The 125,904-nt window shown below is 40.2% G+C and overlaps 1 protein-coding gene and 1 non-coding gene across 7 annotated transcripts; one reads left to right on the forward strand and one right to left on the reverse strand.

The window, feature by feature from the left end:
• Positions 1–49,752: 49,752 nt before the first annotated feature.
• LOC118883184 lies at positions 49,753–49,883 on the reverse strand. The gene has a single exon (XR_005016967.1). It is a non-coding gene; the product is annotated as a small nucleolar RNA SNORA18 (small nucleolar RNA).
• A 10,578-nt stretch (positions 49,884–60,461) lies between these two features.
• EGLN1 (egl-9 family hypoxia inducible factor 1) lies at positions 60,462–119,149 on the forward strand. Of its 6 annotated transcripts, none has more exons than XR_005016915.1 (6): positions 60,462–61,524; positions 107,717–107,836; positions 112,685–112,821; positions 115,497–115,564; positions 115,882–115,989; positions 116,607–119,149. XR_005016915.1 is itself a non-coding variant. In XM_036829570.1 (5 exons), the coding sequence occupies exons 1-5, from the start codon at positions 60,601–60,603 to the stop codon at positions 116,669–116,671; spliced, it is 1,314 nt and encodes a 437-aa protein (XP_036685465.1). In that variant the 5' UTR covers positions 60,462–60,600; the 3' UTR covers positions 116,672–119,149. The 6 variants fall into 6 exon arrangements, 4 of the variants coding, with proteins under 4 accessions (XP_036685465.1, XP_036685466.1, XP_036685467.1 ...); XR_005016914.1 differs by lacking the exon at positions 115,882–115,989 and having other exon boundaries at positions 116,607–116,938; positions 117,604–119,147; XM_036829570.1 differs by lacking the exon at positions 115,882–115,989.
• Positions 119,150–125,904: the final 6,755 nt, after the last annotated feature.

Raw genomic sequence — 125,904 nt, forward strand, 5'->3', positions numbered from 1 at the left:
TCTGATTTATGACATTCACTTGTTCAGGGATGCAATAAAATGTTGTGACATCTTACTTCATCACTTTTATTCATGCCCTTAGCTTCAGCACTTTTTATTACAAATTTTAGAGATATATGAAATAAATCATTTTAGACCTGTTTTTAAAAATTTTGCATAAGACAGAATACTTCCAATATTTTAATAAAATTAATGCTGTTATATCAAAACTTGATAAAGATAGCACCAAAAAAAAATAATAAAACCCTTATAGCCCATCTCACTAATACATGTCACTGCAAAAATTGTAAATAAGGTTATTTTCAATGGAGCACAGTAATACATTCATAAAATAATTCATAAATATCAGGTAGAGTTCATTATAGGAGCATAAGAATGGTGCAAAATTGGGAATTCTATAAATGCAGTTCCCTGTATTAGTATATAAAAAGCACATGATCTGTGGTGGGTTTGTAATGTGTCAACGTGTCCAGGCTGAATCAAATTCTTTCCCTTAATTATAGAATAAATCAGTTGAAGTAATGAAAATATTAACAACTATGAACAATTTGTGCATATATAAGCAATGACAACTCCTTAAGCTGACCAAAAGCAGTAATAAAATGTTATCAATTTTAAGACATATTCTGATTTCAGAGGTTTAAAATGTCAAAAAGATGTGCCTCTAATAATCAGTGAAATATGGCGTTTCAAATTGTGGAGGAAAAGATGGGATATTCATTGCAGTCAACACATTTGACAGTACGAAAACAATTCTCTTTGACAAAATAAAAATGTACACAAATCACAAAACAAATGACAAATTATAACAGTTATTTTTAAAACATGAATGGGGAGAAGTATGACAAAGAGTTAATTACCTTACTATAAAAAGAATTCTTATAAATTAATAAGGAAATGATCAATAGTTAAGAAAAATGGGCCAAAGACATAAGCAGACAGATCTCTGCAAAGAGACATATGGACAAGAAATCAGTGACAGTGTATTCAACTTCACTCTTTAAAGTGCAAATTAAAACAAAATACTATTTACACTTATCAGATTGGCAAAAATTTTAAAGTTTGATAACACCCAGTATTGCTAAGAGTAAGGGAAACTAAACACATTTATACACTATTATTGGTGGAAGCATAAATGGCACATCAAATTTAAAATTTTGCTCTTGGCTTTATAGAAATTATGTCAGTGATTTGTAAAGTCCTCTAAAATGGAGTATTTGAACACAAATTTATCAACCATGTGCTTTTGTAATCAAACCAATCTAGATGAAGGCTGGGCCTTAGGATTTGATGTCGAGAAGGAAAGAAGCTAGGCTCCTAGTAACCCTATATATATATACTTCAGGGTTTTCTTTAAGGTCCGTTCACAACTCCATGTAAGTGCTTGTATACATGGTTCTGCCCGTAAATGCCGCTTGGAGCTTGGAGCCTGGCAGCCCTGTGGGTGTCTCTCATTTCCAGTTCTTACTTGCCATGGGACTTGGGTAAGACACTTTCATTAAGACTTGGAAAATAGGTAGAACAATAGCTGTTTCCCAGAACTGTGATATGAACGGAATGAGATAACTTATATAAAGCTTTTATGATGTTACCTGACACATAGTATACTAATAAATACTGTTATTATTATTTTATAATCAGCTCACAATCTTGGCTATTGGCCCATTTTAAAATGCTGTCTTGTGCTTAATTTAATAGGGTTCTGGAGAAAAGGAAGCTTTTTGGATTCAGCAGTTCATCTGTAAATGCCTTTCTTTTTGTAGACATCCACGTGCCGATTGTTGTTTTTGTTTTAATTCTTGACACAAAGTTCACACCTCACATCTTTGGTCAACACTCACGTAGTGTTCCAGGCCCTTCTCCTGTCTTAAGATGACTTCAGGTCAGGACAGCCATGTGCAAAAATATCCTGCATTTCATGATGGTTCAACTTCTCTGTAGAAGCCAAGTTGGCTGAAGGGACAGCTAACTCAAAGAATGTCACACTTTGCTGGTTGGAATCTGTAGTTGGAACTCTGGTGGCATCTATTCATAGCAGTCCCATGGTGACATTGCATTTGTGTTTTGGAGGGAGACTCTGAGGAAAAGCTACTTACTGCTCTTTCAGAACTGAAAAAACTCCAGGTGAAAATCAGCTACAATGAAATATATGTATATGTGAAACTGAATATATATAGAATATTGAAAAATATATATTTCATATATATAATATATACATTATATATTTTTTAATCAAAATATAGTTGTATCTTGCTTTGAAATCAGAGAATCTGACACGCTTGAGCCAGGTACGAAGAGTGGAGATTTGAGTGGATTCGATAAAGACCTTAGTTGGAACCAAGTAGTTGAACATGAAGTGATGTTTACCTCTGGAATGCGATCATGTCAGTTGATACGTGCACATGTCCTGTTATATGGAGGAGTGAGAGCTAAACTATAAACACATGCATTGGGCTAATTATATGAAGTCATCTTAACCGTGGAATAACTTCTAGCTTTCAAGCAGAAAGAGAAAGTTAATTATTGCTGAATTAATAAGCCCAAAACTGCTCTGGAATCATTGGTATTAGTATATCTAAATGGAGAAGGTAGGAATCAGAAGGGGGTGGTGAGCATCAGAAACTGAGAGGTCAGGAGGGCACATCCAGCTGCGTCTAAATTGATGAGCCACACAACTCACATCTTTTGTCCTGATTGTACGCTGCATCTGAAAGATGCTCTGGGCTGCAAGTAACAGAAATCTCAAACGGTCCTAAACGTGAAGGAAAGGTATTATTTCACAGAGCCGGAAGTCTAAATGTAGGACAGGCTCCAGATGCAGCGTAATGAAGGCTCTGGCTCTGTTTAATTGTTACTGCTCTGCCCTGTGTGTCTAGCTTTGCCCTTAGCCTGTTTCCACTATTATTACAAGAGGAGGGAAAGGGAGGCGAGGAGAGGGAGGAGAGGAGGAGAGAGAGGGCTTTCCCATCAGCCTCATTAAGTAGCAGCTGTCAGTGGCCACTATTGCATCGCACATTATTGCCATGGACATGTCACGTGCTGATTGGCTTAAATGTCATTCCTGAGTCAATTACTTGACCAGAGGATGGAATTAATGTTATTGGCCTAGACCAGAGAGAGACCTCAAATCTCCCAATTAGAGGATAGAGTCAGATTCCCCTTTATCACACAAGCTGCATATGAACAAAATTGGAGCTCGGTTAGATAGAATATGATGAGGGCTGGATGGGGAATGTATGCCTGATAGACAGCTAGCAGATTATACTACATATACTAATTAAGCAACCTCTGACCAGGAATCAAAATTTTAAAATTCACTGTCCATAGGGCATAAAAGACTGATCACTTTGCAAGTTATACCTCTCATAAGTTAATATATTAGCATCTGAGTTTATACAATTATCTCTCCAGGTCTTCACAGGACTAAACCATTCTTGATGTGTCGACAAAACAGGTATCTGGGGACTTCTCTGGTGGTACAGTGGTTGGGAATCTGCTTGCCAACGCAGGGGACAGGGGTTCGAGCCCTGGTCCGGGAAGATCCCACATGCCGCGGAGCAGCTAAGCCCGTGAGCCACACGGCCCACGTGCCCGTGCTCGGCAACAAAGACAAGCCACCGCGATGAGGGGCCCGCGCACTGCAACGAAGAGTGGCCCCTGCTCATCGCAACTAGAGAAAACCTATGCGCAGCAATGCAGACCCAACGTAGCCAAAAATAATAAATAAATTTATTAAAAAAAAAAACAAAAAAACAGGTATCTGTGCCTGCATTTCTGAGGACCAGCCACACACCACAGAATATAATGATTTCGCCAAGGGGGCTTTAGTTGGCGTTCACTGATGACCCCCTTCTTGTCATATTTCGAGCTTTCATCATTCATATTTTATATTTCATCAACTTTCAGTACATAATTGCTCTAAATGCATCAGTGGGAGCACTCTAAGTTTGTACCCTGGTTTAAAGTCTCAATCCAGTGCAAATACAAGTCCAAATGATTTCCTTTCCTCCCCACTTATTATGTTCTTTTAATTCTTATATATTTATATAACTATATAAATTTATTTAAACGTGCAACATTTTTTTGTTTATTATCTGTCACATCCACTGGACTAAGGGTAATGAGGACAGAGGCTTTGTCTGTTTTATTCACCACTGTAGCCCAGGACCTTAGTCTAAGCCTGGGCACTATTCTGTGCCAGGCATGTAGTTGGCCTTCAATAAATTCCAGGCAGTCCTTGCTTTGCACTGTTAGTGTGATACCATAAAATGACTGTGTAAAGCATTCTTAATAAACTATGGAAAAAGTTAGAATTGTTCCATGATCATTAAAAATGTTTGTCGAAACAAAAACTCTAATGTCAGTTATAAATGCATAGCAAAATGAGAAAAGAGTGAAACTCATATTCACTTAGTATACTGTAGTTTAAAAATTAGAAACATAGGAAAAAATAAAGTGTTTTATACCTTTGCAAAAAATTTATTGAGTGGTTTGCTTCTGTATGTCTATTCTCTACTTCACTAATTCCTGGTTTTACATTCAATATATTCACCCTTGTGCTTTCTTTTGTTTTATACTGTTCTTTTCTTCCTAGCTTTTTGAGCTGCAATTTTTAAAAAAAAAAATTTTATTGGAGTATAGTTGATTTACAATGTTGTGTTAGTTTCTGCTGTACAGCAAAGTGAACCAGTTATACATATGTCCACTGTCTTTTAGATTCTTTCCCCATACAGGTCATTACAGAGTATTGAGTAGAGTTCCCTGTGCTATACAGTAGGTCCTTATTAATTATCTATTTTATATATAGCAGTGTGTTTATGTCAATCCCAATTTCCCAATTTATCTCTCTCCTGCCTTTCCCCCCAGTAACCATAAGTTTTTACATCTGTGACTCTATTTCTGTTTTGTAAATAATGAACCACAAATTTCGCTCATTACTTTTTGTTCTTTCATTTTTATTGAAAAAGTATTTATTGCTATTAATTTTTCTCTAATCACTGCTTTAAATACATCCTGTAGATTCTGATATATAGTGTTTTCATTGCCTATTACTTGTTTAAAATCATATACTTTCAGCTTGTATTTCTCCTTTTAGCCAAGGGTTGTTTAATAAAAGATTTTGTTTTTATATCTCTGTGACTACTCTGATATGAGGACTGCTACCTCTGCTTTCTTTTTGTTTCCATTTGCCTGGTATACTTTCATTCATCCCTTCATGTTTAGCCTTTCTGAAACACTTTGTTTTAGGTGTGTCTCTTGTACATAGCATGCAGTTGAGTTTAGTTTTGTGAGCCAAATTGGAAATCTTTTTGTTTTAATAAATAAATCAAGGACTTCCCTGGTGGTGCAGTGGTTAAGAATCCACCTGCCAATGCAGGGGACACAGGTTTGAGCCCTGGTCCTGGAAGATCCCACATGCCGCGGAGCAACTAAGCCCACGCGCCACAACTACTGAGCCCGCGGGCCACAACTGCTGAAGCCCGCGCACCTAGAGCCCCTGCTTTGCAGCAAGAGGAGCCACTGCAATGAGAAGCCCTCGCACTGCAACAAAGAGTAGCCCCCGCTCGCTGCAACTAGAGAAAGCCCACACGCAGCAACAAAGACCCAACGCAGCCAAAATAATTAATTAATTAATTTTTAAATTTTTTAAAAAACCACTCCCTGCTCTCCTCTCCCCCCCAGCCCCTGACAACCACCATTCTACTTTCTGTCTCCATGAAGCTGACAACAGTAGGGACCCCTATAAGTGGAATCATACAGTATTTGTCCTTTTGTGACTGGCTCATTTCACTCAGCATGATGTCCTCGAGTTTCATCCATGTGGTAGCATGGGTCAGAATTTCCTTCCATTGGATGGATAGACTACATTTTGTTTATCCTTTTATTTGTCAATGGACACTTGGTTGCTTCCACCTTTTGGCTATTGTGAACAATGCTGCTGTGAACACGGATATATAAATATCTCTTCGTGTCCCTGTTGTCAATTATTTTGCATATATACTGTTACTATAATTTTGATATAATTTTTAAGTTTATAACTTTTTCATCCCATTATTATTTTCCATATTATTTTGTATAATTTGAATGACAAAGTTGTAAGGGACTTTACAGATGACCTGGCCCAACTCTCTCATTTTTCAGATGAAGAAGCTAATACCCAGTAGGCTTTAGTAGATAAAGTCTCACAATTATTTCATGGCAGAATTGAGACTAGAACCCAAGTCTCTGGACTCCTAATCCAGAGAGTTTGCTATCATACAGGCCCTCCCTGTGACCCTGCTAGTGATATCCACCCCTTCTCCTGCTTGAATCTAAAAGTTGTTGATGACAATCTTATATGCACTCACATACTTGATATTTTGAAAACTGGGCCAAGTCGTACTGCCTGTACCTAAATTAATAACTTTTATCTCTGGAAGAGAATTAACTAGCAACTAGCAATGTGTACACGCCTCCTCAAGACTGGCACCAAAATCAAGACTCCCCAAAGGCAGATATGCTACGACAAACAGCTTTACGACTGGTTGCTTGTCATGGCAACTGCTCGAGGAAGGAAAACAAAATCCTAAACTCTCTGGCTTCTACAGGCTTCTAAGAGCCAATCATGCACCTCTCTTCCCAATTCCACGTTTGGTGACGTAACATCGGCAGCTTGAAATCAGCCATAGTGGAAGAGTGTACACCACAGAAACCAGCAGATGCTACGAACTGTGCCCCATATTCCCACTGAAAGCCGGCGGTTAAGCATTTATCAGCACCTACTGTTGCCAGGCACTGGGCTCAGAGTTATGGGTGGTGGCGGCAATGTTATTTAGTCCAGCTTATAATCGATAAACCTCAGTCATTTAGTCATATTAAGCCAATCATTTATTCTTTTTTAAAATATTTATTTATTATTTATTTGTTTTTGGCTGCATCGTGGCGCGCGGGCTTCTCTCTAGTTGTGGCGTGCGGGTTTTCTCCCTCTAGTTGTGGCACAAGGTCTCCAGGGCGCGTGGGCTCTGTAGTTTGCAGCACGCGGGCTCTAGTTGAGGCACAGGGGCTCAGTAGTTGCGGCACGCGGGCTTCGTTGCCCCGAGGCACGTGGGATCCTAGTTCCCCAACCAGGGGTCGAACCCACGTCCCCTGTATCAGAAGGCAGACTCTTCACCACTGGACCCCCAGGGAAGCCCCCCAATCATTGATTCTTACTCTACTAGTTATATTTGTTTCCTCAGGTGTAAAAAAAAAAGCAACAGAAATGTCATCTATCTCCAGGAAAATTGTATTACGATAACTCGGTAAGCAAGGGTCTCAAGGGAGAACTAATGCGTGTGCTTGTCTGGCACCTCAGATCCAATTTGCAGGAAGTGCAAGAATCCTCAAAAAACAAGAAGCCAACAAGCGTAGTGTATGGAGAATAGAAACCTTACTCTGAGGAGAACAGAATTCACATACCCAGGGCACAGGTTGATTCCTGAGGCAAGGGATATTTGGGGGTGTGATTTTGTCATGCCAGACACCCACCTTCCCACCAAGCCCCAGAGACATGACAAGGGAACTTAAGAATGTGGCCTTGGTTCCTCGGAGTCTGATAGCTTCATTACAATTCAGGTGCAGAGAGGACCTGACGGAGAGGAGTGGCAGGTCATCAGTGAGCAGACTAAGGTAAGTTTCTTAGAGCAGGGGTCCCCAACCCCTGGGCTGTGGACTGCTACCCGTCCTCGGCCTGTCAGGACCTGGGCCGCACAGCAGGAGGTGAGCGGTGGGCAAGCAAGCGAAGCTTCATCCACCTCTCCCCATCACTCCCCATCGCTTGCATTACCGCCTGAACCATCCCCCCCGCCTGCCCCCCCAATCCGTGGAAAAATTGTCTTCCACGAAAGCAATCCCTGGTGCCGAAAAGGCCGGAGACCGCTCTCTTAGATGGAAGACACAGCAACACACTCAGCCCTTCTGCGGGTAAAACACCAAGAAAACTCAAATGGAGACAACCAGAACTTGCAGGTTAGTTGGGTCAAAACACAGTGTCTGGACTGGTTGTAGGTCCCAGCGACCCTGGCGGATATGGAGTCTGAACCAAGTGTTGTTTTTGTTACCAATGAAGTTGTAACCTACTCCCTTATTTGTTACCCAGGGTGGGTGGTTTAGGAAACTCAGGGTTATAACAGTTCAAAGAGAGGATAAATGACAATCTTTCCACCACGTATACCGCATTTGATGTCCGCATGTGCAAGAAGAGAAGTATCCTCTTCACCCTCAGTATTCTTAAGTGCTGTTGATCATGTAGTTGGTCCCTACTTTATTGCTTGTTTAATAAACAAATTCATGGATCCCTTTCTTTCCATTCCCAGCACCACTAACAAAGATCAGGCATAAACACTTAGTACCTATGATGTCCAGGCACGGTGCTGGAGATGAAAAGACAAAGGAAGAATTCTTCTCCTCAATGACTTAAGGTCAATAAAAGGAAATGAACATGCTACAGCAGTAGCCCTGTGACTGGTCTCCACTTCCTTGCTCTCCTTCTACTCCAACCCATAGTGGATGTGCTAGTAGTTTCACTGTCCTGAAAGACCACTTCGATCATGTCACCCACCCAATCATCTCTATGACACTCCCACGCCGGTAACGTCCAGTCCAACCTCCTCAGACTGGCAACGGAAGCCGGGCTACCCCAGGCCAACTCCTCTCTGAAGCTCTCCAATGTTGCCCACGACTCTGCTACACAACAGCCTTGATCCAGAAAAACCAATTTCATCACTGTTCATTGAACGTGCCCTGTGCTTCCTCTACCCCTTTAAAACATACCTCTTTCCCTACACATGCCCTCCCCGCTCATTTTTCCTATCCGAATCCCTTCTGCCTTCCAAAATCCTGTTCAAATTAAACTTTACCCAGAGTCTTTCCTCCACCTTAGAGGTGAGGCTTATTCATTCATTCAACAAGACAAATTAGCTGAGTCTTTACTGGGCGTGAAGAACTGTACTCAGTGCTAGAGATGTACAGCACCTGGAAAAAATGCCTTACATGTAATAAATTCTTAAATAATTATTGACTTGCTGTGAAATAGAAATTCTGGTCCTATTTAATCTTGCCCTTACCCAATGAATGTCGGTCAGCCTATTAAGAACTTGATGAAGTGATTGAAACTTCCCAAATTAAAGAATATTATAATATATATCTGTCTTGTTTTGACAGTTCAAGGAAGATTATTTGTAATCTCTACAGAAATAAGTGATAGCTGTTCTTTTGTCAAAGTGAACAATGCATTCTTCCAGGTAAAAAAAGTCTGTCCTTGTCGTCACAGTGGCCAGTTTGAAGTCCTTTGAGCTTGAGATTTTAGCACTTATTGTAACTTGTCCCACTATTAAATATTGCCTTGTGCCTTGTGAGTCCTGTATTCTATAAGATACATTAAAAATGAGTTTGTCGCGACGAAGAGTGGCCTCCGCTCGCCACAACTGGAGAAAGCCCTTGCACAGAAACGAAGACCCAACACAGACAAAAATAAATTAATTAATTAATAAATTAAAAAAAAAAATCCTTAAAAAAAAGTTTGTTTTTATTTTCATTACTCTAGGAGGTGGGTTATAAAAGATCTTGCTGTGATTTATGTTAAAGAGTGTTTTTCCTATGTTTTCCTCTAAGAGTTTTATACTGTCCAGTTTTACATTTAGGTCTTTAATCCATTTTGAGTTTATTTTTGTGTATGGTGTTAGGTAGTGTTCCAATTTCATTCTTTTACATGTAGCTGTCCAGTTTTCCCAGCACCATTTATTGACAGAATAAATTTAAAGACAGAGAGGCTGTCTTTTCTCCACTGCATATTCTTGCCTCCTTTGTCATAGATTAGGTGACCATAGGTGCGTGGGTTTATCTCTGGACTTTCTATCCAGTACCATTGATTGATACAGCCACTGTGAAGAACAGTACAGAAGTTCCTTAAAAAACTAAAAACTACCATATGACCCAGCAATCCCACTACTGGGCATATACCCTGAGAAAACCATAATTCAAAAAGACACATGTACCCCAATGTTCATTGCAGCACTATTTACAATAGCTGGGACATGGAAGCAACCTAAATGTCCATCGACAGATGAATAGATAAAGATATATATAATGGAATATTACTCAGCCATAAAAAGAAATGAAATTGGGTCACTTGTAGAGATGTGGATGGACCTAGAGTCTGTCATACAGAGTGAAGTAAGTCAGAAAGAGAAAAACAAATATTGTATATTAATGCATGTATGTGGAATCTAGAAAAATGGTACAGATGAGCCTATTTGCAGGGCAGAAATAGAAACGCAGATGGGGAGGTGGGATGAATTGGGAGATTAAGTTTGATATAAATACACTACCATGTGTGAAATAGATAGCTGGTGGGAACCTGCTGCATAGCACAGGGAGCTCAGCTCGGTGCTCTGTGATGACCTAGATGGGTGGGATGGGGGGAATGGGGGGAGGGAGGGGATGTATGTATACATATAGCTGATTCACTTCACTGTACAGCAGAAACTAACACAACGTTGTAAAGCAATTATACTCCAATTAAAAGAATGAGTTTGGTTTATTTCTTTTCACGGTTTACTTAATTTGCTTAGAAAACAAATGTATTATAAAACTTTGAAAGTGTTACTATACATTTATAGAGGGGACCTGCAAATTTCATTCACACTGCAACTCAAACAGAAAAAATGTTTATTTTTCTCTGTAACTGATTTGGGCTTCCTCACAAGCCCCTCTATAAATGAAATAAAGTTAAGATTTTTGCCTCATATGGTCATCTTTGCCTGATGCAGTGATTTAAACTTCATAAATCTTCATCTCTTTAAGATAAGAACCACCAGTCTCAGATTTCCTCTCTACCCCTCCCTTACTTCTGTCCAAGAAAGGAAACGGTGTGGCTTGCTGTGCCTTGTGGCCACAAGGGAAAAGCTTCCTCAGAAATGTGCTCTTTCCTGTGGCCTCAGTGGTGAAGACAGTGTCCTCCTGGTCACACTGTCCTCAGAGCAGCCTGGGGTGACGTCCACAGTCAGTGTAACGTGCACTTGGGGCTCTCAGCTGTGTGAAGCTAGTGGAGCTCCCCGTGTAACTGGGCCTTACTGATATTGATGATCCTTCTGCATCTTTAATCTGTCTTCCTTTATGCTCTGGCCCAGGTGGTCCTCCCCTCAGCTATGGCTGTTTTCTGCATATTAGGCCCCCGTACCTCCCAGCTCAGCCATGTGCCATGTACTCTATCAAGGGCTGGCAGGAACTCCTAGGCCAGCCCAAGCCATGCAGGAACTGAAGCTAGCTAGGGAAAGTTAAAGTTCTCACACCTGGCTTACCTGGTAACACCTGGTTACCATCAAAAAGACCACAAATAACAAGTGACGGCAGGGATGTGGAGAAAAGGGAACTCTTGAGCACTGTTGGTGGGAATGTAAATTGGTGCAGCCCCCATGGGAAACAGTCTGGAGGTTCCTCAAAAAATTAAAAATAGAACTACCATATGATCCAGCAGTTCTGCTTCGAAGTATTTATTGAGAGAAATGAAAGCACTGACTTGGAAAGATATTAGCACTTCCATGTTCGTTGCAGCATTATTTACAATAGCCCAGACATGGAAACAACCTAAGTATCCACCAAAGGATGAATGGATGAAGAAAATGTCATATATATAGATATATATACATATATATCTATATATATATATGTACGCCATGGAGTATTATTTGGCCATAAAAAATATGGATATCCTGCCATTTGTGACAACATAGGTGGATCTTGAGGATGTTGAGGATGTTGTGCTAAGGGAAATATGTCAGACAGAAAAAGACAAGGGCTGGTGATTTTAGTTATGTGTGATGTCTTTTAAAAAAAAAAACCCAAAAAAACCAAGCTCATAGATAGAACAGATTAGTCGTTGCTAGAGGTGGGGCTTTGGTCTGTGGGAAAATGGGTGAAGGGGGTTGAAAGATACAAATGTCCATTTATAATATAATAAGTCCTTGGGATTTAATGTACAGCATGGTGACTACAGTTAGTAATACTGTATAGGGCATTTGAAAGTTGCTAAGAGAGTGGATCTTGGAACGTCTCATGACAAGAAAAAAAATTTGTAACTCTACGTGGTGATACGTGTTGACTAGATTTGTTGTGGTCATCATTTCACAATATATACATAGAGCGAATCATTATGCTGTACACCTGAAACTAACACAATGTTATATGTCAATTATATCTCAATTTAAATAAAGAACTATTTGACTGTTAAGCTGACCTTGACTTTAGTCCGTTTGATTTTGCACATCCTCATTTCATACATTGTATATTCTCATCCCTAAACTGCTTTTAAAATTCCACCTTCCAGACTTCCCTGGCAGCGCAGTGGTTAAGAATCTGCCTGCCAATGCAGGGGACAATGGTCCGAGCCCTGGTCCGGGAAGATCCCACATGCCGCGGAGTAACTAAGCCCATGTGCCACAACTACTGAGCCTGCGCTCTAGAGCCCATGAGCCACATCTACTGAGCCACGCACCACAACTACTGAAGCCCACGCGTCTAGATCCCGTGCTCCGCAACAAGACAAGCCGCTGCAATGACAAGCCCGCGCACCGCAATGAAGAGTAGCCCCTGCTCACTGCAACTAGAAAAAGCCCTCATGCAGCAATGAAGACCCAACGCAGCCAAAAATAAATAAAATTTAAAAATTAAAAAAAAAACTGCATTAAAAATAAATTCCAGTTTAGAACTTTTGCATATCAGCTGACAAATGAATACTTTGATTCAAAACTTGGTGGAGCTGTCTGCCTACCAACAGTTCTATTTTGTAATTTCTCAATCTTAGTTGTGTAATAACTAAGTTGTATAATTATTTAAATATTTGCTTGCATAGTGTTCTATTTCATAAGAATGTGAGAAAATGGAAAAATGAAAATGCAGATTCTAGAGCTAAACTGAGGCTCACAAACTTAATACAGTTGAGAAGAATGTAGAAATCAGGTAAGCTGTTGGTCATAACTTTATAAATGTTCTACAGGTTTCTTTCAAAAGCAAAAATTAGGTCCCAAAATGAGAGTGATGAAACTTGTCTCTCAGAAGGTAAAATGCTTTTGCTTTCTTATAGCTACTAACATACCCACTTTAAGACAAGTTTTACATGTGGCTTATGTATTAGTTTTCTGGAGCTGTTATAACAAAGTACCACAAAACACAACAACAGAAACTTATTTATTGTCTTACTGTTTTGGAGGCCAGAGTCCAAAATCAAGTTGTCAGCAGGGCCATACTCCTTCTGAAGACTCAAGGGAACAGGGGAAGAATCCTTCCCTGCCTGTTTCCTTGCTTCTGGTGCCTGCTGGTAATCTTTGGTTCCTCGTCTTGAAGCCGCGCCACTCCAATCTGCCTCCATCCTTATCTGGCCTTCTTCCTGGCATGTCTTCACATCATCTTCTTATAAGGACACTAGTCATTGGAATCAGGGCCCACCCTAATCCAGGATGACTTCATTTTAACTAATTACATGTCCAAAGACCCTAATGCTAAGTAAGGTCACATTTTGAGGTTCCAAGTGGGAAAAAAAAAAGAAAATTCTCGAACCAAATAATGTGGAAGTAATTCTGTTTAGGAATCAGAGGCTTATTTCATCTAACAGTTAAATGTTCTCATATGCTTCCCAAGACGTTATTTGGTTTCTAAAATTATATATAATTGCATATATTTTCTTCCCATCACGCTAAACAAATAATGAGCAATTCTTAAACAACAATACTTAGACAATACTTAACTTTCCAATAATTAAACAGTTGGATGGGCAGAAAATTATTAAATTGAGACCCTCGCATGTCTTAATATAGTCCTAGGAAGAACAAATGAGCCTTGGAGATTGAGCATATGGAAGCAGGGAAAAGAGGAAAAAGACACACAAGGTGACAGATAATTTGCCTTGACTGTATAAACCTGCAAAACTGTTGATGAAGAGTATAGCAGCCCAACCTAGCACGCTAGTTCATGCTCTCTCCTTAATCAGATAGTATACGTTCTACACTTTCAATGTTGAAATTCACTTTCATTATTTTCAAATGTGTGAAACTACTACTCTGTTAAGACAACTGCAAGGTCTTACCTTCCATTTAAGTATGGAACTTCTATGGCAGGGCTTCTTCATCACATTAGGGTCATGGACCTCTTTGATAATTGATAATCTGATAGTTGAGGCATGTTATGGTGTTTCTCCCAAGAAAAATGCAAATACTACACTCATACTGTGTGTGCTGTTGTAGGTAATTTATGAACTGTCTGAAATCCACTCATGGATCCCAGGTTAAGTTCCATGCTCTGTTATTTTTTATTCCTTGGAAACTCAATCTTAATAGACTTCTGCAAATGGAACATCTTTTGTATTTGTCCACCAAGCATCCTGTTCCTTGTTCTGGTATATTTATGGAGCACTTTACAGTTTAAAAACATGCATATAAAATTGATAAAATCTACAATGTAGATCTTTGTAAGCATCATCATGTATATTTTTACTCAGGGAAGCTTTGATAAAATGTATTTATTAAGCACCTACTTTTTGCCAACTCAGACTATGTTACTGAATTTTAAGAACATAGTTCTCATGTTCTTGTGGTGTACCACCATGCATAAATAGAAGCTTAAAATGGTTTTTGGGTTGTTCACAGAGACATCATTTATAAGAGAGAAAAAGTGGAAACCAACTAAATATCTTGTCTGTTGTTACAAAAGAATGATTAACCTATTGAATGAGATATGTTGCAATCATTAAAAATTATGATTATCGTGAGTTTATAATTACATGGAAAAGAGTTTAATAAAAATGTGTCTCATTTGATAAGCAACAAAAAAAGAAGACTACAGATTTCCTCTTTCTGTTAGGATGTACAAAGTCACAAGAGACCATCATTCTTACCTTAACAACTAAAACAAGATAGATAGGCTATAAAATAATATTTTAAAAACTCATCAGGGGGACTTCCCTGGTGGCACAGTGGTTAAGAATCCACCTGTCAATGCAGGGGACATGGGTTTGATCCCTAGTCCGGGAAGATCCCACATGCTGCGGAGCAACTAAGCGCATGCGCCACAACTACTGAGCCTGCACTCTAGAGCCCGCGAGCCACAACTACTGAGCCTGAGTGTTGCAACTACGGAAGCCCACATGCCTAGAGCCCGTACTCCGCAACAAGAGAAGCCACCACAATGAGAAGCCCACGCACTGTGATGAAGAGTAGCCCCTGCTCGCTGCAACTAGAGAAAGCCCGCGTGCAGCAACGAAGACCCAACACAACCAATAAATAAATAAATAAATAAATAAATAAAACTCATCAGGGGACTTCCCTGGTGGTGCAGTGGTTAAGAATCCACCTGTCAATGCAGGGGACATGGGTTCCATCCCTGGTCCAGGAAAATCCCACATGCCGTGGAGCAACTGGGCCCATGCATCACAACTACTGAGCCTGTGCACTGGAGCCCACAAACCACAACTACTGAGTCTGAGTGCCACAGCTACTGAAGCCCACACGCCTAGAGCCCGTGTTCCGCAACAAGAGAAGCCACCGCAATGAGAAGCCTGCTCACCACAATGAAGAGTAACCCCCGCCCCCCGCACACTGCAACTAGAGAAAGCCCATGTGCAGCAACAAAGACCCAACGCAGACAAAAAAAAAAAACTCATCAGAAAACTAAGGATTTTCAGTGAACTGAAAAAACCTAAATAAACTAAAATTCAGAAAGCAATGAGTCCTTCACAGAAGAGAAAATGTTCCTAGCTGCTCTTCTCCCTGTGAAATGCTGCAAAGAGGGCTCTGCCTTATCTGGTGGCAAGGAGAAGCCAACCAAAACTTTAACAAGTTTAACAACATAGGTGGTTGGGTGTGACAGATCAGAATTCAGAAGAGCTCCAGTCACATAGCAAGTTTGTACCCACTCACCAACTCTTTCAATAAGTCTTCACAGAATACTGGAGAGCAATATGCCAATGGCTGGGGCAGGATAAGAGACCTGAGACACATCCATTTTCAGGTGTGCAGGGCCTCTCCTAAGTGCAAGACAGATGCCCTTAGAATAAGAAGGCAGATCAGGAGAGCTGACAGAAGTCTAACCTAAATGCCTATGGCTTTCAGTTCCAAATGCTGGGGAAGGAGAAAAAGAACTGAGAGAAACTCTGCTCAAACAATCTGAGTTTCCACAGAATAGAAGGCAACTGTACCCCACAGACTGGTAAAAGTACAGCAGGACAGACAGAGATCTCCTGAGTTGCAGAAATCTGGAGCCAGTACTGGAGAACAAAGAGAACTCCTCAATAACCCCAAAAGTTGTCAACCAAGTTATAAAGCAGAAAAGCATCACCAATAGTTTAAAGAACTGATAGCTCAGCTGTAAAGTACAAAGAGATCTCTGAAAACTTGCCATTGCTCAGATCTTTCACCCTGCAGAGCAGAAAGTCCTAATTCCACCATCAAAATATTTAGAAACGATGTTGAACTAAATCCAGCTAAAAATACAACAAAGTCCAAACCAAGGTCAACTATTGAACAAATTGACTCAGCCCCCAACTCTAGTGGCCTGACACAAAAAGGGCATGCACCTTTCTAGAGGAAAATATTTACTTTATCCTTTACTATTTTTATATCAATACATATCATTCAGTATGCAATCAAAAATTACAAAACACATGAAGAAGCAATAAAATGAGATCCATGGAAAGGAAAGAAAAGAAATAGTCAATAGAAACAGACCCAAAGATGGCCTGAAGTTGGAATGATCAGACAAGAACTTATAATAGCTGTGTTAAAACGCTATAGGGTCTAGTAGAAAAGGTGAACAATATGCATGCAAAGATACAGAAATTTAGCAGAGACATAAAATCTATTACAAAAAGAACCTCATGGAAAAGTTAGAAATAAAAAGTTCAGTATCAGAAAAGAATAATTCACTAGATAGGATTAATAGCAAACCAGATATAGCAGGAAAAGGAGAATCAATGAACTCGAATATGAGACAACAGAAAGCATCTAAGCTGAGAAAAGACAGTGAGAGGGGAAAAAAAAAAACAAAACCTGAGTGTCCAATATCTGTGGAACAATACCCAATGGTTTAATATATAGGTAATTGAAGTCTCAGAAAGAAAGGAGAGACAGAATGGAGAAGAAATATATGAAGAGATAATGACTAAGAATGTCCTGAAATTTGATGAAAGACATCAATTCATAAATCCAAGAAGTTAAAGCTACCTCAAAGAAAAAAAAAATCTAGGCATATCATAATCAAAAGTTTAAAGCAAAGATAAATAGCAAATATAAAATCAGTTAGAGAGGGGAAAAAAAAAAAGAAACAAAATCAGTTAGAGAAAAAAAGGCACATTAAATACAGGAAACAATAGCAAATAGATGAAAATAAAAGTTAAAATGCTAAAGAAATAAACTTAATCTAGAATTCTATATCCAGTGAAAATATCCTACAAAACCAAGGCAAAATAAAGACATTTTCAGATTGACAACAGCAGAGAGAATTTATCCTCAGAGACCTGCACTACAAGTTTTTCAGGCTGAAGGAAAATGATGCCAGATGAAGCTCAATATATGCAGGAAGGAATGGTGGGTAAATATGCATTAAAAAAAAAAAACTTAAAAAAATCTTCACCTTTTAAATATATTTATTTAAATTTTTCTTTTAAAAATTATTGATGTTTTAAAACAAAATGTAAAGTAATAATGCATTGTAGGGTTTATGGTATATGTAGAAGGAAAATATAAGATAATAAGAGAACAAGGAGTGGATGTGGGTAAATTAAAACATACAGTTATAAGGTTCTTATACTATCTATACAGTTGAATATTATTTGAAGATAGACTAGGGTAACTGAAAAATACTTACTAAAATCTCTAGAGCACCTTCTAAAAATAACACAAAGTTGGATATAACACTAAAAAGTGAATAGATGAGGCAAAATAAAGTACTAAAATTAACACATGATCACACACACAAAAAGGAAGGACAGGAGGAATGGAGACCCAAATAACGAATGGGAAAATAAAAGCCAACTAACAAGACAGGATACTTAAACCCAACCATATCAATAATTACATTCAATGTAAATGGAATATACACTTCATTCACAGGCAGAGATTACGCACATCCCCGGTGGTTGATGTTGGCTGCCATCAGCAACCTCTCTCGGGCCAGTAGCTGGAACACTTACGCGTGGCCTCCCTGTGTGGCTTGGGGTTCCTCACTCGTGGCACTGAAATTCAAGGGTGCACATCCCAAACAGAAAGAGAGAGCTAGAGGGGACCTGCATATCCTTTTATGACTTAACTTTGGAGGTCTTATTTCCGAGGTCATTACAAAGAATCACCACATTCAAGGGTAAAACGCCTTCCACTTCTTAACTGGGGGAGAGGCAAGTTTCTGGAAGAGCTTGTAAGACTGTAAATATGGTTGCAGTCATTTTTGGAAAGACAAAAATCTGTCACAGGCTCCATTTGATGAGGTAGTGACTTGGTTATTTTTCAGGTTCCAAGCCATTACTAGGCATCTCTCTTCAATTACAGGTAGGCCAGATGGTCAGTTATCTCCATGATCAGAGGTGGACAGGATCCTCTAACATTCGTAGGGAGTGGGCTAAAGGGGATATTTTGATCACTCTTCCTAAATGAAGTAGCACCAAGGCCTAGATATGAAGCAGTTTTTGTCAGAGAGATTAGGGCTTGGCAAATTATTACTTGAGGGCCAAATCCAGCCCGCAACATGTTTTTGTAAATAAAATTCTATTGGAACACAGCCACCCCTATTTGTTTATATAATATCCCTGGCTGTTTTCACATTACAATGGCAGACTTGAGTTGTTGCAACAGAGACCTACAATATTTTCTATATGGCCTTTACAGCAAAAGATTTCTGACCCCTGAGATGGAGTACTCATACCTCATCATAGGAACAGGTGGATGTACTTTCCTGTCTCAGGATCTCGGGATCTGAAAGGAAATTTTCTCAGTCTCCTTCAGTCTCATTTGTTTGATTAAGATGCACAGGGGGTGGGGCTGGTAGGACGCTCTACTTTTAAGAGGTGGGAGGATGGTGGACATCTTGGCCACCAAGTGTATTAATGACGCTAAACGCACCACAGATCGGAGGTAGATGTCTATACAGATATTTCTTAAGAAGATCTCAGACTAGGTGGAGTCTTATCCACAGACTCCAGATCACTTCTTGTCCCATCTATTTACTAAGAGTAGATGGCAGAGTCAATGGAACAGCCTTTATTGGGGTTGGGGTAGTCTGACACAGGAATGAATCAAAGAATCACCTCAGAAGACTTCTCTGTGGGGGGGATTGGATGATCAGGTCTTCCGGATCACTGCTTTTCAAGCATACGTATTTCTGGGTTTTTCCTTCTATCTTATGCTGATTACTTTTTTTTGTCTCCAGTAAAGGCTCTTTCCGTAGCATAAACAGGGAGTCAGTTGTCATGGGCTCTCCCTTAATAACAGCAAGTTCATGGAAATAGGTATTCATGGAAACTGTTTTATGAAAGCGTCCTCCACGTCTTGAATTCTCTGCCTGTAAATATTTGTTTCCTCTACGTTGACAATTTCTGTCCAGTCCTTACATTCTTCTTAAATCAATTTGTTTTAAAGAACGTCCATCTGCTCAGGGAGTTCTCTAAGAGCCTCTATTTTTAGGACTTTGTATTTATTTTCCAGTTGTGCTTTTGTTAAGTGCAGTGATCAAAAGATGTTACAACGTTTTGTTGTTGTTCTCCCTCTTCATGCCCAGCTCACACTTTATCACTCATTTTTTTTTTTTTAAACAACAATCCCTGATTTTTTTTTTTTTTTTAGGAATTCCTTTATTTTAATTTTGTTTATTTATTTATTTATTTTTGGCTGTGTTGGGTCTTCGTTTCTGTGCAAGGGCTTTCTCTAGTTGCAGCAAGCGGGGGCCACTCTTCATTGCGGTGCGCAGGCCTCTCACTATCGCGGCCTCTCTTGTTGCGGAGCACGGGCTCCAGATGCGCAGGCTCAGTAGTTGTGGCTCACGGGCCTAGTTGCTCCGCGGCATGTGGGATCTTCCCAGACCAGGGCTCGAACCCGTGTGCCCTGCATTGGCAGGCAGATTCTCAACCACTGTGCCACCAGGGAAGCCCCATCACTCATCTTTGATTGTAGATGGTCTCTACCATCTTCAACTAATACTGATGTAGTTTTGCAATAGGGAAGAACAAATCTGACTCCATATTAGATCTGTTCCTTTTTACTTTAACCTTTGGTGCTCTGTTGCCTGTGCTTAGTCATGCTGGCTCTGCACCTTTTGTAAAAGAATGTTGCCCGTAGCCTGAAATATACAGGATAGCTTTTCTCAGGGCTCTGACCTTTAAGAGTCCCTTCATATAGAGAAAAAAAGTTGCAGAACAGAGAATAACATTTGTTGGAGGTGTACAGGAACATCGTGACCTGACCTACATGCACAGCTGCAAGAACAAAGGATTCGGACCCCAAGAAGTTTGCAATAACTAACCACGCTCCTCCCTCACCTTGCCTTTAAAAGTGCTTTGCTGAAACCCTTCAAGGAGTTTGGGGTTTGGGGGGCATGAACCACCCATCTCCTTGCTTGGCCCTGCAATAAACCTTTGTCTGCTCCAAACTCCGACGTTTCAGTATTGCTTGGCCTCACTGTGTGTCAGGCACGCAACCTTGCATTTGGTAACAATTTTGGCAAAGCTAGTCTAGGAATCTGTGCCCATGGCAGGTCAACAGGTCAACCCCTTTGCTGAGTCCCCCAGCAGCTGCCAGAGCTCATTTTGCTCTGGGGACCTCGGAGGGGCCGGCCCCAGAGGCACCGGCAGCCCCACAGCATGAGGCTGCTTGGAGTCACGAAACGTTCAGAGCTGCAGTCTACATTTGGAGTCGCTTAGGGGTAAGGAGCTCTAGCTTCAGCAGATGGGGAATTCTCTCCACTCCATTTGGGCTCATCACCTTGTGGCAAGTGAGCCACTCTGGGTGTGTTCTCCTTCGAGAGCTGGGCCACTCTATTTGGAGGCCTCCGTCTGGGAGTGGAAGTGGAAGTTTTAGACTACACCTCCTTGGATTTTCTGTCTGTGCAATCATAGCTTATTTGTTGTTTGTGGGTTTTGTATGTACTGTATATTTGTTGTTCGTATGTGTGTGTGTATCAGTACTTGCATTGGCCAGTTGAGATGTCTTTGGCAAATAACGGGGCTCGCGTGTGACCACACCAGGGTATCCTTCCCTGTTGCATTGGGTTTTGCTTGTGGTGGAGCATTGATTGGGATTTTCCCTTTTGGTCTAGCCTTGGTCATTCATTCAGCTTCATCTCTGATGGGGCATTGGTTGGGGTTCTCCCCGTTTGGACTGACAGGGCATTGGTTTGGAATCTCCCTTTTGGGGCTAGGGAACTGTGACTCTGAGAGACTGATGTAAGTTGTTGTTTGCTTGATATTTGACAACACCGGTCGTGAATAATTAAGTATGGATAATCCGAGTTCTGTCCCGTCCTATAGTCCCCCAAGGGTGTATTTTGCAAAACTGGGAGATCTTCATCTATGCTCCCATAAATGAAAGAAAATGATGTTTTTACTGTAACACTGTGTGACCTCAGTACTCCCTGAGATCTGGAAAACAATAGCTCCCAATGCTCTGCTATTATATCAAAGTGGGCCTTTTGCATTTGCTTTGGATTTTACCTTGGAGGGGTGTGTGTGTGTATGTGTGTGTGTGTGTGTCTCAGTACCTGAGTCCAAATCCTATTCTCTCTTCCTGGTTTTGCTGAAAGTGAGGCATGTGAATGTGAACGAATTTTATATATATATATATATATATATATATATATACACACATATATATATAATTGTCTATTGCTGTTATTTCTTTAGACTGAAGTGGATATTTGGGAACTAAAAAAAATAAGGAAGTTTCTTTAAAAGAAACTCAGGTGGAAAAACTGTGGGAACTCTGGTTCTGTCTGCCTTTATGTGGGAATTGACTTGTACTTCTAGGTATAGGGGAAGTTGGACAGAGCAGATTTCAGGTTCACATGATGTGGGAAATATTCAATACTGAATCATCTGCTGCTGAAGCTAGCTTAAGCTTGTTGGTTTGATTAATATAGACATTTGTCAGCAAGGAAAATAACTTAATATGATGAAACTTTACGTAAATGCAAATGAGATAAGAGCTTTTAGGTAAACTCTATAGGAATAATTATGTTTTGAAAATGTCTATCTGAAATAGTCTCTCCAGATTTTGGTAACTTGAAACTAAACTAGGTTGAATGGTGAGAATTCATTGACCATCTGGGTCATTTCAAATAGGATAAAGTATTAGAACATTAGTTGCTGGGGAGATCTAAGTTTACCTACCTTTGCCTTCTTAGGAGAGTAAAACTAAAGCATACGTTTACAATCAGGAAATGCTGGTATGACAAACAGTTCACAGTTACTTGCCTCTTGGTTTTCACTAGAAATTAAGGTTTTTGAGTGGTGAGGATTCTAATTTAAATATGTAATTAAAGCTACTAAAATAATAAAGGAAACATTTCAGTATACAGTAGGAGAGTAGGATACATGTTTTGAATAAAAAAAGGAGTTTTGTGTATGGTCAGTCTGAGATTAGATTAAACTTAATTAGGTAAATGGATTTTGTTATTAAAAGTAGGCTGCTGCAGGACTAGATTTGGTTCTTCTCTGCTAAGAGCACAAGTTTACTTAAAATGCTGCTTTTGATAACAGATTGTGTGAACTTCCTTGCCTTTAAGTGATCTGCATTTGTTTTTAAATATTCACAGTGACCTATGATTCTATCTGACCAAATGTTTTTAAAGTTTTTTGATACTTTTGACAAACTTTCTATCAAATTCTAATTAAAGTCCTTTTGACTTCAGCTAAATTTGGGTTGCTTCAGAGGGCCCCTGAGGCATCTCAGAGAAATATTAGACTAACTAGAATTTTTTGGTATGTTGAATTACATGGGAAGCATTGTCAAATGAGTGATAAGCCTCCTCAGAATATACTACATGGAAAAATGTTATTAATATAGACAGTCTAGAAAGTTTCCAAAATTTGGATATGTCTTAGTATAATGTCATAATTCTGGTTGTTATCTTAACATACTGTATGTCACAGCAACTTGATTGAGCTTCTTTGTCAAAACACTGTAATCAGATCTTTAACCTTGCCTTTTTAAGTCTTGTATAGACAGCTAAACTGATGCTTTGCAAAATTGCTGCATCTTCAAGAAGACTCATAAAAAGGACTTTTTTTGATAAGTACAATTTTCATTTAAATCGTAATGCTGAACTGGGTAAGATGTTTAAAAAGTCTAATGAAAACTCTGATTTCATAAAATTGTTGATAAAAAAGGCCAATTACATAGGATTGACTAAACTGATGAGTATGGTTATAATTTTTTGGTTTCGTCTGAAATATTGTTGGCTTTTAATCTATGTATTCTGATTTAACTGTTTACCAAATGTTTGTCTATCAATATTGAAAGTTATTGTTTTACTTCTAACCACACTGTTGCCCCTACTGTTTAGGATAGGGAGAAAATTCTCTAATGGGGTTGCCACAGAGCATAACTACTCATGATGTGTAACACCACTTGCTTTACGTCTGTTGCTAAAAGCACATGTACATCTGCTTTGGCCATTAAGGAGGGGAATACATTTGAAAATCAAAATGGAGTAGCTGTGGTTCAGACATCCAAGGTAAAACTAGGTGGCCATTGTGGACCTGATTTCAGACAAGTTTCTGTATTGCTGAGAACTTTAGTTTTCTGAGCTGTGTCATACTTGGATGCCACCAGCCACTCTCAAAGCAGTGTCTGCTGGCAGCTGGTAGCTATAACGTTATGACTTCACAGTCTCCTCTTGTAAGTATTAAATTTTTAGACAATAAAATTGCTTTAGATCAGATGTTAGCAGAAAAAAAAAGGAGACATGTAGTGGCCAACAGTTCCTGTTATGTATATGTTAATACCACATCAGAAGTTAAAACCTACTTTTGTAAACAACTGGCTACTGGCCAAGAAGCACATGAAAAGATGCTCAACATCACTAATTATTAGAGAAATGCAAATCAAAACTACAACGAGGTATCACCCCACACCAGTTAGAATGGGCATCATCAGAAAATCTACAAACAACAAATGCTGGAGAGGGTGTAGAGAAAAGGGAACCCTCTTGCACTGTTGGTGGGAATGTAAATTGATACAGCCACTATGGAGAACAGTATGCAGGTTCCTTAAAAAACTAAAAATAGAATTACCATATGATCCAGCAATCTCACTACCGGGCGTATACCCAGAGAAAACCATAATTCAAAAAGACACATGCACCCCAATGTTCATTGCAGCACTATTTACAATAGCCAGGTCATGGAAGCAACCTAAATGCCCATCGATGACGAATGGATAAAGAAGTTGTGGTACATATATACAATGGAATATTACTCAGCCATAAAAAGGAATGAAATTGAGTCATTTGTTGAGACGTGGATGGATCTAGAGACTGTCATACAGAGTGAAGTAAGTCAGAAAGAAAAATACAAATATCGTATATTAACGCATGTATGTGGCACCTAGAAAAATGGTACAGATGAACCGGGTTGCAGGGCAGAAGTTGAGACACAGATGTAGAGAACAGACATATGGACACCAAGAGGGGAAAACTGCGGTGGGGTGGGGATGGTGGTGTGCTGAATTGGGCGATTGGGATTGACATGTATACACTGATGTGTATAAAATTGATGACTAATAAGAACCTGCAGTATATAGAAACAAACAAACAAACAAAAAACAAACAAACAAAAAACAACTGGCTACCTGGCTACGAGTCTCCCCAAAATGCCAGGTCCAGACTGGTTTTCAGGTTTATTCTCCTGAATAACTCAGGGAATGAGGTCTTAATCTTACAAGACTTGAATCCAGGACTTGGAACTTGGGAATATTTCCAACTCAGTGTCGATTCCGCAAATCAAGGTAGGGCTATGCCCCATCTCAGCAAGAAGTCGCCAGAGCAGTTGTTGCCCAATTCCCTGAAAGATTTGGGGAAGGATGAGACAGGATTGGAGATTGAAACTGAGTTCCCCAAAAACTGAATTCCTCTGTCAAGTTTGTGATTAACCTCTCTATACAAAACATTATTCCCCTTCTTGTCCAACACCTGTTCTCCTCAAGATTGAGGAGTATCAAAGAAAAGGGGGGAAATGTATTAGGGAAGAACAAATCTGACTCCATATTAGATTTGTTCCTTTATACTTTAACCTTTGGTGCTCTGTTGCTGGCTCTGCACCTTTTGTAAAAGAATGTTGCCTATAGCCTGAACTATACAGGATAGCCTCATCTCAGGGCTCCAACCTTTAAGGGTCCATTCATATAGAGATAAACAGGTGCAGAACAGAGAGTAACATTTGTCTTATTGGAGGTTTACAGGAACATCGTGACCTGACCTATATGGACACCTGTAAGCACAAAGGATTCAGACACCAAGAAGTTTTTTTTTTTTTTTTCTTAATGCATGTTCAACTTAAATTTTTTACTGTGAAATAAAGCATACCCACAAAATAATGCAAGAAAACATTTACATGCACCTTAGAAGCAATAATAAAACAAGCACCATGGAGCCACCAGCCTAGTGGATGCAGCACTGACCCGGGGCCCCTGTGGTCCCCCCTTAGCAAGGAGAGTATCAAGTGATAACTTTTCTCCTTCTTTTTTCTTCTATCTAAACACACTGGGTAATCCTTCAATAAACAGATTAACTACAGGGTTCAGTGGTAGGAGAGAGACACTCCAGTAGCTCCAAGCACACCAAGCACTCAGTCCGTGGTTCCTAAACACCCTTCCCCACTAAAAGGAACCGAGGGGAAATGGCCAATTCCAGGGCTGAGGCAGGGAAAGTACAAGCTGAGCCTGAGTCTAGTTAATGGCAGATAGAGAATGCTAAAACAACAAAAATGACAGGACTCTGTCAAAGAGCCAGCCAAATTTGGGACAAGGAGTAAGTAATGACCATAAGGGATAACACCTTCAATTAAAAAATAAAAAGAATCCATGAAACCACTGACTCTAAAAATAAGACTTCCAAATGTAAATAAGGAGAGGGAAGAGGGGAGAAAAGAGGGCTCATCCCAAGAAGAGCGCCAGCAGATAAACGTGAAAGGGATGCATGAACTACAAAGACCACCATTTCAGACCCCATGTAGTAAATCCTCAGTGCGCAGACACCAAGAAGTTTGCAACAACCATGCCCCTCCCTCACCTTGCCTTTAAAAGTGCTTTGCTGGGCTTCCCTGGTGGCACAGTGGTTGAGAATCTGCCTGCCAATGCAGGGGACGCGGGTTCGAGCCCTGATCTGGGAAGATCCCACATGCCGCGGAGCAACTGGGCCCGTGAGCCACAACTACTGAGCCTGCGCGTCTGGAGCCTGTGCTCCGCAATAAGAGAGGCCGCGATAGTGAGAGGCCCGCGCACCGCGATGAAGAGTGGCCCCCGCTTGCCGCAACTAGAGAAAGCCCTCGCACAGAAACGAAGACCCAACAAAGCCAAAAATAAATAAATAAATAAATTTATTTTTTTTAAAAAAGTGCTTTGCTGAAACCCTTCGAGGAGTTCAGGGTTTTGGGGGCACGAGCCCACATCTCCTTGCATGGTTCTGCAATAAACTTTTCTCTGCTCCAAACTCCGATGTCTTGGTATTATTTGACCTCACTGTGCGTTGGGCACATGAACTCGCGTTCGGTAACAGTTTTTGCATACAGGACATAAATCATCTCTTTTCTGATCTCTTAGCACCTCATTCCAAAGATCTACCTGTTGTCCATTCACTAATTTACACCTTTCATTTTCTTTTGTTATATTGTATTTGCCACCTGATTCAGAATGAAGATCTGGCTATTTCAGTTGCATGATGCAATGATTAAAATGTTTAGTTTCATTTTCCTTGTACACAAGAGTCCTTCTGTGTCTTTCTGAAACTTCTGAATTACTTAGGTTTGTCCTTCTGGTAAATTCTGAACTTCAGGCTGCTGCTTCCTCCTCCATGCTCCTCTCCAGGCTTGTATTTCTTCTTCAGTAGGAAGCAGGACTTTAAACTTTACCTTCTTTTCATTGCCTCTACTTCATTGGGGATATTTATATATACATATATATATATTTTTTTTAATTAATTAATTTTTTTATTTTTGGCTGCGTTGGGTCTTTGTTGCTGTGTGCGGGCTTTCTCTAGTTGCAGTGAGCTGGGGCTACTCTTCGTTGCAGTGCACGGGCTTCTCATTGTCGTGGCTTCTCTTGTTGCAGAGCACGGGCTCTAGGCACGCAGGCTTCAGTAGTTGTGGCACGTGGGCTCAGTAGTTGTGGCTTGCGGGCTCTAGAGCTCAGGATCAGTAGTTGTGGCGCACAGGCTTAGTTGCTCCACTGCATGTGGGATCTTCCGGGGTCAGGGCTCGAACCTGTGTCCCTTGCATTGGCAGGCAGATTCTTAACCACTGTGCCACCAGGGAAGCCCTATTTTTTATATTTTTGAAAAAATTTTTAGAGTTCCTTTTAGAGTTTGGGTTGAGTTCCATGGAAGTTTGTCACTTACCTGTGTTCCTGAACTATGAAACTATGAACTAGTAATATCTGGGCTAAGGAATAGTTTATCTTGATAAATAAATTTTATAAATACTTATAACAGCTGTATAGATTTCTATCTTTTCAATATTTTATCCCACTTCTTTACATAATATTCTTTTGTTTTCTGTCTTCTTCAAGCCCAAGGATTATACCTTTAATGCCAATCCCTCCATTAGAGGTATTTGTATTTTTGTCTATTGGTTTCTCCAAATATTTGTTTACTCTTAACAGTCCATCTTTTTAAAATTTGTTTGTCTCCAGAATTTTAATCAAACCCCCAGATCTTGCCTTTCAAATATTCTGGAGTTTCAAATTTTTTTCACTACATCCAGTACGTTTGTCTTTAAAAAACTGAAGTTCTTGTCCAGGTTATTTTCCACATTGTTGGCTAGAATTTCTCCCTGGACGAAATGTAACCTTGGTCCTATGGTGTGTAGCATGACTTTAATCAGAAGGAATGTTGAGAATCAGTATATTTCTTGACCTGACTTACAGTCAATTTGTCAACATGAGATGTCTTTATTATAAGCAACGGTTTCATGGGACTACTTTTTCTTTACCCCTGTAGAGGCAGAATAATCAGGTTATTGATTATTCTGAGTTGATTGATTTTCTCTATCTATGAATTTCTTCAAGTCCTCATGACATGCATAGTAGAATTCTATGTTAGGCTCCTCAGTAAGGCTGAATATTTTTCTTTTCCATGGAGTCCTCATTTTTTACTGCATAGAAACTCTTATTTAAGTAATGAATATCTGTCTCTGTCTTTCTCTCCCAGACAGAAGAAAAATGAAGGGAATCCCAGGCAGAAGAAAGAATGTAATCAAAGACACAGGCATGAGGGAACTGCACTTATCTGTGGAAGAACTCATATGGGTAAAATGGGAGAGGTGGCAGGAGCTGGGGCTGGAAAAGCGGAGCGGAGCCAGTGTGTGGAGGGTCCAGTATGGTCCCCCAAGGAGTCTGACTTATCATGCTGAATGGGGAAGCATCTAAGTTTGTTTGTTTCAACACAGGAGCAGGGACTTCCCTGGTGGTCCAGTGGTAAAGAATCCGCCTTCCTATGCAGGGGACATGGGTTTGATCCCTTGTTAGGGAACTAAGACCCCACATGCCATTGGCAACTAAGCCCACACGCCACAACTAGTGAGCCTGCGTGTCGCAAACTACAGAGCCCACGTGCCCTGGAGCCCACGCGCCACACCTAGAGAAGAGAAAACCCGCACGCCACAACTAGAGAGAAGCCTGTGCACCACAACGAAGATCCCACGTACCGCATCGAAAGATCCTGCGTGCCTCAGCGAAGATCCTGCGTGCTGCAACTAAGACCCGATGCAGCCAAAAATAAATAAAATCAATCAATCTTAAAACAAACAAACAAATAAACAAAACCCCCCACAGGAGCAGTACGTGGTTTCCATGTTGAGAAAGATAATTCTCAACTAGTGGTCTTGGAAGGTGGATTGACAGTCGGGATAGGTATTGGCAGCAGGGAGACCAGTCAGGAGATGGCTACAATAGTCTAGGGAGAGCTGGGGCAGGTGAGTTGTGTTTCAGCTCACGGCATCCCTGAAACACTGAAGGGAAAGCTCCAGTGATCCGCAGGAGTGACCCAACCTGGCACGCCAGTGAGGAGGAGGGCTGGCATGGGAAAGAACTGGATGTGGATGGAACTCTTGGTAGCCTGACTAGCGCCTGACTAGTCCTTCAAGACACGATCCTGACTGGATTCGATCTTTCTGGCCTTCCTGCCTGAGCCAGAGTGCACTTGGATTTTGTGACTACCCTGCACTGTTTCTTAAATCAGTGTTACATTCCTGTTCCCCTTGCGGATTAACTGGAGCTATGAATGCCTTCCCAGTTTCTGCCTGTGCAGTCCGGACACCGGACCCAGTACAAGTGGTGATGGGGACACTCAGGAGGCTGACTTGAGGACCCTTTCATGACTATTCATGATTGGTTAGGGCTTACTTGGCAACTAAACAGATGTGGAGAGATAAACAATAAGAAAAAGAAGCCAGTGGCGACTCTGATGCGTCCATCTCAGACAACTGCATGATTAGCAAAGACTTGAAATGAAAGAGTAGGCTGTGGTGAAAGCTATTTTAAACTTTTGGAGTTCGAAGTGCCGGGAGGACATGAAGGTAGCTCTCTGGCAGACAGCTGGAAGCACTGATAGTGTCTTCTCCATTTGGAATTCTTCACCTGCAGCCAAATGCCCACAGGTCGTGTCAGACTGTATGTAAAAGCCTAGCCAGAAGCTTCCTGTTTAAAATACTTAAAAAGAGTGTGTTGCACCTTGTTTTTCTGTTATGGTCTTTCCAGCACTTCAACCCTTAATTTATACTCCAACTTTTCCTGGTATCTCCTTGGTTTTCTTGCTTAGCATTATCAGATTCTAACGTGCCATAAATATATTTACCTTTTTCATTGTCTTTCTCACTGTGTGCTACATACAAGTGAGGATTATTTTTCTGTTTTATTCACTATTGTACCCCTAGTGACTAGAACAGCATCTCACATATGCTAGGCACACAAAAAATACCTTTTGAATAAATGAAAGAAAAAGTAAATAACTTTTTAAAAAACATTTCACGTATATTCAAACCTTATATCCATTAGCAAGTAGGCCTACATGAGTGGAATTATAAAAAAGTATTATATTTGTAAATATGTTTATCAAAATGACTATCCACTCTACTGATTCCAGATCTAATTACTGGAATAATTAATTGCTTTATGTCCTACTTAGAAATTTCTCAAAATTATAGCATTAGGATGTTAATATTATCTCCTAAACTATAAAATGATGTTTAATTTGCTTCTTCATGTAAGTTAAACATAATTAGAATGCTTCATGGGCCAGAAAGCAATTTTGTTTGATGAAGCTGGTCTTTCTCTTTTAGTATTAGATTCACTTAATATAAAATGACATTATCTTTATAGATCATTTAAATTTTATATGGATTACCTTTACAAAATATTTCTAAAATACAGTCATTTCATTGTTACAGTGTTACTCATGGATTAGTTAAGATCCACTTGAGGAAGTCTATTATTTCTACTTCCCTCTGAAATAGTTAAAGTGTTCATAAAACTTAACTCATCAGAGAGCATGGGAGATGTCATACAGATCTTGATGGCATAAACATTCCTGAAGAGTTCTGAAGTATTTTGATCATTTTGAAAATAAATTTAAAATCCAGTTAATAAAGAAGTGATTTTCTAAAATGTATGCAACGTAAGTAGGAAAGGAAATTCTTTAGAAATTTCATTTTAAACACTTTGTTCAAGAAGTAAGTCTTCTCTGCAGCAATGAATTTCTCACCATCTTCACTTGTTTATTATATTCAGGTGATTGGTATTAATTTGTCTCTTCCTTCTTTTTGCATCTTCATTTTGAAGTCTGATTGGAATTCGTTCTGTACAGAAAATAATTTAATTTTCATTGAGGCCTTTTCAGACTATGTATATCTGCAAAAAATATCAAAGGAATGATCCAGAGCACCAGCTACTACAAAGGAAGGATCTTTGTTGGAAACTTGAGTAAGAAAGCAACCAAAGTCATTAATCATTTTCTCAATCCTTTCCACATCCCTGCCAGTGATTCCTAGGATACAATACTAATAATATTTCCTCTGACATAGGCATTACTATAAGGAAAGCTCCCTTTACATAGTAACATTGACTCAATCGGGAGTCAAGTGCTGAGAAATATTTTTAGAGGCCATTGTTTGCAAAAGATGCCTTCTTACATTTTTTGGAATTGCCATGCATAAGCAAAATTTGATCAACAGAAAAGAAATTGTGATGGACATTCTGCAAGGTCCCAATGGTTCTGACAGCACAAGAAAAGAAAGGGTCTAGTGAAAAAGCAATTTGCAGATGGATACATAAGAGTCTAATATCATTTCTGTGAAAAAAATTCCAATACACAAAACTATACTCTTCTATTACGTACACAGAATGGTGATTGTAGAAAGTATGTGGGTAGCAGTTTCCAGAAGGGTGCTGGATTTAACTTGGTATTCTTTTAATGTATGGCCCTGAGATTATATATAATTACTCATGGAATAAAACGATGTAGAGAAAGACTTCACATGATTATAGAAGAAAAGACAAAATGGGTCAAAAACTCAATTCAAAACAAATTTTTGAAGGTGGCTCTAAGGAATTAGTTCGGAAAGGTAGTGGAGTGTAAACGTGCTCTACAGAGCCCTTTGAATTAGCTGTGTAAATAGTCTCTTTTAACTTTTACAACAAGATTGAGGCAGGTAGTATTATTTGCTCTTTACAGATGCGCAAACTGAGACTCAGGAAGGTGTCTCACTTTCAAATCTCACATACATATTAAGGGAGTTTGAATTTGAATTAGGTTCTTTCTCCAAAATCCATCCTTCTGCCAGTGCACCAGATTGCTTCCAGTAACTTTGTCCATTTTCTTCTGTGACCACCTACTAACATCTTTTGTTTTTAAGTCCTTCAATCCTTTTATTATTTGAACACTGTTATTCTATTACAAACAAACGATTATATTATTGCTTGGTTCTTTTAGATCAAAACAAATGTATTTAACAAATGTTTTACACAGCTATTGTAGAATCACTGCAGAATAAGAAAAGATTAAAGAAGGAAAAAACTCTACATGTCATACCATTTAAAGGTAGTCACTGTTAACATTTTGGTAAACATCCCATTGCAGTACTGTTTTATAGTCAGCTTTTACGAATTACTCATTCGGGGGACTTCCCTGGTGGTGCAGTGGTTAAGCATCCGCTTGCCAATGCAGGGGACACGGGTTCGAGCCTTGGTCCGGGAAGATCCCACATGCCACGGAGCAACTAAACCCGTGTGCCACAATTTCTGAGTCTGTGCTCTAGAGCCCGCAAGCCACAACTACTGAGCCCACGTGCTACAACTACTGAAGCCCTCGTGCCTAGAGCCCATGCTCCACAGCAAGAGAAGCCACTGCAATGAGAGGCCCGCACACCGCAAGGAAGAGTAACCCCCGCTCGCTGCAACTAGAGAAAGCCTGCATGCAGCAACGAAGACCCAACACAGGCAAAAATAAATAAATTAATTTAAAAAAAAAAGAATTACTCATTCAGGACTTCCCTGGTGGCGCAGTGGTTAAGAGTCGCCTGCCAATGCGGGGGACATGGGTTTGAGCCCTGGTCTGGGAAGATCCCACATGCCGCGGAGCAACTAAGCCCGTACGCCACAACTACTGAGCCCGCACTCTAGAGCCTGCGAGCCACAACTACTGAGCCCATGTGCCACAACTACTGAGCCTGCACTCCAGAGCCCGCGAGCCACAACTACTGAAGCCCGTGCACCTAGAGCTCGTGCTCCGCAACAAGAGAAGCCGCCGCTATGAGAAGTCTGCGCACCACAACAAAGAGTAGCCCGCGCTTACCACAACTAGAGAAAGCCTGCACGCAGCAACCAAACCCAATGAAGCCAAAAATAAATAAATAAATAAATTTATTAAAAAAAAAAAAAGAATTACTCATTCAACAAGTATTAATTGAATGTTGAAATGTGTTATTATATAACAATGTGTTGTAAACATTTTCCCATCATTAAATATCTTCCATGGTCACACTTGTTGCACTGTAAAATTTTAAGATCGATCTCTATCCTTTTGCTTATTTAATGGAGGATACAAGCTAATATTTTTGTATTTAATGAGAAACTCCAGAGAAATTAAATTATTATTTTAGTAATAGAGTCTCTAAGTTTTCTACAGAACCAAGTGTCATAACATTTGTAACTTGTTTTATCTGCTTTGAAGCCATTTCGTTTGGGTTGCTATATGCTGGAGGTTGGCAAATTATGGCCTGAGGGTCAAACCTGACCCACTGTCGGTTTTTGTGATACAGTTTATAGGAACACAGCCACATTCATTTAGTTACTTGCCTTTTGCTGTTTTGTGCTACAACTGCAGAGCTGGTGGCCCACAGAAAGAGTATGGCCCCCCAAAGCCTAAAATATTTAATATGTGGGCCTTTACAGAAAAGGTTTGCTGACCCCTGATACATACTACAATGTTGATTCCTGCTCAAAGCTTCTCTGGCCCACATGCTCACAAATCACCATATTTTGGTACTAGAGACACGATTCCAAATAGAGCATCCAGGTCTAGAACATAATGTCAGATGCCCGAATCAGAATCTGTCTACACAGCCTCCCCCAAATCCATAAAATCAACAAAATGCAAATAAAACCATACATTACCCAGCCTGCAGCATTAGTAGGAGACAGGGAACAACTCAAACATCAAATTACCTGTAAGAAGAGAAATAAATACCAAATTCCAATAGAACTCCTGCTCCTACAAGCCTATGGAGGCTAAGAGAAGGGGGACAGTGGCTTAAACAACTCCACTTAAAAGAAAAAAGGGGAGCAAAGGACTTAAAGCATTGACCAAAATCACCCCAGGAAGAAAACGTTCCACATTGAGTGTTAGCACTCAGGTCTGAGAGGTGATCATTCATAGTCCTGGATACATGGAAGACGCTTGAAGGTGATGGGGCTGGAAGCAGCTGCCTCCAATCAGGACTTGTCCTGCGGGGTGTCAGTGAACAGAGAGGGGGTGGGGTGCCCTGGAGACACCACAGCAAGGGGAAAAGAGAAAGTTAAATCAAGGATCCTAAACAATAGGACACACCAACACTTTCACTCTCCAACACTACCATAAACTCATTTATTTAAAAGAAACTGTATGTCCATATCCTGGCTGAATTGGGCATTCATATTATGTGTTAAATGCCCAGGAATAGCAAAAAATTAAATCAACTCCATACAAAGCAACTATAAGAACACAAAAACAAAACAAACAAACCAAGAATCATACTTTTAGCTGATGAAAACTCTCTCCCCCAAACCAGCCACCAAGTAGTATACTGTGACACAAAATTCTATGAATTATATATTCTCAAATAAGCATGTAAAGATAATTTTGTAAAACACCACTTAGAATCATAAATTCAAACACTAAGAAGAAATATGGACCTCCCGCCACAAAAAAACAAATAAAACAAAACAAAAAACAGTAAGAAATGCAAAAAGAATTGATCAAACTCAGCAAAGTAATTGAAAAAAGCATAAGGTCTAAAAAATGAAGGACTACAAAGTGCCCAAGGAAGAAGGAATTCAAATAAAGACCTAATAATAAACAATGAAGAAAGTGAGTAAAACAACAAGGGGATGAAACTGAGATAAAGATATTTTAAAAGGGATTAGAGAGAATATGATGGGAATGGAAAACAGACACACACAAAATCAACATACACATAACTGGAATCTCTGAAGAAAAGAAATGAAACAAGGGAATAAAACTAGTGTTTAAAAAAAAAAAAACTTTCCAAAAGTGAGAAAACGTTAATATAAATATTGAAAGGGCTCACCACATACATGGGAAAAATGACCTGCTATGATGAACTCTGAGGTATAACTTAGAAAAATCAACAATGAAATATTCTCAATGTTTAAAATGCAATTAAAGTTACTGTACACTAGAAACTAACACAGCACTGTAAACAAACTATACTTCAATAAAAAAAATTTTTTTAATTACTAAACCTGCAAAGAAGCAGAGAAATGTAATCCATAAACAAAGAAAAATTAATCCAATTGCAACAGACCCAGAAACAGTGTGGAAGTAGCAGAGAAATCCTTTATTTATTTTTTTATTTTATTGAAGTATAGTTGATTTACAATGTTGTGTTAGTTCCAGATGTACAGCAGAATACATATATTCTTTTTCAGAGTCTTTTCCCTTATAGGTTATTACAAAATATTGAGTAGGTCAATATTTATTTATACAGTAGGTCCTTGTTGGTTAGCTATTTTATATATAGTAGTGTGTATATGTAATCCCAAACTCCTTATTTATCCCCCCCTCCCCTTTCCCCTTTGGTAACCATAAGTTTGTTTTCTATGAGCGGACAAATCCTTTAAAACACCTTTTATGAAAACACTCAAGGAGGTAAAGAAAAATACAGATGTACTGAGGGGAGAAATAGAAGATATAGAAAGAAAAGGCCAAATGGAAATTCCAGACCTGAAAAAGATGATGTAACCAAAATGAAAAAAATCACTGGATGGGATTATCAGAAGACTAGACATTGGAAAAAAAAAAAAGATCATGTGCCTAAAGATACAGCAAAAGAAATGCTTTCAAGTGAAAGCACAGAGGGGACAAAAAGACTGAGGGGGAAAAAACAAAAGAACTTCACTTCAGTGATCTATGGGACAATATTAAGTTGTCTAATATATGTATAATTTGAATCTCAGGAAAGTGGGGGCAGAAAACTCTTTGAAGAAACAATAGGTAGAATGTTTTCTGACTTGATGAAAACTATAAACATACATATCCAGGAAGCTCAATGAAGTTAATCAGAATTAAAACAAAGAAGACAACACCAAGTCATGTTATCGTCAAATCACTGAAAACTAGTGAAAAAGAGAAATGTTTAAAAGCATTCAGAAAATAAAACACGTTAGAAGTGGACCAAAGGTAATAAATACCAAAGACAATTTTCAGAAACAGTAGAGCCAGAACACAATGGAAGGACAACTTTGTTTGGCTAGAAGAAAACCCCTCAACTTAGAGTTCTATATCCAGCAAACATATTTTTCTTTTTTTTTTAATATTTATTTTTTTATTTGGCTGCACCAGGTCTTAGTTGCAGTATGTGGGATCTAGTTACCTGACCAGGGATCGAACCTGGGCCCCCTGCATTGGGAGCATGGAGTCTTAACCACTGGACCACCAGGAAAGTCCAAAAATATCTCTCAAAATAAAGGCAAAATAAAGATTTTTCAGGCAAACAAATGGTGGGAGAATTATTATTATTATTTTTTGGCCAGCCAGACTTGTACTAAAGAAGTATATGGAAGTTCATTGTGCTTAAGGAAAATTATGGCAGAAAAACACCACTCTACCAAAGAAGAACAGGAGAGAGAAAGTGAAGGGGCAGAAGAGGGTAAGGAAGAGAAGGAGAAAGAAGGTGGAGGAGGAGGGGAAGCAGAAGCAAGAGCAGGAAATCAAGAACAGAAACAGAACAAGCAGAAGCAGAAGAAGCCTCCTGTAAATAAGACGGCCATGTGCATATGTTTATGTATTTTCTACACCTGCTTTCACATGACAATAGCAGATTTGAGTAGCTGTGACAGAGACCAGTTTACTATCTGGTTGTTTATGGAAAATGTTTGCTGACCCATAGTCTATATATTTCAGTTAAATGGTAGAGACTATCAGATTGAATATAAAAGCAAGATCCAACTATATACTATCTCCAAGAAATGTGCTTAAAACATAGAGACATAAGTAAAAGAATGAAAATAATATACCATACAAACACTAATTGTAAGATAAAGTGGCTATATTAATATCAAAGTAAGCTTTGGGAAAGGTATAATTAGCAGGAATAAAGGGGGACATTTCCTAATGATAAAAAGATCAATTCAGTAAGAAGGCATACAATTTCAATTGTGTATTTAACAGAGCATTAAAATATAAAAAAGCAAAACCTCACAGAACAGAGAGAACAAGAAAAACCCATAACTATAGCAGGAGATTTCAACATCCTTTCTCAACAATTGATAGTACACAGAAAATAAGTAAGAATACAGAAGATTTGAACATTATCAACCAACTTGACCTAACTGACATCTGTAGAACACTTGACTCAGCAACAGCAGAAAATACATTCTTTTTAAGCATACAAAGACCATTCACCAGAATAAACCATAGGCTGGGTCATAAAATAAGCCTCCAAAATTGACAGAGGATTGAAATCATAGAGAATATGTTCTCTGATCAAAATGGACTAAATTAGAATTCAATGGAAGAAAGACATCTGGAAATTCCAAATATTTGAAAATTAAGTAACACATTCCTAAATAAGCCATAGGTCAAAGAAGAAATCACAAGAGATATTAGTGCAAAACATATTTTACTGAATGAAAATAAAAACACAACATATTAACACATATGGATTGCAGCTAATGTAATGTTTAGAGAGGAATTTATACCTTTAAGTGTATGAAGTGTAGTATATCTAAGGCTAGCTAGCAATTGCATATATTTTCTTGGTTGACATGTTACTAGAGACTGCTTTACCTGGAAACAACTAAAACCAGTATTTTCTCAATAACTCCATGTCAGTATTACATATGCAGCTCATTTTGTATAATTTTAAATCCTGTTCCTGTTTTTTAAAAGTCAGATGTCCAAAGTGCTTAGAAAAGAAGAAAGGTCTAAAATCATTGACTCAAGTTTCTACCTTAACAAACAGAAAAAGACAGCAGATTAAATCCAGAGTGAATTGAAAAAGGAAATTATTCACATATAGCCAAAATCAATAGAACAGACAACAATAAAGAAAATCAATGAAAACAAAATTGCTTTTCTAAGAGAAACAAAACTGACAAGTCCTGAAACTTATATACTATTGTATATCAATTATACCTCAAAAAAAAATAACACAAAACAAATTTTTAGCTAGATGGATTAGAGGGGAAAAAGACAGAAAATACAAATGATCAATATTAGGAAATTAGCTAAATGTTCAAACATAGGAGTCTGGTTAAATAAACGATGATATATTCACATGATGGAGACCCATGCAGTTGTAATAAAAATGAGGAAGAACTCTAGGACAAGATATGTGGTGGTTTCCAGGATACATTAAGTAAAATAAGTAAAATGCAGAACAGTACATGCAATATGCTATCTTGTGTGTAAGAGAAGAGGAAATAAGAAAACATACACAAATCTGCTTATAAAGAAATATAGGAGACATTACAACTAATACTACAGAAATGCAAATAATTATGAGAGACTACTATGAATAAACATATGCCAACAAACTCGATAACCTAGAAGAAATGGATGAATTTCTAGAAACAGAAAACCTACCAAGACCAAATCATAAAGAAATAGAAAACCTGAACAGACAACTAAGGGGCATGGAGATTGAATCAATAATCAAAAACCTCCCAAGAAAGAAAAGCTCAGGACCAGATGGTTTCACAGGTGAATTCCACCAAACATTTAAAGAAGAATTAACACCAGTCTTTCTCAAACTCTTCCAAAAAATTGAAGAGGGAACACTCCCAAATTTATCTTATGTGGCCAGCAATACCCTGACACCAAAGCCAGACAAAAACACTACAAGAAAAGAAAATTACAAACCTATATCCCTGATGAAGATAGATGTAAAAATGCCTAACAAAATATTAGCAAATCAAATTTAATAGCACATTAAAAGGATCATTCACCATGAGAAAGTGGGATTTATCCCTGAGATGCAAGGATGGTTCAACATATGAAAATCAATAAATGGGATATACCACATTAATAGTATGAATGAAATGAAATATTAAAATCATATAATCATCCCAATAGATGAGAAAGCATTTGACAAAATACAGCATCCTTTCATAATAAAAATGCTCAGCATAATAAAGGCCAATATGGCAAGACCACAGCTAACATCATACTCAATGGTGAGAATTTTAAATCCTTTCTTCTAAGGTCAGGAACAAGACAGGAATGCCCACTCTCACCATTTCTATTTGACATAGTACTGGAAGTCCTAGCCAGAGCAATTAGGCAAGGAAAAAAAACAATAAAGGGCATCCATAGCAGAAAGGAAAAATTAAATTATCTGTGTTCACAGATGACATGATCTAATACATAGAAAACCCTAAAGATCCAACAAAACATAGTTAGAACTAATAAATGAATTCAGTAAAGTTGCAGGATGCAAAATCAACACACATAAATCAGTTGCATTTCTATAAACTAACAACAGACTGTTTGAAAGAGAAGTTAAGAAAGCAATCCCATTTACAATAGCATTGAAAACAATAAAATACTTAGGAATAAATTTAACCAAGGAGGTGTAAGACCTTTAGACTGAAAACTATAAGACATTGAAGAAAGAGGTTGAAGGAGACACAAATAAATAGAAAGATATTCCATGTTCTTGGAAGAATTAATGTGGTGAAAATGTCCATACTACCAAAAATGACCCACAGATTCAGTGTAATCCCAATCAAAACTCCAATGGCATATTTTCACAAAAATAGAAAAAACAATTCTAATATTTGCATGGAACCACAAAAGACTCCAAATAGCTGAAGCAATCTAGAGAAAGACAAACAACACTGGAGCCATCACAATACCTGATTTCAAGCTATATTACAAAGCTAAAGTAATCAAAACCATATGGTCCTGGCATAAAAACAGACACACAGAACAGTGGAACAGAATATAGTTTAGAAATAAACCTGTAAATATATGGTCAACTAATTTTTGAGAAGGGTGTCAAGAGCACACAATGGGACAAGGGCAGTCTCTTTAATAAATGATGTTGGGAAAATTGGATATTGTCATGCAGAAGAATGAAACTGGACACCTATATTTCACCACTCAAAAAATTAACCTGAAATCAAATGTAAGCCCTGAAACCATAAAACTTTTAGAAGAAAACATAGGGGAAAAGATCCTTGACATGGGTCTAGGCAATGATTTCTTGGATAAGTCACCAAAAGCACAAGCAACACAAACTAAAATAAACAAGTGGGACTACACTAAACTAAAGAGCTTCTGCACAGCAAAGGAAACAGTCAGTAAATTGAAAAGGCAATCTACAGAATGGGAGAAAATATTCAAAACCCACATACATGATACAAAACTAATAGCCAAAATATGTAAAGAACTCACACAACTCAATAGCAAGAAAAGTGAACAATCCAATTATATATTGAGCAAAGGACCTGAATAGGTTTTTCAAAGTAGACATACAAATGGCCAATAGGTATATGAAAAGTTGCTCAATATCATTAATCATCAGGGAAATGCAAATCAAAACCACAGTGAGATATTACCTCACACCTGTTAGGATGGCTTTTATCAAAAAGACATGAGATAACAAATGTTGGCGAGGATGTGCAGAAAAGGGAATCCTTATACACTATTGGTGGAAATGTAAATTGGTACAGCCATTATGGAAAACAGTATGGCAGTTCCTCAAAAAAATTAAATTGAACTACCATAGGATCCAGCAATCCCACTTCTGAGTATATATTTGAAGGAATTGAAATCAGTATCTCAAGGATATCTGCATACCCATGTTCATTGCAGCATTATTCCCAGCAGCCAAGACATGAGAACAACCTGTTTGTCAACCAATGAATAGATAAAGAAGTTGTGGGTTATATATATATATAGAAAATTCAGATATGAGAAAGGAAAAAATCCTGTCATTTGCAACAACATGGATGGACCTTAAGGGCATTATGCTAAGTGAGATAAGTCAGAGAAAGACAAATACTGTATGATCTCACTTATATGTGGAATCTAAAAAAGCTGAACTCGTAAAAACAGAGAGTAGAATGGTGGTTTCCAGGGGCTGGGGATGGGGAAATTGGAGAAATGTCTATGGGTATGAACTTTCAACTAGCAAATAAATAAGTTCTGTAGCTCTAATGCACAACAGATTGATTATAGTCAACAATACTGTATTATAAACTTCAAAGTTAAGACTGCATCTTAGTTGTCCTCAACATAAAAAAGAAAGTTCTGTGACATGACAAAGGTATCAGGAACACTAATCATATTGTAATATATAAATGTATCATATTAACACGCTGCATGCCTCAAACTTACATGATGTTATATGTCAATTATATTTCAATAAAGAAAAATACAGCATGGATAAACCAGAAAATAATAAGACTGGTTACTCACAGAGGCAAGGAGGTGAAGTGGATGGATGGAAGGAATAGGGATAGATACTTCTCTGAATGTAACTTTTTTAATAGTTTCCCTTTGAAATCATGTTAATGTTTTACATATCTAAAAAATTAAATCAATAAGGAAGGGTGAATGCCCTAACACTGAACTCAAACACAACCAAACAACCCTAGCTGGACTGCAAATTCATAACACTACAGCACTGAAGGCAATAAAAAAGAAAACTAAATCAATTACTTTTGAACATAGTACTTTGACTATATATTCTCAATCTAGGAGAAAAAAAAGAACTTCAGACCAATCTTGAACTCAATATTTGTTTTTGTTTTGTAGTAGTGGTAGCAGTATGTGTGTGGTAATTATGAAACTATTTTACTTGTAGCAAATTGTGTTAATGTCTGTAGCCATAGTTCACACTACAGATGAAGGGAGATACAAAGAACAGGGGAAGGCAAGGAAGAACCTTGTGGTATTGGATTGGAATTGGAAGTATCAGTATGAACTCATGATTACTTAGGTCTGTAGGCTGAAAGGGTCTAGAACCAATGATATCCTAGTTGCAATAAGCACACTTATAATCTAGATCTTGGTTTCCAGATTCCATTACTCACTAAAAGGATGCAGGGCTCACTGAATAAATGACTGATCCCAGGGTTGAGGCAGGGAAGGTATAAGTTGAGCCTGGAACATCTTGTTGAACCAGAAGTGCTCAAACAAACAAAGTATATGTAGCACGGAAAAAAAGACACAGAAGCCTTGAAGGAACTCCCACTATCCATGTCTGGGACACTTTGAGCACAAAAATAAATAAGGATGCAATGGATTATAATCCACTTAATTAAATAGGATCCATGAGTCTATATTGATGATTAAATAAAGAAAGGAAGGCTCTTCCTCACAGTAAAATGCTCACTAGTTAGCGTGAAGGGAGTAGTGGAGTTGGATAAACACTATTTTGGTTCAGGCAAGAATTGCTAAGGAATGTTATATCTAGTTTGATGAGGTCTTAAGAAGTGTCTCCCCACAGATTACTTATTAATTCCACAGAGAAAAACAGTAACTATATAGCGGAGACACAAGACGATACCTTGACCAGATGATCAAAATTAATATTACCAGTTAAGGACAAATGGACACCATGTACCTCCAAATGTGATATCCAGAAAAGGACACGACATTACTTCCTTAGTATTTCAGTCAGAGAGTGTATAATCTGAATCTAGCTCTAATCACGAGGAAGACAAATCCAAACTGAAGAACATTCTGTAAAACAACTGACATATATTCTTCAAAAATGTCAATGTCATAAGAGAAAAAAAAACGTTGAGAATGGAATAAAAATGCCTTTTAAATTTAACAACTAGAACATCATTACCAATTTGGTAGCGATAGAGATAGAAATCAGATCCCAGTGGGCTCAAAAAGTGAATGGGAACTAAAAACACAGCATCCAGGTAACTCCTGTGAGGAAAGGAGACAGGGTGAACAAGGTACGCCAATTCATAAATGGTTAATAATATACTTTTGTGGAGGACATATTAGGTTGAGCGACACGAATATGCTATCTTTATGGGGCAAATGGTGTTAGAAAAACTGTATATTTACATTCAAAAGAATGAAATTGGATGGACCCTTATCTATGCCATACACAAAAATCAATTCAAAATGTATTAAAGATTTAAACATAAGACCTGAAACTGTAAAGCTCCTAGAAGGAAACATAGTGGGAAAGTCATAATATTAGTTTAGGCAATGATTTCTTGGATATGACACATAAAGGATAAGCATCAAAAGCAAAAATAGACAGGTGGCACTACATCTCACTAAAAAGCTTCTGCACAGCAAAGGAAACAGAAACAGTGAAAAGGCAGCCTATGGAATGGAAGAAAATATTTGCAAACTATATATCTAAGGTGCTAATATCCTTACATAAAGGACCTACTGCAACTACAATTCAATAGCAAAATAAATAACCCAAAAAATGGACAAAGGACTTGAAAGGACATTTCTCCAATGAAGACATACAAATGACCAAAAGGTACATGAAAAAGTGCTCAACATCACTATCATCAGGGATATGCAAATCAAAACCACAATGAGATATCAACTCAAACCTGTTAGGATGGATATTATAAAAAAACAAAACAAAGCAAAAACAAAAAATAACAAGTGTTGTCAAGGATGTGAAGAAATTATAATCCTTGTACAGTGTTGGTGGGAATGAAAAATGGTGCTACCACTATGGAAAACATTATGGAGGTTCCTCAAAAAAATTAAAATAGATCCAGCAATCCCACTTCTGGGTATATATCCAAAAGAATTGAAATCAGAATCTTGAAGAGGTATCGGGACTCCCATGTCCATTACAGCTTTAGTCACGATAGCTGAGATATGAAAATAAATATGCATGGATGGATGAATGGATAAAGAAAATGTGATATAAGCATACAATGAATATTATTCAGCCTTAAGGAAAGAAGGAAATCCTGCCTTTTGCAACAACATGGATGAACCTGGAGGACATTATGCCAACTGAAATAAGCCAGACACAGAAGGACAAATACTACATGATATCACTTACATGAAGTATCTAAAGTAGTTAAACTCATAGAAGCAGAGAGTAGAATGGTGGTTGCCAGGGGTTGGGGGGGGTGGGGAAACAGGGAGGTATTAGTCAAAGCGTACAAAGTTTCAGTTATACAAAATGAATAAGACCTAGAGATCGACTGTATAGCATAGTGACTGTAGTTAACAATACTGTATTGTATAATTAAAAATTTGCTAAGAGGGTAGATCTTAAGTGTTCTTATCACAAAATATAACAGAAATAAATAATTAGGGCAGGAGGAAACTTCTGGAGATGGACTTTTTATGGCATAGACTGGTGATGTATTCATGGATGTATACTTATATTCAAAGATATCTTTTGTAAAGATTAAACATGTACAGCTTTTTATGAATTAATAATAGTCAATAAAATGGCTTCTTAAAAAATAAATTGTAGAATAAACATCTATGTAATTTTTGAAATAAAAAAAGGAAGTTTGAAACAAAATATTTGAACATGTTGGAAAAAAAAGAAAGAGTGAGATGTAGAGATCAAGATGGCAGAGTAGAAGGACGCTGGGCTCCCCTCCCCTCATGAAAACATCAAAACTACAATTACGTATAGACTGACCCTCACTGAAATTGACCTGGGGACCACCAGACAGCTCTTCTACAACCAACGCTGTAAAGAAAGAGCCACACGGAGTGTGGTAGGAATGGAGAAGTGATCTGGTTGGGACCCACACCCCTAGAAGAGGAGGATATCACAGGCTCAGGGATTCCTGCCCTGGGGAGCAAGGGGTTTGAGCCACACCCCAGCCCTGTGGTCTGACACCAGGAAGACAAGCCCCCTTAGTGGGTTTGAAAGACAGTGGGGCTTACCGAAGTGCTGTAAGAAACCAAGCCTCCTGAACACACGCACAGCACGGAGGCAGCAGATTGGAAACTGCCTGGGGCTCTGGCCTGCCTGCCAGAACCACCCCAGTGCACACCCCACAGCTCACACCAGGCTCCTGCTCCAGCCCCTCTTGCTCTGGCATTGCTCCCCACGAAGGCGGAGGTTGCTGTTTCCAATGAGAATGTGTATTCTTGGAGGGAGCAGAGCCAACTCAGACCCCGCCCATGCCTCTGGCCAGGGCTGAGGCAGCCATTGCCAGCATGCGCTTTGGTGCACACACTTGGGAGGGAGTGAAAGTAGCTCCCAGGCAGAGACCACCTTCTCCAAAGCTCCTTTCCCTGTGCACACTTGCGAGAGGATGGGGCCAGCTCAGTGGTGAGGCAGCAATTTCTCAGGCCCCAACCCAGCCTCTAACCAAAGCTTGCACACTAGGGAAAAAGTGAAACCAGCACAGAAGTGCAGCCCTAAGCCCTCAGGCCTCAGCCGCATCCCAAATCAAGGTGGAGACTACCATCACACCCAGGAAAAACCTAACTCCCTCAGGGCACCTGCTCCTGACCTCACATCTGAGAGGGCTGTGATGACCAGTGAGCACAGCAGAAGCCCTGGCTTGCACGTAGTTCTGGCTTTAGCCTCTCCCAAGCCCAGCCTTACCGCCTACGTGGCAAACACTGCCAGCACACCACTGGGAAATAGGCAGCCCTGCTCACTTCAAATCCAGCTCTTCCACCAAAGCCACTGGACACGTGCAAACTGCACAGGGACACTCACACACAAGGGCACACCTTCAAGACCAGATAGGTAACTGTTTCACCTAATTTCATACAGACAAAGTTAAACAGAATGAGAAGACAGAGAAATATGTTTCAAAGAAAAGAACAAGAAATAAAAAAACCCTGATAAAACCTTAATGAAGCAGAGATAAATAATTTATCTGATAAAGAGTTCAAAGCAAAAGTAATAAGGATGCTATTGAACTGGGGAAAAGAATACATGAACACAGTGAGAATTTTAACAAAGAACTAGAAAATATAAAAAAGAACCAGTCAGAGCTGAAGAATACAATAACTGAAATGAAAAAATACACTAGAGGAAATTAACAACAGGTTAGGAGATACAGAAGAACTCATAAGCGATCTGAAAGATAGAATAATGGAAATCATCCAATCAGAATAGCAAAAAGAAAAATAAATTAAAAAAAATAAGAATAGTTTAAGGGACATCTGAAATAACATCAAGTGTACTAACATTTGCACTATAGGAGTCCTAGAAGGAGAAAGGAGAGAAAAGGGGGTAGAAAATGAAATGATGACTGAAAAATTCCCAAACCTGAAAAAGGAAACTGATATCCAGGCACAGGAAGCACAGAGAATCCCAAACCAGATGAACTCAAAGAGACCCACACCAACACATATCATAATTAAAATGGCAAAGTTAAAGATAAGAGAGAATTCTAAAGGCAAGAAGAGAAAAACAGAGTTATACACAAGGGAATCCCCATAAATCTATCAGCTGATTTTTCAGCAGAAACTTAGCAGGCCAGAAGGGAGTGGCATGATATATTTAAAGTACTGAAAGGGAAAAACCTGCAACCTGGGATATTCAACCTAACACTGTCATTCAGAATTGAAGGAGACATAAATAACTTCTCAGACAAGCAAAAACTAAAGGAGTTCATCAATACTAAACCAACCTTACAAGAAGCATTAAAGGGTCATCTTTAAGTGAAAAAGAAAAGACTACTACAAGAAACAAGAAATTATGGGAAGGTAAAAATCCCACTGGTAAGGACAAATATATAGAAAGGTTATGGCTCAACCACTTAAATGGCTAGTACAAAAGTTGAAAGACAAAAACTATAAAACCAACTATAACTACAATAAAGAGCTAAGGGATAGACATGAAGATGTAAAATACATCAAAAACTCAAAACATAGGGGAGGGGAGTAAAAAATGTAGAGCTTTTAGAATCTGTTGAACTTAAAATCAGTTTAAAACAAGCAGATATAGTTATAGGTCAACATATATGAACTACATGGTAAGCACAAATCAAAAACCTACAATGGATATATAAAAACTGGAGAGAAAGGAGCACAAACATAACACAAAAGAAAATTATCAAACCACAAGGGAAGAGACTAAAACACGAAGAACAGAGAAGAACTAGAAAAACAAGCAGAAAACAAGTAACAAAATGTCAGTACGTACATACCTATCAATCATCACTTTAAATGTCAATGGACTAAATGCTCCAATCAAAAGACATAGGGTGGCTGATTGGATAAAAAAAACAAGACTCATTTATATGCTACCTACAAGAGGCTCACTTCAGAGCTAGACACCCAGACTGAAAGTGAGAAGATAGAAAAAGATGTTCCATGCAAATGGAAATGAAATTTGGGGTTGCAATACTCATATCAGACAAAGTAGACTTTAAAACAAGTCTACAATAAAGGACAAAGAAAGACATTATATAAAGATAAAGGGATCAATACAAGAAGAGGGAATAACATTCATAAACATATAGGAACCTAATATAGGAGCACCTAAATATATAAAGCAAATAGTAACAGACATAAAGGGAGAAATTAACAATAATACAATAATAGTAGAGGACTTTAACAACTCATTTCATTAATCGACAGATCATCCAGACAGAAAATCAAAAAGGAAACCGTGGTCTTAAATGACACATTAGACCAGCTGGACTTAAAAGATATCTACAAGACATTCCATCCAAAAACAGTAGAATACACTTTGTTGTCAAGTGTGCATGTAATGTTCTCCAGGATAGATCACAAGCTAGGCCACAAAACAAGGCTCAAAAATTTAAGAGGATAGAAATTATATCAAGAATCTTTTCCTTCCACAATGGTATGAACCTAGAAATCAATTATAGTAAGAAAAATGGGAAAACACAAACATGTGGAGACTAAACCACATGCTACTAAAAAAACCAATGCGTCAATGAAGATATCAAGGAAGAAATCAGAAAACAACCTGAAGACCACTGAAAATAAAAGCACAACTTTACAAAATCTATGGAACGCAGCAAAAGCAGTTCTAAGAGGGAATTTTATAGTAATAGAGTCATACTTCAAGAAGAAAGAAAAATCTCAAATAAGCAACCTAACCTACAATTTAAAGGAATTAGAAAAAGAAGAACAAACAAAGTTCAAAGTTAGTAGAAGGAAAGAAATAATAAAGATCAGAGAGGAAATAAAATAGAGACCAAAAAACAATAGAAAATATCAATGAAATCAAGAATTTTTTTTTTTGAAAAGATAAACAAAATTGATTTAGTCAGCTTCATTAAGAAAAAGAGGATCTAAATGAACAAAATAAGAAATGAAAGTGGAGAAATTACAAGCAATATCACAGAAATACAAACAATCATAAGAGAATACTATGAACAGTTATATGCCAACAAACTGGAAAACCTAGAAGAAATGGATAAATCCCCAGGAACATAAATCTCCCAAGACTGAATGAGGAAGAAATAGATAATCTGAACAGATATATTACTGGTATTGAAATTGAATCAGTAATCAAAATACTCCCAACAAGCAAAAGTCCAGGACCAGACAGAAGCACAGGAGAATTCTACCAAACATATGAAGGGTTAAAACCTATCCTTCTAACTATTCCAAAAAATGAAGAGGAGGGAATACTCCCAAATTCATTCTACAGGGTCACCATTACTCTGATACCAAAACCAGACAAAGACTTTACCAAAAAAAAAAAAAAAAAAAAAATTACAGGCCAATATCCCTGATGAATATAGATGCAAAAATTCTTAACAAAATATTAGCAAATAGAATTCAACAGTATATAAAAAGTATCATACACCATGATCAACTGGAATTTATTCTAGGGATGCATGGATGGTTCAATATCTGCAAATCAATTAATGTGATACACCACATTAACAAAATGAAGAACAAAAAATATCACGATTATCTCAACACACACAGAAAAAGCATTTGAAAAAATCAATACTCACTCATGACTAAAAATTCTCGGCAAATTTGGTACAGAGGAAACATATCTCAACATAATAAAGGCCATTTATGACAAACTCACAGCTAACATCATACTAAATGGTAAAAAACTGAAAGCTTTTCCTCTAAAATCAGGAACGAGACAAAGATGCCCACTCTTGCCACCATTTCCTACTGAAAGGAACCAGGGCTCTTCGGAAAAAATGACTGATTCCAGGTCAGGGACAGGAAATGTACAATATGAGTCTGGGCCATCTTGCGCCAGAAAGCAAGAAAAATATCAAAGATTAATGTGAACAAATCTAAAATACATATGAAACAACTTGAATAATTTCTCATTGGCCAAAAGTGGGACAATTTAATCATCAAAAATAATAATTAAAATAATTCAAATATATGAAAATCAGTGCATTCACAATAATATTTTTTTTTTTCTGCACAAAGTGTAAAGGGTTTTTTTTAATTATGTGTAACACAAAGTTATTTAAGTCAATAAATTTTTAAGGAATTTCGCATGTTCTGATTCTTTCCACTGCCAATCACCTTAGTTCCTCCAAACTCATAATCTTCAAGATAAAGTAGCCCTTTCAAAAAGAAGTTATCGTGTGAGTCAGCCCACAATTCTTTCAGTTAGGCTTCTTTGATCTCCAATGAAATATGGACACACTTCAAAATTCCCCACCTGTAATCTTTGGGATCCAATTTCCTCAAGCGATTTACTTTAGGACCGTGTTTAGGGTCAGGCGATGGATCTGCCTGGTTCTGAATTTGACACCCTCTAAAAATGTATTAGGTTCAAATCATATTCACTCCTAAGCCATCACACCCTAGAACAGTACAGATCATTGGGATATGCCAATACCTAAGATAAAAAGTTTGTTAGGTTTTTCATAGTTTACTTGGCAGCTCTGTCTTGTAGTTCTTTCCCACAGATCTAACAGGTAGTTCTATGAGTAAAGGAAACCACACAGTTAATCTATGAGGCGTTTCCAACGATGTAGGTTTACAGAAAAAGCCCCATCGGGATAGACCTCAACCACAATAATATTTTAAAAGTCCTCATCTGTCACAATTGGAAGGTGCTAGGACACCAGCTCAATATTCTGAAAATTGATAAATAAAACCTATCTTTCATCTACAAATTGTATGTCAGGGTAACAAAAAAGTTGATGAAAAAAGTTCTCTATGGTAGAATTTCAGTTAGTAAATTCAGAAGGAATGATAGAATTACAAATTCTTTTTTTTTCAACCTCTAATGAAATGTTGGATCTAGTCACAATCATCAATTGCTAAAACAATCAGGTGAAAAGTTGATGAAAAACGTTCTAATGCTGGAATCAAGCTGACATCACTTAAACCCATGAGCTATATTTCATCATGAAAAATGAAACTATGAGACATTATGTTTCTCAAAATGTGATGGAATAGGAAGCATACAACAAGCACTATGAAGTATTCTTACCTAAAGTATAGAGCCTGAATCTAATAAAAATTCTAGATCTAACTGTCTATCTACAAAAATAAGAGGACTATCATACGGAAGCAATCAGCTAAATCCAGGAAATATTCTACAATACAAGTGACATAATTTCTCCAGTAAATTAATGGTATGAAAAAGAATGGCAGGGTACTAGCAAAATTGAGTAAAAGGGACTTAAGAAACATGACAGTCAGGTGCAATGTATGAACTTTGTTTAGATCTTAAATAAAACAAAGCAACTGTACAGAGGATCTGTGAGAAAATCAGACAAATTTTTTTTAAATTAATTTATTTTATTTATTTATGTTTGGCTGCGTTGGGTCTTCATCGCTGCGCGTGGGCTTTCTCTAGTTGCGGTGAGCGGGGGCTATTCTTCGCTGCGGCAGGCAGGCTTTTCATTGCGGTGGCTTCTCTTGTTGCAGAGCACGGGCTCTAGGCGCACAGGCTTCAGGAGTTGTGGCACGTGGGCTCAGTAGTTGTGGCTCGTGGGCTCTAGAGCGTAGGCTCAGTAGTTGTGGTGCACGGGTTTAGTTGCTCCATGGCATGTGGGATCTTCCTGGACCAGGGCATGAACCTGTGTCCCCTGCATTGGCAGGCAGATTCTTAGCCACTGCACCACCAGGGAAGTCCCCAGACAAATTTTAATATTTGCTGGATGATGGGTAGTATGAGGAGATTTTCTTAATTTTGGTGAGTGTGACAATGGCATGACGGATATGATTTTATTTAAAGTCCTTATTGGATATGCATATTGAAGTTGAGGTATGATTTATAATAATACTTCAGCCAAAAAAAAAAAAGGATAAAATTGGAAACTACTATGAGTAAATGCCAACAAATTGGACAACTAGAAGAAATGGACAAATTCCTAGAAACAGACAACCTACCGTGACTGAATCATGAAGAAATAGAAAATCTGAACAGACTGATTACTTGTAAGGAGATTGAATCAGTAACCAAAAATCTCCCAACAAACAAAAGTCTAGGACCAGACAGCTTCCCTGGAGAATTCCACCAAACATTTAAATAAGATTTATTACCTATCCTTCTCAAACTCTTCAAAAAATTCAAGAGGAAGGAACACTTCCAAACTCATTTAATGAGGCCAAACCAAAACCAGACAAGGATGCCTCATGAAAAAAAAAATTAAAGGCCAATATCCCTGATCAACATAGATGCAAAATCCTCAACAAAATATTAGCAAACCAAATTCAACAATACATTAAAAGGGGGCTTCCCTGGTGGCGCAGTGGTTGAGAATCTGCCTGCCAATGCAGGGGACACGGGTTCAAGCCCTGGTCTGGGAAGATCCCACATGCCACAGAGCAACTGGGACCGTGAGCCACAATTACTGAGCCTGCGCTCTGCAACAAGAGAAGCCGCGATAGTGAGAGGCCTGCGCACCGCGATGAAGAGTGGCCCCCGCTTGCCGCAACTAGAGAAAGCCCTCGCACAGAAACGAAGACCCAACACAGCCATAAATAAATAAATAAATAAAATAAAATAAAAAAACCAATACATTAAAAGGATCATACATGATGATCAAGTGGGATTTATTCCAGGGATGCAAGGATGGTTCATTATCCACAAATCAATCAATGTGATACACTATATTAACAAAATGAAGGATAAAAATCATATAATCATATTAGTAGATGCAGAAAAAGCTTTTGACAAAATTCAACATCCATTCATGATAAAAGCTCTCAACAGAGTGGGTAGAGAGGGAAACATACCTCAGTATAATAAAGGCTTATATGATAAGCCCACAGCTAACATCATATTCAATGGTGAAAAGCTGAAAGCTTTTCTTCTAAGATCAGGAACAAGACAAGAATACCCACTCTCATCACTTTCCTTCAGCAGAGCATTGGAAGTCCTAGCAATAGCAATTAGGCAAGAAAAAGAAATAAAAGGAATCCAAATCACAAAGGAAGAGTTCTCTATTTGCAGATGACATGGTATTTATTATGTATACAGAAAACCCTGAGACTCCACCAAATAACTATTAGAACTAAGAAATCAATTCAGTAAAGTTGCAGCATACAAAATCAATATACATATCAGTTTGTTTCTATATACCAACAACAAACTATCAGAAACAGAAATTAAGAAAACAATCCCATTGGGCTTCCCTGGTGGCACAGTGGTTGAGAATCTGCCTGCTAATACGGGGGACACGGGTTCGAGCCCTGGTCTGGGAAGATCCCACATGCCGCGGAGTGACTGGGCCCGTGAGCCACAACTGCTGAGCCTGCGCGTCTGGAGCCTGTGCTCCGCAACAAGAGAGGCCACAATGGTGAGAGGCCCGCACACCGCGATGAAGAGTGGCCCCTGCTCGTTGCAACTAGAGAAAGCCCTCGCACAGAAACGAAGACCCAACACAGCCATAAATATAAATAAATAAATAAATAAATAATTTAAAATAGCTTATATAAAAAAAAAAAAAGCCCTTTCCATCTCTAAAGTGCAAGGATTCTCTAATGGGGCAACATGGACTATAGGAAAAAAAAATCCCATTTAAAACTACATCAAAAAGAATAAAATACCTAAGTATAAATTTAATCAAGGAGGTGAAAGACCTATACACTGAAAACTATAAGACACTAATGAAAGAGATCGAAGAAGAAACAAATAAATAGAAAGATATTCTGTGCTCATGGATTGGAAGAATTAATATTGTCAAAATGCTCATACAACCCAAACAATCTACAGATTCAGTGCAATGTCTATCAAAATTCCAATGGCATTTTTTCACAGAAATAGAAAAAACAAATCTAAAATTTGTATGGAACCACAAAAGACCCTGAATAACTAAAGCAATCCTGAGAAAGAAGAACAATGCTGGAGACATCACACTTCCTGATTTCAAACTATATTACAAAGCTGTAGCAAACCACAACAACCAAAAAACAGACCTTGGGTGAAGGGGGTCAGAAGGTAAAAGGAAAAAAAATCTTTTCCCTGAAATGCAAAACTGTAGTCAATTTAACTGTATGTCCTTGAGTTAGTTGCTCAGTTGCACAAAGATTGAATTTTCTTATATGTAAAATGAAAGTCTTAACATCTACTCCATAGTCTCATAGAGCATCATATGAGAATTTGTACGTGCAAGTCCTTTGTGAACTGTAAAAAACTACATTAAGGTTAGCTGGGTGTTTATTTACACATGCTTTTGTATACACACATTTTGTGAAAGTAATGGGATTTCAGATGATCTTTGTAGAATGGGTAGGAGTTGAATTTGCAGAGAATAGAAGGGATGAGTCAGTTGTGGGAAAATGGTATGATATAATAAAGAGCAATTAAAAAACAAAAAGACGGAGCTGAGTGAGAAAAAAATTTTTAATAAAATAAAATAATGACTAAATATTAATAAGAAGGAATGTAATGGAGGAAAAACATTCTTATTTAAAATTTAGACTATGACTACTTTTGCCTTCTGAAGGTGGGGGAAGAGTGTGTAAACACCATATCAATAGGAATATAAATCACGTATCATTTCCTTCCATATTCAGGCACTAGTATATAGCAGAGGATGAAATTTCAAATTCGTCCAGTTCTGGGCTACTCAAGAGAAAGTCTCTGAGTATACTGCCTTAGAGATAATAGTGAGCAGTTGGATATCTGAAGGTCAGCCCAGAGCCCAGGGATCAAGCTATATAGTGAGAAAATTCAGGTTCCTTAAGAGGTTGTGTGAAGGATGTCCCAAAACGGAGTAGCCAGAGCAATGTAAAAAGACTCCTGAGGGGGGGACAGAAGAAAAAGAGCTTTAAAAAGAGCTGAGTGTTGAATCTAGGTTCTTTTTGGAGCAGAAGAGAGAACAAGGGTAAGAGTGAGATCCTTAGTTCAATGGGAGCAGAAATTCAGAGTCAGGGATGGCCACAAGAATGAAAACTGTGCTCCCCCTGCCCCTGTCCCCCATCTTTTTGCCCCTGCTCAGAGCTTTGCAGATCCCTGGGGAGGCAACCGGACTTCCCATTTGATGTGGGTAGAACTCTCAACACATTTAAATAAGAATGTCTCCTGACAAAGAGACGGGACCAGGGAAAATGTATATAAAAGATGAAAAAAACACACAAATGTATGGTATTGGTATTAAAAAAGACACATAGATCAAGGGAACAGAATAGAGAGCCTAGAAATAAATCTACACATATATGGTCAATTAATTTATGACAAAGGAGCCAAGAATATATAATGGGAAGAGGATAGTCTCTTCAATAAATGGTGTTGGGAAAACTAGACAGTCACATACAAAAGAATGAAACTGGACCACTATGTTACACCACACCAAAACTCAGCTCAAAATGGATTAAAAACTTGAATGTAAGACCTGAAACCATAAAACCCTTGGAAGAAAATATAGGGGGGGAAGCTCTTTGACGTCTGTCTTGGCAATGATTTTTTGGATTTGACACCAAAAGCAAAGGCAACAAAAGCAAAATAACATGTGGGACTACAACAAACTAAAACGATCTGTACAGCAAAAGAAACCATCAACAAAATAAAAAGCATTCTACAGAATGGGAGAAAATATTTGCAAATCATATATCTGGTATACTATATGTATTACAGAAAAAGAACAAACAACTCAATGAAACAGTGGGCAGAGGATCTGAATAGACATTTTCCCAAAGAAGACATACAGATGGTCAACAGGTACATGAAAAGGTGCTCAACATCACTAACCATCAGGGAAATGTAAATCAAAACCACCATATCACCTCACACCTGTTAGAATGGCTATTATCAAAAAGACAAGAAATAAGTGTTGGTGAGGATATGGTAAAAAGAGAACCCTTTGTGCAATGTTGATGGGAGTATAAATTGGTGCAGCCACTGTAAAAAACAGTATGGAGGTTCCTCAAAAAATTAAAAATAGAACTACCATATGAGCCAGCAATTCCACTTCTGGGTATTTACCTGAAGGAAATGAAAACACTAAGTGGAAAAGATATCTGCACCACCATGTTCACTGCAACATTACTTAAAATTACCAAGCTATGGAAGCAGCCTAAATGACCACTGATAGATAAATGGATAAAGAAAATGTGGTGTATACATATATATGTATATATATGTGAATATTATTCATCCATAAAAATGAAGTACATCTTGCCTTTTGCAACAACATGGATGAATCTCAAGGGCATTATGCTGAGTGAAATAAGTCAGACAGAGAAAGACAAATTCTGTATGATCCCACCTACATGCGGTTTCTAAAAACCGAAAATAAAAAAACTGACTCATAGATACCAAGAATAGATTAGTGGTTGCCAGAGGCAGTGGGTTGGGGGGGCGGTGAAATGGTCCAAAGGTGTGAACTTTCAGTTATACGTAAGTCTGGGAGATCTAATGTACAGAGTGACTATAGTTAACAATACTATATTGCAGGTTTAAAAGTTGCTAAGAGAGGGGCTTCCCTGGAGGAACAGTGGTTAAGAATACGCATGTCAATGCAGGGGACACGGGTTCAATCCCTGGTCTGGGAAGATCCCACATGTCGTGGAGCAACTAAGCCCATGCGCCACAACTACTGAGCCTGCGCTCTAGAGCCCACGAGCCACAACTACTGAGCGCACGTGCCACAACTACTGAAGCCTGCGTGCCTAGAGCCTGTGCTCCGCAACAAGAGAAGCCACCGCAATGAAAAGCCTGCCTGCCGCAACAAAGAGCAGCCCCCGCTCGCCACAACTAGAGAAAGCCCACGCTCAGCAACGAAGACCCAGTGCAGCCAAAAATAAATAAATAAATAAATAAATAAATAAATAAATAAGTTGCTAAGAGAGAAGATCTTAAAAGTTCTCATCACAAGGAAAGAAGACTGTGTGTGAGGTGATGAATGTTAACTAAACTTCCTATGGTAATTGTTTCATAAAATATACATATATCAAATCATTATGTTGTACACCTAAAATGAATACAATGTTATATGTCAATTATAACTCAGTAAAAAATAAATTAAAAAAAAAGGCAAAACGGAGGGAATTCCCTGGCGGTCCAGTGGTTAGGACTCTGCACTTTCACTGCCGTGGGCCCGGGTTGAATCCCCTGGTCGGGGAACCAAGATCCTGCAGCCAAAAAAAAAAAAAAAAAGAAAAAGAAAAGGCAAAATGGGAGGGCACAAGAATATAAAAATGTTGATAATTGTTGAAGTTGATAATTATTGACCTAATCAGGGCTGAGGTTGATTATACTACTATTTCTATCTTTGTGTATGTTTACCTTTTCCCACAAAAAAAGAGTTACAGAAAAAATTGAGCTGTCTTTAACCTGGGTTGGTATAAGTTACTGATTGGGACTACATTAAAAGTGGGTTCAACATTAAGGTAATGTTTGTTAACAACAACAATGACAACAAAAAACAACTCATAGTGTAATTATATTAACCCATTATATTTATATACATTATATAAATAAATCAATAAATCATTATAATGAGGAATGATTCTAAAGTTTCATGTTATATTTCTTGAGATGATCAATTTTTAACTGGATTAGTAAGTTTTAAATCATAAGCTGATAAAGTGGGTGATAGATGAATTTTCCTGAATATATACAAAGTCTATTTAAATATTTTATTTTCATAAGGGAACCACCTTGGTAGACAGTAAACCTGGTTCGACGTACGTGGGGAAGCACAGCGCATGTGTGCATCTGGCAGAACACCCAGTACAGAAGAGACCAGGTGCTGTTTTCCAAGACACCTATTTGTGCGTGTCCCGATACTATAGTTAGAAAATGGCTCAAATTTTTAGTTGCTTTTCCCAGAACTTGAAGATCGTCTTCCTGTTTATCTTGGTGGGATGCCTATGTTGTACTTGTGATTTTTCTGTTCTCTGTAATGTATTAAAACAAGATTGTCACAGATGGGGAAACAAGAGGTCATTAGTTAACAATCAGATGTGTGATTTCCTGAGCAGAAAAGACGCTCTCGTGTGCATTTTAAACATTTTTAAAGGAGAAATAGGGCTAGTCCCTTGAGGGCAAAGCCTGTTCACTGGGCTTTCCTCAAGACTCGACACAGTCATTTCTAAATTCATTTCCTCATTTAATTCTGTCCTTTGCATTCAATCTCAGTTTTGCCTCTATTTTTCTGTAAGTCTCTCATCAGTTCATAGTGGTTATTGCTTTATAGTTTTAAGTAAACATTGCCAGAAGAACAAAGGAAAGTGAAAGAGGTGGTCAATTAGCTTTGGTCCAAGTTGGTGTGATATGGAGATGACAGCACCTTTCCTTGAATTCATCCTTCAGGTTTTAGACCAGTTGATCTTCATTAGGTTTGAGGCAGGGGAAAAGTTGTACTAATTACTGGCTTTGGGAGACACAAGCCTTTGTTCTCCTCAAAGTATTAGGTAACACTCTTAGTGCTACTCATCTCATTGCCTTACTCTTGTTTCATTTTCTATAAATGGACATAATAATGGTACCCACCTCACGGCGATTGTAAAGATTAAATGAGATAATATTTGTAAAATGCTTAGAACAGAGATTGGCACATAATAGTAAGTACCCTGTAAGTGTTTATAAGATAAATTCCTGCATGACAGTGTGGATCTTCTCTGTAACATTTGAATAAATGACAACAGCTACATGCCGGTGGAGTTCTAGAATCTCCTTGGTGAACTTGTCATTCACTGGCTATTGCATGGTCAGCAGATGGTTTGGTGAAACCTCACTAATTTGGAATGAGTTCACAGGTTACTAAACCTGAATAAGTGAAAATTCTGAAATCATCGATCTTTGGAAGTATTTGAAACATTTTATATTTGTTCTATTCATGAAAAATTTGAAAGTGTCACATTTGACTAATTAAGTATTTTCAAGATACACATGTTCAGTTTGTGATTTTGTATACTTAATTGGAACAAAATGAAAGCTAATAAAGGTTTTGATATGGACATCTAATCTTTTAGGTAGATATCAACGAAAATACATGAAAAAAGCATAGAGAGATGTAAATACACTTCTTTGCATGCCGCAGACCTAAACAGTAATTTTTAAAGATATTGCTGGACTTTTAATACCTACAAATAACTAAATTTAGAAGAATAAAGTGTTTGTAGAATGAGTGTTCCCTAGCAAACTTGAGAATACTTAAGAATCAGTGATCATTACTACAGCAAAAGGAGGCCAAGGAAGTCTTAGATTTCACTTGTATTGAAATTATATTTTACTTTTATAATTTACGTATGTCAAAACGTTTTAAAAGCTAACTTTTTAATCCATTTTTAAGACTTTCTAAATTAATCGATTTGAAATCTTGATTAGTGCAATGGGCAGGGCTAGCAATTCCTTTTTCTGTGTTCCCACCCCGTCCTATCCACCCTCTCTTAGGGCATTTACTCTGAGCTCTAGGTTGTCATTATTTGTTTACACGTCCGCCCCCTGCACGGAACTTATCTGTCTTCCAAAGGCCAAGCTAATTGGAATTACTGTCCTCTTTCACCAGATTGGATCCCCAGAGTACTGTTTATTTATATGGCAGAATTTAATGACCGTTTTAAGTTCTGTGTAGTTGATGAAGAGTTTTTGGATTCAGGCTAGTTTTTAAAAAAATATTCTACAAAGTGGTTTATAAGTCTCTATATTATTCTGCTTTTAACCTTACACATGTCAGCTCTTGTGCTGTTAATCTGGAAGGCTAACATCTCAAGGACTGCTGAAGTTACCTGCAGTCTATTCAGATGGTACAGAAGCCCAGCACAGCATTTCCCACATTAGCAGGTGCTCAATAAAGATGGTGAACATCGCAATCACAGCCCTTTTTATTCCAAAAATAAATGGCAGGGCGGAAAGAAACACCGTTGGCTTATTTCTGGTAAGGTTTGTATGTACTATAAAAGAAAGAATTGTACTCATCAGCATAGCACAAATTCTAATAAGAGATACTTCTGTTCAAACTTAAAAGTCGTTAATGCAGTAATGCCCATTTGCCTTCCCTCCGCCCCGCGCCCCGGCCAGATCCACTTCTCAGGAGCAGTTCCAGCAGTTTGAGCTTAAGTGCCTGAATGTGGACCCTGAAATGAGCTTTGATTACCTTAGTCGACTAGGTAGCCAAACATTTTTTCACGAGGGTTTAAACTCCGCAAGATTTCACAGGATTTAAAAATGGTAAAAAAAAAAAAAAAAAAAAAAAAAAGCATCGAATTTCAGTACCTTTAAATTTGGCTGAAACGGGGCACAGGGGCTTGGACTGACACCGCAGCAATACTTAGTTTTGTTTTTAACCATTTCGGGCCTTCCTGAAATACAGGCTGTATTGGCGTAATGGAAAAAGGAGCCTTGGAATCCTAGAGTCTGGTTTCTGGGTTCCGTCCCGGTTCTGCGTGACCTTGGGCAAGTTACTTTACTTCTCTGAATTTCCGTTTCCTCCGATGCAACACGACGATGGCAGCAGCCACCTTGCAACGTAGTCTGGAGCGCGCCTGGAACACACCCAGTCGGCCGCACACAAACAGCAGCCATATTAAGGCCGCCCAGCTCCGCGACGACCTCGCGGCCGCGCTCTACCCAGCAGGTGTCGGTACCGCCCGGAGCGCGGGCCCGGCGGCGGCGGCGGCGCGGACCCCTCCCTTCCGCCGCTCTCGGGCCTGCCCCTCGGCGTCCCCGGGCGGGCCGCGGCAGCGTCCCGGGCCCGCCCCGGACGCAGTTGGCGAGGGCGGCAAGGGCCCCGAGGGCACCAGACCGGGCTCCGAGCCCCAGTCGGCCGAGTGCGGGAGAGCGGAGGCGGCCCGGGCACCGCCTGCGCCCGAGCGCGAGCGCGCGGCCACCGCCCCCTCGGCCCACCCCTCGCCCTGCCCCGCCCCCCGCCCTCGCGCGCCGCCCGCCCGGGTCGCCGCGGGGCCGTGGTGTACGTGCAGAGCGCGCAGAGCGAGTGGCGCCCGCACGCCCTGCGCTGCTCCGCGGGCCGAGCCGGGCCGCCCGGGACGCTGAGGCGGCGGCGGCCGAGGCGGCGGATCTCGCGCGCCGGGCCCGCGTGCCCGAGCGGAGGTCGCCGTCCGCCGCGCAGGCCGCGCTCCTTCAGCCCGCGGCGGCGATGAGGCGCTGAGGCGGCGGCCGGCGCCGCGCGGCGGGACCGGAGGACGAGGAAGCGGCCCGGCCGAGGGCGCGGGGCGCCGGCCTCCCGAGGCGAGGGGCGGCGGGTGCATGGCGCAGTGACGGCCCTTGCGGCTCCGCCCGCTCCCCGGCCCCAGGAGAGGCCGTCCGGCCGCCACCCCTCCTGCTCGGCCGCCGCCTCCACCGCCGCAGCCGCCGCCGCCGCCGCCGCCATGGCCAATGACAGCGGCGGGCCCGGCGGGCCGAGCCCGAGCGAGCGAGACCGGCAGTACTGCGAGCTGTGCGGGAAGATGGAGAACCTGCTGCGCTGCAGCCGCTGCCGCAGCTCCTTCTACTGCAGCAAGGAGCACCAGCGCCAGGACTGGAAGAAGCACAAGCTCGTGTGCCAGGGCGGCGAGGGCGCCCTCGCCTCCGGAGCGGGCCAGCCCCAGCATCCCGGCCCCGCGCCGCCGCCCAGGGCCGCCGGGGCCGGGGCCAGGGAGGCCAGGAAGGCGGCGCCGCGCCGGGACAGAGCCGCCGCCGCCGAGGCCGCGGGCCCGCGGGTCGCCGGAGACGCGGCCAAGGCGAAGGCGAAGGCCAAGCCGGCGGCCGACCCCGCGGCGGCCGCGTCCCCGCCTCGCGCGGCGCCCGGCGGCCAGGGCCCGGCGGCGGCGGCGGCCGCCGCCGAGGCGGAGCCCGCGAAGGAGGAGCCGCTGGCCCGCTCGTCGCTGTACCAGGAGAAGGCGAACCTGTACCCGCCGAGCAGCGCGCCGGGCGAGGCGCTGAGCCCCGGCGGCGGCCTGCGGCCCAACGGGCAGACGAAGCCGCTGCCGGCGCTGAAGCTGGCGCTGGAGTACATCGTGCCCTGCATGAACAAGCACGGCATCTGCGTGGTGGACGACTTCTTGGGCAAGGAGACCGGGCAGCAGATCGGCGACGAGGTGCGCGCCCTGCACGACACCGGCAAGTTCACGGACGGGCAGCTGGTCAGCCAGAAGAGCGACTCGTCCAAGGACATCCGAGGCGATAAGATCACCTGGATCGAGGGCAAGGAGCCCGGCTGCGAAACCATCGGGCTGCTCATGAGCAGCATGGACGACCTGATCCGCCACTGTAACGGGAAGCTGGGCAACTACAAGATCAATGGCCGGACGAAAGTAAGTGTGTGCCGGGAGTGGGCGCGGGGCGAGGGAACGCGGTGTGTGTGTGTAAAAGGGGTTTCCTTCTTGTGCAGCACCCCGTGGAGCAAACGGATAGCATCCACCTCCTGCCGGCTCACACCCTCCTGCGTCTGATTGCACGGTCTTCTGGCTAAACTTAGGCTCTCCCTTGAACTTTGCAGTTTTCTCTTTTCCCTCGCACAGTGAGTCGGCTCAAGCCTCGCTGGAGCTCTAGGCGCCCGACGGGGATGATTAGAGTGCTACCCGAAGCAAGTGCTGGTTCCGCATCAGCCTTGTGTTTGCAGCGGCTCTTAAAGTCCCCGTGGGCTTTGAACCACTCATCAGCTTCCGACTTCCACAGTCGAATGTTGTGTTTAGTGAGGAACCTGCCAGCCGCCCACAGAAAGGTGCATTTAAAATAAGCATTTAGGCCGAAGACTCCTTACGTTCAGGAAGAGCCCGCCCGTTCCCCTCCCCCTCTTACAGCTCTCATCCCTCTCCCTGTTCCTGCTGTTTTGAAACCCACTGCTATACGGGGGAAGAAGTATTTCCGTTTGCAGACCGCTCAGTGTAGGTAGGTTACATTTTTAGCATAGGTTTCCTTTATTTGCTTTTGTTAGTATAATCCCGCTGTTGAAAAAGAACTGTTTTGTAGCTTCCTGGAAAAAAAACCCCAAAACCCCCATGGAATTGGAGCAGGAGAGAGGGCTCACTCTTAAGTCTCGATTTGGTGAAATCTTTGTTTTCTCTTGACTGTTGTAGTTTTTCCCCAACAGATTCTTCCGTTCCTACCTAGTCTGATGGCTCTTGCCTCCTCACTGTGGTAAATGATAGACTCTCCTTCTCTGTACTCTCTTGTGGTTCTTTTCCATTTTACTCCCCAGATCTTAATCTTTTCTTTGTATCCAGCTCCACTCCGGGCCACCCTACTCCACCCTCCTCCACCATCCATCTCTGTCTGATCTTGTGAGTTTGAGGAGATTGTTCAGGAGATCATCGCACGTGGGTGTTTGTACACAGACACTGACTCTTCCCAGTAGTTCTTTTGTGTGTGTCAGACCATCTGTTTTGACAGTCACTACGTGTGGCTCTCAGACTGCCCAAAAGGCTAGGCATAGGCAATGAGGAAAGTTCTAAACGGGAAAATTTGGTGGGAAAAGACAAGGTAAAGTCTAGTTTACGCATTGCTGTTTCGTTGCTGGATGAAGGCACGTGTCTTAATATCATACGGTCGCCAAAAAAAAAAAAAAAAAAAAAAAAGGTGAACACTTGCTTAACACTAAGCTGGAAGGAAAAAAGAGCCTGATTAAATGCCAACTTCGGTCTTTAATGCAATTCTCATTTGTATACATATATATTTTTTAAATTTGTTATGGATCAAATCTGAAACTAGCCACCAACCCTAGAGGAAGGAAAGCTTGAAAAAGCTTGAAGGCATATTAATGAAACTGTACAAAACTGACCGAAGTGTGTATATAGTTGGGGCACAAGCTTCAGGTGAAGTCATGAGGAAGATAATGTCCTGAATCTTCCTTGCTCTGCTTTCCTTAGTTAATTTAGCTTTCCAAGTTAAGCTAAATCCTCTTCTCTCCTATCTTCCTGTTTTTACCTGCCCTTCTCAGGGAAGGGACAGCAGTCAGCCTAGCTCTTACCAAAAGGGCCTCCTAATGGGGAGGCTGTTAGACAATAGCCACCTCTTCCCTCAGGAGTGCCAGTGGTTGAAGGGCCATTTAGGTTTTAGATCACCTGACTACACAGGTCATGTGAAGGAAGGATGGATTTTAAACTCTTTAGATTTTGATCTTATGCCCACGTTAATTTTAGGGGCACAATTTCAGGATCTGTGAATGGTTTTAGGGAATCCCTTTCATTGTACTTCTTGGTTGAGAGAGGTTTTGGTAATCTTGTTTGATTGTGTAGTTTAAGCATTCCTAAAAGAAGCTAAAGATGCTTGCTTGGGGGGAATGGAAAGGCAGTCAGATTACCAGCCACCAGATATTGAGCAACCTCAGTGTGCTGGGCGCCAGGTTAGGCTCAATACAGCCATGGTCACCGTAATTTTAATCCTATGACATCGGTAGCATTATTCTTACTGTACGTTTGAGGATATTTTAGCTCCGACTTGGCTAAGGCCTACCACTTATGATAACCTAGCTGGGATTCAAACTTAGGGTCATTCAGACATCAAGCCCTGTGCTTTTTCTACTACACTGGATATGGGTAGGATATTAAATGAGAAGATGTAGATTACTTAGCACACTCTTGGAACTAAAATTTGATATACATATTTTGTTGACAGTGAGAGCATTAGCCTTGTATGTGAATAATTGTAGTTTATCTTTGGACTGTAGGAACTTCTGTTATTACAATGTTTGTTTCAGATAGTGACTGAAAAGCCAGTTAAATTTATCTGCCTGGATCATGCTTATACTCCTAAGAGAGGCAGAATATGGGTACTATATGTGATTGCAGAGAGGGTCTTCAGTTAAGGGTTTTATTATCCTTTACGACATTATAGTGATTTTTTTTTTTTTTAAGAAATTCACGTTCTTTTATTTATTTATTTATGACTGTGTTGAGTCTTCGTTTCTGTGTGAGGGCTTTCTCTAGTTGCGGCAAGTGGGGACCACTCTTCATCGCGGTGCGCGGGCCTCTCACCATCGCGGCCTCTCTTGTTGCGGAGCACAGGCTCCAGACGCACAGGCTCAGTAGTTGTGGCTCACGGGCCCAGTTGCTCCGTGGCATGTGGGATCTTCCCAGACCAGGGCTCGAACCCGTGTCCCCTGCATTGGCAGGCAGATTCTCAACCACTGCGCCACCAGGGAAGCCCTATAGTGATTTTAAAAGGTATTTGCCTCAAATGTGTGGTATTTTTCTCACATAGATTTTCACAGCAACTCTGTAAAATATTCAGGTTGTTGGTGTATTATCCCTGTCTACAGATGAGGAAAGTGACCTCAGGAAAGGTCACTTGTTGGAAATCCTGCAGCATACCAGGACTTAAATTCAGGTTTTCTGACCGAGATTTGGTGTTCTTCATTTACACTGTCTATTCTGTATGGTCTTTGTGCATGTCAGGGCCTGATAATCAGATGATGTATAATTTATAATTGGCTGTGGCTCATTCAGTATATTCTTGGATTTCTCCCAAGTTTCTGCTTCCAGCGCGCTTATCTGGCCACTGTTTGTCCAGCTACTTTAAAAGAGGAACCACAAGGGAAAGATGAAGAAATACAGGAAAAAAACAGGAACATGATCGTGGCCACTGAGCTCCAGTTTCCACTTTCTCTGGTCCTTTTTTGGGATTTTCCCCCTTTTTGCCCTTAAACTGCCCTTTGATCCTTTATCCTTTCTCACACCCTTTCTTCCATCAAGAAGACTTGCAGCGATGGCCAAGAGGAAGGAGGCACGGCCTGCTGACTTGTGAAGCGTAGCTTTGGGTGGGCTGTAAGAAATCATAGGTGCCTTTACTTGGGGTAGAGGAAGAAGAATGCAGAGGAGTGCAGATCCTGGGAAAATGTGCAACTATTCACTTGGAGTTTCTTTTTTTTTTTTTTAATTTATTTGTTTTATTTATTTATTTTTGGCTGCGTTGGGTCTTCGTTGCTGAGCACGGGCTTTCTCTAGCTGCGGCGAGCGGGGGCTACTCTTCGTTGCGGTGCGCGGGCTTCTCACTGCGGTGGCTTCTCGTTGCAGAGCACAGGCTCTAGGCGCGCAGGCTTCAGTAGTTGCGGGACGTGGGCTCAGTAGTTGTGGCTCGCGGGCTTAGTCGCTCTGTGGCATGTGGGATCTTCCCGGACCAGGGCTCGAACCCGTGTCCCCTACATTGGCAGGCGGATTCTTAACCACTGCGCCACCAGGGAAGCCCTCAGTTGGAGTTTCTTAACCACTCTGAAGGAAAACATTTGCCTGTTACAATAAAACTACTAGAATCATATACATGTTTTTGGAATTTTGTCTAGAACTTACTCTGTTCGATTAAAATGTACATAAAGAGAAGGAGTGATAAAATAAGACCAATAAGCAGCAGATTCTATTCCTGAGATTTTTCACCAGTCCTGCAGTTAATTGGGCAGCTCTAGCTGATTTTGGCTTTTAGAGCAAAGGGTAGGATAAGGAAAGACCTGATCCCTTATTATCACTACCATAGAGATGTGGTGTCAGTCCTCTTAGATGTTACAAACAAAACCAAACAAAACTGCCTTCTCAATCTACTTCTGCCACTTTCTCTATACTCTTGGCTCCCAGGATGTACTAATTGAAACAGCTTGTTTAATGTTTTCATAGCTACATCAGAGTTCAAGATCAAAGTCAATTATTCTGTATTCAGAAAGGCTGAAAATATTACAACTTCCGTAATAGCAGTTTTGCATAGTGCTTTACTGTTTTAAAAGAGAAGCAGGTGGACTGAAAGAGTAGTCTTAATAGGTTGTGGCAACCAAGTTCAACTTTGTAGGAAAACATTTTGTACGGTGAATTAGTGTACGTGTAGTTTACGTATATGGTAACTTCTTTAATTCTAAAGGAATTTTAGTTTAAATTAACAGGTTGTTGGTTTTTCAAAAATGTTTATAGCTCTTCCCTTATCTACCGCCTAATAAGCCACAAAAATTTCCTGCAAAACCTTAGTCACACAGGAGGAGAGCATCTGAACGTAGAAGGATAGTGGACTTTGTGCTGCTGTGAAACCTGGCTTGGATTCTGGATCTGCCACTGTTTCTGTGTCCTTGAGCCAGTTGCTTAAGCTTTCTGAGCCTCAGTTATTCCATTCGGAAAATGGTGTTAAATGATGCCTGCCTTTTCTGTCTCTCAGGCTTGCTGTGAGGAACATACATAATCTTGCATGTAAAGGCACTTTTTTAATTGTAAAGCGCTATGCAAAAGTGTCCTTAACTTACTCTTCTCATTTAGAAAATTTTCTAGTTTTCTGATTTCTTTCTTTAAAAGAGTTCTGTGCTTTTCCTGTCTTTTCCTCTTTAATAAGCTAGAGGAAAAAAGACTTTAGAATGATCACCCATTTTTGACTATTTTTGACTTCCCCTCCATACACACACACACTTTTTTTTTTAAACAGAGGAAATAAGTCCCAGAGAGGTTAAGTGCCTTGTTCAAGGTCAGAGAGCTGGTTAGTGATTTACTTCATTCTTATATCTGCACCTTAATGCTGCATCTCATGTAAAAATCACGTGTTCCCACTTAACTAATTTTGGTGTCTTTTATGCCATTTTTGAGGCTACGCTTGAACATTTATGACTTCCTTTTGTTCTCCCTTTTACTCCTGTCACTCTACAGTTTGGCTTATCTGACATTCTAGTTTAAATTTTCCTCCTTTCGATAATTCCTCCCTAATTTCCCTAGATGTTCTTTACTTGCCTCCTTTTTCCCTCTGTTGTTAAAGCCATTTTCCCTGAAGCAGGCCCACTCTCTCTTATTTCCTTAGTTGGAACTGTCTTTCTGCTCTGTGTGTCTGATTTAAATGTTTATTCTCTGTTTTCCTTTCCCCCTTTTTCCCCTATTAGGCATGAAGTCTGTCTTTGTTCATCTTCTAGCATGTTCTCTGAAGCCTGTGCCTTCCCAGTATGCCTTTGGATTGATGTTATCAGCTTAGTTGTTTTTATTTAATTTTTCTCTTTAGGCTTTTAAAGCAACACCAAATGTTTCAGTCTCCCTTTCATTTGCACACATTCTTGATCAGTGTTTCATAGATGCATTTTAGTGCTGCATTTGCATTCTACCTCCTTTTCCACTATGCCCTTGTTTCTGCACCTGAAACATTGTGACCAAAGGATGGCATTCAGATGATTATTTGAACCATATTCATGGCTTGTCTTTGACTCTTTCTGTTCCAGCTAAAAACTTTCTATTCTAAAAAACAAAACAAAGAAACAACCAAAAAAACTGACAGATGATTAACCAAAGTCTTCCCTTAAAATGGTTTATTTCACACCTGTATTCCTTAGCCCAGACTCTGAATTGTTCTGCCATCTTTATTGGAATGTTTTGTGTTTCATTATCACATTTTTCCAGAACCAAGTCACAGTTTTATTTCTGAAGAGCTTGGATCGTATCTGTACCCTCTGTCTGTTTGCTCGCTGAAATCACCGTAAAATTTTCTTGGGTTTGGAGTTCTCATTTTCTTTATTCAGTGTCCCAAATCCCGTTTCTTTACCAAAGCGAAATACACGTACTCTTGCTCCTCCTGTCGTGTTCTCTGAGTCTTGTTTTGATAGTCTTTTCATGCGTTCGTTGAGTCAACAAATGACATGAAGTGAGTACTTTGCATGCACAGGTACTGTCCTAGGAGCTGGAATACCTGAACAACAAGAACGAAAATGCCCCATTCTCATGGAGCTTAAATTCCACTTGAGGCAGGTGAGGGGCAGGGAGAGACAGTTAATAAAGAGATGTATGAGTAAGTGCATGACACGTTAGGTGGTAAATATTAAGACAAAAAAATAAACAAGGTAAGGACAGAGTGACCAGGGGGTTTTCTTTTACATAGGATTGATAAAGTAATACGATATTACGTAGAGGCTTGAATGAAGTGAGGGCCCGGGTTACAGGGGTACGTGGGAGAAGAACATTCCAAGTAGAGGTACTAAGTAGCACATACAGCGGCCCTGACGTGGGGTGTGCTTGGCGTGTTCAGAACACAGCAAGGAGGAGGTCAGTGTGGCTCGAGCGGAGCGGAGGGGAGGGGACGGGTGAGAGCATGGTAGGAGGTGGGGTCAGTAAAGCGGGGCTTGGGAAGTAAGGTCGGTTCCTGTGGGATTTCGCCTGTGAGCCGTGGCAGGAGCTCTGGGTTGTATCCTAGGTGACACGGGAGGCCCCTGGAGAGCTTGTTCTAGGAGATCTCCGTGGCTGCTGTGGGGGGCAGATGGGAGGGAGCGAGAGTGGAAGCAGGGGCACCAGGTGGGAAATTGTTCCAGCAGCCTTGGCCCCAGGAGGTGGTCGCTCCCATTACAGCAGTAGCTGCAGACCTGTGGAGAATTAGTTGGATTCTGGATATATTTTGAAAGTAGACTCAGTGAGATTTGCCGATGGATTAGTCGGAGGAATGAGAGAAAGGAAGGAGTTGAGAATGTCTCCATGTTTTTGGCTTGAGCAACTGGAAGGAGATAATTATTATTTCATCTTGCTCCAACCCTCCTGCTTTCCTCCTCTTGCCCGGCTCTTTCAGTTTCCATTTATAGTAGATTGTTGACACTTATTTCGCAGCTTAATCCAGAGGAGAAAAGTTCCATGCTCTGCTTGTGCACATTCCTTCAGATTGGCTGTGCTTGCTGCTACTGCTGTTGACCTCACAGCGCCATCCTTTCTTCTCCAGAGGCTTTATGGCTTCTTTGCACAGTACGCTCTCATCAGCTCTGCCCCTGGGGCTGCCTGCGGGAATTACTGCACGACATCTTGCTGAACTCCTGGTGCTGTCGACAAGTAGGTCTGTGCTCTCTTACATGAACTGCTCACTTAAGATGGCTTGCAGATACAAATCCATGTAAAAAGAATTACAGAGATTCTGAAATTTAGGGAAACATTGGAGAAAATTGAATGGTTCAACATGAGAGACAAGCATAGATTTAGAAATTTCAAAATAAAATTAGAAATAGAACATCTTTGTTTAAACATGCTGTTGGAAGTAAAGCTATTGTAGAAAATTGAGAAGAGGTAGAATGACCGTGAAATATCAAAAATAATTCCTGACATATAGATGCAAACAACTATGTGATAGCTTAGTAGGAAAAGAAGGGGGAAGTTTATGATCCCTTAGGGATCTGAAAAGATAGCAGAGAAATACAGCTCTCATCCCCTTGATGAGGGGCCTGACCCTGGAATTAGAAATAGAAGTACCACCTGTCAGATGGGAAGAGATAGGGTTAAAATTAGAATATAGTATCCAGGCCTTTTAAGCATAGGAAAGCTTGCTTTTGACTTTAGGGTAAGGAGGGTCACAAAAGTATGGGTAAACATTAGAATACTCGATATGAAATGATTAAAAAAAATTAAAACCTGAAAGGTCAAACTTGAGCTCTAGAATTGAGGAACCTTATAATCTCAAGTTAATTCAAACAACTTCAGTTTCAGCCTGATTTTTGTATACATGGGAAATGTCAAATCCAGCCAGTTAATTGAAAGAGTCTAATCAGGAGTTTGAGTTATTAAAAGATTGGCCGCATCTGAATTTTTTCTCATTAATATTGGTACTCAACTCTCATCTGTAGATGGTAACTAGAGGTTCTGAGTCCATAGTTTTGTCAGTAATTATCCTCTATTCTATCTCTAGGCATTTTTTTTACTGTCTATTATGTCTTCCACTGACTTCTGTTAGCATTACTTCTCTGAAATACAACCTTGAAAGTTACTTTTTAATTAGAAAATTGCGTGATTTTCCCCCATAGGCCAGGTCTTCGTGCTGCTTCAGTAGCACTCTTGACCACCCCACCTCTAAAATCTTTGATCACTCATTTACTAGCCTGGATCTGAGCCTTTCAAGTGTTGTTTTCTCAGAATATTTTTCAGAATTTTCCTTATTTTCTCAGCTTCTAACTGTAGTTTTTTCTTAAAGCTCAGTTCTTAGCTTTCTGCTCAGCACTGTGAGAAGACACATGTAGGGGGAACTTGAAGCATCTATATTTCTAGACTTTTCTTCTCAGCTTATATTAGTTATCTGTTGCTATGTAACAATGTAACAAGTTGGACCAAAATGTAGTGACTTAAAATAACACACATTTATTATTTCAGTTTCTGTAGATCAGGAACCTGGGCACAGCCTAGTGGCTTCGCTGCCTCTCACGAGGCTGCAGTCAAGGCGTCAGCCAGGGTCGGTGGTCTCCTCCAGAGGCTCAAATGGGGAAGGATCTGCTTCCAGGCCCACTCAGTGGCTATCAGCAGCGTTCAGTTTCTCGTGGGTTGTTGGACTGAGGACCTCAGTTCCTTGCCATGTGGGCCTCTCCAACACAGCAGCTTGCTTCATCAAAGTATGCAAATCAAAAAGGCAGTAAAGAATCCTCTATCAAGACTGAAGTCCCAGACTTTTGTAACTTAACCACAGATGTGACATCCCATCACCTGTGCTGTATTTTTTTGGTTAGATAAAGTCACTAGGTTCATTTCACACTCAAGGGGAAGTAATTACACAAGGGTGTGAATACCATTTCTTAAGTTGCTTCTTCCTTTATAGTGTTTCCCCCTGAAGTGATACTGTTTTTTTTTTTTTTAATTTATTTATTTTTATTTTATTTATTTTTGGCTGTGTTGGGTCTTCCTTGCTGCGCGCGGGCTTCCTCTAGTTGCAGTGAGCGGGGGGCTGCTCTTCATTGTGGTGCACGGGCTTCTCATTGCAGCGGCTTCTCTTGTTGCGGAGTATGGGCTCTAGGTGCGCAGGCTTCAGTAGTTGTGGCACGTGGGCTCAGTAGTTGTGGCTCGCGGACTCTAGAGTGCAGGCTCAGTAGTTGTGGCGCACGGGCTTAGCTGCTCTGCGGCATGTGGGATCTTCCTGGACCAGGGCTCGAACCCGTGTCCCCTGCATTGGCAGGTGGATTCTCAACCACTGTGCCACCAGGGAAGCCCTGAAGTGATAGTTTTAATGGTCTGTGGTTTGTCTTCTCTTTTTGCTCTGGTCTATATCTTTTTTTCCCTGGGTGCTCTTATGTGCTGGAGGAAGCACAAGTTCTTAAGCTAGTTTGCCTGTGTTCAAGCTCTTGTTTTGCTACTTAATTGCTCTCTGATTTTAGGCAAATTTTCTAACAATTAAAGTATCGCTTTCTCATCAGTATATTAGGAGTTAATAATGGTACCTAATTCAATAAGGTTTGTTTAGAGATAGGTGAGATACATAAGAAATGCTCAGCAGATTATCAGTGTTCATTTAATATTAGCTGTAACTATAATAACAGAAGGAGGAGGAGGAGAGCAACCATGACTTCAGCTATTAGGATTTCTTCAAGACTCCTTGATCCGTCTCTTACCCTGGCATCTGTAAAGGACTAATGGACGTCTCCACTTGAATGTTCTACAAGTACTGCAAACCCAGCATGGTTAAGACTGAAGTTTCCTCTTGGAGGGGATCAGGGTTGGTGGGGCTCTCTGATGGGAGAACAGGTTTAAAACTGAACCTGTTTGCAAAACCCATTTATTTTTTCAACAACTATTTACGGTGTCTAATGTATGCCCGGATCAATGCTAGGCACTGAGAGTACCACGATGCCCAGGTCAAGGTAATTCTCTCTGCCCTTCCCAAGTTTGTTGTCTGAGGGGAAGATAACACTGAACCTGCAGTTCCATGTGTGATAGATGTTTATGAAATGTACTGGAGCCCATGGGAGCATGTTAGAGGAGACCTAGGTTGGTCTGCAAGCCAGGAAAGGTGTCCTTGAAGAAGCAGTTATTTAGACAGACTTCCGATGGATGAGTTCATTTCAGTGGAATAAGTCCAGTGAAAGTCTTCAAGTCTGAAAAAGCATGATGTTTTAGAGGAACATTCTTTCCTTTATCAGTATGTAAATTTTGCTCACTTAAAAATTATTTCCTATGTCTTGTTCCTCATTCCCGTTTACACTTTCCTAAGAGACTCATCCTTGTCTCTGTCCTAGATCATTAGAAACGCCTACTTTTTCTCTTTTTGGATCTTTCCTTACCAGTCCAGTCTATCCTTTACCTCTCGTGTTATCTTTCTGAAACACAGATCATATCACTCTGCTGCTTGAAAAATATGTTTCCCCTTCAAGTCTTGGTATGCCATACAGATATTTTTTTTAAGGAATGTTTCATTTCCCATCGTGTACTTTCTGCTGCAGCCACTGGAGCCTACTTGCAGGTTCCTTGAACTGCATTCATCTTCTCTCTCTGCATTTCTACCTCTCTGCATTTCTGTGTGGAAAGGTAGTAGGGAGGCTTCCCCAGCCTCCTTGCCCCAGTTCTTCTAAGCAGAATTATACCTCTGTCCTGTCCGTTGCTGTGGCACTTCTTATCACTGATGGAACACCTTCGACAGTGGTGGGTTTCCTCCACTGCTTGTGAGCCACATTAGGATAAGACCCCTGTCTTACTCATGTTGATACACTCAGCTTCTTGCATCGGGCACTCAGTATTATATTTGGATTTTCACTGTACCACCCTGAGATTTTTAATCGCTTTATACCTGGACTGTTATACAATATTATTATTTAATTCGTTCTTCTCCATGTACCACCTACATCTATCTAATATAAATTTACTAACACTTATAAAAATCTTACTCAAAAGTCTTCTGAGGTTTATTTAAAGGATACAATTTGATTCCTAGGCACTTAATGCTCCCCAGCTACTAAGGCCCATTGCACCTATCCACCCTTATTTGCTACCCCTCTTTGAAATACAGCCACTATTTCAGCCAGACTATTTTCTGCCTTTTTGCTTCACTTCTCACTCCTCCCAGCACGTCTGTGAGTTCTTTGACTGGTTTATGCTCCCAGGATTCAGATCTTATGCATCCCTTAGCATCTAGCTTAAGTCCCATCCCCCATATCTCCCTGAACTCTGAATCTCCATTGATCTCTCTTTTCTCAAAAACTTTGTATATCTTTTATTCCTGAAGTATCTTCTCCAGAAAGTTATAAGGGCAAGGGGAGCCGTACTATATACTCTTTGGTCTTACACAAAGCACCTTTTGTTGTTCTTGTTATTTATTATTCATATGTTAACACTTAGTGAATTGCCCTCAACCAACCTGCCGCGTACCTCACCTCTGCTTCCCCTCTTTCTATCCATTTTCTAAAACTACAGTAAGACTTTTTGAAAGTCTGTGAGCATTTTCATCCTATTGTGGTCACTCTCCTTTCTATGCTTACTATGCTATTTCCAGTCCCTATTTTCCAGATAAAAATAACCCAGGCCAACATGGCCTAAACTATTTTTAACTCCTAGTACTGGGAGAAAGGTCTGAAAGTGAAATGAAGTTTTAGCCATTGCCTTGGCCCACAGTCAGTTGGTAGGTTAGGCATGTGGTAGAAGCCCGCACGTCCATGAATCTCGAGGGCAGAGTGCATGTATGTCTTGCCTCCCTCATCCCCACCAGTGAGAATCCCCAGGGAACCGGTGTCACTTCAAAACAAAGCTGCATAATAGACACGATGTTGAAAGTGACCTCCTACATACTCTTCTCTGTGACCTAGGAGAGAAGCTTGTGCCTAGCAAGCTGACACAAAGCTCGACATTTTCTATACCATGGGATTGATGTGCAAAGTTAAAATTTTTCAGGAGCAAAATTATCATAGTTTTGATTTGGTTTTAGTATTTGGTAATTTATTCAAAATTTTAGATCACATTAAAGGAGTTGTATTTACATTTACATTTTTATGCTTAAAAAGAATTTCACTTTCCAACTTTGCTTGATTTTGGTATTTAGAATGTGTTTTCATTCTCTGAGAACAGTTTCCTAGTTGGAGGAAAGTAGCTTGAGATTTAATGTTTACCACAGATAATTTATGTGCAAAGAATGGGCGTAGTTTTGGGTGGCTACAGTCCAGAGTATTTGGAATCAAATTTCTTCAATGAAGAAAATTTTGGCTAAAAATCATGTATGATAATAAAATAGCACCCCTCTCCAATAGCTTACACTTTTTGTTTCAAGGTAATTATATACACTTGTGGTTCATTACTTTGTTTTGCATCTGGACCCCTTTAGGAATCTAATTGTAGCCATGCACCTTCTCACCCTAAAAATGAACATACCTGCATGTTTTGTTTATACTAAAGCCCATCCATAGACCGTACAGTAAGAACCCCTGTTATAAGAAGAGTTCTAAAGAACAGAACAAAACAAAAAACATTTTAAGCTTTTCGTGTCTCCCCCTTTCCTTTTCGTGTCTGGTTATGGTTGAGGGAGGTTTCTGTATTTATTCAGTTGCCGTTCTCTCCCCGTGTCCACAGAACTCTGCTTTGAATTTTTTCCCTCCATGATAGTAGTCAATTTAAGTTATGGAGACCCAGATAAAGGATATATATTATAACTTAAATCTAGTGGTATAGATGTACAGACTTCTGAAAGATGTTTGCCTTGTACAATCTGGCTATATAACAAAGCAAAGTTAACTGTTGTGTACCAGGTTGGAAACCGTGACCTTAGGGAGAATGCCTTCCCAGAGGGCACACCTCTGCAAGTACATCTGCTAGGTTATCCTTGCTTTAGAATTCTAGATGTGCAGTTTTGCCATAAAAGACTGAGATCCTTTATCACCAATAAATAACACTGGATTGTGATTCTTTCTTTCTCTTCTCCCTCTTTCCCTTTACACTGTGTTGTTTCCTGCTCCCACTGCACATGTTCATGTGTTCATGTGTATTTTGCTTTTTTTTTTTTAACTTTTAACTGACATTTCAGTAAGATTAATCTGAATTTTTTAATGCTTATTCATTCAGTTCAGCAGTACAGTCAGTTACCAGAAACCTGTACTTGTCAGAGTCTTTTCCATGAATTTCTTGAAGATGAAACCCTTTTATAGGAACATATTTGCAAAATCATCAGAGTACACCCAGAACTGTCTGTAAATGACAAGAGACTTAAAAATGACCACGGTTAAAGATTTGATGAAAGTTCATAATAATGCAGTTGACAAGAAAATTAGTTATTTCTGAGATATACATTTTAAAGTAATAACTAGGATTATTACTTATAACATTATACCAGAACATATAAGATTTTTAGAAATTTCATGTAATGTCTGAAACATTTATATTAACATATTTCCATACATATTTCCATACAAATACAAATATAAGATTTTTAGAAATTTCATGTAATGTCTGAAACATTTATATTAACATATTTCCATACATATTTCCATACAAATACAAATATAAGATTTTTAGAAATTTCATGTAATGTCTGAAACATTTATATTAACATATTTCCATACATATTTCCATACAAATACAAATATAAGATTTTTAGAAATTTCATGTAATGTCTGAAACATTTATATTAACATATTTCCATACAAATAACCCAATGAAAGTTTAGTATTAGTTGTTTTGTTTGTTTTTTTATACTGCAGGTTCTTATTAGGCATCAATTTTATACACATCAGTGTATACATGTCAATCCCAATCGCCCAATTCAGCACACCCCCATCCCAACCTCACCGCAGTTTTCCCCCCTTGATGTCCATATGTCCATTCTCTACATCTGTGTCTCAACTTCTGCCCTGCAAACTGGCTCATCTGTACCATTTTTCTAGGTTCCACATACATGCATTAATATACGATATTTGTTTTTCTCTTTCTGACTTACTTCACTCTGTATGACACTCTCTAGATCCATCCACGTCTCAACAAATGACTCAATTTCGTTCCTTTTTATGGCTGAGTAATATTCCATTGTATATATGTACCACAACTTCTTTATCCATTCGTCTGTTGATGGGCATTTAGGTTGCTTCCATGACCTGGCTATTGTAAATAGTGCTGCAATGAACATTCGGGTGCATGTGTCTTTTTGAATTACGGTTTTCTCTGGGTATATGCCCAGTAGTGGGATTGCTGGGTCATATGGTAATTCTATTTTTAGTTTTTTAAGGAAACTCCATATTGTTCTCCATAGTGGCTGTATCAATTTACATTCCCACCAACAGTGCAAGAGGGTTCCCTTTTCTCCACACCCTCTCCAGCATTTGTTGTTTGTAGATTTTCTGATGATGCCCATTCTAACAGGAGTGAGGTGATACCTCATTGTAGTTTTGATTTGCATTTCTCTAATAATTAGTGATGTTGAGCATCTTTTCATGTGCTTCGTGGCCGTCTGTATGTCTTCTTTGGAGAAATGTCTATTTAGGTCTTCTGCCCATTTTTGGATTGGGGTGTTTGTTTCTTTGATATTGAGCTGAATGAGCTGTTTATATATTTAAAAAATAAAAACCTTGGTAATAATAGAGCATCAGGGCTGGGGGTGGGGTGGGGAGCAGGGGAGGAGTGCCCTTAAAACAAAAATGAAACTAGAACTCATATTGATTGGTTTTGTTTTTATTAAAAATAGTTGCTATAACTGTTAGATATGAAGGATCTCTTGATAGTTTTGGTAGAAAATATTTTTAATACGTGTAAGAATAATTTGTCCGTCTTGCTTATCTCAGGATCTGTGCTTTGGTGTTGCGTAATAACTGTAAGGTTTTTCTTTGATGTAAAGATTCTTGCAGGTGTTTCTTTAACTCAGAAGTGTCTAGAGTCAGGGGTGATTGTTAACAGAAGCCAGGAGTAGGAATAGAACCTGCTAGCAGTACTTCGGGTGCTTGTCGTCGGGCTCTCTTAGCTCTGAGCAAGACACTCAGCACTCCTCCCAGTCTCCTCGTCTCTGAAATGGGAATAACGTTGGCCTGATTAACACAAGATATGTTGAATAATTGATTATTGTAAGAAGCTTTTTAAAAAGGTGATTCTGGCTTTCATCAATGCCTTTTCACATCACTAGGCCTTGGCCTTGGCAGTCCTTAACTCTCCACCTTTGCCCCCGTTTGTTGTGTTGGTTAACCTTATCATAACACAGGAAAGTTCAGTTTTAGATGAAGAATTCTTAACTTGCTTTTAACGGGATACCAGAACCTTATTTTTCATTAAGAGCAATCTGTTGTTGCTTAGGCAGTTGGTACGTAGCCTTGGCACTGCGAAAAAAGAAACTGCTCAGTTGATAAGGGCACCTTGAACTGAATTTCACAAGTTGTGTTACATCATGGGTAGTGAAATAACTCAGTCCAAGGGACACCTTGATCAAAGGCTCTTTCTCTCTCCATGTTCTCCCCTTTAGCAGAATGAAGTCAAATGGCAATAAATATTTTATTTATAATCATGAATTGAATTATTTAAGGTGCATTTAAAAAATTGAAACCTTTGGACGTTAGTTACTTTTAAGAGCTAGTGGTGTATACAGATGAGCTAGTACCTGTAAAATGATCGGATCAAATCTCACACAAAGGAGTTTATACTTATTTTATAGTTTTTATTGATGTAAACATAGATCAGATTGTTTGGTGATTTGTTGATATTAGTATTTACCTTATTTGCCATATAGGCTGTAAGTTAGTAGGCTTTTAAAACAAAATCTGAGAAGTTAATTCTTCCTTCCCTAAAATAATGGGGGTGGGTGTTTGGGGTTAGCTATTTTTCAGTCATGCTTTATGTCTTTTATTACCCTTAGTAATATCATCTTGTGGCTATTACCATTTCATAGCATTACTTTGGTGTCTGCACTGTTGAATTCAACTTATAATGATAATAATTGTGATTCTAGTGAAAAATGCATTTTAAGAAGCTCACGTTATCCTTGATATAAGAAATTACTTGTAGCTTCCACATTTTTCCTAAAATTGGTCATTTTTAACAATTGAAACCAGTAAGATGTGAACTACTCTACTTACATATTATAGGAAGTAGCTTTTTTATGTTGACACTGGACAAAATTATTTTAGTTGTTTACAAAGAAAATAAAGCTTATTTGAAAATAAAGAATTGAGAGGAAAGCAAAGTTAAACTACATGTATCCATATCTGTATTTTTCTTATAGAAATATATGCTATCGAGATATGGAAGAGTGATTTCTTTGAATTATACAGTACTTTTAGTAATATAGGTTATATACGTGTAATTTTCGTGCTTGCTATCTTTTCAGCTTGGGAATTGCATGTATATGTTAACTAAAGATCTTACGTATGGGAAGAGAGATTGCTCCTTTGTTTGTGACTTTATATGTTTTCTGATAATAAAAATAATCTAGCGCTTCAAAATCCATGAAGCCAAAACTGACAGAATAGAAAGGGGCAATAGACAAATTAAAAATTACAGGTAGAGATTTCAGTACTTCGTTCCAGTAATTGTTAGAACCAAGCAGACAGAAAATCAACAAGGGTGTATGAAAGATTTGGACACTATCAACCAACTTGACCTAATTGACATCTGTTGAACACTCCTTGAAATAACAGAATAAAATACACTTTTTGCAAGCACACATGGGGAATAGACCCTATGCTGAGCCATAAAACAGGTCTCAGTGGACTTGAAAGGACTGAAATCATTTAGAGGCCGTTCTCAGACCACAGTGGAATTAAATTAGAAGTAAATAATAGGAAGGAATCTTGCAAATCCCATGTATGCGGAAATTGAAAAACACATTCCTAAATAATGTCAAAGAAGTAATAGATATAGACGTAGAGGTCAATGGGCAGGAATAAGAATCCAGAAATAGACCCACATTCAAAACATCAATTGATTTTTGTTTGTTTGTTTGTTTACAAAGACACTAAGCTAATTCAATGTAGGATATTTTTTTTTAATTTTATTTTTAAATAAATGGTTTTGGAATAGGTGGATATCTATATGGAAAAAGTAAACATGACCCTTACCTCACTTCATACAGAAAAAATTAATTCAGAGTGGATCACTGACCTAAATGTAAGACCTAAAACCATAAACATTTTTGAAAGAAAAAAATAAGAGAAAATTTTTATGATCTTAAGATAGGCAAAGATTTCTTAGGACCAAAAAAAAAGGATGAACGATGAAGGGAAAAAAAAATTGACAAATTGGACTTTAAACATTAAAGCATTTTGCTTATTGAAAAACACCATTAAAAAAAAGACCCTTTTAGGAGAAAATATTTACAAAACATATCTGACAGAAGACTTTTATCTGGAATATAGAAAGCTTTCTTATAACTCAATAATAAGAAGGGAAACAGCCCAACAGAAAAAAGGGCAAAAGATTTGAACAGATATTTCACAAAAGAAGATATGTGAATGACCATGTACGTGAAAAGATTCTCAACATGATTGGTTATTAGGGAAATGAAAATTAAAAGCACAATGAAAAACCACCGTATATACACTAAAATGGCTAAAATTTAACATACGGACAATACCAACTTTTGGCAAGGATGTGGAACAACTGGAATCCTTACACGCTGATACATTCCTTCATCATTTGTGGGGATGCAGAGTGGTACGGCTACTTTGGGAAACAGGTCAGCCACTGCCCCAAAAGTTAAATACATATAGACTCATCATATGACCCTAAGTATCTAAGTATTCTACTCCTAAGTATCTACTAAGAGAAATAAAAACATGTCCAGATAAAGACTTGAGTATTACTCATTATCCTCAAAAATAGGAAACAACCCAGATGTCCATCATCCGGTGACTAGATAAATAAAATATGGTACATCATACAGTGGGATACTCTTCAGCAATAAAATGAACTACTCTTTTATTCAACAATGTGAATGAATCTCAGAAGCACTGTGCTCAGTGAAAGAGTGTACCATAAATTATTCAGCTCCTTGTGTTGGAAGTTTGGGTTATTTCTAATTTTTTGCTCTGACAAATAATTCTGCATCAGATATTCTTGAAGGTGAATCTTGTGCATTTTAGTAAGGTTTTTATAAGAAAAATTTCTAGAAGTAGAATTGCTGGGTTGAAGATTATTATATACTTATATTGCTAACATTTACTCAATGCTTACTATGTACCAACCACTATTATTAGTACTCCTTCTACCCAGATTATCTTGTTTAATTCTCACAACAACCATATGAGGTGTAGATACTATTATCTTCCTCATTTTACAGTTGAGGAAACTGAGGCATAGAGGTTTTTTTAAAAAAACTTGTTCCAAATCACACAGCTAGGGACTTAGGGAGCCAGGGCACAAACCAGGATAGTCTAACTGCAGAGCTTGACCTCCTAGGTAAGACATGTGAAGTATGTTTCTGTTTATGCATGTTTTAGGGGAATTGTATTTACTTTTATGTTTCCTACTTGATCTTGCTCAATGCATTATAGAAATTTCTTAATTTTAAAACATTGGGGATAAGCCAAATATTTATCAAGCGAGTCTTTCTCTTTCCTTACTGAAATAATTTCAGAAATGCACTATTGGAATGTTGTTTAATTTCAACATAGACAAACTCATAGTCAAGAAAAATACAAACTGTTCACTTAAAAGAACAGTCTTTTGATAGTATACAAATATAGTGTACAATTCTTTGAACAGGTTAGTTTTTTCACATAGATCATAAAAGGTATTGGTCAAGTAGTAAAGTTCATATTAACCTGTAACGATTTTCAAATAGGCTGTATATGCAGAGGGTGTTGTAGTTCCTTTAAGTGTGTAAGCTTTGCATTAGAATCATGTTAATGTCAGGGGCCCACTAGAGATCTTCTGAATCAGATTTTGAATCCCAGGAGAAGACCAGACAACTTCTTAAAACTTAATAGAGATCCTAGTTCATATTTGGGTCTGAGAAAACTGGTATAAGGTGTATTCTTAATCGATAAGGGATATAAGAAATGTGACATCTGATATCTCAGATACCCAAAGGACATTTATTAACTATTCTAAATACCTCTTAACAACCAATAAGTTGGCAAAGAAGAAATCTTTTATTAATGAAAACAGCTGGTTTACATTTTCTTGATTTTGTTAATCCCATAAATTAATGCTCTCTCATCTTTCTTCCCCAAGGCTTCTATACAAGTAGGCGATACCATCTGCCTTCACTTGGTCATCACTTATTTATTCCTTAACCTACTTATAACATGACATGCGCGTTCAGGTGCTGTTTTGAAACTAATCTTTTGAAAGGTATTGTTCCCCTGTTATAAGTGGACCTGTCCTTTTCTTTCTGCTGCCTTTTTTCTCCTGTTTCTCTGTAGCACTTGATTGGAGGTAGTGTGTTATATTGGTGAAGAGTGTAGGATTCAGAGTCAGAATGCCTGGATCCTAAGCCTAGCTCTGCCATTGGCTAGTTGTGTGATGCTAGCAAGTTACCTGCCTTGTGTTCACATTTGTTTCACGGGATAAAAAGAGTACTTATGTCATGATTGTGGAGAGGACTAAGTGAGCGAATGTATGACAAGCATTGTAGCTGGCATGTGGTAAGCTAGCAGAATTCCCGCTTCTTGTTGTTCACCCCTCCCTTTTCCTTTCTCCTTCCTCAGCTAACGTGATACTGCACTGCCCTGGCTTTCTGTAATCTCTCAAACCATTCCTTCTCTGTTGGCTTCCTTTCTTCTAAGCGTAGGTATTTCCCTCCCTTTGGCATCAGCATTCTTCTCTTCACCCGTAATACGGAGATCAGCCACTGGCTTTGAGATCAAGCAGACCTGGGTTTCAGTTCTAGCCCTGCTGCATGTTAGCTGAATGACCTCAGATTTTAACCTGAATCCTTTCCAAGCTCAGGTTTCTGATCTGTAAAATAGAGGCAGTTCCTTTTTTCCGGGTTATTGGGAGGATTAGAGATAACAGAATGCCCAGTATAGGGTCTGGCACACTAGTCGCTGAGTGAATGGGATCCGCTGCTCCTGCTGTCATTTCTAGCTTGTGTCATCCACTTGATCTCTTCCAGTTCTGTATCTTCAGATACCATCACTGAACTGTTGATTCTTTTTTTTTTTAATGTTGTGTATTTTATGTATTTATTTATGTATTTATTTTAGGCTGCGTTGGGTCTTCGTTGCTGCACGCGGGCTTTCTTTAGTTGCGGCGAGCAAGGGCTACTCTTCGTTGCGGTGCGCGGGCTTCTCACTGCGGTGGCTTCTCTTGTTGCGGAGCACGGGCTCTAGGCGCACGGGCTTCAGTAGTTGTGGCACGCGGGCTCAGTAGTTGTGGCTCGTGGGCTCTAGCGCGCAGGCTCAGTAGTTGTGGCGCACGGGCTTAGTTGCTCCGTGGCATGTGGGATCTTCCCGGACCAGGGATTGAACTCGTGTCCCCTGCACTGGCAGGTGGATTCTTATCCACTGGGCCACCAGGGAAGTCCCGAACTGTTGATTCTTAGTTCTGTTTCCCAAGTTGCATTTTCTTCTCTCCCTGTTAAGGTGCGCTTTCTCTATTTCTTACTGGTATTTTAGAGTTTTCATATCTGATATCAAATTAATTCTCTATCATCTTCCCTCTGAAACTTGCTCTTTATTGTGTGTTCCATTTTTTAATCCTTGTTCTTGACATCCTCCCAGCCATGGTACCTTAGCATTGGGTTGATTCATGCTGTCTTTCTGTCTGTCTCTGCTTCCTCTCTCAGCATGGGTTCCATTCTCACCAACACTGAGGCTCAAACACCCATCTTTGGCTTTCAGTTCCCACTATCTTTTTTTGTGTGCTTTTTCCTAATAGCCATGAATGTCATCTCCCTGCTTCCAGCATTCCTTGTTCTCCCTAGTCTATCCTTTACATTCAACTTTACATTCATCTTCCTAAAGCGGGGGGGTTAGTAGATTTTTCCCAAAGGGCTAAGTGTTTTAGGCTTTGGAGGTCCAACATTCTTTGTTGCAGTTACTGAACTCTGCTGTTGTAACGGGAAAGCAGCCATAGCAATGTGTAAATGAATGAGCATGGCTGTGTTCCAGTAAAACTTTATTTACAAAAACAGGAGGTGAGCTAGCTTTGGCCCACAGGTCAGGGTTTGCTGACTGCTGTCCTAAATGACAGCTCAGATTATTGTCAGTGCTTGCTTATATGACTTCAGGCATTCTGTAGCTTGAAAAATGAGTCTGAATTCCTTAGCATAGTATTTGAGATCTGCCTCGAGTTAGCTTTATTTCCCTTATCATACGTTGTTTATTCTAGCAAATGAAACTACCTCCTGTTCTTCGGACACGCCATACTTTATTAGGGCATCTCATGGTTCTTTTGTTGGTTAAGGTTTTAGAGTAAGCACTCTGTGTATTCTTTTTAATTTTCCTCCCTCCTTCCTTTCCTTCCAAATTACTGCTTCGCATAGTATTTCTTGAAATAATTCCCTTTTAAAAATACTGACTGCCAGGTGGAACAGTTTTCCTAGCACCCCGCTTTCCTATTCTTATCTAAAGTATTTTGGTTTTAAGTGTTTTACTTCTCATCATTTGGAGAAGAAAAATATGATGCAATTACAAGGTTTCAGAAATATTAATTCTCATACCAGTTGCTCTGAATGGTAGTTCCTAACACTTTCTTAGCCATTCTAGATGCATGTGTGAGTGATGCAGTGGTACATGGAAGTTCTTTGGGAAAATAGCTTTAGGTCTGATGGGCTTAGTGGCAGTTTCTTCAGAACCTCTTTTGACCTCTGTATAGTAGTATTCTATTTCTCCTATCTCATCTCAGCCTTTCCGATCTCACTGAGTGATGAAGGAACATCTCTATTTTATTTTTTTCTTAAAAAATTTTTTTAAAATTTACAACTTCCAGAGACGTTGCTATATTATTACAAAGAATTCCTGAATGCTCTGCATCCAGATTTCCCAAATGTTAACATTTTAGTGCATTTGCTTCATTTTTTCCTGTCTCTCAATATGTATTCTGAAATATTTGAAAATAAATTACAAGCATGACACCCGTTACCACTAGCTACCTTAGTACATTGTTTTATATAATCACACAACAATAATCAAAATCAGAAAATTAACACTGATAATTCTGTTATCTAATATACAGATCTTATCCTGATATGGCAAGTTATTCCAATAATGTCTTTTATAACAAATGAAAATCTTGGATCATGCATTGCATTCAGTTATCATGTCTTTTAAGTTTCCATTAATCTGAACCAGTTCCTCAGATCTCTTGTGTTTTATGAGACCTACATTTTTGAAGTGTACAGGCCAGTTATTTTGTAGAATGTCCTTCAGTTTCGGTTTGTCTGACATTGTTTAACCATTAGATTAGGGTTATTTGACTTTGTCAGGAATATCACTCAAGTGTTGCTGTGTTTTTCTCAGTGCCTGTTACCAGGAAGCACATGATGTTGATTTGTCCCTTTACTGGGACATCTCTGTTGGATGCTGTATATCTTCCTTAGGGCTTGGGGGCATTCTGTATCAACTTGGTGGACACGTGAGCTCCTTGGAGCTCCCTTATGAGCCCTTGGAGCTCTTCCTAGCAGCATTCTAATTCCTTAAGTTAATATTTTTTAGTACTTTCTCTAGACATGTGCTGGGGACGTAAAGACAAGTAAAACACAATCCTAGCCTTAACAGTACTCATGGTGTAATGCAGGGGTCAGCAGACGTTTTCCCAAAGGGCCAGATAGTAGTTATTTTAGGCTTTGTGGGCTACATGGTGTCTGTTGCAACTACTCGAATCTGCCGAAACGTAAGTGGCTAACCATGGAATAGAATGTAAAATTGAAATGACTATTTAGGATAAAACTGAGCCTTGCAAGAAATGTCTTGTTTATAGTGAGCTTCTTAGATCTGTATCTGCAGACCCTTCTGCTATTTGCTGGAAAACTTTGAAAAGCACTGCTAGGCGTTTGGAGCCATTGAAGGATTAGAGGAAGGCAGGGACATCAGATTTTGATTTTAGAAAGTTACCTTGGATGGAGTACAGAGAATGGTTTAGAGCAGGGCATGGCAGTCCTGGAGGCAGGGAGAGGGGTCAGGAGGCTGTTACTAGGAATCCAAGGAAAAGATAAGGACCTCTTTTAAGATAGAAGTACTAGCGGCGTAGAGATCCAGACATACCTAGCAAGGGATATTTGATCTGATTGATAGTATAGGGCAAGGGGAGTGGAGAAGGGTAAGTCAAGGATGATTTCTAAGCTTCTCTTGGGAAATTGACCAAGGTTGCCACTTGGTAAAGGAAAGAATATATGAAGAACAGCAACTTGAAGACCAGGGATGACAGGCAAATAAGTTGTTTTGGAATTGTTGAGTTTAATATGCCTGTGTATGTACAAGTGGAAATTGGTTTTATAGGTCTAAGGCTGCAGAGAGCCATCTGGACTCTGGTGGTCAGCATATAGATCACAGCTGAAGCCACAGGATTGAGTGCCGTCCCCTGCAGAAAGAATTTTCATAGCAGCGCTAGTGCTAATTACAGAAGCCTTGTGGGAAGGAAAACTTCATTGGTGGAAAGGGCATGGGAGGAAAGCATATTGAAAGAAAAAGAAGGAAACCAAAAGACAGTGGTGTTTTAACCAAGGAAGACTAGAGGTGCAAGAAGATCAATAGTATGAAACACAGCAGAGAGGGTTAATTAGGATTAGAACTTGAGACATATATTGCTTTTATTAAAAAGGTGGGGGTGGGGCATAGTTTGGGACTTTGCCCAAACTTTAATGGTATCTAGGAGTCATTTGAAGATCTTGTTAAAGTAGACATTCTGAATCAGTAAGCCTGAGGTGAATTCCAAGATTCCGCATTTCCAACAACTTTCCGAGCAGTGTGAACGCTGCTATTCTGAGAACTATCTAGACCACCCACAGTTATCAAATTGTGCATTAAGGCAGCCCAGGGCCCTGTAGCAAACTCACAGGGGTGCCATGAATATTTTTAAATTTCAAGGGAAATACAGCAACATCTCTTGGACACCACACCATTAGGTCACTATATTCCTTTTGGTGATGTCATACCTTTGTGAAGCTGGGTTTTCAGTGCTTACTGTGATTTTTTTTAAAAAGTAAGTACTGCCTAAAAATCAGTGTGAAACAGGAAATGAGGCTGATTCCAAGGTTTGAAAAGTTATGCAATGCCCAACAGACGCTAAATTTTTAGGATTTAAATACTTGCTAAGTGGTTTGGCCCATACGACTTAATGAAGTGAACAATCAGATATTTCTTTTGGCCTAGGAGTGCCATGAAAAAATTACTGTGACACTAATTACTATGTGAGCCAAGAAAGTCTGGGAACCATTGGCATAACTGTTCTTCATAGAAACTTACCTGTGGAGCAAAGCGGCCGAGAAGATTGGATGGTAGCTGAGAAAGGGCTTATTTTAAAGTAGAAAAGACAGGTATGTTACATGCTGGGGGAGGGAACAGCTGAGAGAGAAACAGATGTGAAGATATGCAGGTAAAGGTGTTGACTTAGAGTGAAAGGTCTCTGAGGAGATGAAACAGGATGGAATCTAGACCCTGCTTTTCCAAACCTTGCTCCAAACCCGCAGCATTGGTTTTCTGGAAGAAGCGCAGAATCTCACGTCCCACTGCAGACCTCCTGAATCAGAATATGGATTTTCAGTAAGATTCCCAGGTGATTAAATGTGTGTTAAAATTTCAGAAGCACTGTATAGGCAGGATTATCCCTCCATAGGAGAAAGAATGCCCCTTTTGTTTATTCCATCACTGTGTTGTATATCTTGTACACGCCAGCCGTTCTGATTGAGGGAAGTGAGGTGATGAGGCCTATAGATTAGATACATTAAGAATTCTGAGAGTAAGAAGTTGAAGAAGTTTCTACTTGATTGCCTTAATTACCTCATAGAAGTAGGAAACATCTCCATCTATTGAATTAAAGAGTTGGAGCTGAAATAATGGCCGGAAGAGGTAAGTGATGGAGGTTTGGAATAACCATTTTGAGGAGTACAAATAAATTGACGAGGATGAAATTGCCAAGCAATTCTGAAGGTCCGGCTGAGGTCAGAGACCCCTGTCAGTTGTTTAGGTGTTAGTCTGCATGGTAATAACTTTTTCCAGCAGTGCTGAGTAGCTTGGGTGTAAATTTGTTAGTTGGCAGGGTGAGGTTAAAGAAAAAATAAAAGGGCTAACAAAAACTCTATCCTGGATAAAGAAAGAAATGAAGCCACAAGGATAAATATGAGAAGGAGGGGTAGAAGGATTGGAGGTCTTCTTGAAAGCCTATGAGGTCACACATCCTGGATTTGGAGGAGTTCTGCCCTTGTTCTTATCTACCAGGAAGAGGAAAATTCTTTTTTGTCAGGCTGTAGAGATTTATCAGGACTTAGTGATTGATTGGCTAACAGGGAAGAAAGCTCAGTCTAGAATGACTCCTAGAATTCTGGTTTTAGAGACTGCTTAGAGTACATTATTAATCAGTGAGGAATTGATCTCCAGTGAGAGTTTTGTTTTGTTTTGTTTTAGATGGGGAAGTGTGGAGGCAGGATAAGATCAGATTTGGAAATGTCAAATTTGAGGCTGGATAGGGGACTGTCTAGGTGGAGATGGTTAGTCCACTGGTAATATAGACATGCTACTCAAGAGAGGTCAAGTATGAAGATCAATTTGGGAGTCAGTGGTATAATAATAGCTTCTATCAATTGAGTGTTTACTCACTGTTAGGCAGAAGACTGAGCAGTTTATATGCATTATCACATTTATCCTCTCATCAAGTAGGCTTACACAAATTGTCTATGGTCACACAGCTAGTAAGTGGTAGAACCGAATCCACGCCCTTCTACTACATTCTGGGAGGTGATTGATACCAGGTGTGTTAGATCTTCTCAGGTGTAAGTGACAAAAGAAAATGAAAATTTCCTCAAATGGGCTTAAGCAAGCCAAAAAAGAAATTAATTGCTTCCCATAACTATAGGTCTAGTGATTGACCTTCTGGCACAGTTGGAACCAAGGGCTCAAGCAGTATCATCAAAACTTGATCTCTCAGCCCTTGTTTTCTGTATTAGTTATTCTCTTGTAAGCTCTCTTCATCCTCTTCTCTCGCCAGTAGTTTCAGCCTTACATCCTGGAGATACACAGTTGACCCTTGAACAGCAGGGGTTTGAACTGCGGGGGGTCCACTTATAGGATTTTTTTCAAAGTAAATACAGCATGATCTGCTGTTGGTTGAGTCCCCAGATGCTGAACCACAGACATGAAGGAACTGTGTATACAAAGGACAGACTGTAATTTATACTTGGAGTTTTGATTGCTCGGCGGGTTGTTGTCCCTAACCCCGGCATTGTTCAAGCGTCAGCTGTACACAGAAAGAGAGCTTCTGTTTACCAGGGGCTCTGACCAAAATCCTTGAGTCGAGTCCCGTTGGCTCTGATTGGCCTGGGCTGTGTGCTTATTTGTGAACCAGTCTCTGGCCAGGCTTGAACCATGTGCGGAACCTGGAGGGTACAGAGTGAGCCTCACCCGGACATAGGCAGTGAGGATGACAGATCAGCATTGCCCTAGGAAATGAGGCTGCTGGAACGAGAATAGGGGGAAGGGACGCTGCGCAAACCAAAGCAGATGTCCACACACGGGCAGGGATGAAGTCCCCCTGTGACTGTGTGAGGAGTGTACCAGGAATGATGATAGTAGCTAACATTAATTGGATGCTTACTGGGTACCACGTGCAGTGCTAGCCCTTTATATGCATTCTCTTTTTAATCCTCACAGTAGCCCTTTGAGATATATACAGTCCACCCTCCTTACCCGTGGATTCCGCATACATGGATTCAACCAACTGTGGATCAGAAATATTGGAAAAAAATATTCAGAAAGTTCCAAAAAGCAAAACTTGAATTTGCTGCAATGCTGGCAACTACAGTTGACCCTTGAACAACACAAGTTGAACAACACAGGTCCACTTATACGCACATTTTTTTCATTAGCAAGTACTGCAGTACTATACTATCGGCAGTTGGTTGAATCTGTGGATGCGGAACTACAGATCCGAAGGAACCTCAGATACAGAGGGCCAACTAGAAGTTATACTCAGGTGTTTGGCTGCGTGGCAGGTCAGTACCCCTAACCCCTGTTCAAGGGTCAGCTATATTCACATAACATTTACATTGTATTAGGTATTATAAGTAATCTAGAGATGATTTTAAATACATGGAGAATGTGTGTAGGTTATTTGCAAATACTGTGCTATTTTATATAAGGAACTTGAGCATCCATGGATTTTGGTATCCAAGGAACAAATCCCCATGGATACTGAGGGACAGCTGTACTGTTGGTATCCCCACACGTAGCTAGTAAGTAGCAGAGCTGAAATTATAATCCAGGCTGGCCAGCTGCAAATCTTAATATACTTACTTAACCATTATACTATAAGTTGCTTTATCTCCTCTATACCACCATAACATTTCTATACCACCATAACATTTTTTTAAGGGCCTTTTATTTATTTATTTTTATTTTATTTATTTTATTTTTGGCTACATTGGGTCTTCGTTGCTGTGCACAGGCTTTCTCTAGTTGTGTTGAGCGGGGGCTACTCTTCGCTGCAGTGTGCGGGCTTCTCATTGCGGCAGCCTCTCCCATTGCGGAGCACGGGCTCTAGGCGCATGGGCTCAGCAGTTGTGGCTCGTGGGCTCTAGAGTGCAGGCTCAGTAGTTGTGGTGCACGGGCCCAGCTGCTCCGCGGCACGTGGGATCTTCCCAGACCAGGGACCGAACCCGTGTCCCCTGCATTGGCAGGCGGATTCTTAACCACTGCGCCACCAGGGAAGTCCCCGCCATAACATTTTATTTGTGTTTTTTTCGTTGTATTTTTCACAGTTTGTCTGTTATAGTTGGGGAGTTACAGTGGTTTAGAGCATAGTGAATCAGACCTAGGTTACCATTTGTTCTGTATAATATGCTTTTAATAAACATTTGTTAATGTGACTTAAATAACATTTACCTTAAATGTTATAGTGGAAATTCCTTGTTATTTTAAAAATTAAATTCTCATTTTTTCCCTTTTAAAATGTTTTGTGCCATTTATTTATTTGGGCTGTGCCGTGCGGCTTGTGGAATCTTAGTTCCCCGACCAGGGATTGAACCCAGGCCCTCGGCAGTGAAAGCACGGAGTCCTAACCACTGGACCGCCAGGGAATTCCCTGTGCTTTATATTTTAACCTCACAAGTGGCTTTTTATATTTAGCCACAGAACACTTTCTTTTTTTCTAAGACTTTTTATACCATCCTTGAGTATGTAAAATTCTAGTTGAATTGTTGCATTTTAGTGTGTCTCTAGAGATTATGAAAATTTTTTTTGTTAATCTCGGTTGAGCCTTTATAACAGTAGCTTCAGAATCTTACCCAGTATTTCTGTAAATGTTTTCTTTTTCAAAAAAACAAAACAAAATAAAGTAATAGTGCTTCTGCAAGGCTTTTGTCATCAGAGTAATTTATTGAGGTCACCCCGTTTATTTATTAGAATTGGATATTCACAAAACTGAGCCGATATCCTAATGTGTCCGCATTTGAGATGTTTATTTTAAGCAGTGAGTGTTCTGTACTGACTAATAAAGTTTGAGTTTTAAGACCAATAAAAGTGACCAAGTACTGTTTAATTTTGGCATCCATTATTACGTGCGTTGTGATGCCAGTTATATTTCTTCTAATCCTGTCGGTTTGAAATGTCTCCTCTATGTCATTATAAAGGAAGCAGTGTAGGATTGGAAATTGGGAGACCCAGATATTTGTCCTTTGGATCTCTAGTTAGAGGGGTCTCTTAACTGAAGAGTTTGGACCAGACCTTTATGGTCTCTTCCAGTTTTAAAATTCTAGAGTTTCTGTTTTCAATTTCTGCTATATCAGAAGTACTGCCAGATGGAACGTATAGTCTTCGAGCTAGATTGGAAGGTTCTGTAGTGCAGGTTCCTCGTTTCAGAGCTAGAGAAAGCTGGCTGGACGACGTGGTCCACGAGCTCCGCCACTCAGCGGCAGATGTAGCAGGGACGGGGGGGTTTCTGCCTCTGCTGCTCTGCACTCCTCTTTCCTCAGAACAGTTGTGCCAAGGGGAGCACAGCTAGCATGCATTTGTGTGACTAAAGAAACATTTTATTAGGCGTGTTGCTAGCTGCCAAGATGCATGAACGAGGGGATGCGCGTGAGAAGCCACATAGCGTGGAGCCTCAAAACTAGGCTGTGGAGTCCGGCAAAGCTGGGTTCACAGGCAGCTGGCTGCTTAGCTGTGCGGCCCCAGGTGAGTGCGCCATTCCAGATCTCAGTGGCCTTGTCCATAAACTGAGGACATTAGCATTCTACACAACTGTTGTAAGGATTCAACGAGATAATGAAGAGTCTATCAATGCTTCGCAAGGTGCCTGGTGCATAGTAGGCTCTTGTAGAGATTATAATGAAGGTGTTCATGAAGGAAGAAAGGAATTAAGATGTACAGAACTCTTTCCTTTGTTGTCTTGTTTAGCTCACGTCCTCGTGTGAGATAATGCTAATTCTAATTTCTCAAATGAGGAGACAGCTCTGAAGGTTTGGGACTTCTCCCACGCCCCATAGCTGTCGGTCGTAGCTAACGCGGCTAACGCTCTCTGTTTCCCAGGCTGTGGTTTAAGCACTTTTTGTGTCCTAGCTTATTTGCCATGCAGGTCAGGTATACCGTTGTTATTTTCACTTTACAGACAAGAGAAATCAGGCACAGCAAAGTTAAATAACCTCCCCAGTGACCCAGCACATAGAGTGCAGGCAGTCCCTGTGTCCTTCCTTTATTTCATGTGGTGTTTTGGGAATGTAAAAGCCATGTTGCAAACTAGAAAGCACTACGTAAGATGGGGTGCTATTTTACCTTGGTCCCTGCACTCTGGAGATGACAGTCCACTGGGGATGTGTCTTCTCCATGCTAAACCTACTCACTGCTACCACTGTTACTTACTGGACATTGTTTGGCCATTCTTTTTTCCTTAATAATACTCCAGCTTGTCAGTATTCTTCCTCTAATGTGTCCCCAGAAATGGATACAGGCTTCAGATATGGCCTGAGTAGTACAGAATCTAGGAACTGTTTAATGTTGCCTAATGTCACAGTAGCTTTTTAGTAACACAGTGGCTGGTTTAAGTTTATGGTCAACCCAAACTCCTAGATTTGGGGAGTTTTTTGTTTTTTAAGATATCTGTTGTCTAAACTGTCTTACCCCCATTTTATAGTTTACTCTGCCCCCCAGGAGTTGTGAGAATTAAATGAAAGAATGAGTGTAAAATTCTTGGCACAGTGACCGGCACGTAGTAATACCTCAATAAATGGTGGTTTGTTTTCCTGTTATATATATTTATCTAAACTCTTCCCCGTCAGGAAAGTTATACTGATAGATTCTTCTATTTTTGTGATTCAAGATCATTGATAATGATCAAAATTTGTGGTCAGGTTGCTGAGTGGCCACATTTGGGTAGAAATAAATGTAATTGAAGTTAAGTTTAAGGAAGGGTTGTAGAGAAATGGGAAGTAACATTTGAGAATCATATAAACTATTCTCACGCTTCTACTGTTTGTTTTAAATTCTGTTAGGTAATTTTAACCATTGTGGTTTGGTTTGCATGTTAAGTGTTTGGGAGAAGAAAAGTTTGTATTGTTGCAGTACTACCCTCTGCAAAGCCTTTTAAGATATGAGATGTTTACACCAAAAAAAAAAAAAATTGATGAAAAGGTAGATTAGGTAGAGGCTAAAGACAGAATAGAATCTCCAGGCAGACAGGGGCCAGATGCGGCATTTATAGAGAAGCAACCTGTTAGTTTGTCCAGCTCATGTTTCACCGTCTTATCAATCAAATATATGAGAATTTTTTCAAGGTGTATCTGGTTGGTTCTTCGTAATTAATTTACTTAAAATTCTCTCAAACTGTATACAAAAGTGGAGCCTCACCTTAAGACTTCTTGCAACATTCTCTGCAAATTAATCACATCCTTATAACAGTGGCCCATCTCATGGCCCATCAGTGACTTTGGTTAGAGTCACTGGGCCCCATCGCCCTCCAGAACCAAAACAAAACTTCCTCTTCCGTCAGCAGTGTATGTAGAGATAATATTGAATAACAGTTGGTAAAATTCTGCCTACAGTAGATTTACACATAATGATGTTGATCAGATGAGCTAGATAGATCTGTTAGTAACAGGATTCAATAAACGTTGTGACATAAAGATTAACCTGGGCCAGCAGAAAACTGTAGCTCAAAGAAATAGGTGGCTCTGAAGAAGAGGGGAGAAGAAGCAGAGTGGCACAGATGCTTGTTCTGGAGGGCAGTGGGAACAAGGGTTGGAAATACTGGATGTCAGTACTTAGTTACTGGCAATATGCCTGGAAGTCACTAGGCATAAGGGTTTAGAGAACTTGAATTCTTAATAGTTGTTATGGAAATCTTGTATTCCTTTTAGACTGTTTTTCTAAACCACTCACTAGGTACACTTGAACATTCTTAAAAATAAGCTATGCCTAGGGCCAAAATAAAGTCACATGGTACTGAATGAAAACCAGTCTGTAGGCTTAATTTAGTAACCCTGCGTGTGTGTGTGTGTGTGTGTGTGTGTGTGGTGTGTATGTTATTTTTGTCATTCCTTGCAACTAGAAAGCTGTTGAACTTCAAATTTACTTCTTATGACCTAATAATACTTCTGTCAACCTTTAGCATAGATGGTAAAACTCAGCTTCTATTTTAAATGTATTAAAGTTGTTTACATTATTCCCAACCTCCCCCCTTAGTCATTAATTGATTTATTCAGCACATAGTTGAGCACTTACGTTTGGCACAGATTAGTAAAGCCTGGTTCATGCCCTGTAGGAGTCCAAAATCTGATCGGAAAACCCAGAAAATAAGTATTATAAAGGTGTCTAGATATGGCAATTTATAAATAGTTAAGCAAGTACCCTCAGGATGATGTGAAAAGCAAAGAACGTTAAAGAGCATTAAACTCACTCCAAGTGATAAAAGTAGAATAGAGGTTAACTGTATTTGAACCGGGCCATAATTATTTTCTAAGACCAGATCTGGCTCTTACATGGATTACATTCCCGTGCAGTGATTTGGAGAGGCATATTAAACCCTTCAGCACTTAAAACAAGGCCCAGATAGGTTATTTGTAAAATGTAGATAGTCGCTTTCCTGCATGACTCATGGAGCCGTTGCAGGACTGAAATGAGATGCGCTGTATGCAAGTCCTGTAAACTGGAGTTCTCTCCCAGTAAACTCGTCCTCACAAACGCTGCAACCTGAATCTCTGTCAGTCACGCCACAAAAGCTTTTCAGAAATGCTTGGTTCTCTGCCTACAAAGAGAGTTGTGCTGTTATTATTGAAAAAAAAGAATCAGCTCATTATTGGAATTATTGATTTCTTAAGAGTCTGGAGTTATGTTTTTATGACCATGAGTTATATGTTCTTATGAACTCAGAAAGAGTGCTGACTCTGTCTTTTAAATCTTAAAATGAAAAAAGCATTTTAGTGACTACTGAATATCTCTCCAAGCATTGAGGTTAGGGCTAAGTTTAAACTTTTAAGTACTGCATTTGAGCCCATTCATTTTGGGAATATTTTTAAAAATCTGACTTTTGTTGTTACTGTTGCATTGATTCTACATCAAGAACATTAAAAATAAAAAACAAGCATTTTGATAAACCATTATGGAAAAGAATATAAAAAAAGAATGTCTGTACATGTATAACTGAGTCACTTTGCTGTACAGCAGAGAGTGGCACAACATTGTAAATCAACTACACTTCAATTAAAAAAAAAAAAAACAGGATTTGGAATCACAAAACAAAACAGAAAAAACAACCCAGGGGCTCCCCTGGTGGCGCGGTGGTTAAGAATCCGACTGCCAATGCAGGGGACACGGGTTCGAGCCCTGGTCCGGGAAGATCCCACATGCCGCAGAGCAACTAAGCTCATGCGCCACAACTACTGAGCCTGCGCTCTAGAGCCTGAAAGCCATAACTACTGAGCCTGTGCTCTAGAGCCCACGAGCCACAACTACTGAAGCCCGTGCTCCTAGAGCCCGTGCTCCACAACGAGAAAAGCCACTGCAATGAGAAGCCTGCGCACCGCAACGAAGAGTAGCCCCCGCTCACCACAACTAGAGAAAAGCCCTCGCGCAGCAACGAAGACCCAACGCAGCCAAAGAAAAAAAAAAAAACCCAACATTTTTTCCTCTATAGAGTAACCCAAAAGAGGAAACAGCTAGCTGTTTGCCAGCTCCAGTAAGAAAAGCAGACTCATTACTTTGCAGCTATACTTTGGTGCTACTCTATCACCTACTCAAGTGAATGAAAACTCAGAGCTGATTGTATCTCTTCCTAGCTCAGAACTCTTCTGTGGCTCCCTGTTACCCACCAGATAAAATCAAGTTAATTATCGAGGAGCACTCACCTTCCAGGAAGGGGCTTTGCATGTGTCCAGCCTCATGCTCACACTGGGGGCTCCCCCTGCTGGCAGCTTATACACAGCACACGCCTGAGCGCGTAACACCGGGCTGTTCCTTGTCTTTATTTGTGACTTTTCCTTTTCCTGGAATGTTCTCCCTCTCCTCTTCGCCTAGCTGATCTGTACTCTTCTTTCAAGACCCATTTATCAAGAAGTTTTCCGTGATCCCAGCTTCCCCCAGTGGAATAATGCTCAGTGCCTAGTCTGGTCATTTTAATTGTTGGTTGTGTTGAAATGATTAGTTTTCCTTTCCGTTCCGCTGGAATGTAAGTTCTTCATGAGCAGGGACTGTCTTCCTACCAGCGTGCTCGTGAACCCTGAGTCTCCGCGTGTTCAGAACTGGACCCCTCATCTCCCGCAGCCCCTGCCCTAAGCCTGTGCCGCCTGTTGTCTTCGTTCGTTTAGGGGTTACCGTTTTCCAGCTTCTCAAGCCAGAACCTTGGAGTCTACTCTCTCTCTTACCCCGTACCAGTCCCTCTGGGAATCCTGCTTGTGCCGCCTTCAAAACAGAATGAGAGTGCAGCCACTTCTTACCATTGTGGTCCAAGCCGTCAGCGTACTTCGCCTGAGTCATTGCAGTGGCCTTCTCACTCACCTCCTGCCTTCCACCCTTGCCAGCCTTCAGTCTGTTTTCCACATCAGGGGTTGCAGACTTTCTGCAAAGGGCCAGATGGTAAAAATTTTAGGCTTTGTGGACCAAACAGTCTTTGTCACAGCTACTCAGTGCTGTTGTGGCATGAAGACGGCCATAGATGATAATACGTAAACAAATGAGCATTCCAATAAAACTTGACTAACAGAAACAGGCAGTGGGCGGTAGCTTTCCAGCCATTGCTCCACGCGGCAGCCAGATTGCTCAAAGCCCTCCAGCGACCTCTCTCTTACTTAGTCCTTTCAGTGGTGTCTGCAGCCCCCAGCTCTTCACCTCTGACCTCATCTCACACTGTCCCCTGCTTTGCTCTCTCCTCTCCAGGCACACTGACGCTCCTTTCCCTCCGACCGGCCAGGCACACTGTGCCTGGAACATTCAGTTCCTCATCTCTTTCAGATTTGCTCAGACGTCAGCTTCTCAGAGAGGTCTGCCTGACCACCCCATTAATAATTACAACCCCAGCATTGTATTCCCCATTCCTGTTTTTTTTTTTTAACAATGCTTATCTTCTCATGTACTATTTATTGTGCTCTGTGTTGACTTAATTATTATGTTTGTCCTTTCTGCTCCTAACAGAATATGTTCCCTGAAGGCAGTCACTTTTTTAATCTGTCTGTTCATTATTGTACCCCCAAGATCTAGAACAGTGTCCGACATATAGTAAATGCTCAGAAAATAGTTGTTGAACGAATGAACAAATAGTGGATATTTTTAAGGTTGTTGTTGTTGTTTTTTTTAATGCGTTCTTCCGTCTCTGTCACTGCACCAAATCCTGTCTGTTTCTCAGTCTTAATTTTGCCTTAGTTTTCCTGTCCTCTCCAGTCCCGTGCCCCTTCATCCTGGCTCACATCTCTCACGTGCATGTCAGTAACCTCTAATCCCCGGTCATCCACTCCACCCCCTATGAGTAGCCTGAGTGATGTTTGGAAAGTTGAAATATGATTATTTTGCTACTATTATTTGAAATTTGGCCCTTTGATAATCAGAATCCTATGGAGTGCTTGTTTAAAATTCTGAGATCGTAGGCCTCATCCCATACTTACTAAATCAAGATTTCAAGTATGGGGTTTGGAACCATATTTTAAGAAGTAGACCAAATGATTCTTAGTGAACACATTTGGCTTCACTGGCTTGTAAAACAAACTCCTGAGCAAGTTGTTGAGAGCCGTTCTGCCGGCCCCTGCCCGTCTATCCTGCCTCATCTCCCCCCACCCCGTCCTGCCACTTCATGTTCCAGCAGTGCTCACCTGTTTGTGGTCCTCTCAGGGTGCCGTATTTGTTGCTGCTTTTTCCAAATATTGTGTTTACTCAGAATCTCCCCCTACTCTGGAAGAGTTCTGTTTTTATCCTTCAAAATTCTGCTCATTTGTCACTTTCTCCATAAAGTATTTTCTGCCACCCCATTCCCATGAGCGCACTGATCATCTTTGCTGTCTGGATACCTTGTGTAAGACTCTGTTTTGTTTATTACACTGTTCTGGATGCCTTTGTGTGACTGTCTCCCTGTTATGACCCGCCTGAGCCAATTCAGTTGTTCAGGTATTAGGCTCTTTTTGAGAGATACTGCTCACGTTTGCAGCTACAGATAAGTGAGTACTGTTGATCTCTTCCTCCAAAACTGAGCTTCCAGATGGCATGTTACTATGAAAACAAAACTCAGACTGAGCTCTGCCACACACACAAAAATAGTCTTAGAGACTGTTTTCTAAACTGGATGGACTCTCTACTCTCCATTCGTTTAGAAACTCTGACAAGCACCTTTTATGAAAGGTTTATTCCAGGCAGAAGTGCTAATGTGGTTTTAGTATTCATTTTAACCTAGATGAGATCAGACAACAGAATTCCCTTAGAGGGGACTAATCACAGAACCAGCAGGAATCTTAAGGCCCAGGGAACCATCCCAAAGCGTATAGACCACTGGGTTCCCTAGACGTGTGTGTATGTGCTCATGTAAGAGCAGTGGTCCCTGTTTGATATCTAGCCACACCACATGGCTTACTCACCACTCTTTTCTAATACTGTAGTCATTTCTAATATCGATTATGCTAATCACCAAACTCTCTGGATTTGAAGAGAGAGAAGGATCCTGGGCTTACCTGAGGTTTCTGATTAGAAGCTTTCAGCATTAACCAATGACTGTCTGTATCCAGGAGTGGTTTTGCAAACGTTAACTGGCAATCCAGGATGAATATCAGGACCCTCTAATCCAAGCCCTCCCGTCCGTTAAAACAAATGAGCACTCTCTATGCTGAAATAATTTAAATAGTTTAAATCACACCTCTCTTCCAGACTCTGGAATTTCAGGAAGCAGGTGTTGAACTTTCATCTCTGTATCCCCAGGCTTAGCGAGGTGCTGAAGTGAATGTTTGTAACGTTAAGCAGCTGGGGGTTTTGTTTGTTTGTTTGAATGCTAAATTGCAAACTCTGCCAGAGAGTTATATCAATAATAAAACAAGTTTGCCATAGCTGTCAGAGACTGTGTCTTACCTGTGCACCTCCTTGCGTGGGCTGGAGTGCAGTTGTGTGGCTCCTGGAGATCCAGCTGAGGCCTGCCCGGGATCCCCACCTGCTTGTGCAGAGAGGTTGCTCTGTCTTCCTCCTCAGGTTTCAGCTTGGGGTGCTGCGGGTGACTGCCGTAAACACAGAGCCCGGCTTAGGAACCTGAGGAAGAGTTGTGCAGAGCTGGTGAGATTGCAGCCGGGGCTAACAAATTACAGGTCTCCTCTGACAGCAGAGCCAGGCGGCTCAAATATAAACTGCTTCCCCAGACCGACTCCTGATGTGTAAAGTAGAACTGTATCAATTCCTTGCTAAAAGGGAAAAGGAGTGCAGTAAGGCGTCATTATATATCTCTAGATTACACTGCCTGTTGGGACATTGCTCTTAAGCAGGTTGATTTTTAAATGTATATTGAAGTTTTTTTTCTTTGGGGCTAGAATTAGGGCCCAATAAGGAAAGTAGTGTGTCTGGTGTTGGATTAAACAGTCCATCATTGTTGGGCCATTTGAGGAGTAATTTGGAGCATTACTATTTATTATGTTTCCTTTTTTTCCCTGCATTTTTCATTCCTGTGAGTATGGAGAGAAGAGTCTCTTGGACTCTTTAATTTATATTAGTAATTATTATGGTTATACTCTGCCTTACTACACAAATTGTAACTAGCTTGTGTTAAAATATTCTATAGGAGCATAGTAAAAATGTTGAAATTGTTCTTGTATTATATGATAGAAGATTAATAAAGAGCTCTCAAAAATCAGTAGAGAAATGGTGAATAACCCAAAAGGAAAGTGAATAAAGGATGTGAGTAAGCAGTCAACAAAAGAATTAAATAGCAAGTAAACGTATGAAAAATGTTTACTCATAAATTGAGATATGATTAAAACATTAATAATATAAGTTTTTACCTATTTTAAAAGAATAGAACTTAACAGCCGGGTTGGCATATGGGTGGGAATATATATGTACTCATACAAAGTATAGGGTTCTGAAGGACATTTTGGCAATAAAAGTTTTTAAAGATTTATGTTTCACTTCCAGGAATTTGATTTCAGGGAGTTATTGAGGATGTTTACAGTGATTAGAGCTCCAAAACTGTTCTCGATCACAGTATTGTTTATAATAACAAAAAGTTTGAAAAAACATTTTAAGGAAACAACGTAAATGCCCTTATATGTCCTGTTTTATAATATGTCTTTAATCATTTACAATTAGTCAAAAAAGAATTAGTAAAAAAATTAGTCAAAATTCATTTACAATTGGTCAACCTTTGGCTGGTTATTTAACCGTTTTCCTGTGATGAGGAAAGCCACAAAGCTTAATGAGTTCTTACTCTAAATGAGCTTATTCCATAAGAACGTGACCTCTGTTCCTTCTCTCCTCCCTACACTCTCCTCCTTCTGTGGCACTCCCCAGCAGCCGCATCGCCTCCCCTGTCCCCTGTGAAGATGGCACCGAACCCACATCTCCAGCCACATCTCCGTGACCTCTTTTCGGAGTTCCAGACTCGCATTCCCAACTGCCTTTTGAACATCTCCACCCAGATGGCCTAGCAGCATGGCAAACTCAGTATGTCCACAAAAAGGAACTCATCTTTCCCAAACCCATATTCCCTACTTCCATATATGGTCTGTTCATCTCAACCAGACACAAACCCTCTTAAACCGTCTTTGACTCCACTCTGTCCCTTGCTGTCTGTGAAAGCGCGTACTAAGTCCATTCACTGTTCTCAGTCTTTACCCCTCCCCCTTCTGTTGATACTGTGTCTTGCTCCCTCTTTCCCACACCCTTCACAAAGCCCCTCCTCTCTATCAGGCTGTCATTTCTTTTCTTTGTCTATTGCAGTTGTGATCCGACTGGTCTCCTCAGTGTCATTTTTCTTCTGCCCCCTTTCCCAAATCCATCTTGTATTCTACTTGTCATGTTTCTGAAGCACAGTTCTCTGATAATGTTGCTCCCTTGCCCCAAAATGATGGCTTCCCTCTACCTGTAGTATAAAGGTTCCTTATTCCTAAGTCTGGCCCATCTTACCTTTTCCGTTTTCTTCCCCCTTCTCATGAACCCTGGGCTTTAGCAAATCTGAGTAATGTTCTTTATTTTCTCGTTTAAAACTTCCCTTAGTTAATTCACTCTGTGAATTGAAGTGCCCTCTTCTTCCATAAAGTCTGCCATGATCTATCATAATACTGTCTTGGTACCTCCTTTTACATTCTCCTCTTTCTCCCTGGAATTAGTCGAGTAAGTTTTATCCAGTACTGATCTTCTGAATGGTCTTTATCGCCCTGTGTGGACTGGAGGCTTGTACCAGGAGAAACTGCCCTTGTTCTTATCACTATTGTCCTTTCTCCCTGTGCTAGTTTTATTTTTTCCATGATACAGATTTGAAAATTTTACCTCCCCAAACACAAAGTCGAAGTTTATTTATGGTGAGATATGTTATTTATAACATTGAAGTTTAGCAAATAAGTCAAGAGACTTAAAATTTTAAATGCCTGTGGATTGCCCTTCCTCATTACCCCTGTTTAACATGCTAATTAATGCAGTGAACGAAATTCATAACTTTATGAAGTTTTTAATTGTCTCTTTTAGGAAATGAGATGAACTAAGCAGGTGTAATTGAAATCTGCAGTTTTAAAAACTAGATTATTCTTATAGTAAATACCAACTTGCTGTTAGTCTAGTTCTCTTGATGACCTATCTTCCCTGTATTTGAGCTAGATTTTGTGGACCCCAGAGGTAGTGATAGTGGTGGGTGCGTGTGCTTTGGGAACGAAGGAGGAAGAGACTTAAAAGCTGTAACTGCAGGGCTGGAGGCAACCTTCTGCAGCACATCTGGACGTGGGAGGACCAAGCCTTATGCACGTGTGTATCGCTGCGGCAGGTGGGCAGTCAGGCCAAACAGGGCCCCACTGGAGCCAGGAACTGAGGAGGCTGCAGAGCCGGCGATTTTCCCTCTGGGCTCCTCAGGGTCTCTGGGGCCTTTGGCTGGCTTTCTATTCTCATTATAGTTCAGTTTTCTGATCTCCAAAATGGAGACATTAATTGTACCTAACCTCATAAACTTGTGAAGACCAGATGAGACGGTAATCCCTGCCTGGCTCAAGGTAAGTGCTTACTAAATGTTAACTGTCAACGTCTACAAAGGGCAGAGGGCTGGCAACCCTGGGGCAATATAGTTTAATAGAATACATTTTCAGATAGTAAAGCTTCTCCCCTCATTCAGGGTAAATATAGTACTTTGATAGCCTGTAAAATTTTACTTTTCTTAGCTTTGAATCAATGTTTTAAAATCATTCAGTTCAAAAAGGAAAAAGGAAAAAAGTTTCCTGGGTCAACTTCATATTGAATACAAGCCTTCCAATGCCAGAAATAAATGTCTTCAGATTCCAAAGAGGTATCGCAAGCCTCTTCCTTCCTTTTATTCTTAGAGTAAAAAAACAAATTTACGGTGTTTCTTATCTTAAGAACGCCCTCAATCATGTATATTTTCATATCAAAAGAAAAAATAGTATTTAATTGTTTTGCTTATGTTTAAATAGACTTTTCCTAATGGGAAACTGAAATATTTAAAGTTGGTGTCTCAAAGAGATGTCAGATTAGGAATGTACCTCAGAATGATATAGTAGGCAATTGCATTGCTTCTTTTTCAGGCTAATGTCTAGACTCTTCCACTGTCTTCCAACCCAACCCTTATAGGAGTGTGAGGTCGTGTCTGCTACTCCTCAGAGAGGACAGAGGGATAACCAGGGAGTATCGCTCCAGTCCCCAACAAATCTCTAGGGATAGAGATATTTCAATTTTTCTTCGTAGACTTTAATGCCTTTCCTTATCCTTAGGACCAGTACATACAGTGTAAATCTCTTGGAATAATTTTATCTTTTATAGGTGTGTCTTAGTCCATTTGGGCTGCTATAACAAAATACCACAGACTGGGTAGCTTATGAACACAGAAATGTATTGCTCACAGCCCTAGGGGCTGGAAAGTCGAAATCAAGGCGACCATGCTGGTCACTGTCTGGTGAGGGCCCTTTACTGGTTCGTAGCCAGCGACTTCTGGTTGTGTCCTCACATGGGGGAAGGGGCAGGGTTACCTCCAGAGCCCCTTTGTAAGAGCACTAATCCATTCATGAGGGCTTCCCGTTTGTGACCTCAGCACCTCCCAAAGGTCCCACCTCCTAAGTCTTTGGGGGTTAGAATTTCAACATGTGAATTTAGGAAGGGACACAAGCATTCAGACCATAGCAGTGTTCATTATCTTACAATAATCTTTCATATAAATCCCAGAATAGGGAAGCTGCCTTCTTAAAAGCTTTTGTTGTGGCCATCGCCACCCAAGGACCACAGTGGCTCACTGCTGCTTACCTTTTATGTCCTTCTTCGTCTGCTGAATTGTCAAGATTTCATCCTATTTTTACCAAATTAACTTTACTACTTAAGTAATTAAGTGACAGAGCAGACCATTATAAAAATACCCCACTGTCCCCTCAGCTGTTTCCCATGTTTGTCATGCTTATACTGTTTGCTTTTTATCCCTTCACCTTTACAAACCACATCTGTCCTTTAAAGATAAGCTGGGGTCATGTGTAGCTCAGAGCCTTGTCCCTTTATTTTATCCCACATGAATAATTCCTTTTTTTCAGAATTCTTTTTCTGTTTATTATTTGCACTACTCAGTTTTATCAGTTGATTTGTAAGTGCCTGGTGTTTTCTTTCTCTCCAGTTAAGTCCTTTCAGATAGATATCACACTGACCCTTTTTGTAGTGTGATATGGTAGGTATTCCATAAATATTTTTTAATACTGCTAATGACTTCTAGACTAATAACGTGCTCAAGCAGGTAAAATCAGGTGTAGAATGAGTTGTTACTAGTTGCTTTATCAAGAGATTAAGAGAAAATAAATTGAATTTATTAAAAGTATTGTGAATAAGAATCTGCGTATTAAAAACAAAACAAGAACAGTAATATCAAGAGTCTTTTTTACACAAATATATATAAAATATACCAAGAAGGGGCTTCCCTTGTGGCACAGTGGTTAAGAATCTGACTGCCAGGCAGGGGACACAGGTTCAATCCCTGGTCCGGGAAGATCCCACATGCTGTGGAGCAGCTAACCCAGAGCGCCACAGCTACTGAGGCTGCTCTCTAGAGCCCACGAGCCACAACTACTGAGCCCACGAGCCACAACTAATGAAGCCCGCATGCCTAGAGCCCGTGCTCCACAACAAGAGAAGCCATAACAATGAGGAGCCTACACGCCGCAGCGAAGATCCAACGCAGCCAAAAATAAATAAAATAAATAAATTTTTTAAAAAATTTAAAAAAATATATATATAGCAGGAAAACAAAATTACCAGTTAAGACATAAAGCATAACTATTATTTCAAACCTGGAAGCACTATGTTACATTTAAGGAACTTTAAATTTTGATAATCCAAACCATAGCTAAGGATAACTCTATTTAAATATGAATACTTACTTTAAATATAACAGCTTCCAGATCTCATGAGATGTTATAGAAATACCTTTTTATGTTTTCTAGAATCCAAATGGGGAGGAGTCTCAGGACACACATGAATGGCTAGGTGCAGTTTCACTGTCATTTTTAGGCCACACAGATACTTGAATGAATTTATGACCCTTCCAAATCTTTGCATGTTTCCTACAAAATTTATCTTTCCCCGGAACCTCTAGGAGTTTGGCTCTTTTGGGTCTCAGGTTTTCCATGACGATCTGCTTTTTCTGGGTATGCTTGGCTCTCCCTTTTCCTCTTAAGAGTCTCTAGTTATAGGCACGGAAGGGCTTGTCTGTGTTCTGGGATCAGGATCGCCTTGCTTCCTTCTCATTTACGCATCCCTCTTATTTTATAGCCACCCGCAGTTAGCTGTAATTATTGAGAGGCCGTCTAGTTCGCTGGGTTACGCTGGTGTTTTGCATTTTATCCTTTTACAGTTGTACTAATGTACTGCTGCCTTTCCTGCGGCTGGTATTGACAGGTCAAGCTGGCAGATAAAATGCAGGCCTTGTGTATCACTGATCCCCTTCTCCTTCCTTCCTTTCTCTACATTTGGTGGCGTCCCTGCCACCAGAGCAGAGCTAAAGGGATCTAGGGAACAGCAGACCAGGCTAAAGTGGTAATGGCACCTCAGATAATACATTTAGGTGGGCGTGAGTGAGCTATATCAGGGATTACAAAATTTAATTAATACAATTGTTTAAAGCTTTTATTGCATCTTTTATTTTTTCCAAAAGTCTCACTTGGAATTCAAAGGACACAGATAAGTGCTGCCCCTAGTTGAAGGCTGGGGCAAGACCAAACAAATGTTTGGCCTCTTCTCATTTCACTGGACCCCCCGCCACCAGTGGCCACCCCCAGGTACCTCCAGTAACCCTAAGGAAAGCGGAGTAGAAGTGACTGACACAAACAGATCCCGTTTTGAGGCATAATTCTGGTGTCTTCAATTCTGTTCTACTCTGGGATGTCTGGCTCATCGTGACTGTTGCTGAGAAACTCCTTTCCTACCCTGTGCATGTTACTAAAACCACTCTTTCACCTAGTGCTTCCATCTTGGTAAATAGTTAGCTCCATTCACTCAGTTACACAGGCTGAAACCTGCAGTCACCCTTGACTCTTTCCTACTCTCCGCTTCCAGCCCCTGAGCACATCATGTTGGTTTTCTGCCTTCAGGATACATCCCACCTTGCCACCCTGGTCAGCCTCTTTTTTGTTTTTCTCCTAGAAACAAACTGCGGTAGCCAATTAGCAGTCTTCTTTTTTCACTCTCCCCCCGCAGTCCCCCAGCACACACACCACAGTCTAGTACAGTGGTCAGTTACACGGGTTCTGAAACCAGACTGCCCGCATTCATACCTGGGTCTACTGTCATATGTCATTAAGAACATTAATTAACCTTTCTGGGCCTCAGTTTCCTTAACAGTTGAATGAAGAGGAGGAGGATGGTACTAGTTACCTCATACAGTTGTGTCAGATACGTTATTATACATAAATTACTTAGAGTAGTGCTTGGCAAATAGTAAACGTCCAGTGAATGTTAGGTAGTGGGTGCTATTGAGGTTGTTGCGGTTGTTGCATTTGTTATTTTTTATTCATACAGAATCTAAAGTGACCTTCTTCAGACACTAATCAGATGTCTGCTCCGTCGGCCTCCTGTCACTTTTAGAGCAGTACCCAGAGTCCTCACCACGGCCTGCTGGACCCCCTCTGACCGTCCTTTGCCCGCGCTCCTTTTCCTGCAGCGGTCCTGCTGCTGTTCTCCGCCTGCCCTGCCACTTCTGCCTCTGTGCTCGTGGTCCCTCTGCCGGATGTGCTCACCCCGCACACGGACACACGACTCGCCACTCCCTTCCTTTCGGCTCTGCTCAGTGTTAGCCCCTCAGAGCGGTCCTCCCTGGCCAGTGTTCCAGAGTGTCGTTCTGTCATTTTCTGTATCCTTCAACTTAACACGTTATTGACCGGAGATGTATTAACGCCACAGACGTTAGTTTCTGCAAAAATCCCCCAGTCAATAATGTGTTGTCTTTTCATAAGATACGAAGAAAATCATTGCTACCTAACGTCACGTTATATATCTATTTGTTTGTTGATTATTTACCCCACTATGCTGAGTGCCATAATCAATGAAAGCAAGAGACCTTGTTCATCATTTTAGCCCCAGGGCCTTTCATGTACATAGTAGGTGCTCAAGAGGTGTTTGTTAAATGCAGGGATGGGATGGGGTGGGATGGTGTGGATGATCAAAGAAAGATTTTCCCATTTGTTCTTACACGAGAAATGCTGAGGTTACAAACCAGGTAGTTGGAGGGAGGCCTGAGTAAACTTTCTCGAAATGAGAACTCCTTAGGGAAGAGTTCAGGTTGATTTTTCTTTTCTTTTTTTTTTTTTTTCCTTCTTTTTTGTTGATAAGAATGTTTCAAGTAATTTACCATAATTGTCTCAATTAATCATATATGGATTAATTGCATTATTAAATTAGTACCTTTTTATAGTTACTGTTCAAGGTCTGCTACATATGCCTTTCCTTTGCAGCTAATGACAAGGAAATTGGGTTTATCTTTTATTGAGCGTTATTAAATGCAAGAAGCATGTCATTCTCCCTCTTATTACAACCTCAGGTCACAAGAAGAGGGATTTAAAGTCTGTCTAGAATTATGAAAAATAGAGACATAAGTAATCTTCACCAAAAATTCTTCTTCTGGTAAAGAGCAGTAGGTCCAGGTGTCTATGAAAATGTGATATTTTTTTTAAGCATTCAGGTTTAAAATGCTTTCTAGTCCCTCAGAGATAGAACAGAGTTACTTGTTCACTTAGGAATTTTAAAAATTAGCATTTGCCATTTATCTTAAATAATGACGTAATTTAATTACTGTTTGGTGACTTTATACTAATTCATTGATATTAATACTGATCCATTAACTTTAACATGTGGAGAAATTAGAGAAATAAAGAATTTCAAGAATAACTAGTAATCTTGAACATCTTTGTTTTTGTTTTGTTTGTAATTCCTGAGATTTGAAAAAAAAATTACCCTTACTAATTTCACTTGATTATAATGTACTACATTTCTAGGACATGCAAGTTATTTGGTGCTTTTTATTTTGGGCCTCTCTTACGCCTTCATACTTAAACCCAACAGTCTTCTGAACTACATCTTGTTATAATCTGAGTGAAAAAATGACTTTCTGATTCGAAGAGGGGTTTGTCACATGCTAATTTGTCATTTAGCCTTTTTTTAAAAATCACTGACGTTAAATGAGTTAGCGTTTGGAGTTGATCTTCTAAATTGTGCCTGTCCAAATTGGTACCCCTCAGAGACGGTATCAGAGGAGGTGTGTAGCTGTCGGACGGTAACGCAGGTGTTCTGTGGCGAGCTCAGGGAGGGTGGCCATCTCTCACGGAGCAGGACAAAGCCCACCTGATCTTGATTAGCGGCATGAGTAACGATCACGAAAGAGGGTCCTGCAGGCTTTCCGATCCTTCCACGTTAGCTTTTCCCATTGCTGTGAGGCAGAATTCACCACACTTTGCATTGTTCACCAGCCTACCCTGTGTTTTTTATTAATGTCAACATAGAAGATTTTTACCTCTTCTATCTACAAACATGATTTTTATTAGAGAAAGAATTTAAGTGTAAGTCAGAGTAGCCAAAAGTCAGAGATCTTTGCTGTAAGCTGTTTTCCCTTTTTATTCATACGTGGACTTTTTAATTTATTATTGTTATTATTATTATTCCAGGCCATGGTTGCTTGTTATCCAGGCAATGGAACGGGTTACGTACGTCATGTCGATAATCCAAATGGAGATGGAAGATGTGTGACATGTATATATTATCTTAATAAAGACTGGGATGCCAAGGTATGCCACCTCATTGAGCTTTTTTTTTTTTTCTTACAGGTATTTTTTCCTCACAAGTAGTGTTAAGATTCATACTCCTCATAGGTGAGACTGTCTTTAAAACGTGGAACAGTTAAACATTTCTCCTTAGATATGTTTCGCTCAGGTGTTAGGAGTGGATCTTTGTTAACATGAAACAGATCCTAATAGAACTCAAAAAGTAGATTCCCTTACTTCGGATGTTGAAACATTCATATCCAAAATTTAACTTTTCCAGAAGTATCTTCTATTAAAGTAATATCCCTTCTAATAGTTTTTATAAAAACACTTCTGAGAATGTTTGTTTTATCATGACTTTTGCGGGAGATTATGTATTATGATTATGAAGAGTTATTTGCTCTTTAGCGCCTGCATTTCGTGCTTTGCATTGTTGCAGAGGTGTTGTCTGGCACTGGGCTATGGGTTATTGGAGGCAGGATTTCTTCGTCCCCGGATTATGAAAAACTAGAAGTTTATCGGTACTGAAAAATCCTGTAAAACCAGTTAGAATGTACAGCGCATCCAATTTCTCGTGTTGCAAATATTTATTCCCTTAACATCAGCCTGAGTTTCACTTAAGTTTAAATGATTTAAACTTTAGAAGTGTGTCATGTATTATTGCACTGGAGGTTGTATAAACTAATTTTTCGTTGATTTTTTTTAAAAAAATCTCTTTTTATTTACATGTACTGAAGCAAAATATTTAGATAGAAAAGTGAACATAATGTATAGCCCAGTGGATTTTCAGAGTGAACACACTTGTGTAGCCAAGGTAATTTTTAAAAAATCAAATAACCTTTAAAACACCTTCTTCCACCACACGCATACACACACAAATGGAAATCACCAGGTCTTAAATGTGAAAAACTTAGTCCTGTTCTAAAAGCAAATCCTAAAACTTAGAATATGCTCACAGTGATCCAGTAATCTTTCTATATCATACTGATTTAAAGAATTTCCTCTGTCCTTGATACTGTATGTAGAAAACCCTAAAGATTCCACACAGAAACTGTTAGAACTGATAAATGAATTCAGCAAGGTAGCAGGATACAAGATTAATATACAGAAATCTGTTGCATTTCTTTACACTAACAATGAAATATCAGAAAGAGAAAGTAAAAAAAATTCTGTTTAAAATCACATCATATAAAGAATATATCTAGGAATAAATCTAACCAAGGAGGTGAAGGACTTATATGCTGAGAACTATAAGACACTGATAAAGGAAATCAAAGATGATGCAAGGAAAAGGGAAGATAGTCCATGCTTTTGGATTAGAAGAATTAATATAGTTAAAATATGGCCATATAACCCAAAGCAGTTTACAGATTTAATGAAATCCCCATCAGATTAGCCATGACATTTTTCACATAACTAGAACAGATCATCCTAAAACTTATATAGAATCACAAAAAACCAGAATTGCCAAAGCGATCCTGAGGAAAAAGAACAAAGCTGGAGGCACAGCCCTCCCAGACTTCGGACTATACTCCAAAGCTACAGTAATCAAAACAGCGTGGTGTTGGCACGGAAACAGACATATGGATCTGTGGGACAGAATAGAGAGCCCAGAAACAAACCCACACACCTACGGTCAATTAATCTTTGACAGAGCAGGCAAGAATATACAGTGGAGAAAAGACAGTCTCATCAGCATGTGGTGCTGGGAAAGTTGGACAGCCGCATGTAAATCAGTGAAGTTAGAACACACCTTCACATCATGCACAAAAATAGACTCAAAATGGCTTAAAGACTTAAATATAAGACATGACAACATAAAACTCCTAGAAGAGAACACAGGCAAAACATCCTCTGACATAAATTGTACCAATGTTTTTCTTAGGTCAGTCTCCCAAGGCAATAGAAACAAAAGCAAAAATAAACAAATGGGACCTAATCAAACATAAGCTTTTGCACAGCAAGGGAAACCATAAACAAAAAGAAAAGACAACCTATGCACTGGGAGAAAATATTTGCAAACAGTGCGACCGACAAAGGCTTAATTTCCAGAATATACAAACAGCTCATACAATTCAATAACAAAACAAACAACCCAATCAGAAAATGGCAGAAGACCTAAGTAGACATTTCTCTGAAGAAGACATGCAGATGGCCAACAGACACATGAAAAGATGCTCAGCATTACTAATTATTAGAGAAATGCAAATCAAAAGTACAATGAGGTATCACCTCACACCGGTCAGAATGGCCATCATCAAAAAGTCTACAAATAATAAATGCTGGAGAGGGTGTGGAGAAAAGGGAACCCTCTTGCATTGTTGGTGGGAATGTAAATTGGTGCAGCCACTATGGAGAACAGTATGGAGGTTCCTTAAAAAACTAAAAAGAGTTACCATATGATCCAGCAATCCCACTCCTGGGCATATATCTGGAAAAGACGAAAGCTCTAATTCAAAAAGATACATACACCCCAGTGTTCATAGCAGCACTATTTACAATGGCCAAGACATGGAAGCAACCTAAGGGTCTATCAACAGAGGAATGGATAAAGAAGATGCAGTACATATATACAATGGAATACTACTCAGGTACAAAAAAGAACAAAATAATGCCATTTGCAGCAACATGGATGAACTTAGAGATCATCATGCTAAGTGAAGTAAGTCAGACAAAGACAAATATATGATATCACTTATATGTAGAATCTAAAAAATATTACAAATGAACTTATTTACAAAATAGACTCAGACATAGAAAACAAACTTATGGTTACCAGAGGGGAAAGGGGGGAGGGATAAATTGGGAGTATGGGATTAACAGATGCACACTACTATATATAAAATAGGTAAACAAGGATTTACTATATAGCACAGGGAACCGTATCCAATATCTTGTAATAAACTATAATTGACAAGAATTTTTTTAAAAATATAGATATGCACACATATATGTATAACCGAATCACTGCTGTACATCTAAAACTAACACAATATTGTAAATCAACTATACCTCAATAAAATGAATAAAGTTTAGAATTTAAAAAAAGATCAAGTAACAAAACAAATGCAAGAATAGAAAGTATTATAGAAGTGTGACAAGTAGTTAAAAGTAAAAAATGTTACTTTTCTGGGAAAAAAAGAATTTCCTCTGTCCTACTCCAAGTTCAAAGTAGAGGTAAGTTTTACTGTTAAGTATATTTTGAGGCATTATGTCAACAAACATGTTTTTTTGTTACAGCTTTTAAAGTTTGAAATAGAGACATAAATTTGGTAATTCACCTCGAGCCCAACGCACAAAACAAATTGCTATAAATTTGGTTAAAACTTAAATTTTTTTTCTGATTTTGTGAGTATCTAGAAAACTAGGAATATGTTTGATCAACTCTTAAATTCTACATTTTGTTAGAATCTAGGTTCTTTCTAGGCTGATCTTTTAATTTTTATATGACCTGTCCAAGGTCATTAATACATTGTTTTTAATTTAGCATATAAGCAGAAAAAGTCTTCAGTATTTTTATATGTAAAACTGAAAACTTTCACTGCAAGATTGCACTGAATATGTACACTGTGGCAGAAGTTGTTCTGGGTGCTGGAAACAGCAGAAATAGAACTGTCCCTCCCAGAGCTTGGGCTGCAGTGGAGGGTACAGGTCAGTAGACGGACGATTACAGTTGGCTTTGCCAAGTGCAGGACAGATCGCTGTGGGAACACGTGGGAGGCCGCCTAATTCAGCGATCAGGGAACGTTTCCCAGAGGAAGACTGGACGCTTCAACTACGTGTCTCTGAACATTTTCAGCATGTTCTCGGTCACAGTCTAGAGCTCTTGTAGATGTCTGCATGAGTGCTTTGGGAGTTGCTCGGAACAACGCTGGAACCTGAGGAAGGAAGGCAAGGGAGCCGAGTAGCTTGAATCTACCTTACTTGACAGTGAGCCTGTAAACAGCTTCTCTGGCTGTCATGGAACCGAGGAATAGCCTCAGCCTCCGTGGTGTCCTGATCAAGTATCAATGTGCCTTTCAATTTAAGAGTCTACCTGTTAAGGAGTTTAGTTTTCCAAGGGTGAAGAGCTACTCACTTGGGTGGGGTTTACCTCGCTTTACTCCCCCCGCCCCCCAGATTATAATTACCACAAGGACAACATCTGTCTGAATTATTTCCTACTCTGCACCCAGGGCCCAGGACAGGTCCCAGAACAATAGACACCCAGTCAGTATCGGAGTGAATAGGTGAGTCCGTCTGGTCCCAAACAGAGAAGGATATTTGCTGGGGTAAATAGTAATGATCCTTTTTGAAGGGAGTCCAGTTGTACAGGCAGGGAGTCATCGATGTGTCAGGCCCAGTCTGGGGAGGGAGAGCTACAGTTTCTAATAATGACTGCAGCGCTGATGACAAATGACACTTTCTACTGATTTAGTGAATTCCTTGAAAGGCATTAGATTTGTGACTGCCCAATTAAGGGCAGAGAGCTAGTTCTTTGACATACTTAAACCATTTGTAGTAATTTAGTCAAGATGACTAGATATGGATACATTTTTAAGAGTAGGTTAAGCAAATCATCACCATACATAAATAAGAAATGCTTACTAGTTTTTCAGGCTTTCAAGTGTCATTTTAAGACTTTTGAGTTCAGATCATATACATCTGTCTCATCAAGTATTTACAAAATTCCCTGAAAGAAGGAATGAATGTTTCCTTGTATTGGTGCATGTACTTGAAATCTCAGCTCACCTTCCAACCTTGTTAACCGAGATATATTTGTGAATAATCGATTTAAGACTTCTGATATCCTGAATCGGTCTTTTTCCCCCCTAAATTTAATTTTGTAGCATTCTTGGTCACTCATGCTTACATATTTGGCCCTTTTCCTAGGTAAGTGGAGGTATACTTCGAATTTTCCCGGAAGGCAAGGCCCAGTTTGCTGACATTGAACCCAGGTTTGATAGACTGCTGTTTTTCTGGTCCGACCGTCGCAACCCTCATGAAGTACAACCAGCATACGCTACAAGGTAGTAGTCCTCCCTTTAAGAAAGAATTGGTAAAGAGCATGGTAGGGTAGGAGGGGGTAGCTAGGATAAACGTGAACATTTTCTAATGCGTATTTTCCTGTTCTTCACTTGCCTTTATCATAGGGCCTCGGTCGTAACTGTTTAATTTGAATAATTCTTTAAGATTGATTCACAGTTGGTACCAAATGCTTGTGAGTCTCTTTGCACAGCCTCTCCTTGTCTGGGGTCAGACAGGGAAGCACGGGGCTCCCGTCTTCCCAGCCCTGTTTCCTTGTTTTGTGCATCTCTTAACTACTATCCGTTCTCGGATCTGGTGAGAGTATTCACGTGGGGAATAAAGATTAGATAGAGAAGGGAAAGGGCAGCTTTGTTAAAGGTGGTCCGTCAGGGGTGGGGGGCAGAGGGATGACGTAGAAAAATGATACAGAAAAGAAAAACACATAACCAGAGAGGAGACATACAGAGGAAGAAGAGTAGAGCAAAGACAAGTAGAGAAGAGGTATTTGGGAGTTAATGTTGGAAAAATCACCCTTCAGCTTTAACAGTAAGCATCTGTCAGGCTTGTTACACGCTTCTCCGCATTATTTTCTACGTTACACTCTCTTCCTACAAAGTTTAGTTTTCTAAACCTATTATGTTTAATGTATTCTTAAAAACATTTCATTTACCATTTACCATGACCCAATTAAAATGTTTAGACTATTAAAATGGAAGATGTTACAGACATTGTTACCAAAATGAATATTTGGGGAAAAAAAAGTGCTACTCTTTAAATACCTATTTTTCATTATAGAAGGGACTTTGAACATTACAGTAGTGAATCACCGGCATGCAGTTGCCGAGATCCCTTAGGTACGCAGGGAGAAGAGCTGCCTCTTGATAATGATGTCAGAGACGGGCCAGCATTTGATGCGGTTCAGACTCTGAAGACTCTGTCACCTGTCCCTCCTTCTTGCGTCTCTCCGAGCCGTGTTGCCTCAGCCCTGATGTATCGTAGTGAGTGCTGGCTGAGCAGGGTGGCTAGCGGCCAAGAGAGTCCCTGGGTGGAGGCCGGGGTCCCATCACATCCCACGGCGCGCCGTCCTGAATCCCCGTCTCGCCTCTCGTTCCCCCCAGTGCCCGTCTCTGCCCCAGAAACCGCTTCACAGACCTTCCTTTTTATGGAATCTCGAATACGGTATGGTTGTAGCCTTTCTAGATGAAGATAGAACCAACATTTTAGGTGGTAAATAGATGCCAGACGATTATGGAGTGCTCCAGGGGTTTGGAGGAGGGAGACGGGGCTGTTGAATTGGAATCGATGGGTCCAGTGTCGCCACTGGGCCTGGAGTGAGGAGGAGCAGGGAGTAGGGCAGCGTCGGCAAAGGCCGGGAGCGAAGGGCGAGGCTGTGGAAGTCCAGCAGAGGTGGCCGTGGGGAGGAGGAGCCTCTAGACAGATGGGTGGGGGGATAGGGCAGGAGAAGCAGGGCGGCGACGCCTGGTACTTTACAGCTGTCTTCTGGGAAGGCCTTGGGGCAGGTATGAGAACTCTGATGACTAAGTAACTAGAAGTTTAGGGCAGGTGCAGAAGACACAGGAAAGTGTTTGTCTGTGCACCTTCCCTATTGCCACGGCCACCTGACAGGATAGAAGAGGCTGCGTGGTAGGAGAGGGGCTGGAGCTCTGGAAGCCGGGAGGCCAGACCTCGAGCTCAGCTCTGTCCCTTTCCAGCTGAGTGGCCTGGGGCTTTGGCCTCCCCCGCTGCCCAGACTCCCAGACTCCGACTCTACTCTGCCTTTGACTCGTTGCTTCCGATGTGTTACAGGATTTAGTTCTGTCACGTTTGCTGGCTCTTCATTTGATCAGTCAGTGTTGCTTTCCCCCCAGCGAACACTGGCCAGAAGCCGCAGGACACTGACCGATTGCTACGTTCTACTCAGGAGCTGATCATTTGTAGCATGCTTTCACTTCCTGGGGTGTGTGCACATTTTCCACGTTATTGGTACCAAAAGCTGTAACTGAGTGCCTTGTGGTATTTAATAAACCAGAGATTCTTCATTATTTGTGAAATGAGATATTCCAAGTGAGTGATGAAATTTTCAGAAAAATGAAACAAAACATAGTATAACTGCTTTGATAAAAATCCTAAAAAATGCTTAGCATAATTTAACTTTCTGGATGACTCCAGGTTGTAAAATTGTAAACCCCCATCACGATTTTTTGCCGGTATGTGTGTAGTGATGTCCTCAGAAGTGGTGGAGACTGTCAGCCCTCCCTTGCTCTACAGGGCCCCTGGCCTTGAGTCCTTCTCTGTTTCTCTTCTTTTCTTCTAGAACTTGTGCTATTGATAGTGTGCTTTTTCTGTAACAGCCACTCTTACCTTCTTATTGTCTGTTTCTGATCTGCTGTGGGCTTGCAAAACAGATAATCAAGTAGGTTAAGTAGGTATTAAGAAAGTCATAAAAACTCATCAACTCTGCCACATAAATTGTAGCTCCCCCTGGTTCTCTGCGATACTCCTGAGCATTGGGACGGCTGATTAAGTAAGTGGGTTGTCACTGTGCTCCCTTATCATCCGATGTCATCCCAAGTTAGGCACTGTTTTGGCATTGCAAGCTTTAGTAGACCTTTGCAACAGCATATGCTTTGTTTTCCCCAGTGTGATCATTCTTACGCTATTCTGAATTTTCTTTTAGGTACGCAATAACTGTTTGGTATTTTGATGCAGATGAGAGAGCACGAGCTAAAGTAAAATATCTAACAGGTAAACATTCGGGGCCAGGGTACACTGGAAGGAAGAGACCCCGCAGCCAGGCAGCGCTTTCCACGAGCCAGAAGACTCGCTCCTTGTTTCCGGCAGATTCTTAATTCCCCTATTTAAGAGGACTGCTCTTAAGTCATCTTCATTGTTATCTTGAACCATCAAAATTGCCCAAAGATGAGGAAAGTTTGAGACAAAGAAGTCTGCGAAAATCATTTGAGTACAAGCTGAGTTTTTCTGTGATAATCCTTTTCAGTCACAGGCTGGCTTCCTCTCATTCTCCCTGCAGAGGAAAGGTAATAATATCCTTTCCTTTTTAGATGTACATGCTCTGAAGAGTACTCCAGGTCTTCCATGTTAAATGTGGACATGAAGAAAATTAATACAAAGGAGATGAATTGAGATGCTGAAGTCAGTAAAGCAGACAGGCACGTGGAGTCCGTGTCTGCCAGTGGCGTCCATAGGTCACCCCCAGTTACGGACTGTCTCCTGGAGCAGTTGGGTCTGAGGTCTCCATCAGATGGATCACTGACCTGTCTTGTCTTTAACCCTACCTTGTATCTCCACACACCTGCTCAAGTTCGTTCATATTACTGATTTAACTAGCTGGATTTTTATGAGCCCGTTGATAATCCCGCATCAGCCTTTTATAAAACTATAGAAGTCGAATGTTCGCGCATTTTCTGTGCATTTTTAAAGTCACTATTTGTGCCAGAAGCCTAGCAGTGCGCCTTCGGTGATGCTGGACACACTGCTCTTACAGCACTTCGAGTTGCTTTTCGAATAAAAGGAGACAAAAATCGTTCTCTCTGTGTAGAGGAGGACTTTTCCCTGTGAGCGTTTACTAGTTCAGCGTCTGTGCGTGCCTCGTAGTACAGTCCTGAGGGTAGCTTCGGAAGTGCAAGCGTGATCATTTTCAGATGATGTGTGTTTGCAAAGCTGAAACACTGTGCATACTGTTAGGGACTCAGTGGGAAGCAGTAACAGAAGCTCTGTGGTGCTTACTGAATGAATGAATTCTTTTTTTTTTTTTTTTACCTTGCAGGTGAAAAAGGTGTGAGGGTTGAACTCAATAAACCTTCTGATTCAATCAGTAAAGACGTCTTATAGAGCCTTTGATCCAGCAATACCCCACTTCATCTACAGTAATTATTGACGCTATTTGTTAACTTGTGAATACGAATAAATGGGACAAAGAAAATAGACCACCAGTTGGCAATTTAAGGAAACAGAAACAACTTTTTTGTGTTGCATCAAAATGAAGATCTTGACTGTGTGGCTTTGTACTGCATGATTGACTCCAAACCTGCGATGGGAGGGATATAAGTTATCAGCTGAAAGTGGCATTTACATCCGGACATGAAATAAGTGCCCTAGGTAGAAGTTTTTCATTCTTATATTTTGCCAGATCTGTCATCTAGCTGACTTCATTTCATCTCTCCCTTTTTTATATAGTCAAGTTTGAATTTGAAGTAATTTTTGTATGATCAGGTACAATTTATCAAAACTGAATTGAAAAAAAAATTACAGTATTATTCCCCAAAATAGCATCAATCTATTTTTGTAAACCTCTTCGTACTATTAAATTTTGCCCTAAAAGGCCTCTTACAATGATTGTTGCCAGTGACTAATGATTACTTTAATTTTCTTTTTACTTAAAATAAGAAAAGGAGCACTTTAATCACCAACTGAAAAATCAGATTGTTTTGTAGTCCTGTCTTACACTAATTTGAACTCTTAAAAATTGCTGCTGTTGTTTTTCTGACATTGTTAATAGTGAAACATAACAGTAAAACCATCACCGTTGACTACCAATAACTTTTAGTTCATGTTTTGTAAGAAAATATACACAGTAAAAAGGTTTTATCTTGTAAGTTACATTTAAAAAAAACTAAAGTGACTGGCACTAAATGAACTTGAGGCTATCCTCAGCATCAAGTTCCCAAGATAAAGGGCTTTCTTATGCTTTCAGGTATATATATCCTATAGATGTAGAAGATACTGTCCCCTTTGCTAAGACTTTTCCTTTTGCTTCCCGTCAGGTTGATTGTACTTTCGATTTTGCTGTTACGTTTTCTTCCTACTCCTGTGCCCATCTGGTCAGCAGGTCAGAACCTCGTTCCTGTTGGGTAGCATCAAGGGGAGACTGTGTGTATCCAGACTGCACGGTGTCGTTACAGACTTAACGTTAGTGACGCCCCAGACCACTGCTGACGCACTCCCCAGACAGCGCTCTTCGTCAGTACTGAAAGATGGATGTTTAGCTTCAAAACACAAAACACGAAGCAAAAAAACAGACACTTTTATGTTTTATGAGTTTGCTTTTTTACTTTTCGGGAAAAAAAGAGGGAATACTACAAAATCACACAAGGCCTCCCAGACTTCTGATATTTAACACCTGAATTAGGACGGGTGTCTTAGACTTCAGTTTCCTAGGCTCTTCAGCAAAGCCCAAAGGGTGGTATCTGTATTTTGCATGAATTATGGGTGTAAGACCTTGCCCACTTCAGTTTTCCATCTCTATCCTTGATCTTCTTTGCCAAAATAATGTGAGTGTACAGAAATATTTCTGTATATTTCAACCTATGACAGTTTTAGCATCTGTATAGTTTGTACTCAGTTAGAGACCTTTTCTATGGAAAGCTCAGTAATTTTTATTAAAAGATTGCTATTGTTCATGTAAAACATGAAAAAAAAATTGTTTAGTGAACTGACAGTGTGGACTTAGGGTGGGATTAAATATTCAGTATTGTGATCTCACTTCCGGAGAACTTGCAGGAGACAATTACAGTTGACTGTTGTTTTTCCTCACCCATGTGCAGTTTCGTTCCACTTCCTCTCCTAGTTCCATATAATACAGCGGAACGTCTCGACAGTAAGTGCCTCTGCCCCCTGCCCTCCACCCCTCCCCGAGCGCAAGTTGTCTTTGCCACCTGGCCTGCAGTGCAGTGCGCTGCCTGAGGCCACAACTCAAAAGCGCTGTTATTTTTAGGTCTAGTAGAAATCGTATGATGTGGATGGGAGGCTTGTCTGTGAAGGTGTACAGCAACAGCCTTTTAATCTGGGAGCCCCTGTGTCATTCAGATGTGTTTCTCTGCAGTTGTGCAAAGTGTCAGATTCTACTACCTGTGGGTTTTGCTCGCCAGACAGGTTTTAAGTTTTGGGTTTTTTGGTTTTTTTTTTTGGAAAAGTTTATATAAGTTCTTGGAGATTGTTGTGAAAGGATCGAGAAATCGGGATAGCCATTCCTTTAATATCCATTTAAAATCTGTTCATTTCATGTTAGTGGGACCGTTAACTTGTCACCAAGCAGGACTCTATATAAAACAAAATTTAAAACTTTTTGTGGCCTATATGTGTTTAATCCTGGTTAAAGATAGAGCTTCTAATGCTGTTTTTATTCACCGTATTAACCAGCCGTAAAACACAGACCTTTATCAACAGCAGGCAAAGAATTTGAGGATTCGTCTACAGATAGACTATAAAGTCATGTAATTTGAAAAGCGGCGTTTCATTATGAAAAAGCTCTCAAGATGCTTGTAAAGCTAATCTAATTAAAAAGATGTATAAATGTTCTTGAAAAAATTATGCTTATTTCCGCCTGTCTTCTGTTGTTTTTTTTAATCCTTTATCATACACTGACTTTCTTAATGGGCCCTTCCGTCAGATAATGTGCTTTTCTATCACACGTCTCTGGTTCAGTCCAGAGCGTTTGGTATTGCCTTTTATAGATGATAACAGGGGGAAGAGAGAGAACAGTAAACATGGGAGCCCGACAATTTCAGTGACATCCTGGGAGTACCTGGACTGGGTCCACGGGCTCCATGAGTTCTGTCTGGATTCTCCACATTTGGATTCTTGCCCTTTTAAAGACTAGGAGTTTTACACTGTCGAGAATATCTGTGTCACCCCTCTGCTACAAAAAGGAAGGGCCACTAGGTTTTATCGCTGACCGTCACAGGTGTCCTATGTGTGTATGCAAGAAACTGAAGAGCTCTCACAATATGAGGTCAACATAACATGTTCATTTATCTCTTATTTAAAATATTTTTTGGTATGGTGTTTTTGTTATATCCCAACCTATCCTAGGGCATTTGGACAATTGTGCTGAAATACACCTGCGTGGATTAAAGGAGAGGGCAGATGAGTTAGGGATGAAGACTTAATTAAATTTGGTAGTGTGGTAAAAAGAGCCCAGACAGGATTGACAAATCTGTTTAGTTCTGGCTCAGCCACTTAATTGCGTGACCTTCGGAGCCCTTTTCATCTGAAAACAAGCACAGTAGCTCCAATCTTAGAGTTGTGTGTGACCTAAGTGAAACACATTTTTCCCAAGACGCACAGGGTTCAAGGATGAGAGCTGTCTCTCGGTTGTGGATGGCAATTTTATGTATTTATACCACATATTTAATAATATAATTGTACATGGACTTTCAGAAGTACCCAGTCTCCACTGCTTCAAGAATAGGTTTCTAGACATCTTAATGCCAGGAATACGTTCCCCAGATTCTGCTGTTGATTTTAAGGCAGAGTCTTCTCATGATGTTGACCAGCAATTAAATTTCACCTGAAACATGGCAGTGCTCAAGGACGGACCATTGGACCAATGATATGTATAAAGGGCGTGGCCTCATGAGCCGGGAAGAGTGTTACAAGTAGAAAACACTTAAATATAAACCAGTTCATAAGACAGGGAGAGCCCACACAGCTGCAGGCGGCTAAAGCTCTTATCGAATGGATCACCTCTGCACTCTGAACAGGTGGTGTAGACGTTATTGGATAGGGAGTTACTGGATGAGATCTTTCATTGAGATTAGGCCTTTTTCTGCCAAAATTGTTATATTTCTATGCTCTTCTATAAAATGCCTTTACAGTTTTCTAAGTCAAAGGTATAAATGCACACGTAGCTAAGTCAACTTGTTCTGTAAGGAAAACGGCCCCTTGTGTTCTTCCCCTGAGAAAAGATTTCAACTCTTCTAAGTGATTCTTTGAGTATGTGCCCGGTTAGTTCTTAATAATGCAGTTGCGTCGCTACATTCTTGATTCTTCAGTGTTTGACATTTATCTCCTAACTTCCCCACATGGGAGGTAAGAATACAGGGGTCTCTCCAGCCCTCCTCCACTGCCCCTGCCACACCTCCCCGATCTCCTTACATAATTACATTGTAACTTAGGTCACATTAATGTTAGACTATCTGGGACTTCCCTGGAGGTCCTTCCCTGGTGATCCAGTGGTTAGGACTCTGCGCTTCCACTGCAGGGGGCACGGGTTCGATGCCTGGTTGGGGAACTAGGATCCCACATGCCGCGCGGCACAGGCGGAAAAAAAGAAAAAAAAAAAAAGGCTATTTGTGCTAATTCAAAGGTGAGACGCACAATAAACCATGATGACTTTCCCGCAGTTTACTTTTTTCTTAATGTCTTGCTTGATCTTTCGTTTTCCCCTGTGGCGTCTAACCTGCAAGAACCTGGAGTGGTTGTCCTTTGTGCCTGGCGCACAGCCGCCTTCCCTAGACGTCCTTCCACATTGTTCTGGAGGTCCTATCGCTACTCTCCGTTGGGTCTCCCATTACCTGGGTCCCATGTCTTCCTCAATCTGGTGGGCCTGGCCTTCAGCACGTTCTGTGAAGGAGTATGTGGGAGCTCAGTTTTCTGAGACCAATGTCTTTTTTTTTTTTTTTGACCCTCACATTTAATTGGTAACTTGCCTGAGTTTAGAAATCTAGCTTGGAAATAATTATCCTTCAGAATTTTGAAGGCATTGTCCAGGTTCTGAGTTGCAGTATGGATGCTGAGAAATTTGAAGCCGTTCCAGTTTCTAATTCTTTACACGTCATCTGCTTTTCCTCTGTGGAAGCTCACGGAGTGATTCTTTGTCCCCAGGGCTCCACCGTTTCACGGTGTGCCCGTTCTCCGCCAATACGCTAGGTATGCGAACTGTAAATTTGTGCCGTACATTCGGGGACGTTTTCTTAAATTGTTTCTCCCCTCCATCCTCTCTGCTCTTTCTGAAACCCCGTCATTCAGACAGTGCACCTCAGCTTTGAGCCAGTTGCTGTCGTCTGCTTCCTCTGCGTCTTTGTCCTTTTCCGAGGAGAGGAGACATGACTTTTTCAGTTCTGCCCGCGAGGGTTTCATGTCTGCTCTCACGTTTTTAATTTTCAAGAGCTCTCTTTTATGTTCTCTGAATTTTTAAAATATAATAAAACCTATTCTGTTGAATAGACACAGTATTGAACATTGTTTTCTGTTGGTTTTAATTTTTGTCTGTCAGGTTAGAAGCTTTCCTCCCAGATCTGATAGTTCTTGCTTGTGTGTTCATATTCAAGGGGGGAGTCCTTGAGCTTCTGGTTTTCCAAGGAATAGTAGTTGCTGCCTAAATCCGAATCTCTTTCACTATCTTCCCAACAAAGTCACCTGTAACCTGTACCTGCAGCATAACTGTGAGACACAGAAAAAAGTTCAGCTTATGGGAAACTAGAGCCGGCATCAGAATTCCTATGAAGGCAGAGTCAGGTGGAAACTATATGGTAAAGGGACAAGGGCAGGGGGCCTAGCGGTGGCAGCACACAGGGCAAAAACAGGGCCCCCAGCACGAGTGATGGGGATACTGGCACCTCACACCAGTGCATCACAGCGCTGCCCACTGGAGCATCAAGGGGAAGTCTGAATGAGATTGAAGGGGGCTGTGTGAGGAAGGTACCGTGTCTGGGACAGGGGGAGATGTCTCCTGGAGGCTTGATGATAAAGTGAAAGAAGGAAGTAAGGGTCTTACAAAAATAAAATTACAGAATCAGGTGAGACTCTAAGCCCCTACCCCCTCACAAAGAAAAGTGTCATCTCTGAGAAATACCGTATTTCACTGTTCCGACAGAAGAAAACACTCTTGAATCAGAAACCCCTCACCCTTGCCTACATCGAACCAACTGTTTCTGCAAGTCAAGGAAAAGAATACCTTTCAAAATGAGCCAAAAAGGGAAGAAAATATCTACAAACACTACTATCTATAAGAAGAAAAAAACCGAGAAGTATAGCTGCTGAAAATTCTCCCCTCAACCATAAGGCAGAAGAAAACCGCAACAATATTCGGTGTGAACTAAATATCCTCCAACAGGACTTGACTTGGCAGGAATAAAAATTAACACCTGAAATTCGAAATTCAAAATCTCAGAACAAAAATGGACCAAAAGATTCCTCAGGAAGCTGTGAAACAAGAGCTGATGTAACTCAGTAGAGAAATTGAAAATGACAAAATTAAAAAGATTAAATTGTGAGGTACCCCAGGAAGAACAGATTCAACTGAATATATAATGAAGGTCATTAAAAAAATAAAAAAGTAGGAAAGCAGCCCAAAGTACAAAATAAAATAGGCACAAAGAGTCAGAAAGCAGAATGGACACATACACGCCTGCTATACCAATGAGAATGAACGGTCTACAAATAACACCGGTGGCTCTCACAGACATGCCAAGAAGCTGGACTCCATCCTCCCCTCTGGGGTCCTATGGAGGTGGCTATTTGAATATCTGATGTTAAGAATGCAACTGAACAGGTGTCTGGGTGCATCTTACCTATGGAATTATTTTAAATGTATACAAATACATAAAGGAATCCTGTGAGGAATCTTTTGTTTGAAAAAAAAATCCAGTTTCCTTTCATGTAGATGCAGATTTTCATATATTTAGTTTGCAAGGCATGCTTATAACCTGGAATGATTTGGGTCTTAAGAATATCCTGTCTTGAAAATACACACACTTTGATTCTTCAGGGAAGTATGGGGAAGAGTCAGTGTTACATTCAGATGGTTTTGCAAAAGCAGGTAACAATGGAAGCTGAGAAGTGCCTCGCCATGTCATTCACTTAACACCAAGAATGTAACAGCAGGCTGCCCTTCGTTCTCCTGGACCTCTGATACAGGGGCAAAGGGCATTACGTCCTAGGAAGCTTTCAGACTAACCTAGATTATGATACACAACAAAATAAGAAGTGCCAGACATTCAAAGGAAGAGTACTATGGTTTTGAAAGCAGTAGAAAGTGTAGGTCCCACCGTGTCTGGAAGACTGTCTGTTGGGGAGTACCATGTTTTGCCGTATGTTCGTTAGGGTTCAGAGTGGAACATGAGGTGAAAACAAGTCTAGGGAGGTTAAGGTGCCCTGTAGATCGGTCCTCGTTTGTTTGAACAAGCACACACTCTTGGCCATGCTGTGTCCCCTCCTCTCTCAGGACTTGAGATCCTAACCTATCTATCTTCTCCCTTTGTGAGTAGCAATTACTGTTCCCGTTGAAGTTTCTCCCTTATATCCTTTTGGCTTTGCTTTGCCTCCGGTTTTTCGGAGAAATTTAATTTACTAAGAGCGCCATCTGGTGTTCAGTTAAGCCAGAGGGTATAAATCTTTTGGTAGGTTTATTCGCACCAGAACAGAAGAAAGCGAACAGCGGCTTGTTTCTGTATTACAGTCTACAACGGTGTAAATTTTAATATTGAGATGATTCCTGAGTCACTTAAGAAGATCAAGTCTTTCACTTTTCATATCAAAAGGTGTGTGATGATGTGTATGGAATTATATAACTTCTAACATTCTAGTGGAATGTTAGAAAAATAAAACCAGAGCTGATCTCCACATTGCATCCTTTTCTGTTAATTTCAACTCCCCAGGCAATTTAATCTGTAATAATAATTGTCCGATAGAGTTTCACTTCATTTGGTGGATATGCTACTTAGTCAACAACAAACACAACAGATTGCTAAAAAGGCACCAATAGGCTTCCCTGGTGGCGCAGTGGTTGACAATCTGCCTGCCAATGCAGGGGACACGGGTTCGAGCCCTGGTCTGGGAGGATCCCACATGCGGCGGAGCAACTAGGCCCGTGAGCCACAACTACTGAGCCTGCGCGTCTGGAGCCTGTGCTCCGCAATAAGAGAGGCCGCGATAGTGAGAGGCCCGCGCACCGCGATGAAGAGTGGCCCCCGCTCGCCGCAACTAGAGAAAGCCCTCGCACAGAAACGAAGACCCAACACAGACAAAATAAAAAATTAATTAAAAAAAAAAAAAAAAAAAAAAAAAAGGCACCAATAGCCTCAAGGACAAAAAATTGAGACAAAGAGCAACAGGAACCCACTGCCCCTCAATAAGGACTAAACTGCAAAAAGAGCTCCGCTTTTTCACCAAGCAGCCCAGTGAGAGGAGATACCGCGTGTGCCCCAGGCACAGGATCCCAACTGGGTACTAAATCTGCAGGAAGATACAGCGCCTGTTTCACTTTGACGTTCTAATTTACTTAAAACTCCTCTAAGCTTTGGGGAAAAAAACAAAAAACAAACCACAAGCCCAGAGCTTTAGGACAATGGGATACTCTGAGATTTTTGTCCCATTTTCCCACCCACCTTAGAATTTCCAGTTAGGATACGCATTTATAGTCTACTATAAAAGTCTACTATACTTTCTAAGTCTAAAGTTGCTTTGCTAGACATTGTATAACCTTGACTTTAAAAAACAGCGAATTCTTGTAGCAGTCAAGTCTGCTCCCCTTCTCCCCACCCCATCTCTCCAACATGAAGGGCAACAACATTTAAAGGTTGACCCCAAATTACTAGCTGTTATTAGGATAGGAAATTTGCTTTAAAAGGGAAAAACAAACCAACAGAACAGAAAACTCTTTTTTTTCTAATATAAATGACAGATTTCGGAGTATCAGAATTCTGAGCGATTGACGCGAAGGCTTATTTAATCCCAAATTTAAAATTAACTTCCGTTTTCTTGCCAGCTAACATATTGCCATCCTCCCTTAAAACTGACCAGCTCTTGATTTTACAACCTGAGTATTTCTCGAACCCATCCTCTCTCTCCATCCCTGCCACTGCCCCCCCTTCTCCCTCCTGTCTCTGTTGCCCCCGGAGAACCCGTCAAAACACTTCTCGGATGTTCCTGGCTGGCTTGCAAGCCTTCCCAACCCTCCCTGCACCAGCCCCACCCGAATCACCAGATGTGTGTGAACAGGGACGATACACACCGGACATGAAGCGGAGAACGTGACAGATGGGTCTCTTTGCCCCCCAGCTCTGCTTACATCCGTCCTGTCTGCAGTCCTTCTCCTTCTGCCATCTTACCCCTCACATCTTACACACACTGTGTCCACTGGGAACGGCTTAGTTCTCCCAGTCGAATGTGCCCGTCTGTTTCCAAGCCTTTGTGTTCCTTCTGTGCAAGGCCCCTTCTATCCTCCCCCCACCCCAGGCGAACCTGACTTGCCCTAGAAGACTCAACCGGATGTAGAATTTGTCTCCTCCATTCCCTGAAGCCCTGGGCTATTACACTGATTGTCCTTTTAAGTTCCCACAGCA

Source organism: Balaenoptera musculus, chromosome 16 (assembly GCF_009873245.2).
Source record: "Balaenoptera musculus isolate JJ_BM4_2016_0621 chromosome 16, mBalMus1.pri.v3, whole genome shotgun sequence".
NCBI classification, from domain to species: domain Eukaryota; kingdom Metazoa; phylum Chordata; class Mammalia; order Artiodactyla; family Balaenopteridae; genus Balaenoptera; species Balaenoptera musculus.

Bases quoted from the DNA above. Each gene is read 5' to 3' on its own strand.
- EGLN1 (XM_036829570.1), top strand. From the start codon at position 60,601: ATGGCCAATGACAGCGGCGGGCCCGGCGGGCCGAGCCCGAGCGAGCGA. The intron at 61,525-107,716 runs GTAAGTGTGTGC...TTATTATTCCAG, and splicing joins AGATCAATGGCCGGACGAAA to GCCATGGTTGCTTGTTATCC. The intron at 112,822-115,496 runs GTAGTAGTCCTC...ATTTTCTTTTAG, and splicing joins CAACCAGCATACGCTACAAG to GTACGCAATAACTGTTTGGT.